Source organism: Gossypium raimondii, chromosome 7 (genome assembly GCF_025698545.1).
Source record: "Gossypium raimondii isolate GPD5lz chromosome 7, ASM2569854v1, whole genome shotgun sequence".
NCBI classification, from domain to species: domain Eukaryota; kingdom Viridiplantae; phylum Streptophyta; class Magnoliopsida; order Malvales; family Malvaceae; genus Gossypium; species Gossypium raimondii.
This window is the reverse complement of record NC_068571.1, coordinates 24338072-24482250: the sequence shown is the minus strand read 5'-3', so window position 1 is coordinate 24482250 and position 144179 is coordinate 24338072. Positions and strand designations below refer to the sequence as shown.

Genomic DNA, 144179 nt, shown 5'->3' with positions numbered 1-144179 from the left:
TAAATCTCCACTTTTCTCCATCTCCTTCTTTCTCAATGATCACATCAATATGTCTACTTGAAAAACTCTGTAGTGCAATACTAGCATTTCCTCTCCATGCTAAACAAAGTCCTCCTCTAGATCCAATCGAATCCATATCAATTCCAAAGTGAAATCCACAACTTCTTCGAATTTTTTCCATCCTTTTTTTGTTTATTTTTGTCTCCATTAAGAAGATCATTTGGGGATAGTGTTTCTTCAGCGAATGCCGAAGTCAATGAACTGTCCGAGGATTCCCCAAACCTCGGACATTCCAACTTAATATTTTCATTGCGATCGGTCGGCTTGCCTTTTGTCATCCGCCGATAATAAATGATTGAATCCCTGTACTTTCCTATCTCTCCCTTCCATCTCCCTACTATCCTCAATATCCTTTCTCCCTCTCTTTTTTCCTTCTTCTCCTATAATCATCTCCCTACTATCCTCAATATCCTTTCTCCCTCTCTTTTTTCCTTCTTCTCCTATAATCATCTCATTCTCCAACTCCTGTTCTATAGCCATTTGACTATAATCATTTAAAGGTCTAACCCTTTCTATTTGTGAGGAGAACCCATTACCTTCCAGATTAAATCCTAAAATAGGATCAAAACTTCCCCTAAAATTTCCTACTCTTCCTCTTTCATTATTTCCTCCGCTCATTCCTCCACCAGAACCTCCTTCTTCCCTTAACCATACACTCCTCATTACTTGGGCTCTCCTCGATTGTGCACGCAAAGATAAATCCCATCCCATCATATCAACTTCAACCCCTGCCTCTATTTTTGCTTCATAAAAGGAGTCATTATGTCCAAGACGGCCACAGTAGAAGCAAAAAAGAGTCAATTTTTCGTACTTAAATCTAACATAAGAGCACTTGTTATTAAACATAACTTGCTTTTTCCTTTTAAGAGGGCGCCGTATGTCAACTTGAACTCTTATCCTCATGAAATTCATATTTTCTTTCCCCAAACTAGATCCATCGTATTCTTGAAAAATTCCAATAAAATTCCCTAACTGCATCGCTAATTTATCAGAGTAAAACCCAATGGGCACATCATGTATTTGAACCCAAAACGGTGATGAGATTAAAGGAACTTTTATTGGATCTTCCCCCCTTGCAACTTGTGTAAAATTAGTAGATGATTATTGAATGTCCAAGGAGCCCTTTTAATAACTCTTTCCATATCAATAACATGGAAAAACCTAAACAAGTACCTTTTTTCCCCCAAATCCCTAATTTGAACACCCTTGACCAGATGCCATAGATTAGCTATGGTACTTTTCATTGCTGGATAATGGATGATACTGGCTGGTCCATTCGGTCTTGATCAGTTCTTGACAGAGGTCAAGAAGGGCAAGAAAGCCATGGACAAAGTGGGATGGCTATGAAGGAGGATCTAATAGATCTCGCATTAATTTTGAAAGAGGACATTAATATACATGGTTCTGTACCTTGTTTATTTTCCCTTATAGACTTTTAAATAATCACATTTCTCTGTTATTTTATGTTTGGTCGATTTCTTGTCCCATGATCATCTGTTTGCATTTCATGAAATAGTATAATCTACAGAGGATAGTTGCTTCTTCTCATTTCCCTTTATGTTCGTTGATAGTTACTTAAAAAAGGTACGGAGATTTATTGTGGCGTTTATGAACTTCTCTAGAACTTCATCTTGCTTCTTTGAGTTGCTTAGAGCTAGAGCAATGTGTGATATTGATTATATCTCCTGGTATTACTGACAATGTCTAGGCCAGTAATTTAAGATGCAATATAACCATGAACCCATTTACGAGCATCATGAATTGTTGGAATTTCAAGTAATTTTAGTGCATTGTTACAGTGCCTTAAATGGAAGCCATTACTGAAATGATGAGTAAAATGTGGTTAGTACAACAATTATAAATGAAAATTTGGATTTGAATTTCTTCTTTAACAAATGACCATGCATCTTATGTGAATTTCTGGACTGACCCACAACCTACAAAGCCATATATTATTGTTTACAAGAGAGCTTGAAATATTATTAAAAAGTTGGAAAGAGGTCAACAATTCAAGAGATTAAGAATGTTCAAAACAATGATTAACGACACTGCATTTAATAAATAAACATATCATGGTTAATCCCCTTTAAAGAATTAGGGATCACTTCTAGAACCCTGTTTTCCCCTAGCAACATATGCAAACTTACAAGCTCCAGACAACAAGGTACTGAAGATGTTACCGTTAGCATGCTACACGCGTGATTGCAAATTTATGAACATTCAACTACAACAGTCCAGATCCTACCAAAATTTCTAAGCAAATACAGTACAGTTGATCATATATGAGAAAGGTTAGGAGAGAAGAATGACTACTAGGCCAGTATAGAAGATTGAGAAATGTCAAACGATAATCACCAATTGTGCAAATAACTCTATAGCTAAAATGAATGCAATATGCCAATGGGAGGATGATGATATAGACTTAACTGAACTCAGCCTAGGAAGGTAGAAAACTACTGTAGATGGATGCCACAAAATAGCATGCACCAAAGACATACTCTATCAATAATTAGAGCCTTCATTCAAATATTAAATTGGAAACATAATTGAGAAAAGATTACATATATGAAATCAGGAAAACACAACAAGAAAACGGAGCTCCGTAGCATACAGAGTAAGAATTAATCATGTTCCAACTACGAATTTGAACCAGATAGAGAACCAAAAATATCAATATAATCAACCAATTAGCCATAAAAAAACATTTGGGATCGTAAGGATGCTGCAATCGTAAAAAACCAACAAAAACTATAGTCTCTAAATACTACAAGTTGCAAACCGTACACATGGATTATTTTCAAGGTAGATAGTAGTGAGCTTTTCTCTTGAACCAGAAACACCCTCAGCTATGTCCTCAAGTGATTCTAGTCGGTTGTCATTGAGCCACAAGTCTTCCAACATGCATATAACATTATTCAACAACTTATGATAGGATAAGATCCCTACACGTAGAGAGAAATGAAAATTACCTTGTTAAGTATTGAATATCATCGAATGATGTTAGCTTATTTGATGAAACATCTAATACTTGGAGGTTGACCAATTTTGATAGGTCTTCCATTTTTGCAATACCATTGTGGCTCAAGTATATTTCTTCTAGAGCATTGCATTCCTTGAAAACAAAAAATCTAAAAAAAAACCTCATCCAAATATTATGACATAAAATTTTTTACGAGAACCAACATTTTTTTAAGGTGTCAACCTCCAACCCTATCATAGATGTTAACTGGTTACTTTGCAAGCTAATCTTCTTGATGCAGCTAAGCCCACAAAGGTTAATCACTTTAATTTGGTTTCTTCCTAGCCACAGTTCTTGTAACTTTGTAAAATTTTGCAAATTTTCTATCACCTAAGATACCAAGATCAGTGAAAGCAATTCACAAATTAGACCATGCTCAAGAAATTACTAATAACTGACCAATCTTACCCCCTACTTCAATACTGAAACAAAAATTGACAAAAAGCTTATGCCATGAAATAGAAAATTTCCACCTACCTACTACATACAATAGATGCTTATAACGTTATTAATACAAAGATTATGCAAGCATTTTAATAACTAACCCGTAGTTTGTGAGAACCAAGTTCAAGGATTTGCAACTCATGCAAGTGGTCAATCTCCTCCATCTTAGTAACTTCATTTTTGGAGACATAGAGTTCCTTGATTGTGCTGGAGGCCTTCGACAATCCTTGTAATGAAGTGATTTCATTGAAAGAAACATCAAAAACTAAGAGCTTCTTGAATATAACCACATCTGGTATTTTCGTCAGTTTATTATCCCTAAGTATTAACTCCTGTACAAAAAGAAATAACCCCAAGCTTCTTCGTTAGGCTCTTATTCATTTTTCCCTTTACTTTCTTATTTACTTCTCACAAACATCTAAAAGCTAAAGAAAATGGCAAATCTTTGATTAATAATAAACAAATAATTAAAATATAGCAGAAAGAAAAACGAAATCGATTTTACAGAAAAGAAAAGAAAAGAAAAACAGGGAAAGAGTGCGAGCATTTTTCGTTCTTGATAAAATGGAGAAAAGAAAAGAAACGTAAAGAAAAGAAAAGAAACGTACGAGAAGAAGAAGAAAAAATTGATAGAAACGAAAAAAATTACCTTGCAATATGGAAGGGAAACGTCTAAGAGGATGAAGTTGACGAGGGCAGAAAATGGAATAGAAAATAAGAAACGAGAATGGAATCCCTAATCGGCGCTGGATAGGGGGAATGACTATTACAGCCAATGGGGGTAATAGTGGCGGAACTAAATCGGGCTGTAATGTTATTACAGTCAACCAAATACCCGTTTGGTGGTGGGCCCGCAGAATTGGGGGGAATGCATACCTATTCCCCCAACCAAACATGTAGTAAATGTGTGCATGCCTGTTTCTGTCTAACTGTCTATCGATGTGTTTATTATTTTTGTGAGGTTGTAAACATACATGCACTTGCATAAAGTAATTTTTGAGTTGGTTGTGAAGAGAAGGAAGATTGATTCTGATCTGATCTGGCAGTTTGACTGCAACTTATTGGTACAGCGATTTACCGCACTGTACCGTATGTACGTCAGCTTTTCTGTGTACTATTATCTGATCTGGCAGTTTAAATTGCAACATGTTTGCACAGCGGTTTACCACAATGCATTGTACTGCATATACGCCAGCCTTGTTGCGTATTATTATCTGAGTGGCTTAGTCCACATACATGGTGTGTAGGGTTGGATTGGCCTTTCGAGGTCTTATGTGGTGTGTTTGGTTGGATAAGCTTAAACAGCTCTTTTGGGATGTGAGTTACTTGTTTATAATCTTTCAGTTTGTCATCACATTTACGACTTATTCTATGTGAACTGAGGTGTTAGCATAGTGATATATTGGATTGTGATGATAAGTATTATTGTATCGACCCGTTGACGGGTTTATCTAATGAGTATTCAGTGTGTGATTTGGTGTGCTATGACTGTTACATTTGTTTGGGACGTTGGTTCCGAGGTTTGCTTTCTATTTCTATGTATCTCTGTAAGTACTTTTCGTTATCGAACTACTGTTTGGTTTTTGATCTGTAATTCCGTTGTTAGATACGTTTTGAACTCACACCGAGCTTGTGTAGCTCACCCCTTAGTTTTCCCCTTACAGGTACATTTTCGAATTCTAATGCTGGACTTGGTATGCGGAGGTCTCGGATAGCCACGTTTTAGAATCGACTTTAAAACTATTTTCATAAATTTCGCAGTTATAAATAAACGATTTGAATTGTAAGTTTTATTTTGAATATTGTGGTACGAAATGTTGTGTTATACGCACGTAAGCATCTTTTGGACTAAATTTTTTGTAACATTGGGATTTTACAATGGAGAGTTTTATGTAACTTAAATACTGTTTGTTTTCTAGCTGGTAAAACTAAAATTTTTCCTACGATCATTTTAGTGATTAATGTAACCTCTGAGATTCAGTCTAAACTTCTAGGTCGAGTTTTGGGGCTACAAGCCGTGTGATTCAACATCGAATGCACACACGGTCTGGCACACCGCCCATGACACGGCCATGTGACCCTATTTTGAATAACCACATGGGAAGAAACACGGGCTAGGACATGGTCGTGTGTCCAAACTTTGAATGTCCACACAACTTGGGCTATGTCACATAGCGTGGCCACACGGTCGTGTGACTTTTGTCTATCAAATTTTGATGTTTATCCAAATTTTTCTGTTTTGTTTCAAATTGATCCCTGATTTTTCCCAAGTTGTTTTATGGGCCCCAAAGGCTCGGTTTAAGGCCATGAGTGTGTTTTTACTATAATTAGATTGAGTTATTAAATATTAACATTAATTTTGTATAATGGTTTCTATTTTGAAGTTAAATATTTTGAATTGTACAGTAATACTTTGTAACCCTAATTCAGCGACGAAAACGAGTTAGGGGGTGTTACAAACTCCATTTTTTTGAGGGGTTCTAGATGCTGAAAAGTTATGGCTGATTCCATTTGAATTTCAAAAATTTTTAAAACCAAGATTTTAAAATTTGATCCCATGGTAACTTCTAACACTAGTAATAGAGTAACCTTTTTCATTTTGATTAATTTTTTAAAATGTAGTGAATTTTTCTAAAGCTTCATCTTTAGTGTTTAAGAAAAGAACCCAAGTAAATCTAGAATAATCATCTACAAGCACAAAAGCATATTGGTTTCCACCCAAGCTAGTAGTCCTAATTGGTCCAACAAGATCAATGTGAATTAATTGAAGAGCTCTACTAGTAGATACATCATTGATAAGTTTAAAAGAAACTCTCTAATGTTTGCCTTTAACAAACACATCACAAAATTTATCTAAATCAAAATCAATTTTTGGCAAACCTCTTACTAAGTCATTTTTGGATAGCTTATGCAATATGTTCATGCTAGCATGTCCTAGTTTTTTATGCCACAATGAAGAAATATTTTCATTTTTAGCTACAAGGTAAATGAATGAATCCTGCAAGTCATCTAAATGCATCAGATAAGTATTTCCTATCCTATGTCCTACAAGCATAATCTTATTAGACACAATGTCAATTACTTTAAATCTATTAGACTCAAAAATGACATTGAGACCTTTATCACACAATTGACAAATAATACTTAATAGATTATGTTTAAGACCATTGACATACAAAACATTTTCAATAAGAATTGAAGATTTTTTACCAATAAAGTCAATTCCTTCTATTTTCCATTTGGAGTTGTCACTAAATGTAACTTCTCTCCATTTTTTGGCTTCAATTTGATAAAGTGACTCTTGCCATCGATCATGTTCCTTGAGCATCCACTATCAAGGTACCATGAGTTTTTTCTTGAGTTGTTCACCTTGAAGCAATGCTCCTCTTCCTACAAACATAGAATTAATTTTTTTTTTGGCACCCAAATTCTTTTTGGTCCATAAGTATTAGTTCCTAAAATTTTTGTCCCTTTGGCAATCCATTTTGAAAGAATCTCTTTGTTTTGAGTAACATTAAGTCCTTTAGGTACCCATATACTCTTAACAATTTTTCCTTTATAAAAACTTGAGGGGTCTCTATGTTTATAGTGATTAAAGCTATTTTTAACAAATTTTTGTTTGGAATTTTCTCCTTTTTCAAACATTTTTGGCAAAACTTTGTTAGAGTGAGCCTTTTCACTCTTAAGCAACTCAAGTTGCTTTTGATAATCATCATGAAATTTTGAAAGCAAATAATGCAAGTCTTGGTTCTTTTTCTCAAACTCATTTATAATAACTTGTATATCATGAATTTTATTTTCAAGTTCATGATCAATTTTGGAGAGTAAACTATTTTCATCTTTTAATTTTGAAATGTTTTTCTTATATTTTGAAATCATAGTTTCAAACTCCAAACCCAATTCATCATAAGCATCTTGTAACTCATCAAATGAATAAGAAATTCAATTAGATGAGTTAGAAATTACCTTAGGATCATTAATGGTTATAAGGCAAAGGTTGCATACTTCTTGATCTTCATCTTCAGATGAATCCTCATCACTCCAAATAGCAACATGAGCATTAAGCTTTTGTTTGCTTGATCCATTTTTCTTTCATTGGGGATAATCGAACTTGATGTGTCCCAGCTTCTTGCATTCATAGCATATTATGATATCCTTCTCCTTGATAGATTCAAGCTTGAGTGCTTCTTTTTTTGGAATTTTCTCCCTCTATTGGACCTCATAAACTTCTTGAATCTTCTAACAAACATTGTCATTTCTTTATTCTCATCCACCTCTTCAATTGATTCATTGTCTTCATTAGTGGTGGGATTTAATAGCAACACCAAACTTTTTCTTCTTAATTTTGACTTCTTTAACCCCTTTATTGAGCCTCATATCATGTGAAAGCAAAGAATTGATGAGCTTATCCAAAGTCAATGTTTCTAAATTCTTTGCTTCTTCAATTGTAGTCACCTTGGCATTCCCATGATTTAAGCAAGCTTCGAAGCATCTTCATTACTACTTCTTCATTTAGATGCCTTCCCAAAGACTTCAATCCATTGATGATGAAAGTAAACCAATCAGACATCACCTTGATATCTTCCTTGGGCTTCATTTTGATGGTTTCATAATTTAGAGTAAAAATGCCAATCTTAGACTTTTTTACTTGGTTGGTATCTTCATGTGTAACTTCGAGCTTATACTATATCTCATTGGCATTGGAACAAGATGAAACTCTATTATATTCTTCTAGGTTAAGTATACAAAATAAGGTGTGCATAGCTTTGGCATTCAACTGAATACTTCTTATATCTTCCTCATTCCACTCTTTCTTGCTCTTTGAAATAATGAGCTCTCCTTCTTGCTTGAGAGGTATGGATGGACCGTCCATGATAATGTCCCATACAACAAGATCATTTTCTTGTATGAACAATATCATTCTTGTCTTCCAATATCAATAGTTGACACCATTGAAGTAAGAAGACTTGGAGATAGATTATGATTTTCTTAGAAAAATTAAACAGGGTGTAGACGTCATCTCTTATGGGTTGATTTGTAGATTGTTGAGCTTCCTCAGATCTCCTCTTTGTTTGTTAAACTGTCTAAAAGAGACTAGCTCCGATACCAATTATTAGCTCAAATAATCAAACCAAAATTGCCAAGAGGGGGTGAATTGACTTTTAAAAATTTTTTTAATGCTAGAGAACAAGGATAGAAAATTGAACACAAGAATTTAGAGTGGTTCGACCCTAATTGCCTACTCAACTACCTTAGCTTTCCACAACTAAAGATTTTTTTTCCAAATTCACTAATTTGATAACCTTTAAGGACAAGGTTTAACCTTACAAACTCCCTTAAGGTTTCTACCAAAACCTTAGGACACAAACCCTCTTAAAGAAAAACAAAGAAGCAAACAAAGAAATAATTTTTACAATATCAAAGTGTAACACCCCCAACCCGTATCCCTCGTCGGAACCAGGTTACGGAGCATTACCGGAGTCTACAGATCAAACAGACAAAAATTTCAAACATTTCATATAATCAAAACAGGTCATCAAAGTATCATTTTAATCCAAATAATAAATATACCAAATCCAAATAAATTTTGCCTAGTTCATGAGTACTTAAACATAGAATTAAATTCACATGCACCTATCTAGATTTAGTTCAATTTACCATGCCATAATATAACTTTGAAAAAAAACACATATTTATACGTATAAAACAAACCAAAATTAAACTGATAACCTAATTTACAATCAAACAACAAAATAACTATTATTTAGACACCTTAGGTACATGCCGACACAAAGGATAAATATCACCACATTTGAGTTCGGGATCGTTGTTGGATGCTGAATCGGCGATCAAAAGTTAAGTACCTAACCTACGCATGGGAAACAAAACCGTATGCTAAGTAAAACTCAGTGGTATTTCTATAATCTGAATTTTTAAAGATAAAAAATTACAAAGATAAAATTGAAATATAAACACATATTAATATTTAAATATTGCAACAACCATATCATTTTTCATTTCCATTTCCATTTCTCATACCATACCATTTCATTATCAATTATAGAACTTATTTATTCATTTACCCCTATTAACACGACTCGGACTCAGACGGATACACGGATCCAACCAACACACTAGTTTGGCACCTAGTGCCTTATCGAATAATTCGAAGTAATAATTTGACACCCAGTGTCTCATCGGCTAAACTGAAGTAAATTGGCACCCAGTGCCTCATCCAATTAATCCGAAGTAGTAAATTGACACACAATGTCTCATCGACTCAAAGTTGAAGAAATCCCTAAACTCTTCCAATCCTATGGCATGCCATCTATATCCGACTCAGCCCGATACAGTTAATAGGGTTTAATTTCACTTTCCAAATACAACCAATATTCAATTATCATATTTGCACATTTATATTCATTTCAATTCAAATAATCAATTCAATCCATTCAATCAACTTTTAATTCAATTCAATGTCAAAGTGCCAAATACTCACCTCAACCACTTACCATAGGCATTAAATCAAAATACAATAGTTAATAATTAGATTCGGATTATAGAAATACAAACCAAGAATACCAAGCTAGGGGTGAGCGTTCGATCTTATCGAATAAAAAAATTTCGAGTTAATCGAGTTGACAAATCATATTTTATCATCCTAATTTGATTTGAAATTTTCTCGAATCGAGTCGAGTGAGATGGAATTCGAATCGAATCGAATCGAATCGAATATATTTGTTCGAGTTAAATTTTAAAAAATAATTTTGGGTCCTTGTAACCACTGTCACCCATCGTAATAAAATTTGTCCACCTTAATCAAATTTTTTATTAACTTTCATCACCTCATAAATTATTTATTAATTTTTATATAATGGTTAGCTTATTTGCTTGCTTAGTTGTTTCAATTATCTTCAGATTCTTGTCACTATGTATTTTGAAATTAAAAATATATTAAATGTAAAAATATAATTTTTCAATAAAAGTTATTTTAAAAATAAAATGTGGAATTGATATCAATATAAAATTTTAACACTAATATTTTTATGGCATAATTAATAATTCAATTTTAATATAAATATTCAATATGACTTAACAATTCAATAATATAAATAATATAAAATGTGAAATTTAATTTAATTTAATAATATAAATAGTAGATATAAATAAAATTATTACTATTTATGTTTAGTGGTTTTTTTGGATAATTTTGATTTTTTTATTTGAGAGTAAATGGTGAGAAGTAAAAGTTTAGGGGAAAAATAAAAAGTTTTGGGGAATAAAAGTTTGAAGGAAAGTAAATAGGGGGAGTAAAATTTTGGAGGGAAAATATTAAAAAAAAAATTGGAGGGGGGAGGGTTTGGGGTAGATGAGAGGTGGGATGGGAAGGGAATAAAAGTTTTAGGGGAAAAGTGGGAGGGAGTAAAAATTTTGGGGGAAAATAAAAGGTTTTGAGGGTTTTTGGGAGTAAAATTTTGAGAAAAAGTAAATGGGAAAGTAAAATTTTGGTGGGAAGTGGATTTTGGGTAGATTGGGGGTTGGGAGGGGAGTAAAAGTTTTGGGGGTAAGTGGGAAGGAGTAAAAGTTTTGAGGGAAAAGTAAAAAGGTTTGGGAGTTTGGGGTCAAAATGTAAAATATTATAGTTTGATATTCGAATTATTCGAGTTATTCGAATTCTAAAACTCAACTCGATTCGTTTAACTCGAAATTCAAATATTTTTTTCGATTTTTTCGAATTGAATCGGGTTTTGCTCACCCCTATACAGGGCTATTCGACGTCGACTTTATCTTCCCCCTTTTTAGTCGAGGATTCCAGTACGATGTTAGCTACGAAATTAAAACAATTAAAATTCATCAATACAGCACAATTTAATCTCGTATTTAATATTTCAATTTTTACTCAATATTTGCCTAAATTCTAATTTCGTCCCTAAACCGAGATTATTTTTATTTCTTTACATTTAATTCTTTATTTTCATACAAATTCCACTTTAGACTAAATTTAACTCCCTATTTTCACTTAAATCCCCAAATTTTGAATTGTTCATAATTTAGTCTATATTACTCAAAATTTACAATTTATTCTATAATTCAATCTTTTTTTCATTTCTAGCTTAAAATCTATCAATTTAATCCCTACTACTAAAGTTATTCAACATTAACAACATCTAAAAACTCAATAATTTTCTAAAATTTTGACATGGGTCAGGTAGTATTTAATATCGGGATTCCAAAAACATAAAAATTACAAGAAAAAAGAACTAAATTGACTAACCAATTGAACTTTGAGCCTAAGAAGTCCCTAGTCTTGCGTCTTTCTTTCTCCTTTTCCTTTTTCTTTCTTTCTTTTCTTTTTTCGTTTGGCTTTGGCTTTCTTTTCTTTCTTTCTTTATTTATTTATTTTATTTTATTATTGTAATATAATATATATACTTATTAATTAAGTAAACATATTTTATTATAATATATATTAAATATATAAATATCTTACCTTATGCCGCCTCATTAAAGAACAATGGCATAATTGCTTCTTTAGTCCCTTTAATTTTTCTTTAATCTATAATTCAACTTTCACCCCTATATGCAATTTAGTCCTTATACCTAATTACTTTTAATTCAAGCAAATTCACTTAACCGAAACTTAATTAACTACACAACTAGCTTCATAAATATTTATTAAAAATATTTATAAGCCCGATTAATGGGAACAGAGTCCCAGGAATGCACTTTTTTTAATTTGGTCCTTTTTAATTAATTAGCTATCGAAACGTTAAAATTTCATAACGAAACTTTAATACCACCTTAATAACACTCCGTAAATATTTATAAAAATATTTACGGCTCAATTTATAAAAATAAGGTCCCGATACCTCATCTTCTAAAACCACTTGAACTTAATAAATCACTTATATAACATAAACTATCAAATCAAAAAAAATTTAAATATCACATTTGACTCGTAAATATTAAATAATAATATTTACAAACTTACTCATCAGATTTGGTGTCCCTGAAATCACTGTTTTCGACACCACTAAAAAACGAGATGTTACAACTCTTTCCCCTTACAAAAATTTCGTCCTCGAAATTTCTTACATGAACTTAACTGAGTAGCTCTGATGTTTTCCTGTCATCACTTTATCATTAGTAGTATAACTACCGAGAAATTTCCAATAATTGTCTGTCAGAACATAACCAAGAAACCCAGATTATCAAACTCTGACTGATGTTTCTGACGTGGTTGCATCTGTAACTTTCAACTAATATTTGTTCCCCTTTTTCCAAGAAAGCGTCAAGAAATATCATTTTACACAAGTGCGATAACTTTAACAATCGAGACGACTTTAATCTATAATTACATTTCCTTATTAGAACTGACCTGATAGATATACTTCTGTATCAAGTATTCTAGAATCTGAATTTCTCATTCTGACTATTCGTCTATTTACCCATGAATGCACAAAATTTATTCTCAGACCTGAGGATAGACTCAGATGCGTATAACTCAATTAAATTTTCAATGAATAACCCTTTTTGATTAAAACAACTGAGTCGATTTTATCTATCAGATAATAACATTTCAAGTTAATCCATTCTTCTTGTTGTCAAGACAACCCAGACATACAATCTATCACAATTCCTTCAGAATACTAATCAATGATCCTGAAAAACTGCATTAACTTAAACGAAAATTAACATCTCGTTTTAACTTGTTGACACTAATCAAGATTACCTAAGGAATGAAAACCAATATACAAGTTTGAGCTCAATCTTCCACCGTATACTCTTTTGCCAATGTCAACCCTTCAACGAAAGCTAGAAAAGGATTATATATAATAATGTTATTTCAATTATTAACATCGAAGCTTTGAACTATACCGAAGCCTCATCCATCGTATAGATTAAAAACGATAGTGCTATAATAGGACCGACGTTTCAACCATATAGATAGAACAATACCTCAACATCAATAGTGCACTCCAAAATAAAAGAGGAAAAATTGAAAGTAGTCACAATAACAACCAGTGCAGTAATACAACTTCTATAATCTGAGATTTATATCACCGAGCTCCCATGATCGAACCAGGATTTATAACAGTTATAAATATAATTACCTCCGGCCAATGAATATCTTTTACAGATGAACCATGTTTGATAAATTAAACAATAAGAATGATAAGAAAACCGAGATAATGAAATCCAAGATGTGAAGCTATACTGAATTTTCAAGAATAAAAACCACATTGAATGATAAAGAGATCGATGATATCCTAGAGAAAGTCCAGAAGAAGAATATCACTCATACGCACTAGAAACAGTTGTGATAGAGATAATGTAAATTGCATATATGTAATTCAGAACATCAACCAATAGAAGTAGAAAATAACTTCATATGAGTCTTATCATCAAGTCTTCTATCTAACGTAATGGATTAGAAAACCAATGAAAGATAGAGCAATGCCGGTCATAAATCAACCAGACTAATAATAATTTCTTCTAACATTATGATTAGCTAACATTTCTATATGATAAGAATCACATCTGAAAATGAACAGTTACATATATCTCTGAGAATAAAAGAACATATAGAATACCCAGAAGAGATCAATATAAGATACTTATCATATAAAAATGTTCATTTCAATTCAAATAATCAATTCAATCCATTCAATCAACTTTTAATTCAATTCAATGCCAAAGTGTCAAATACTCACTTCAACCACTTACCATAAGCATTAAATAAAAATGCAACAATTAATAACTAGATTCGGATTATAGAAATACAAACCAGGAATTTCGAGCAATTCGGCGTCGACTTTATCTTTCCCCTTCTTAGTCGAGGACTCCAGTATGATGTTAGCTACGGAATTAAAACAATTAAAATTCATCAATACAACACAATTTAATCTCATATTTAATATTTCAATTTTTACTCAATATTTTCTTAAATTCCAATTTAGTCCCTAAATCGAGACTATCTTTATTTCTTTACATTTAATTCTTTATTTTCATACCAATTCCACTTTAGACTAAATTTAACTCCATATTTTCACTTAAATCCATAAATTTTGAATTTTTCACAATTTAGTCCCTATTACTCAAAATTTACAATTTATTCTAAAATTCAATCTTTTTTATTTTTATCTTAAAATCTATCAATTTAATCCCTAATAATAAAATTATTCAACATTAACAATATCTAAAAACTCACTAATTTCTAAAATTTTGACATGGGTCAGGTAGCATTTATTACTGGGATTCCAAAAACATAAAAGTTATAAGAAAAGGAACTAGCCTTACGTCTTTCTTTCTCTTTTTCTTTTTTCTTTCTTTCCTTTTTGTTTCCGTTTGGCTTTGGCTTTGGCTTTGGCTTTCTTTTCTTTCTTTCTTTTTATTTGTTTTATTATTATAATATAATATATATACTTATTATAATATATATATTAAATTTATAAATATCTTACCTTATGCTGCCTCATTAAAGAACAATGTCATAATTACTTCTTTAGTCCTTTTAATTTTTCTTTAATCTATAATTCAATTTTCACCGTATATGCAATTTAGTCCTTATACCTAATTACTTTTAATTCAAGCAAATTCACTTAACTGAAACCTAATTAACTACACAACTAGCTTCGTAAATATTTTTAATAAATATTACTAGTCCGATTAATGGGAACGGAGTCCCGGGAATGCACTTTTTTTAATTTGGTCCTTTTTAATTAATTAACTATCGAAACGTTAAAATTTCTTAACGAAACTTTAATACCACCTTAATAACACTCTGTAAATATTTCTAAAAATGTTTACGGCTCAGTTTATAAAAATAAGGTACCGATACCTCATCTTCTAAAATCACTTGAACTTAATAAATCACTTATATAACTTAAATTATCTAATCAAAAACCTTTTTTAGAAAATCACATTTGACTCGTAAATATTAAATAATAATATTTACGAACTTACTCGTCAGATTTGGTGGCCTCGAAACCACTATTTTCTACACCACTGAAAAATGAGCTGTTACACAAAGTGTTTTCAAATTAAACTCAATTACAAAGAAAAAAAAAACACTTGAGCTAAAAGAACAGCAATGAAGCTCACAAGTGTATGAAAGAAAATTGTGGTATTTATACCCTTTAATTCATTTCCAACTGTTATGGGTGTTAAGAAAATAAATAGAGCAGTTGGGGATGAAAATATCAGATCATTAAATTCACCTGCAACAAAAAAGTATTGATACTTTTTCTACGAGTATCCATACTAGTAGCATTTAATGTCTAATTCAGTGGTTGTTAAAGTTAGTTTACAATGATACCGAAGATGATTTATCGATACCTGGTAAAAGGTATCGACATATTTTTAATAGGTATTAATACTTTTTGTCATTGTTTGAAAAAAATCATAAAAACAAAATGCAAAAGTGGTATCGATAAAATTCAAGAGGTATCGATATATTTTTAAAAATATCAATACTTATTGCTTTTGTTAATTTTTTATTCAAGACAGTAAGTAACATTGGTATAAATAAAAATATGGTATCAATAAAAATCATATGGGCATTGACACTTTTTGAAAATATCGATACTTTTTGTGAGGAACAAGTTTTCAATTAAATTAAAATTGTTTCAATCGAGTTCAAGAGTTTAAAACTGTTTTGAACTTTCTCCAAAATTTTCTAATTATTCAAAACATTTTCTAAAATGTTTGGAAGTCTTGAAATGATTTTTATGCTTTGAACTTTTTATTTCGTGTTTAAAAAACAAATTTTATTCAAAAATATTTTTATTTGTTATATCAATACAATTTATTAAATAAAGCTAGTTTAATAGTCTATTTTAATTTTAGTTCCTTAAAATAATGTAAATCAAATGTAAAAATAATATTTAACTAAAAACACCTATTAAAATAAGGAAAATATCTCGTACATTGCCATGGAGTTTTAAATTCCACAAGTAAAGTTAGAGGGTTGACAATTGTCTCATAAGGGTATAGTAAAATTTTAAAAGATAAATATCTTTTAAAAAAAAGAGACACGTAACAATTTTTAAGATTACTTGTGAAATAAAAAATATATACTCTCTTAATAGGAAATAGTAACCCTTAAAATAATGCAAGTGAAATGTAAAAGCAATATCTAAAAAATTATTATACTATTAAAAATACATGATTTAATGCAAATCATCTTATATTTTACCAATAATTTTTAAAGATAAAATTCAAAACTACTAAATGGTATTTATAGACTTAATTTTAAATTTTAATGGGTATAAAACTAATCTCTATTTATAGTGGTTTGGCCCCAATTGCCTACTACACTACCTTAGCTTTTCACAACTAAGTATTTTCCCAAATTCACTAATTTGACAACCTTTGAGGACAATGTTTAACCTTACAATCTCCCTCAAGATTTCCACCCAAAATCTTAAGATTGCAACTCCCATAAGGTTTCTACCCAAATCTTAAGATTTAACCCTCTCAAAGAGAATAACAAATAGCAAACTAAGAAGTAATCCTTACAAGATCAAAATGTTTTCCAATTAAGTATATGTCGAAACTATTTTTTTGAAAAAAACAAAATTTTAGGTTGTCGATTTTAAAAAAATGAAAATTCGGGAGTCGCCACCAATATTTTATTGGGGTGTGATTGGATCACCTAAAAAATGGCTTTGGTCTACGAATTTTAGAAAATCGGGTCTGTGAGTCAGTTACGTATGAGGAAGGATTAGCACCCTCATTACGCCCAAAAAATTGGTACCTAGTTAATTAATTAGTGTCTTAAGGTCGAGAATTTGGAAAAACGTAATCCTTAGCAAAACTTAAAAGGCTACGTATTAAGACCCTTATTATTTCAGAGAAAGAAGATACCACACCCAATGCGTTAGGGCGCAGCATTCTAATTTCCCCCCAAAAATGAATTGGGCCAAAATACGAGTGCAATAAAACTTTAAAAGATCATTCACTTATCCAAGATTTAAGAAATCACACCCAATACGTTAGGGCACGATTCCTCTAAAATCCCAAACTCGGAATATTTCCTTTACTTTAAAAGAACATCCATTATCCAAGATTTAAGAAATCACACCCAATACGTTAGGGCACAATTCCTCCAAAATCCCAAACTCGGAATACTTCCTTTATTATTTTTAGAAAAAATCTTCATTTCGAGAAATTAATGCGTCACATCCAATACGTTAGGACACAACGTGTTGAGTTCCCAATAATGAGTTCTTATTTTTTGTTGGTTTAAAGAGCAATCCTCGATTGTTAGATTTTCAAAAAAATCAGAACCCAATACGTTAGGGCTTAATTTCCTTGAGAAATCCTAAATACGAGTATTATCCTTATTTTGAAAATTTTGATTTTTAAAAAATTGAGTAAAAAATGTAATGTTATGCTACTTTAAATATGTAATGCAATAATAAATATTACGATGGCATAGAAATAATACAAATATATATAAACAAATAAATACAATAATGGCATGCAAAATATCAAATAAATGGGCAAGATAATAAAAATATGTAAACCTAAATCAATAGACAAATAAAAAAATGTATACATGTACACGTAGAAGTATATAGGTTTAAAATAATTAAATAATATCTACATTATCGAAGTTAATTAATGAAATAAATATGTATACACATGAGAAAATATTAGTTGCAAAAAAAAAAGAAATAAGTATATTCATAAAAAATATACACATATATATAGTTTTTTTTTCAAAATGTAATATAAAGAAAAAAATATTATTAATTGATAATAAAGAATAATGATAAAAAAAACTAAATTGAATTGCAGTTTTAAAAAAATGGGTAAAATCCGCAAATAGTAAAAATCAAAGGGCTAAATTGAACGCGCGAATTACATAGAGGGGCTGGAAGGGAAATTTTCCCTTCTCCTCTAAAACGGTGCCGTTCCAGTAGGATTAAATTGAAATGGAAAATAAATTAAAAAACCAATTTAAAAACACAAAAAAACCTAATTGAAAATTCATTAAAAGGCGGAGGGGTCTAAAATGCAATTTGCCCCTCCGTATGAAAACATGCGGATCCCTGGATCCGGGTCAGGTCGACGCATGGATCCTCCCTCCAAAACGACGCCGTTTTCAATTGGCTATTTAAGCCAAAATTTTAAAGAAAAATTACATTTCTCCAATCCCTAAAAAAACAAAAACTCCATCAAAAAAAGCTCTCAACCTCCGGCACCGACCTCCGGTTGGTCAGTCTTCGGCCCTTTGTCGGCCACCGCGCCGGCCGCTGATATCCGGCGCTGGCACCACCGTCTGCAGTGGCCGAAAAAGGGAAAAATTCCCCTTTTAGCCTTCTCGACCCCCTTTGCCCAAATCTGGACTTAAAACCTTCAAAATAAAAGCAGAGACGCCTCAAAAACCCGAGAAACCTTTCGGTTTCCGATCGTTTTTCCTCGGAGACGGCTACCTCGGAGGCACACGACGATTTGGGCTCCAAACGCAGTTTGTTTCTTTTCTTCTCTTCTCTATTTTATTCGTATGTAAATAAAAAATATATGTAACAATAGAAAATAAATAAAAATTGCAAGTATCAACCTTTGCTTCGATTTTTGCTCTTGATATTGCGAAAGTTGTAGTTTGTATTTTTGATTTCGAAATCGGGATCCTCGTTACAGTGTGTTTATGGCTTTTTTATAGCCGAAATAGTAAATCAAAGAAAGAAAAAAATCTGGTCATATCTTTGATTCGCAAATACATGATTTTTCTTTCCATATGTTGTTGGTTTCCTTGCAGGTGAAGATCACGAAGATTCGGGAACGAGGCTTGGCTTGCGGCGCTGCCCTAGGGTTCCATCTGCTCCCCAAGCTTTGGGCTAGGGTCCGATTTGGGCCGCTGTTTTGTTTGGATTTGGGCCATATAGGGCAATCTTTGTTTTTATTAGTTGGGTCATGCGGGCCTGTCTGTAATGCAGGTCTTTTAGACCCGGGCCAAAATAGGGTGTTACAGTATAAATAAACAAGAATACACTTGAGCTAAAGAATAATAATGAAAGCTCACAACTGTGTATAAGAAAAGTATGAAAGAATTAAGCACTAAGGTTGTTTTTTATTGATCTTTAAGCTTGATGATTTTTCTTTTTGTTGTAAGATCTTTGGAAGTAGGTATTTATACCCTTAATTGATTTCCAACTATTGTGATTGTTGGAGATATGAATAGAGCTGTTGGGGATGTGAAAACTGGTGCATTTAATTCCGCTGCAATAGCAAGTATCGATACCAACTAAAATGGTATCGATAATTTTTGTATTTAATGCAAAATTTAGTGACCGTTGGAGTTAAATATATCGATACCAATGGGATTTTATCGATACCATACGAAAAGCATCAATATTGGATCGATAATATTGATACTTAGCTAAATTGGTTGAAAACATAATGTCAATTTGGTATCAATTTTAGAAGGGGTATTGGTATTTTGAAAACTATTGATACTTGGCCTGAAGCAATACTAACTTGTTTTAAAATAGTTTTAACTTGATTGAAAATATTTAACTCAATTGAAACCATTTTAACTTGATTTTATCATTTTGCCAATTTTGTTCAACTTTAACTTTTATTTAAAATATTTTAATTTGTTATATCAAAACATATTATCAAATAAAGCTAGTTTAACAATCTCCCCTTTTAATATAACAAAACATTTTGTAAATTTATTTTTGAATAAATTGCTCCCCTATATAAAAGTCATTTTCAATTTAATGCTTAAAAAATTGACATTATAAGATCAAATTTTACATTCATTTTACTTTGAAAACATGGTAACTAAATTTGACATAAAATCAATTAATCATAATCAATCAACTATTAAATTTACCTTTCTCTTCTCCCCTTTTTTGTTATATAAAAAATAATCAAATAAAGCTTAAGAGGAAAAGAAACTGGTTAGTCCAAAGATAGATGTTAAAAATAAGGAGCAAGTGAACTAACATACCAGGTAAACATTAAGGTGCAATCACATAGAATTTGCATTAGTGATGTTCTCCTTCAAGCAATACACATTTTCCTACAAACATAGAATTAAATTTTTGTTTTTGGTACCCAATTTCTTTTGGGTCCATGAGCATTAGTTTCCAAGATTCTAGTTCCTTTAGTTATCCATTTAGAAATGGTATCCTTATCTTTAGTAGTTATGAGTCCTTTAGGGACCTATACATTTTTAACAATTTTTCTTTTGTAAAAACTTGGATGACCTCCACGTTTATACAAAATTTAAGCTAGTTTTAACAAAGTTTTATTTTAAACTTTCTCATTTTTTTTAAAACTTTGTTAGAGTGAGATTTTTCACTCTTAAGCAACTCAAGTTGCTTTTGATGATCATCATGAACTTTAGAACGCAAATTATGCAATTCACAATTCTTTTTCTCAAAATCATTTATAATAGCTTGCATATCATTTATTTTACTTTCAAGTTCATGATTGACTTTGGAGAGTGAATTTTTTTAATTTTTTAGTTTTGAAATAGTTTTCCTATATTTTACAACCATTAATTCAAACTCCAAGCCTAATTCATCATAGACATCTTGCAACATATACAAAGAATAAGAATTTGAAGTAGATGAGTTAGAAGTTACCTTAGAATCATTGATGGTCATAAGGTATAGGTTGGCCACTTCTTGATTTTCATCATCACTTCAAGTAGCCACATTAGCTTTAAGTTTTTGTTTGCTTGATCCCTTATTCTTCTATTGAGGAAAATCAAACTTGGTGTATCCCAATTTCTTGCACTTATAGAAAATAATGAGATATTTCTCCTTGGTAGATTCAAGCTTCAATTACTCCATCTTTTGGAATCTTCTTCCTTTATTGGGCTTCATGAACCTCTTGAATCTTTTAGAAAACATCTCACTCTTTTTATCTTCATCCACCTTTTCACTTTATTCACTATCTTTATTTATGGTGGATTTTAGAGCAATAGCAACCTTCTTCTTCACAACGTTTTCTTCTTTATCCCCTTCGTTGAGTCTCATTTCATGTGTAAGCAAAGAACCGATGAGTTCATCTAAAGTTAACGTTTCTAAATTCTTTGCCTCTTCAATTGTAATCACTTTGGTTTCCCAAGACTTAGGTAAGCTTTGAAGCATCTTCCTTACTACCTTTTCATTTGGATAAATCTTTCCATAAGACTTCAAAACATTTATGATAATTGTAAACTGATCGACATTGCCTTAATATCCTCTTCGGGCTTCATCTTGAAAGTTTCGTAGTTGAGCGTAAAGATTCCAACTTTAGACTTCTTCACTTGGCCCATATCTCCTTGGCATTTGAATAAGACGTAACTCTACTATACTCATCCAGGCCAAGTGCACAAAATAGAATGTGCATTGTCTTGGCATTGAGTAAAATGCTTCTCATATCTTCCTCATTCCATTACTTTTTTTTTTGGAACTAAAAGCTCTCCTTCTTGTTTGAATGGAATTAAATGACCATTCATAATAATGTCTCATAAGGAAAGACTATTTGCTTGGATAAACAACATCATCCTTGTTTTCCAGTAAGAATACTTAGCACCAGTGAAATAAGGAGGTTTAGAGATAGGTTGAGACTCACCAAAGAAAATTAACCCAGAAGTAGTTGTCATTGTTGTAGAATGAGTTGTTGATTGTTTAAACTTCTCCGAAGATCTTCTCTTGGTTGTTAAACCATTTTCAGAGACTAGCTCAAATGACCAACTCGAAATCGCCAAAGGAAGGTGAGTTGACCTTTAAGAAAATTGTGGAAGCAAAACATATTCAATAAAGAACACAACAATTTATAGTGGTTTGGCCCCAATTGCCTACTCTACTACCTTAGCTTTCCACAATTAAGTATTTCTCCAAATTCACTAATTTGATAACCTTTAAGGATAATGTTTAACCTTATAATCTCCCTTAAGATTTCTACCCAAAATCTTAAGATTGCAACTCAATAACAATGAAAGCTCACAAGTGTGTACAAGAAAAGCATGAAAGAATTAAGCACTAAGGTTGTTTTTTTTATTAATATTTAAGCTTGATGATCTCTCTTTTTGTTGTAGGGTCTTTGGAAGCTGATATTTATATCCCTTAATTGATTTACAACTATTGTTGTTGTTGGAGATATGAATAGAGCCATTGGGGATGTGAAACTAGTACATTTAATTCACTTGCAACAACGAGTATCGATACTAGCTAAAAAGGTATCAATAATTTTTACATTTAATGCAAAGTTTAGTGACAGTTGGAGCTAAAGGTATTGATACCAATGAGCTTTTATCAATACCATATGAAAATTATCAATACTGGATCGGTACTTAGTTGAATTGGTTGAAAATAGAATGTCAATTTGGTACCGATTTTAGAATGAGTATCAATATTTTGAAAACTATCGATACTTTTTGGCCTGGAGCAATACTGACTTGTTTTTAAACAGTTTTAACTTGATTGAAAATGTTTAGCTCAATTGAAGCCATTTTAATTTGATTTTATCATTTTGTCAATTTTGTTCAACTTTAAATTTTATTCAAAAGCATTTTAATTTGTTATATCAAAACATATTATCAGATAAAGCTAGTTTAACAAAATTATTGGGTAAACTACACCCATAGTTAATCTAAAATAATGTTTGTCCTATTTCAATCGCTCTAAATTTTTTTCTCAATTTAATCACTCAAAAAAAAAAAACTCGTTAGAATTATCTGCTATTTATTAACAATCACACATTAACCCAATGAGTGTCAATGGCATGACTTTTCCAAACTCCAACAGTCATTTCCTCTTCTCTTCTTCCATCTTTTATGTTTCTGTTTTTTGTTCTTTTTTGTTATTGTTCAATGAAGAACATTAATAAACCATCACCACCTTCTTTGAGTTTGAAATGACCTTCGTACTCCTCTCCTTCACTATTTCCTTCTTGTTCCTCACCGCCACTACAATGGATGTAAAAAGTCTGTTTGTGATGTCTTTTTACGTAATTTTAGATAACCACTTGGAGCCAGATGAGCCTACAAAACGGTAGTCAAAATTAAGTAAACGTAACGATGTATATGGAAACTGTTGAAAGTTGCATCGTTCCTCAAAACCGTGAAGAAAGATGAGTGTATGAGTTAACAAGCCTCGGGGAGAAGATATACACTAGGATGTAGTCGTTGTATATCTTCGACTTGATTAGCTTGTTCGCAATCAGGCACAGAAAACCAGACTGCAATACCAAAATAATCCACATCAGCAACAAACAAAACTCTTCGAACACCAATGGACCAAGCTTGGGTTAGGTCGTCAAAAGCTCCCCAAATCTCTGCTTCTTTCACAATTCAACTTGCAAATCCTAGCATCCATTGACCATTTTGATGCCTAATAAATTCCCTGAAGTCATAAGAGCTTTATTTGTATTGACCTTAAACTATCCCATAGTCGGTGGAGGCTAGCTGACGATGCTTCAAACTCTATCATCTTTACCTCAAAGAGCCTTGCAAACCTAGAATGAAAAAAGTTACGCTACAGCAAATTAAGCGCGTTTTTAGTGGCGTTTAGAGCGAAAACACTGCAAAAGTTAAACTTTTAATGGTGTTTGTATTAAAAAACGCCACAAATATATATATCATTAGTGGGGCTAAAAGAAACATGCCGTAATAAGTCGTTCTATAATGGCGTTTTTAGAAATAGTGCCGCAAAAGGTAAAGAAGTAGCTGCGTTTTTCTCTAAATACCTCTAAAAGTATAACAACAATACAAAATTCCATCCGACTCGACATCTGATCCGACCGAACTAAACGCAAAATAAAGAAAGGAAAATGGGAAAGAAAACGGCAATTGACGACACAGAACAAAGCAGGAGCAACTTAGCTGATCTCCGTCTCCCTGCCTCAAGAGAAAAAGGAAGTATCTGAGAGAGGGAGATACATCGCCATGATTCTCGCGGTGTTATTCGCCAACTCTGAAGGCAACATCTTAGTTGAACAGTACGTCTGCCCCTCCATTTTCTCCCATCCTATGCTTTGATTTCTTTTGCTGATTTTTCTAACTATGCTCTTTATCGCTTCTAGTTTGTTGAATTAGTTGAATCTTTTTTGTATAGACGTAGATCGTTAATGGGTCCTTTTTTTTATGGAAATCGAATAATTTTATTCTACTTTCTAGATAGGATTTGATTTGGTAGAAATTGGAGATGGATGATGGTTGGGAAACACATGATATGTTTCTTCAAAAGTGTGTTTTGCTATAAAATTTAAAATTCAAAATTCAAAATTCAAAATTCAATTTTTTATTTAATGCCATGGAAAATTAGATTTTGTTTTTGAAATATTGAACAACCATTTCATTTCACGAACACAATTTGCTCTACATTTTCTTTCAAAATATCTCTCAAATCTTTCAATAATTTTTAAGCTTTTAAATCTTATCAATCAATTTTGAAAATTTTATTTTTAGCAAAATTTTCTATGTTTTTAAGATCAAAACATGATTTTCCATTTTTTTCTATTTTTGTAAGAATATGGAAAAGAAGGGAGACCGTTTTCTTGATTGTTCTTGACTTTGATTTCTGGAAAATCCAACTAGGCAGTGGTGATGTAACTTAATTTAATGATTTTCTATAACTTAATTTAATGATTTTCTATCCATGAAACTTAATTTCTAATGATTTCCTCATTTTTAAAACTATGCTCATGTTCGTTGGGTTAGAGAGAGTCGAGATTTTTAAGATTTCTTGTTGTTTTTCAGGTTAGATTTACCGTGCTAATGAGATTTCTTATTGTCTATGTGAAGAGTTGAGATTTCAACAGAGAATTCAATGTTTTTAGGTTAGTTTTAAGTTCTTAAGTATAAATGTAAGGTTAGATTTGAGTTATGGTAGGTTTCGGTTTGATTTCTTGAATGTTTTTAGGCTAAATCGCATTGCATGATTTTGTTGAATTTTAAAGGTTTTGATGGTTGTGATTTTGTTGATCTGTTCTAACATGATTGAACTATGTGAAACGCTTGCATCTGCCATTAGCACAGAATTGATAGTTAATTGCACAAGTCTAGCATGGACCGCAATGAACACATCATTCATTTTTAGTTATTATGTAAATGTTTTAAACATGTAGCTAAAGTTTGTTAAGTTGCAGAGAGTCTAAAGTATAAACAATGGTTCAACAGGCCTGATTCACTGGATTTCTTTACCAAACTTCCATCTTTGTTCGGGTGGCCTGGTAGCTTTCACAAGTGGAAAAGCCATTTTGAGAGTAAAAAGAAACATAGTCTGTACTTACGGATACGTTTTAAACTGGGCAGTTGGTTCTTCTAATTCAAAATACAGCAGTAGCATAACCTTTTTGCTTCTGTCATGTTTTATTTTTTTCTACCCTGAAATTAAGTTAATTCCATGAGTTAATTCATCAAGGCCACAAGTTTCCTGTCTTTGTTGATTATGGATGGATCTGTTTCCTAAACCTTAATTAAAGCCATCCTGAGATATCAGTTTAAATAAATGAACAAAAATGTTCTTTTATCAGGTCTGTTTACATTGTTTACACGGTGCTTGGAGATGTCAACGTCTACGTTGTTGGCAAAGATGGGTATGATGAACTTGCATGTAAGTATATCTTGCCCTCTTTACATGTACAATCCTAGTTTGTGAGATTTAGTAAAGCGGCAAAACTTGAAACTTGACTAAGGTATGCAGTTTTCATGCTGTTTGAGGTGAGAGAGCTTGAATGGTTCATAGGTTCTTTGAAAGAACTGTTCTGAATGATTTGATATTAAAACACTGGGTTTTCTGTATCGTGACTTGCACATATCTCTGTGTTCTTAGTTACATAAGCTTCTCTATGATGTTTAACATTGCTTGCTCATAGTGCGACCCATTCTTATGGTCTGTAAATTAAAATAAATATTGCTTTTTTTTTTTCTTTTTCTTTTTTTATCTTTTGAAATGTAATTTAGCACTCCACAGAATTAAAAAGACAAGAAAGTTAACACCAATAATTGTAGTGCATTTGAAAGGGAATCAAATATATCATCTAACATGGTTCTTTAGGTTACATACTTGAACTTTATTACTGATTTACTTCCTGAATAGTTTTGCTCTAGTGGCAGAGGTGATCTTTGTTATAACCTCAGCTGTAAAGGATGTATGTGGAAAGCTACCAACAGAGCGCCTTTTTCTGGATAAATACAGAAGGATATGCTTGACTTTGGATGAAATTATTTGGAAGGTGAGGTCACAAATTGGTATTCTAACTATAGTTTTGGCTTTCTTCCTTTTGATTAGAAGCTGTTGGTACTATTTGTTTTATTTGACTTGCACCACTTCAGTGAGGCTTAAGAAAACTAATTATGATCTTTCATCTGGCCATGATTTTCAAAACGCTAGAATTAATGTAGCATGTGGCAACTCACTTTCTCGTGCTGCTTAAGCACATCTAATATCTCTGTGCCAGGAAACTGTGACTTTTTGTCTGATTGTCAATTAGCATCCTTTTGCATTTTCTTCGATGGATACTGCTGCTAACGTTTTGCCCCACCCCTTTTCTTAAATATTCTCAAGGGATATCTAGAGAACACGGATAAAGACAGGATCAGGAGATTAGTACGTTTAAAACCTCCAACCGAGTTTTAGGCTGAGAACACCCTACTGTCACAGCCCATTTGGAGGCAGTAGATTCAGGGTCCTGTACTCCTGAAAGGCATGGTATATCCTCTGCTGTAGTATGTATTTACTATGTGAGTATTGTGTAATATCATGCTTCCTATTCTGCATTACAGATATTTTTCAATTCTGGGTTGGAGCTTATGGAACTGTTAGATAGACATTGTGATATCCTCGCATTGATAGGATACCAGTGAAATGTTTTTTTTAATTGAAGTTGTGACTTAAGATCAGTTTAAAGACATAAATGTTCTTTATTGTTATTTTCATGACCTTACTAACTTGAAATTATATATAACCAAATAATTTGGTATTGTGCTTTCCCTGTAACACGTATGTACATAACTTGTTACGTTGTCTCAACTTGAATTATTGGCATCATGCAACCTTTGCATTTTCATGAACTGGTTATAAAATAATACCAATTGGGATTTTGAACTTCTCTCTATCTATAGGTTTTTAATTTTTAGTATTTATGATATTTAATTTGAAATTAGAATTATCGAAAATCGCTCCTTCATTTTATTACTAATTTGGTAATTTGGTAGAGTTGAAAATAAAATTTGATTGTTTAGTAAAATGGTGGGTGGCTAAAATCTAAAAAGGTAGCTAAAATATTACTCGCCTGTAATTGGAAGCCCTGATTTAGATATAAAAAGGTAGCGAAAATATTAAACAACTGTCATTTGTTATACTTCTGTTATACTTTTGTCCTTGATCCCTTATGTGTCCAATGTAAGAATTTATGGTTAAATTTCCTTTGGATTTGTTTTGTTCTTTCTTTCGGGGGTAAGGAACTTAAATCAAGGAATCATTAAATGGGTGTGTTTCTTTTTTTTTAATAATTATATGGATTTTTTAATATATTTTGTTATTTCAGTTATTGATTTAGATCATATACATATTTCTTTCGTGATAGTATCATTTAGATTTGAAGTTTGTTGTTGGATTTGAAGTTACAGGAAAATATGTTAAATTCGGGTTCTATATGAAATAAAATGGGTTGGTAAAATCTGTTAATGTTAGTGGCATTTTCCCACAAACGTCACTATAGAACATGATCTTTTGCAACCCTTCTAGCTACAAACGCCACAACATGCTCGACTCTCTTGTGGCGTTTGTAAAAAAAAAAGCGTCGCTAAAAATCATGTTCTATAGCAGCGTTTTTCCACATAAACGCCGCAAATTTTAGCGGGGCTATCTCAAGCGGCGTTTTTCGTCAAAAAAAGCCGCTAAAAACTTATTTTGCTATAGTGTATCACACCGAAGTTCTTAATTGATCTCGAAGTACTTTCTAATATAGAAAAGCTATCACACTTATTAACAAAACAGTGCTTCCATAGCTAATATCAGGGAAACTAGGCATCATAAAAGGAAAAAGCACATTGAACACAAATATCATATCATAAGAGAGGAAAAATATGACTCATTCACTTCACTGATGTAAGTGGAAGATTGTTAGTATTTGTGCCCTAGTGTAGTGATTTCATTAGTGCTTATTTGTAATTTTTCAAAGTAACTGAATAAATAGATACTTTTGTAGGAGTATTTAATGTTTTTTTTATGAATGCACTCAATGATTTTTACATGTAAAGTAAAATGTGTAAGCAAATATTGGCTCACTAATTACTTAAGGTTTAACTAATATTAAGTTGCATTACATGGATGGTTTGTATGTTGAAAAATTTGTTTATGAAAATAGTATTATAGCATAGTGAAATTTTAAAATGTTTTTACAAAACTCGAACCTTTGTTGTGTTATGTATGGCAATAAAATTTACCAAATTTAGTACTTGTGTTTTTGGACTAACAAGACTCATTGAATCTTGGCTTTTTACCAAACAATCTTCTTTGTGATCCTCAAACCTTCGGTTGCTAAGAGAGTTAGCTCTTATCATGAACCTAGCACGAAATCAAGGCTGCAACTTTCTAGTAGGGAAAGTTCACTTTCTCTCTAGGAAACCAAAACCGAAATTTTCTTTCACGAGTACTCATGAAAAATTGAATTTACTTTGTATCTAAAGAAATTTCCTTAAATTTTGCCAAAGTATCCAAATATCAATTGTGCTTATTTACCCCATAGCCCCTATATATTAGGAAAAACAATAAGAGTTCTACTAGAAGATAGTGAAAAATAATTTTTTAATAGAAAATCCAAAGTCCCTTGAGGACTCAATGTGGTGGGCAACACACCTCCTATATCAAATTGGCTTGTTGGGCCTTTTCATGCATTAGGTACAAGTATATGTGCAATCCAGTTTTAAATTAAATTAAAATAAATTCATAATTATTCAACTCAATAACTAATCTTGACGATTTTATCGTATTAGAATTTGTGAGTAATTAAATTTATTTGTCATGTTCAATAAAATTGCGATGACTAATTAATTTAATTTTTCACTTTGAACTCAATTATATAATTATTATCAATAAAATAATAATCCAAATAAATTAAATTAGTTTTAATTCATCTATTGTTCCTTTCAAGAAAATGCATTTAATGTGGATAATAATTTATGCAATATATTTCTCTTTCATCGTTTTATTCATTTATCATATTGATTTTAATTTGCAATCCATACAAGGTCGTGTTGAGTTAGCGAATAGACCTCATATATATATATAATTAGGGATTAAAATAATTTTCAAATAAATTCCAATTCTTCGCCTAATAAACAACATTATTTACTCATGGAGTCAATCCACTAAAAGTACCATGATTGATCTCCCCAATATATACCGTTATGAAAAAAATCTTAGGGTCTGTTTGTTTGCCAGTAAAATGTTTTCCGGAAAATGATTTCTGGAAAATGATTTACTTTTCTGGAAAATGATTTACTGAAAATATTTTTCTGGTGTTTGGATGAATCTGTGTAAAATATTTTATGTTGTTTGGTAGATTTCTTGAAAATATTTTCCGGAAAAGTTGTTTTTACATATATTAATAAATTTATAGACATATTAATAAATTTTTATATTTTAAATTGTTTTTACCAATGGTTTATTTATAAATAAATAAATCAAATTAAATATATAATAATACTCAATTATTAAAATATAAAAGCATTGCAAACTACTTCCGAAATTTACTAATTAGTAGTGAATCAATTGTAGTGATCTCCTGATGAAGTTACGCTCAGCATAAAAGTAATTTTTTTGTTGTCTTACAAACAACACAAATAGCATCATTATCAAATTTCAGCCACTCTCAAGTATAACCAATTCCTTAGCCAACCAATCTACATTGTAACATAAAGCTAACTCCTATAAAATTTATTCCAATGCACACATTTACAGACATAAATATGTATATATGTATGCATTCAACAAATACATAACCATATGCATTCATTCAGCTATGTTCTTTGAAAGCTACTACTAGATCAAGCATTGCCCCAATACTATAGGCTGCCATCCAATAGAGAGGAAAAAATACAAGCGAAGAATCCAGCTTTTTACTTAGACATATGGCGAAACGTGCTCACACAACTGATAAGAAAAAATCACTCATGGCCCAAAAAAGAATTTCATAGAACTGATAGTAAAATCAAAATGAATGATACATACAATCAAAATTTTCAACTCACACCTATTGATTTAATTCAACCAGGTAAAGAGGCAGACAACCATCTGATATCTATGAAGCAAATGAACTAGCAATATACTAGAAATATCAGCAATTGCAATCAACAAAGGCAACAGGCCCCATTGAAGTCCCCAATTTAAATCTATTGATTTAATACGTGCTCTCATTGAAGTCTCCAACTCTAGGAATATGGTTCTGCCAGAAGCCAGTCAATTAAGCAAAATCAATAAAAATTCAAGAAACATAAACCCAAACCCAGGTAAACTACTACATTTACCTTACGGTGCTTGCCTATTATGTTGCCATGATTTCCAATTATAACAAAAATAGAGTTTTGAAGAAGACCGACCCTTACCCGGGGTTCTCTTAACAACTCTTTGTCAGCAGAAAATTTGAAAGCCTGGAATGATTTGAAATGGAAAAGTACATATAACTGCCTTCTACAATATACTTGTATTGAAATGACAAAAATTGAGGCACAAGGTGGTAAGAGTTAGAAAGGGGTGCAAGTGATAATAGGCATTAACATGTCCTTACCTTCCAATAAATTTAAAATGGCATATCCAACTCAAGATTTTTTATGATTTGTACCCTCGACAACATTGGTAAAGAACAACACAACCTATAAAATTGTTATGAGTATCCTAAATTGAGATCTATCTTGATCATTAGAGACAAGATTAGTGCTTTGTTGTAGCACAATTTAAAACAACTGTTTATGAAAGCAAGACAATGTACAAGTACATAAGCATGAGAGCAACGGGGCTTTTAATTTTATCTATTAATGGTTTTCACTTGTCTTGGGAGAGAATATGATTGTTGGATATTACAAAGGTTAAACAAAAAGGTAGATCAGATTCAGTACTAGCTCTAGAAGTTCGAGTACAAAACCACAAGCACTTCTAATAAATCAAATTCTACAGTCCCTAATGGTCGAACCATTACTCATTTATCTTCGAAAAACAGGAGTAGCGAGTTGCAAAATCTATACCTCATCAACTTCCATTGAGATATCATTCACACTTTGCCTAAGTAATCCTTTCAATCTTCCTTTCTTGAAATCAAAGCTTATCACCAATGTTGTTTTCAAAAGTGAATCAACATCTTTAGGATCGCAATCCATAGACTCTTTATCATTGACCACTACATACTTCCCTTGAGACAACTCGGATGCATTGGAATTGGACAGAGTATTTTATCTTCCGACAACAAAGTCATTTATCCGACAAGCATAGAAGTCAAGAAATCAGTCCACTTTACATTGCTCACTCGAACCATCTGAATTTCTCGGCATCTATGACATGATAGAAGTACTACAACTCTTCATATGACAACTACATAGATATGAATCAGTCCAGACAGATAAATAACTGAAGCAAAAGAGGAAGAAGCACCATTATATATACTATACAAATTTCTCTCTAAAGCTATATTTAGAAACATGAATTTGAACATTTTGATTTAATTTCATTTGTTATAAAAATCTACGGATAAATAAATATTGATTACCTAAGATGATGGATCTCTATATCAGTGAATCGTTATAATGCAGTAATGTTGGATAAATAAATAGGCACTTGAAGATCAAACTCATGTTTTGAAGAGAGGGCTTTAGCTGATTCAGGTGGAACAATAGTTTCAAGTGTTGTTCCACAATTCAACCCTGTATAAACCGGTGACTTTACGTCAATAAACCATAACAAAATTCCAAAAGATTGTTACTTTCACCAAGAATAAGATCAGAGATTTTGAATTTTAATAGGCAAAACATGTTACTTGTTAATGAGATAAACATTTACAAATTCTAGGATCGTCTGTAATGATCATTTCAAAGGGCAAAAATCCACCAAAATGACAATAACCAATCGATTCATAATAGACAATATGAAATGGGTTTCCTCTTTCATGATCAAATTTGCTTTTACAATATATATATATATATATATATATATATATATATATATAAGCAAGAAAAATAACAGAAAGATTGGAATTTTTGCCCAAAGCATGGCCGATTAAGAAAAACAAAATACCCAATTAAATCAACAAAGTGAAGACAGATAAATTACAACCCGAAAGCGGAAAAAAAAAAAAAAGACTGGTAGAGTTGAGGCTTGAGATTTGCGCTCAAGAGGTGGTGAAGCGAACTATACCCACAAATTGATCCATCTTTGAAACTTTGCTTTTCTTCTATGCTTCCATTTTCTTTCCCAATTCCATCAGTTTTCTCCATTTTCTGATTCCCTCAATTATTGTTCCGAAATCAAAACATAGAAAAAAGGTTGATGAACGCCGGTGTCTGGTGTTAAGAATCGGTGTTGGCTGATGGGCAAGCAGAAGATCAGGTGTCAAGGATAGGGGAAGGGGAAGGGGAAGGGAAAGGGAAAGGGAAGATCGGTGTCTAAAATTTTCCTGAAAATGTCTTACCGAATTAGAAACGGTAAGACATTTTCCAAAATTAAAGGCTTCTTTTTCCTTTGTTTGTAATTGATTTTACGTGAGGAAAATATTTTCAGCCAAACAAACACTGGAAAAGGCTAAAAACCTTTTCCGGAAAATGTTTTACTACAATCAAACGGACCCTTAGATTTATGCTTTGTCGAATGACCTTGTCATTAGTGTACCACCCTCATAAGATATTCTTAATCTTCTTGGGTTAAATCTATTTTCCTAATATGATCCTATTTTATCTCATGACCACCATATTTTTTTCTCATAATTTATGCAATTCTAGTGAAAGAATACCGTTTACTCTTTAATCGAGCTAGGAATTTCACTATTGTAGGTGAAGCCATGTCATACATAAATCATATTCCCAACATATCAACTTTCAACCCTAATACCAATTGAGCACATCTTTCAACATATCAAATTATATGAGTTATATACACATATTCAGTCCCTTATTCAAGATTGAGGTAAGTGACACTATGAATGTTACAAGTGAATAATTTTATAAACGAATCTAGAATAAATTCAAATTGAGTCCTATTTGATGTATTGTCAATCCAAATAATCACATCTATGTCTCTATCTTTCTAGAAGTCATCCACTCCAATACCCAAGATAAGGTATCTCCCCAATAAGACTTGATAGGCAACATAATAGTCCATTGAATCAATTGCTCATTTTGATTCCTCAAACTATGAAAAATTTAAACTACATACTAATATAAGTTGTATTTTCGTATTATAATCCATACTTATGATGTAATTTAGTATTAGTTAAACCATAGGTAACAGATGAGACAATATTTACTTATTCATTTTGTTTTTCATGTGAAAACCATCGATGACAAATATACAAAGTATAATAATTTTAATTGTGAAATTTTATTTAACAAATCTATTCAAAAAATTACAAGCATGATGGTGAAAGCACTACGTTAAGGACACAATCCCAAAATTGTAATGTGACGAGGAAACTTATATTAGTAAGTAATCCAAATGTTCCATAATCTATGGGATCAAATTGGGGAAATGAATTAAGTTAGTATTATTATGTCATTTATAAGTCTAATTGGGGAGATAGATTGTCTTGAAAATTAGAGTTGGATTAAATCCAGAAATAGAGACATATATGTGATTGTATGGATTGACATTACATCGAACAAAATCCGAGTTGAGTTAGACCTAGATCCATTTATGGATTAATTCATTTTTGTCATTCATAGTGTGACATGCCTTAATCCTAAGTAAAAGAATGATCATATGTGCATGTTGGATCTGGTGCCCTAAGTGTAGTATTTTCGTCTAAGGACACTTGTGGTTTTTCGAATAGATCGGTTAATAAAATTATTCATTAATTACATTAATACTTTGTATATTGTCCTTACATGGTTTTTGCATGCAAAGCAAAATGGAAGCAAATGTTGCTCATTATTTGTCTAATGTTTAACTAATATTAAGCGGTATTACGTGGTTGGATTGTAATACGAAAAGATAACTTATACTACTAGACGAACCTAAACATATTCTTAGTCTAATTAGAAATGAGAAAACCGATTGAAAGACTAATATGTTGTCTATCAAGTCCAATTTGGGAGATGCCTTGTTTTAGGCATTGGAGCAGATGACTCTCAAAAGATAAAGACATAGATGTGACTAACTGAACTGACAAGTACATCGGACTGGACCCAAGTAGAATGGATCTCGAATCTGTTTATGGATTTATTCGCTTGTGATGTTCATAGTTTGGCATACCTAAATCCTGAGTGGATGGCGAACTATGTATGCGTGACTCGTACACTTTGATATAAGTAAAAGTTCGAGTTCAAATAGATAAGGAACCGAAAGTTGGCGCATTGGGTGTACGACTTCTGCAATACGTAGCATCATTCACAATAGTGGAATTCATGACCCGAGATATGAGTAATTGATATCCTCTCATTGGCATTACATGGTTGATGAAAAGGAAACATGGCCATGGTCTTTCGTCTTTGTGATGAATGACTTAATTACTATTTGATAGTAATTGACTTTTCATGAAGGAAAATATAATGGTTACCATGAAATAAAATAGGATCATATTGGGAGAACATATATTATCCCAAAGAGATTAATGATATCCTATGAGGGTAACACACTTATGACAATGTCATTGGACAAGCACTAAGTAGTTGTTTTCGTAATGGTATGTCGTTAAGGGGGGGCTCAGTCATGATACTATAGTGGAATGAGTTTGTGACTTTGTAATACCCCGAAAATTACTACAGTAAGAAAGTAAGATAATATCCTTGGTATAGTAAAATAAGGAAATAAAGTGATAAAAAGGATAATATTGAGTTATGTCAACATTGAGAAGTATATTATGACATATTAATTTAAGAAAGGATTAAATTGCAAAAGTGAGAAAAGTTTTGTTACCCAAGAGTAAATACTCAAAATTTAAGGGGTTAAAGTGTAAATACAAAAAAGTTGAAGGACCAATAGTGTAAATATTTTAAGATTGGAATAATCTAGAAACTAAATAAAATGGATGAATTAGGACCAAATTGAAAAGGCGAAGAATTTTGAGGGACTAAATTGCAATTTTACCAAATTAAGTGATGACTCAAGGATGGAATTTCAAAAGATTATAGAGGGCAAAATGGTCAAATAGAGAGAGAGAGAATTCTAAAAGGTAATGATGATGTTTGTGATATTTTTAATTAATTAAATAGATAAATGTTATTTAATTAATATTTTATTAAGATTTTTAGTATTATTTTATTATGAAATGATTAATATAAAAGGGAGGAAAGATGATGAAAAAATTATCATCTTTTCGATGCAACCAACGTGAGAAGAGAGGAAAAGAAAGAAGTTTTCCTCTCTTTACAATTTGGTCCTCCCACCAAAAATTCACCATTTTCACTTAGAAATCAAAGAAATTTCCATAGCCACCAAGAAAGAAAATTGATAAGGAGACAATGGGGAGCTAGAATATCAAGTTAGATTCAAGAAATAGAAGCTGGAGGAGAGAGAAAATCAAGCTAAAGATTGAAATCAATAGCACAATGTAAGAACATCAAGATTTCAATATATTTTAAATTTGATATTATTGAAAAGCATGGAAATAATGTTATAGTAGAGTTTTCTTATATAAGGTCTTAAGTTCTTGATATATTAGTGAAGAGAAATAAGTGAAAGTGATGGGAAATATTATAGAGAAGGGAATAAGGAGTTATACACCTAGTAATCAACATTTTGCACTAAAATAGTTTTGGACAGCAGTAGTAGGTTAAATTTGAAAAATCACCATAAATAGTGAAAATAGAATTAAAGTATGAATAAAGTATGGAATTAAAGCTTATTAAGTCTAGTTTCTCATAGAAGAAACGGTGTAAGTAATGGAATTGTAAATCATGAGATATAATAATTTTTGTGATACAAGGTCAGAATGAATTCGGGTTCCCTGTTCTAACTTTGGAAAATCATAAAAATTGAATACAAATAATTAGAGACTTAAATTTATATTTTAAAATACTGAATTAGTCTATTTTCAATAGAAACAAACGTAAACATCATCCAAAATTTTCACAAATAGATAATTAATTTTTAGTGAAGAGGGTCGAACTATCAAACAGTGAAACAGGGAATCTTTAAAGAATAAACTGTACTTATTTGCTAAACCAAAAATTCTTAAAATATTATCGTAAGAAGATATGTGAGTATAGTTTCATAGGAATTTAGCGGATCTTAATTTGGAGTTTCGTAGCTTAGGATATAAATAATTTACTGACTATGACTCAAGTGGATAACTTTGAATTAATATATAAATAAATGGTGAAATTATAGATAATGTTACATATAAGCATATTATACATTAAGGATGTGGAATGGAGAGGAGGAGGAGGAAAATAAATGATTTCAACTAGCATGAGTTCTCATTAAAAATGACCAATTTGCATGTTTTAGGTTCAAGGACTAAATTGAATAAAAGTAATATTTTAAGGGTAAATTGGTAAAGATGTCAAAAAGTGACCAAATTGCATGCAATGAATTGTTTTATTATTTAAATTAATAAATTGAATGAAATATTAATTTATATCAAGATTGGGTGAAAATTCGAGGAAAATAGAAAATTACCAAAATGTCCCTGAATTTTGGTATTTCTGCAATTTAGCCTGGTAAGTTCGTGTAACTTGAATTATATTCTTAGATGATTGAAATATATATATTGGATTGAGAAATTGATTTGAATTGTGAACATGAGAAATTGTGAATTGAATGAAATGGAAATGAAGCTTTGAATTACATGAGTAAATATCGGATCTCGTAGGCCCTATTTGTTATGAATATAATATTTCCAGGATATGTTGTAAAAAATTATAAAATCACGTTAATAATTTAAAAGTTTTAATTCGGATGAAATTTTGTAACTCGGTTTAATACATATGCAAATGTATGTCTTCTAGTAATGCCCCGTACCCTATTCCGGCATCGAATATTGGAAAGGGGTGTTACAATGTGACATCGCCAGATTCGGTCATAACATTTAGACCGGGTTTGGGGTGTCACAGACTTAATAAGTTTATAATTAATAGGTGAAAAGCCAGTACTTAATTATAAATAATTTGAGCCCTAATTACATATGTCGAACTAGTCCCTCCGCTAGCTCGTTGAAATCATAAATGAATTGCATGTTTGAATAGAAATGAACTAAATGAATAGGAAAAGTGAAATGAGAAACATTCAGGAATCATTATGGTTTTTTCTGAAATGGAAAAATGGAATCATTTGGAAACAAATGTAGGTTTCCAAAAATAGAATTGGGAATGGAAATGATTCATTTACAATTCTATATGGATTACTTAAAAATGATCGAAAGAATGAGTTTATGTTTTTGAGCTGTTTTGAAGCTTGAAAATGAAAATAAACCATTCGATCACAATGAACATGTTGAGTTATGAAATATTAAACATATCTTCTCCGAATTTTACCAAGGGTAAAATTGTCAAAATTTTACCAGGGATAAAATCATCAAAACTTTATTAAGGGTAAAATAGGGATGAGAAAATTATTTAATATAGAATGGAAAGTTTATTTTGGGAAATAGAAAGGTCGAACCGGGTTGGATCACATTATAGAGTATTAGGTCAAAAGACCCAAGAAGTACTCGTAATTGGACTCGATATGAAAGACGCCCAAAACTACTCATAACACGAAAGGGCTAGTAGCCCCAGTAGGAATACTAGGGTGTGTCATCCACTCCACTCCTACTCTAAGTAGAAAGATGTTTTTCTATTTGAAATAAACCACTACAACTCAACAAGGGCTCTACCTTCTCTTCTTATAAATAGATGACACCAGTAAGGCATAATACAGAGCTTTGAGAGATTGTTACTCTGCTAAAAAATAGAGAGAATTTATTCACAACTATTAAATATATTTTTCCAGAATAACAATTATATCAGTGTCCATTAAAGAAGAGAGAATTTTCGTTTTCACCCCAAATAAAAGAGAAACCTTTTCTAGTTTTGTGTTTCGATTCAATTGATTCGAGCCCATACTTGAAGCAGTATGTGGTACTAGAATAGAGGAGAAAATCATTTGGTTGAAAGCCAGGAACGACGAATGTTCGCTAAGTCGAAAGCATGAGTATGAATTTATTTAGGGTTTATTGCTATAAATATCACAAACCAGGTCGGTTCTCAAAATTTTAATTTTTCGCTGTGCAAGAAAACTATTTTCAAACTGGATTTCTTCCAACAGTGCACATCTCATGTACTTTGATATGTTGAAAAACTATGCTCTCTAAGTAGTGGGTTGAAAGTTGGTGTGTTAGGTACATATGCATGATATGACTTCACTCACAATAACGAAGTTGTAACTTAATAAAAATAGTAAATGTTTTCCTCACAATTTCATTGTTTGAAGTTGAACCAATGTTATTTAAATACCAAACAACTCTAAACAAGTTTCAATAATAAGAATATTAATTAATTGTTAATAATAACCAAAATCATAACATCGAATGTAATAAATATAAAAAATATTTATAATAAATTTTTTATTCATTTGAACTATACGAGATAAACATATTAAGAATAAGTAATATTAATTAAATATTAATAATAGATAATATCATATCAATAATATTTTTTATATACCATTTTTTGATACAATGCTTACAACTACCTATAACCCCTCCCTAACCCTTTAAATTGGAGGATAAACATGCTTCAGCGCGCTAGAACCCACGTCATCCTATAGTGGAAAAATGTTAATGCCAACCGAGCTAAGACTTAATCAGCTTATATACTAAAACTTTTATTCATTCAAAGTTTCGAATTATACAAATTAGTTAAAAAAGACTCAACATATTGATTAATTATAAATAACAAATAAATAATATCAATACTAAATTAATTTTTTATATTCATTGGTGTTATAAATATTTTATTATTAAGTGGATGTCCATCAATATCAATACATTAGGACTTTAATGCTTATTAGAATTAGAGTTTTATACCATGTATACTTCTTATGTCTATAAATGTAGACTTTGAGAAGCAGTGTAAATATCTCTATTAATCAATAAAATACGTTTTCTTTTGCTCCCCATATTTTTCTTTGTTTTTTTTATTCTTTACTCTATTTATTTCTCTTTATTCCATAACATGTTATCAGTACAATACTTGATTTTCTGGATTTTTTCTTTCATGACTTCCTTTCAGATATTCTTTTGAAGGGTTTGGATTTTGAGAAAAAAATCCCCAAAACCACACCAAATTTTGAACCCAAGCCTTAATACCAAAACTCTTCTTCCTTAACCAATCAACCACCCAACTATCAATATTATTTTGCATCAAGTATTTTATAAAATCAATTGTCGCGGGAGAGAAAATAATAAAAGAATGCACCACTAAAAGGAATAAAAACCATGTCTCCTGGTTTCTAGTATTCCTTAACCACTAAACTAATCAAATATTATAGCTATTTAATGTTAATAAACTTATAAAACCGATCCTACGGAGAGAAGATAACAAAGCCAATAATCACAATAAGAGAAATCTAATCTGTCATAATTTGGTATGTCAAATTAGGCTCTCCAAAACACTTGAAAAGTTTATTCTCAAGCAATTTAAGTATCTTTTATATGTTTTTGTTAATTTTTAGATTTAATCATTAATAAACATTTTTGCTTATTTTTTCCCCATTTGAGACCCAAATTGGTCAAACAGTGTCATGGGGAACCTAACGATGTATTAAGTTGGTGTAGGGAGACGATAGTGGTCCCACCTCAAGGAAAACATCATTCAGAGTGGGTCTCGCGACACTAATGCCATGGAAATCATTGTTGGGAAATGTGTCCATATTGTAGTAAACATGTAACTATATTCTATGTATTTCAACAACGAATAAATAACTTTGACATTTCACTGTTATATCTTTTCTGTTGTTGTCTTTCATGTCTTGCATACATAGAAAAATTGTGACAAGCAAATATTAGCTCATTGATTATCTAAATTCAAACTGATGATAAGTGGCATTGTAAGAACATTTACATTTTGAGAAAAACAACTTACTTCAGTAGATAATCTAAACGAGTCCGCAATCCTGTAAAAGAATCAAAGTGAGTGTTTGATTCAATTACTTGAAAGATTATTATGTCGTCTACAATTCCAATTGGGAAGATGACTAGTCTTGGCTATCAGAGTAGTTGACTGCACAAGTAGAGACATAGACGTACTCATTGGAAGAATGATACAATGCACTAGACCTAAGTTGAATTAATTCTGAATCCGTTTTTGGATTAATTCACTTCTGACATTCATGATGTGATTTACCTAAATCCTGAGTTAGCCACTGACCATGCGTATGTAACTTATGTGCTTTGATATAAGTTGAGGCTTATGCTCTAAAGATGATCGAGCCTATAGCCGGTATGTTCGGTACATGACTTTACTAGCAACTATGGAATTCGTAGCTCGATTAAAGTGTTAACGATATTCTCTTATTAGCATTGTGTGCATTGATAAATATGGAATGTGGTCATGGGTTGCTATCTAACACCCCAAACCTAGCCTAGACGTTATGGTTAGATCAGGAAGTATTACGTAATTTTCTTGGAATATTCCAGTTTTCGTAAATTTGAACAATTAAAATAGTCCCTTAAAATTCCAAATTATTCGAAATTGTATCATGTCTGATTTTATTACTGAAAACGTTTTGGTTTATTCTTTTTCTAAAAACTTATTATATTGCAGTGGGGACTCCTTAAAAGGGTGGTGTTTTGGAAAAAACACAGTTTATTGTTGGAAAACCATTAATTTTGTAGAAAAACGAATTTCGTCGACTAAACGTTTAAGCAGTATTAACTAAAATACAACATTAAAGTTCTAAAATCCAAAACAGTCCCAAAGAGTCCAAAATTTACAAAACTCTCAAACAAAAATTTTAAGTCAAATTTAAGAAAAGACAAATTTTAACCGAGCTCCCGATTACACTGATCCACCTAAGTCTAAGGGTTACCTTAAAATATCAGTCAAACCGAAAGTGAGTTTTTGATACCCAGTTTATAACGAATAACTTAAAAAAATTGACGCATATCAGACAGATTAACAGAATCAGATTCATATTAGAGTAATTCAGGTACAGACATGAAATCCTACCCCCATCCGCTACACACCAGCTCCGACCATCCCAATACACAATGTGGGGTATGAAACATCCACCCAGCCCTACACACCGCTTAGTGTCGATAAGACACTTTACATAATATTTGCAGCTATGCTGCCAGATAAATAGGCAAATTATCGTCTTTTACAGAAACACTTCCTCTACATAATATATAACCCAACTCAGATGCAAATATAGAATGTAACAGATATCAGACATATTTTCAGTATATACACATATCATAGCAGATATAGAACATACATAGCATTTTCTAAATTTTTTTAATATATTACGTAGTTTACTTATCATATGACATTTTAGTTTTACAAGCAATTATCGAGATTCATGCAAACAGATGACCGGATTCCATATTATACAGTTTATTTGAACACATACCGACCCCACGAAAGTTCCATGGTTGATCAAAACGACGTGTACGACGCTAGGGAAATTTTTAGAATTTAGGCTCACATGCCCATGTGACCCACACGACCCAATTAGTCCAGATCGTGTGTCACACACGATCCAGTGCATGGTCTATCACAAAGCCGTGTGGCATCGACAATGAACTTTTTTGGCTTTCGTCAACTACTATTTTTTGGTACACACCTGGTTCGATTTTGACGTGAATGCAAACACGAGACTCCTAGAACCTAAATACGATATTTTCGCGATGAATTTTAGTAATGAGACAGGAAATTAATAAAAACTCAAATACAACACCTCATCCAATCACTCAAGAAAATGCATTCATGCTTACCGCTAAAACGAACAGTAGCAATACGATACTTAAGTTGTTGGAGAAACTCCAATCGTCTCACGATTCTCCCCTAATCGAGCATCAAAATGGTCAAACAAAATCAATACTCATACCATTACAATAAATAATGAAAAAACCCAACTTACTCATCGATCTATAAAAATAAAATAAATAAGTAAAAACAACTCCACCTGCCCTGGGAACGTACCGAATCAACACAGCAAGAATGAATTTAAAAGACAACAGAGTTATGAACATGGTATAATTGATAAGTCGAATAATAAAAATTGAAATGTAACTTGAATCTGTTTGGGGAAAGAAAGAAAGAAAAACAAGAAAAAGAACAATAGCAAACTGAACCGTAAGAAGCAAAACCAAAAAAGGAATAAAGAAAGTGGGAAACAACACCCAAAAAAATGTGAATAATGGGAACATATTTTTTGGGAATAAAATGAAATGAAATGAAATGAAATAAAATAATAATAACAAACAAAAGAAACCCAAACATGACAACACGACGAGAAAAGAAAGAAAAAATTAAAAAAATCATGAATACGGTTTGACTGATACCGCCTCAAATAGAGACGTAAAACACATCATGAATACGGTTTAAACGTGAAAACATCATGAATACGATCTAACTCTAGAGGTAGTTCTAACTGATAAGCAACCGATCTCACACGTCTTAGAATCTAGTACGACCCAATGAACCTAGGGCTTAACTTGCCCTTACATCCAAAAGGAATGACCTTCTTCCATGGAAACACCTTAAGGAAGACATAATCACCCACAGAAAACTCGATATCCCTCATTTTCAGATCTACATATGACTTATGTTTGTCAGAAGCCACCTTAAGATGATCCCGAATCAATTTAACTTTATCCTCAGTCTCGAAAACCACCTCCGGACCTAAAAGTCGCCGCTCACCCAACTCAGTCCAACCCAATGGAGTACGACACTTACGACTATACAAAGCCTCGTAAGGTGCTATCTGATCTAGACTGAAAACTATTATTATAGTCAAACTCGACCAATGGCAGAAACTCCTCCCAACTACTTTAGAAATAAATCATACAACTGTAAAGCATATCCTTCAATATCTGAATCACCCTATCAGATTGACAATCGATCTGAGGATGGAATGCAATACTAAAGTCTACTCTCGAACCCAGAGTCTCATAAAGTTTCCTCTAAAACTAAGAAGTGAAGCGAGGATATTTATCATAAATAATCGAAATCAGAACCCCATTAAGTCTCACGATCACCGAAACATATAACTTGGCCAGTTTTTGAAGAGAGTAGTCTATCCTAACAGGAATGAAATGGGCAAACTTAGTCAACCGATCCTTGATGACCCACACAGAATCCTTACTAGGTGTTAAGGGCAACCCACTAATAAAATTCATAGTCAATCATTTCCATTTCCACAATGGAATCTTAACGGGTTGAAGCAAACTCGAAGGTAATTAGTGCTCAGCCTTAACTTGCTGGTACGTCAGACAACGAGAGACGAAATCAGTCACCCTCCGTTTCAAACCAAACAACCAATACAATTTACGGAGATCCCGATACATTTTATTCCCGCCGAGATGCACAACATAAGGGTTACTATACGCTTTTCGCAAAATAGACTACTTCAAACAAGAATCGTTAGGCACACAGTCCTGTCCTTGAAAACACATAACCCCATCACTATTTAGCTCAAAATCAGACATACTACCATCCTCAACCTGATGGAATCAAAGGACTAAAGAATCATCCCCCAATTGTTTATCTCGAATCTGATCAAACTAAGTCAGCTTAACTTGCAACTTGGCTAACAGAATCCCATCATCAAACAAACTTAGGCGAGCAAACATCACCCTCAAATCAGAAATTGCTCTACAACTAAGAGCATCAGCCACTACATTGACCTTACCAGGATGGTACTCAATTTTGCAGTTGTAGTCCTTAAACAACTTTATCCATCTACATTGTCTAAGGTTTAACTCCTTCTGAGTTAGGAGATACTTAAAGCCCTTGTGATTAGTGTAAATGATACATCTCTCACTATACAAATAATGCCTTCAAATCTTTAAGGTGAAGACAATCGTAGCTAATTCAAGATCATGTGTAGGATAGTTCCTTTCGTGTCACTTAAGCTGTCGGGAAGCATAAGTCACTACATTACTATCTTGCATCAGAATACAACCCAAACCAACATGGGATACGTCCCTGTAAACCACGAATTCTTTACCAGATTCAGGCTGTCTCAGAATAAAGGCCTAAGTCAAAATAGATTTTAGCTTCTCAAATCTCAATTGTTGCTCATCAATCCAGATAAATGGGATGTTCTTACACAACAACTTAGTCAGAGGAGTTGCAATAAATGAGAAGCCCTTAACAAATCTTCGATAGTAACCCGCTAGCCCAAGAAAACTACAGATCTCAGAAACATTCCTAGGTTGTTTCCACTTAAGCACAACCTCGATTTTCTTAAGATCAACTCTAATCTCCTCAGTAGAAATCACATGACCCAGAAATGTGACTTCCTTAAGCCAAAACTCTTATTTTCTCAACTTAGTATAGAGTCGATTCTCACGGAGTATCTGAAGAACTACTCTAAGATACTCATCATGATCATCCTCAGTCTTAAAGTATACCAGAATGTCGTCCATGAATACCACAAGAAACTGATCCAAATACGGGTGAAAAACCCGGTTCATAAGATCCATGAATGTAATCGGAGCATTCGTCAAACCAAAGGGCATGACTAGGAACTCATAGTGCCCATAACAAGTCCTAAAAGTAGTCTTATGAACATAGACATCCTTAACCTTAAGTTGATGGCACCCAGAACGAAGATCTATCTTCGAAAACATAGATGCCCTACGACATTGGTCGAATAAGTCATCGATCCTTGGAAGTGGGCACTTATTCTTTACTGTCAATTTCTTCTATTGACGATAATCTATACACATCCTCATAGTATCATCCTTCTTATTTACAAACAGCACTGGTGCCCTCTACATACACACACTAGGACAGATGAACCTTCGATCGAGGAGTTCCTAAAGCTGAGCCTTTAGTTCCATAACCTTCTTCGGTGCCATGCGATAGAGAGCATTGGACACCGGAGTTGTACCCAGTAGAACCTCGATATTGAACTCCACCTCTCTATTCGGAGGCAAACCTGACAACTCCTCAATAAAGACATCTGGAAACTCCTTAACCGTTTGAATGTTCCTAACAGATAAATCCACAAAAGCCGATTTACATACATAGGCCAAAAATGCCTCACATCATTTACGAACCAACTTTTCAACCATAAGAGCGAAGATCACATTTGATAAGTAATCCTCACGTTCACCGATCATAATTACTTCCACATCATTCTCAAATCTCAAAACTACCCTTTTAGTAACATAGTCCAAACTGACCCGATGCTCCACGAGCCAGTCCATTCCCAAAATTGAATCAAATTTCTAAAATGGTAGCTCTATCATATTAGCCGAAAACACAACCCTTTTTATCTCCAACGGTACGTTCCTATAAAATCTATTAACCCGAACTGATTGACCCAATAGACTAAGTACAATGATCTCTCCAGAAGTGCTCTCAACAGAAATCCCCAAATTTACATAAACAGAACTAGCTATATAAGAGTGTGTTGATCCTATATCTATGAAAGTAATATAGCAAGTAGTATGCATAAAAAATGTACCGGTGATAACATCCGCGGCATCTCTGTCCTCACAGCATCTAGCCGCATAAGCCAATAAAGGCTATCTTGCCTTAGTCTAATTAGTACCTCTGCTCGATGCTCTCTAAACTCTACCCATACCATTACCACCCTTCATCAGACCACGACCCCTAGGCGACTGCTGAACTGTCCACTGAGGCTGAACAAATTTCAGAGTTGGAGCTTGCATCTAATTAGACCGCTGTAGGTAATCCCTAATATGGTACTCTATCGATCCACAACGCAAACAAGCTCCTAACCTCCTCCAACACTCACCCGGATGGTGTTAACACAATCCCTACACGACTGAACCACATTAGGAGCAACTTGGACCTCAACCCTCAGAGGCCCATCAGATTTGGCCTATTTTTTAGGCCTCAAAACGAAACTAGAGGGCTCCGAATCCCTCGTATTCTTACCTCTATCATGCTCCCTATTTTCACGCTCAACGTACTTAACCTCCTCAGTAGTTCTCGCATTGTCCACTAAGACGGTAAATACCCGCTCCCTCTATGGAGCTACCAAAATCATTAGATATATCTCAATCATTTCGCAAAGCGAATGCACTTATCATAATTGGTTGATACCATCCCACGAGCATCTCTGCTCAATCTCAGAAATTCGGCCTCATACTCGGCCATAGTCCTATCTCCCTAGTAAGGCTCATAAACTTACGTCTACGAGCATCCACATAACTTTCCTCCACATGCTTACTTTGGAAGGCATTCTTGAAACAATCCCATGTAATTTGATTTGGTTCAGTACCCTCCTCAACCGTCAACCACCACTAGTATGCCTCGTCGCGAAGTAGAGATACTACACCCTTCAATTTCTACTCAGGGGTGCAGTCGATGTCATTCATAATCCTCTCTGTGGCCTCCAACCAATATTCGACCATAGTCGGGGCGACTCTAATGACACCCCTAAACAATTAAGCACCGTTGAACTGAAGTCGTTCAGTTACCAACCCATGGCTCTCAGAACTAGAATAGGGCCTAGCGATCCTCTCCAAAACTCTCAGCAAGGCTTGGGATAATGCGTCGTCCCCATCCGAGTGACATTGAGGCCCGATCTCAGCAGTAGGTGTAGTCTGTGTCTCACTCATACCTAGATTGGACATACTGCCCATCGAGGATGACTTAGCTCAAGCCCCTCTTCGGCACCTATCGTACCCACGGGTACTGTGTCCATGTGATCCACGAGTGCTCATTGTATATAGTATCTACATTAAAAATTTTATGTATTAATTTCAGTATTTATTAACAGATATTTTATGCTCAAAAGTTATCAGAAGAAGTTTCAGAAATGTTTTAAGCTCTAACAATCACTGTACAATTCTAATCATTTCAGAGTTTTCTAAACTAAAATTTTTCCAAGTCTGAAATACTTATAGGATTGGCGCCGAAGACTTGGTATTTCACAAAATTATTTTTTAGATTCATGCATAAATAAACTTTACTCGGAAAAACAATTTTCACAAAAACAATTTTGAACCCAAAATTTCACAGCCTGAGTTTGGTAACCTGGCTTTGATACCACTAAATGTAACACTCCAAACCCGGCTTAGACATTATGGTCAGATCAAGAAAGTGTTACGTAATTTTCTTGGAATTTTCCAGTTTTCGTAAATTTGAACAATTGACATAATCCATTAAAATTCCAAATTTTCGAAAAAGTATCATGTCTGGTTTTATTATTAAAAACATTGTTAGTTTATTTTATTTTCTAAAAACATATTATTTTGCAGCGGCGACTCCTTAAAAGGGTGATCTTTTGGGAAAAAAAAACAATTTATTGTTGGAAAACCATTAATTTTGCAGAAAAAAGAATTTCATCACCTACACGTTTAAAAAATATTAATCAAAATACAAAAATAAAGTTCTAAAATCCAAAATAGTCCCAAAGAGTCCAAAATTTACAAAACTCTCAAACAAAAATTTTAAGTCAAATTTAAGAAAAACGATTTTTATCCAAGCTCCCGATTGTACCGATCCGCCTAAGTCTAAGGATTACCTGAAAATATCAGTCAAACAGAAAGTGAGTTTTTGAAACCCAATGTATAACGAATAACTTAAAACAGTTGACGCATATCAGGCAGATTAATAGAATTAGATTCATATTAGAGTAACTCAAGTACAGACATGAAATCCTACCCCCTATCCACTACACACCAACTCCGACCATCCCAACACACCATGTGGGTTATGAAACACCCACCCAGCCCTACACACCGCTTAGTGTTGATAAGACACTTTACATATATTTGCAGCTGAGCTGCCAGATAAATAGGCGAATTATCGCCTTTTACAAAAATACATCCTCCACATAATATATATAACCCAACCCAGATGTAAATACAAAATTTAATAGATATCAGACATATTTTCAATATATACACATAGCATAGCAAATACAAAACATACATAGCATTTTTCGATTTTCTTTTAATATATTACGCAATTTACTCATCATATGACATTTCAGTTTTACAAGCAGTTATTGAGATTCATACAAACAGATGATTGGATTCCATATTATATAGTTTATTGGAACACATACTGATCCCACAGAAGGTCCATGGTCGATCAAAACGATGTGTACGGCTTTAGGGAAAATTTTAAATTTTTGGCCCACATGCCTAGATGGCCTACACGACCCAATTAGCCCAGATCGTGTGCCACACATGGTCTAGTGCACGGTCTATCACACGGTCATGTGTCACACATGGCCTACCACATAGCTTGGCACACGGCCGTGTGACATCAACAGTGAACTTACACATGGCCTACCACATAGCTTGGCACACGGCCGCGTGACATCAACAGTGAACTTTTTGGATCTCGTCAATTACTATTTTTCGATACACACCTGATTCGATTTTGACGTTTTGACGTGAATACGAACACAAGACTTTCAGAACCTAACTAACATATTTTCGCAACCAATTTCAGTAAAAAGACACGAAATTAATAAAAAAATCGAATACAACAATTCTTTCAATCACTCAAGAAAATGCATTCATGCTTACCGCTAAAACGAACAGTAGCAACACTATACTTAAGTTGCTGGAGGAACGCCAATCGTCTCACTATTTTCCCCTAATCGAGCATCAAAACGATTAAACAAAATCAATACTCACTACCATTACAGTAAATAACAAAAAACCCCCAACTAACTCATCGATATAGAAAAACAAAATAAATAAATAAACTGCACCTACCCCGAGAATGTACCGAATCAACACAACAAGAATGGATTTAAAAGATAGCAGAGTTACAAACATGATAGAATTGATAAGTCAACTAAGAACAATCAAAATGTAACTTTAATTCGTTAGGGGAAAGAAAGAAAAAAACAAGAAAAAGAACAATAGAAAACTGAACCGCAAGAAGCAAAACCAAAACGGGAATAAAGAAAGTGGGAAACAACACCAAAAAAAAAAGGTGAATAATGGGAATAGATTTTTGGGGAATAAAAAAAATGAAATGAAATGATAATAACAAACAAAAGAAACCCAAACGTGGCAACAGGCTGGGAAAACAAAGAAAAAAATTATAATAAATAAGTTTAAATGTTAAAAGGAATTCAAACCTACTGCCACCCCCGACTAACCAAATTTTTAGGAGTTTAACTCCCACTCCAACACCACCAACCTGAACAGCTAACCAAGGACTAATTAAAATAATAATAATTGAACTCCCCAAATCGTGACTTGAATCCAAGACCTAAAAAAACCAATTAAAACACTTAACCACAAAAGCAAGCATTGTCTAATGATAAAGTTCAACAAATTAAAAGTTCAAGATTTGGGGGCATCACATGCTAGTTTTCGAACGAGTAATTTATCATAGTCACTTGTTGACAGTGGTCATATTAATCATTAAGAAGACATAAGGGTGACAATGAGATAAAATAGGATTGTATTGAGTGAGCGGGTTTAACTCAAAGGAATCAAGAATATCATATGAGAGTATCACACACATTACGAGGTCATTGGACAAAACAGTTGGATGAATTGTTTTCGTAAAGAATATATAATAAGGAGTTTCCAATCATGATGTTTCTTGTGATCTGACTCCATGATTAAGTAAATTGCGAACTATCGAAACGATATTTCTGGACGTAATTGCAATTACAAGAGTCTAATTTTATATGTCCGATTGATCCCTCCACTAACCCAACAAGAACTTGATCAAATTGTATTTGAATCAGAAGGAAATTCCACAACTTTAGAAATAATTTAATTGAGCCTTTATTTAATGTAAAATTAAATTAGATAGTCGTGAGAAACTTTCAATTAGAGAATTTGATTAAAGAATTTTTTGAAAAATTAATTTGAAAATTTTAAGTGATTTTGAGAAAAAATAATTTTGATTAAGTAAAATTAAATTAATCAAATTAATTAAAATTGGGGATGAATTCCAAAACTATATATGGACTATGGTTTAATGTGCAATTGTATACATGAAATTTTGATTTGATCCAATTCTTGTAAATTATTAACACAATTATTAATATAACATTATTTTATGTTTATATACTACATACATAAATAATTATATATATCCAATATAAAAATAAATTGATGTTTTATTTCTTTAAATGTGTATGATTAGATCAAAATTAAAGTTTCAAGTATACATTTGAACCACAATTAGAGTTTCATGTTTATAATTGCACCAAATTAAAGTTCATGTATACAATTGCACATTAAATCAAAGTTCATGTATACAATTGCACATTAAATCAAAGGTCATGTATAATTTTGAAATTTATCCCTTAAAATTAATATGATATTTTTTCAAATTAATTTTCAAGTCAGACAATTGACCCAATGGATAATTGAACTTGACAATTGGACCTAATATCGTAAATTGAGCCTGGGAGCCTAAAACTGAGACCAAGACTCAAAAACTAGTCGAACCAGGCCTGGTAAGTGAAACCGAGCCGACGATTCAACTGATGGCAGGATCAGACCGACCGGGTCATCACTGGCTTGGACCGAACCGACAACAACCAAACTGACTTGGAGTGCCATAAGGATGTTGCACCTACGATGGCACCACTGGACACAACGGTGTCGATGGCGGCGATGGCGACATTCTGGTGGCTGGCAGGTGGTCCTTCAGTGGTTGAGCAGTGGAGGAATTACACTCCTACTAGGACTTTACCAGATAATTTGATTTCAGATTAATTATTCCAAAAATAATTTTATTTTAATAGATTTAATATTTAGTTTAATTTAATACTTATCTTAATAATATTTTATTAATTTAATATTAAAGTGATGATCTTAATATTAAATTTAATTTCATATTTATCTTATAGATAAATATTCTATTAATTTAATAAATTTAATATTAAATTTAATCTAATATTTATCTTGATAACTATTATATTAATTTAATATTAAAGTGATTAGGTTTCATCATAGTTTACCTCTCTAAACTCTCCCTATATAAAGAGAGTCATGGGTCATTATTTTTCACACACTAGAATTCAAGATAAAGTTGTAATGAGAAAATTCTCTCAAGAAATTATTTCAGAACATTTCTACAGATATTTTTCTTATTTACAACTTGACCTAAAAGTTTAGAAAATTTGTAAAATTGCTCTACTGGTAAATTTGTGGAATTTTTTTATTCGGAGCGAGCTTACACTCAACAGACGTAAGCTTGAGGATAGCAGAGAAGACTACTAGATTAGAGAGTTCATCCTAGACAAATCGAAAAGGTATTCTAGCTTTGGAAAAAATTTTAAAACTCTAGTTTTTCACTTAAACTTATTTTTTGCTGCATTTTCCAAATCCAATTTTCCAACAATCGCGACACCAAGTCCTTTCATCTTAAGGATGTAAAATCAACATGGAGCTTACTGTTGTGGGAGTCGTGACACCGTGCCTCTAAGGTCGTGATACCTTTTAAAAGTGTTGAAGTAAAGAAATTAAGGACAACTCCAGTGGTGTCACGACACCAAGACCCCAAAATCCACAAGTTCGCTAATATTTAAGGTGTCACAACGTCGAAGCCTGACAGGGTGAAAATAGCCGCAGGGGTAGTTTTTGTCCAAGACTATCTCCAATCAAAATAAAAATTCAAGAGGCATTCTTGTCAACTTTTTGGGATTGTAATTAGATTTTAAAAGCAACTTTTAGTTGAAAACTAAAAGAGCCAACTTGTCTTTACTTTTCTATCATCTTTTTTAGCTAAGTAGTTAGCCTTCTTCACCATTATTAAGGTTTAGTTCTTAGCTTTTTCTAGTTTTAGTTATTAGTTAGTTAGTTTCTATTGTAACTTGATGTTATTTACATTTTGGTACTCAAACTTCATCTTGTATTTTCATTTTCACCCAAACCTTTTAATATAGTTCAACTCCATTTTCTTTTCAAAGTGTAAAAAATCTGAACTTTGTTGGTATTTCTTACTTCCATTGTTCTTGTCATCATCTTCTTCAAGAAATTACTAGGAAATCTCTAAGCTTTTTTTAACCCTATTCTTATGCCTATTTGAATGTATGATTTGAATATATGTTGGATTATTTGCTTGAAAATAGTGTTAGGTAACTAAATCTATTGTGGTTGGTTGATAGAAATGTTGCTTAGTTAGTTTTGGTACATGTATTAAATCGTAAAAATTGGACTAAATCAAATAAACTTTAAAACTTAGAATTGACGCCTCTATGTAACATCCCGATTTTGGACCTAGTCAGAACAGTGGTTTCGAGACCACAAATTCGATGAGGAAAATTTTATTTTTACTATATTTTTATGGCCTAAAATTTCATGGAATGATTTCGTGAAAATTTCGTCCAAAAATTTCGACGTCTGGGCACTCAATTTAGTTAAAAGGACTAAACTGTAAAAAGTTCAAAAGTTGATTTCTACATGTTAGAGGTGTCCAATTGTTATGAAATTTTAAATTGGAGGTATTTATATGGTAATTAGACCATTGGTTAAGTTATGGACAAAAATGGACATGAGATAAGTGAAATGAGAAAATTTTAAGTTAGGGGCATTTTGGTAATTTGGTAATTAAAATGAATTAAAAGGGGAAAAGATGGCAAATTGTGCTCATCTTCTTCATTTGGCTGAAATTAGAAAGGGGGAAGCCATAGTTAGGGTTTTCAAGCTTCCAAGCTCCATAGTAAGTGATTCCAAGCCCCGTTTTTAATGTTCTTTACGTTTTTGAAGCATCGGTGACTTGATTTAGCTTATTCTAGAGATAATTTAACCTAGGGTTCATATTTGGAAAAATACCAATAGGGGAAATGTGTTTATTTTGATGTTTTATGGTAGAATATAAAGCTTGGAATTATGTTAAACAACTTTTGCTAAGCGATTTTAAATGAAAACGAGTAAAACGACATAATCGGTAAAAATACCTAATGCTCATAAGTAAGTGTTAGAGTGGGAATTTGATGTTGCCATAGAAGGGAAAAATGTTCAGCATGTCATAAAAAATAAGAATAATGGATGAAATTTAATTTTCAAGCTTTGGGGCAAAAGTGTAATTATGCAAAAGTTTAGGGGCAAAATCGTTATTTTGTCAAAAGTTCAAGTCAAGGATTTTTTTGATGAATGTGAGTATTAAATAAGAGAAATTTTCTATTATAGATCAAGAAGAACGAAATCCGGAGTTAGACCGAGGAAAGAAAAAGGTTGAAGACTAAGTTGATAGATTTGGCCATATTTTGTACCGAGGTAAGTTTACGGTAAATAAATGCAATATTTCAATAATTATTATTAATTCTACTATTTTCCAGCAATTATGTATTTATTTCATGAAATTATTTAATGTTGACTAAAGTATGAGATGATAGAGAACCAATGTTAAAAAGTCCCGTTGAAACATAAGGAATGTATTGGATACAAATGTCATGACATTTGGGTAAAGAGATCCCATGTAAGACCATGTCTGGGGCATGGCATTGGCATCATTAAGGTTATGAGAGGTCCCATGTAAGACCATATCTGGGACATGGTGTTGGCACCGAGATGAGAGGTCCCCCGTAAGACCATGTTTGGGACATGGCATGGGCACCGATATGAGAACTCCCATGTAAGACCATATCTGGGATATGGCATTGGCAGTACAGAAAACATCCCATGTAAGACTATGTCTGGGACATATCTTTGGCATGTATTATTAGACAAGAGACCTGAGTATCCTTAGTATTCCAAGTGATTCAACGGGCTAGTAAATAGACCATGTTACATGAAAGTTCAGATAAAAGCATAATAATAAATTCAGGTGAGTTATAAGGATTGAGAATATCTCAGTTACCAGTTGAGAAAGAAATTTCAGCAAGGGAGGAGTAAGTTATAATCATGAGTTAGTTAAGTAAGCAAGTAAGTAAACAAGTAAGTGACTAAGTAAAGAAGCGAGTAAAGATTCTAATGTTTGATGAAATTTATGAGTATGATTATTTATGATAAATGTTGTTATTTATTTACTTGTAAACTTACTAAGCTTTATGCTTACTTTCTTTATTTTCCTTATTTTTATAGTATCACCAAGTCAGTTCGAGGATCACAAGGACGTCAGAGTTCGTCTCACACTATCTACAGACATCTCAGTATTATGTGATTTCGAAACGTGTAAAGCTATGGCATGTATAGATACTTAGTCATTTTGAGTGTGTTTATATGATATGGCTAATGGTTAGCTATTGAAATGACTAATTAAGAACATGTGTGGTGTTATGAATGCCTAGGTGATAGTTTATATCTAGAAAATATGAAAGAGTAAAAAATTTGCAATGAAACAGTTTTGGGACAGCAGCAGTGATGTGACTTTGAAAAATCACCAAGGATAGTATAAAATGAATTAGAGAGTGAATGATATATATAATTAAATCTTATCGAGTCTATTTTCATAGAAAAATAATGGTGTGGGTAAAGGAATTTTATATTCTGAGATATTTGAATTTTGGTTAGACAGGGTCAGAATGGTTTTTGGAGTCCCCTATTCTGACTTTAGAAAATCATTAAAAATTGTAAAAAAAAAATAATTATGAGTTATAATTTATATGTATAGATTTCTTAGTAAGTCTATTTTCTATAGAAACAAGTGAGAACACCATATGAAAATCATACAATGAGAAAATTGATTTTTAGTGAATAAAGGTCAAAACCGTCAGGCAGTGAAACAAGAGAGACTTTAATGAATAAACTGTACTAATTCGCTAAACCAAAAATTCTGAAAATTTTATGGTAAGATAATATATGAGTTCCATAACTCGAGTTATAGTTAAATTAGTGACTGCTGCACAGGTGCACAGCATTATGGTGAACAGTGAAATAAATTTTAAAAGCAAATTTTTATGCCCCGAACTAATAAGTTAAGTCAAGTAACGCCCCATGCTCAACTTCGGCAACGGTCTCAGGTAAGGGGTGTTACACTCTAGGTGAATATTTAGGTGGGTGAGATTGAGTATCAAGCACAATTTGGTTGTCCCCAGTTAGTTTGGTGAGGTGAAGAGATAAACCGGACTAAATCATCTAATTTGGTAAAATGGTGACCGAGAGGTAAATATGAACCAATTAGAAGTTTAAACCTTTAGATCCCTAATCCAAAGATTAATCAGAAACATGGAAGTCAACCAACCACTTTTGTGTATTGGATTGTTAATTGCTTAATTTTGATTATTTTACAATTTGGTCCTTCTTAGTGTTAGATAGCTGATTAGTGTAATTACCCTTAATTATGATCTTTTGTAATATAGTATTTAGCGAGTAGCTAGCTAGACTTCTTATTTGCATGCTTGTTGCACTTTGATCACTTTGTTCCCGAACTCCCTTGGGTTTGATCCTTAGAATACTCGAGTGTTCCATTGTAACACTATAAATATTAGAACTCGACCTGTTACACTTTTAGTAAAACCACTATAGTTACATTTGTATTTGTTTTGATTTAAAGCCCCAGTGCATGTACGTAGGGGCATGATCAAATTCGAACGAGGACTTACAAGAAGTTATCTTTTAAATATTTTATATCTAGATTTTTATTCTAACTTTAATTCATGATTAATTTGTTTTATTTTATCTTTTTGAGGATGGTGAAAGATTTTATCTCAACATTGGTTTTGATTCTTGATCTTGGATTTTATCTAGCAAATTTTAGATTGGCAAGGAGCTTCAATGTGTTTTTTCGTTGAGGTATGATTATTTTATTTTTATTTTAAATCTAATCAATTATTAAGTTATAATATTAAATATTGATGGGATAATAAGGTTTATTAATTAACTTATGTAGTATATTATTTTCAAATGGTTTTCTAATGTCTTATAATATTTGAAAACAATAATGTCGTATAATATTAATAATATTCTTTTAATATTTTAAAAAGAATGGGTTTTGGTAGAATATATTAATACCATGTTGCTTTATATTTGAGTATATATTCTTTTCTTATCAAAATTTTTTTTTGTTTATATATATATTGCTTGTCGACTCAAACATAAATTATTGTGGCATCGATTCTTTCTAAATAAAGAATCTATTAAGATGTTTAGAAGTTCGTCCTACTAGATCATTGCATTTCCCAAATTAAATTCAAGCATAAAAATTAAGGATATAATTATAGATGTGATAAGTGGCAAAATAATAACTCTCTAAAAATGAAAACATGGTAATAAATAAGAGAACAATGAAAGTTCTCAAGATCACCCTTTCAATGGTAGATATAACTTATCTTATCAATGTAATATGAAAGATCATTGGTCACATACATCAGATGCCCAAATATTTTTTTCAAAATCATTAATTTTCTTTAAGGAAGAAAATATGTCTCATTGACAATGTAACAATGAACATTATTCTTGTAGGTAAAAACCAATCCAATATGAATCCATTATTTGCTAGTACAAAATTAGTTAAAAGCTCTAGAAGAGCTAATATATCAATATCTAAAGGAACAAAATTAGTAGGTTAAATTATATTATATGGTAAACCATAAGTTAACATTAGTATCGTTGAATCATGTGCATAGTAAACCAAAAGTTTACTAGTTCAAATATACTAATAGTTGGCCTGATCAAGTAAACCATCCCAATCGATAATGATGGGAAAAGATAAGAATTTACATGGATATTTATTAAAGAACCTAAAGATTCTTTATTTATCAAGTGTTGCTTCTTCTCAAAGAAGGTTATTAAACCTCACTAGCAAAAGTTGATTGAATCTCTTGCATTTCTAAAAGAAACATGGGGCCATTTATCCAACAAGTGGATATTTTGATATAATTTTGGTAAATGCATCTACAAGTTAATCATATGCAAGTTGTCAACTCACAACTTGTAGTTTGCGAGATTACTTGTTTAATAATTTGTTTAAGAATAAAAGTTTTCAGATTATGCAATCGAGACAATTCTTATTAATGTCTGTGAGTTTATTTCTCAGGCTTTCAATTATTATTGAATGCTAGATTGTCAGTACGAGTAACTATCACAAAAGCCTGTTGTTTATACATATAAAATAATTTAGCAGAATTTATAAAGTACATGCCTCTAGTTAATAGCTAAACCATATCTTTTGAGAACAAAAGTTTTTGTATATGTACAAGGATATTATATTTTGCATGAATTGACACTTGCACACATCATGTCAATAAGTTGCAATAAATACTCCCCATTACAATTGACTTTTAGTCAGGAGCTAAATTCAACCCATTTTAAAACTTTTGAATGTGTTATATATGTTCAAGTTGCTCCACCACAATACACAAAATGAGTATTCAAATAAAGTTCAAAATATATATTAATTATGAGTCTCCTTGTATTATTAGATGTTTCAAATGAATTAGAGATTCAATTATGACATAATTTGTGATTACTATTTGATTTGATAGCCTTCCCAACATTAGGGGAGTGAAATAATAGTTGGATAAATAAATTACTTAGAATGAATTGTCATTATCTAGATCATCATAAAAAGTGATTTGAACTAGAAATTCAAAAGATAATTCACTTTTTACAAGTTAACTGTCAAATGCATTTACTAACTTGATGAGAATAACAAGTGTTATATACCAACTAATGTTTTGATTTGAATTGAAGTACCAATATGACAATTGTTAGAATAAAATGAAAGTAATGCATACCTGAAGCATGGTAGATTGATTGGTTCCAAAGATAAAAAATTATCATAAAAGAAAATGATAAATATAGATGGTCATATAGTGGAGGCAGGTGTTCCAAAAGAGACTCAAGATATAACTAATTATTAAAACTCCAGAAGAGATTCAGGCACTTCAAATTGAATACAAAAATCGTGAAAATAAACAGATCTCAATAAGTTATGTCAATATGAGAAAATATGGAACTATGAAAATAAAAGTTGTTGACAATAGTTTTGCATGCAATATTATTATTAAAATAATGAAAGAAAATAAAGATCTTAAATAAAATTTTCAAGAAATATAAAAGGCACAATTAAAGTAGAATTAAATTCGTGAAGTTTCTAAACTAGTAGTCCAAACATCTAAAGGTATAATGCCAATGAGGTATAAATGAGTAGTTTTGAAAGAAAAAATAAGAAAATGAAGTTTTCAACGAGTCGTGACATTGATTATGAGAAGGTATAATATTATTTTACGATGGATGCAATAACCTTTAAATATCTTCTTAGTCTATCGATAATGAAAGATTTGATGAAATGTCTTATGATTGTTGTTACAGTCTTTTTAAATCACAATATAGTGGAAGTTTATATTAAAATTATTGAAGGATTTACAATGTTGGAGGAATAGAAAGTTCCTAGAAAAGTGTTCAAAACAGTTGTGTAAATATTTATATGAACTGATTTTAACATATGTATTAGTATAGAACGATCATGACCAAAATTTTGTTATCATTATTGTTGAAAACTCCTGAAGATATCAAAATATATTTCCCCAAATGAATTGTGATATAAATGCTTAGCAAATATATTTAAGTGATCATTTGAAAAACTAGCATTCAATATTTGAATATGTAGAATATAAGATATTATGTGATATTGTCATAAGAGGGAGTAAATATGAGCTATACTCTTTTCCTTTAATCAAGTTTTGTTCCATAGGTTTCCTAGTAAGGTTTTTAATGAGGTATCATGTTATGTGTATTATAGATAAATGTATTATTTTTCCTTCATTAAGAATTTTTCCCCACGAGTTTTTATCTTAGTAAGGTTTTAACGAGGTACATTATCTACCAATGGACATCTAAGGAGGAGTGTTATAAACATTTTATTATTAAGTGAATGTCCATCAATATTAAGATAAGTTTGATATACAATAGGAATTTAATGTCTATTAGAAGTAGAGTTTTATATCATGCATACTTCTTATGTCTACAAATCTGCACTTTGGGCAAGCAATTGTAAATATCCCTATTAATCAATAAATTATGTTCTCTTTTGCTACCCATATTTTTCTTTATTCTTTACTCTCTTTATTTCTTAACAATTAGAATAATTGTCATTTAATTAGTAATCATATCAATATTAAATTAAAATTTTATTTATATTAAATTACACTTGTTATTTTTGTCACATCTCGAAAATCGAGTTAGGAGAATAGGGTAAATAAATCGAGGGTTAATGAATAGGAAACTATAATTAAATTATATATTTAAATAATTAGGAGTTAATTAAAGAAAATATTAGAATAATTAGATTTAATAATTTTAAGTTAGGAAATTAAAATTAGGTATTCGAGAATTAAGATGAAAAGGATTTATAAAGACGAGGTTTGATTTGAAAATAATTGTGAAAATGTGTTTTAATTAAATTAAGGACTGATTTGAAAAATAAGAAAAAAACTAGGAGTTTTTAAAAGACAATTTCCACTTAATTTAAAAAAAATATGCTCATCTTCTTCCTTTTTTAAAACTCCCACCTCCCTTCTCTCCCATTTAGCTTCTCATTTAAAAAAAAGTTTCAAATTCAAATCTGATATTTTTCTCTTAAAATTAGCTCATCCTTGGTGATTTTCTAGCTATCCAAACACCTCAACACCTTCCAATTTTAAAGAAAAATCATTGAATCCTTAACAAATTCGTCATTGTTCTTCTTACGTTCAACTTCGAATTAGATCAACAACATGTTGGTTTCTTCAAATTAAGGTAACGTCTTGGCTTATTATAATTAGATTAAGGTTGTTGTTTTTCTAATTCAGAATTTAATCAAGTGTGTTGAGAGTTTTTTAAGATTTAAAGTTTTTTAATCAAGTTTCGGTTCAACAATGGTGAAATTTGAAATAATGAGTAAATCTATTACTTTTTATTGATTTCTAATCTATTTTTAACTAAATATAAGGTATTTGAACTCATCTTGATATATCGATACCAATTTTAATGAATTGAATTTTCCCTTTTTGTGTTCATACAAGCTTGATTTTTCTAGAAAAATTAGATCGGTGAAATTGGATGAAATTGATGGTTTTTATATGTAATTAGATTATATTTAGGAATATTAGAATCAAAATTAAGGCTTAAAGATAAAGTTTGAGTGGTTAAACACCTATTTCGACAAAACTAGTTAAATTTTCGGTATGAAAAAAGTCAGCTTAGAGTGGTGATTTTTTTCTTTTTTTTATTTTTTTGAGTTTAAAGCTTTTAATAATGATTTTATATTGTATTTAATGTGTATGCAAAGTTTCAAATTCATCGGGAGGTTTCACGAGCAATGCAAAAAGGTAATAAAAGCTTGTTTGACATTGTTGTGCAAGAGGTATTGACTAAGGTGAGTGGTTTGATATACTACATTTAAACTCCAGTACATAGGCTAAGGTAACATATGCAAATCCTTTGCTTAATTAATATGTGAACCTTGACTTCTTCATTGTGCAAATCCTTGTAATTTTGGTTGAATCGTTGAGTATATACATTGTGCGGTTTTAATGGTGCAAAATGCATGAACTTATAATATATATACATGGGCTTTATTTTGTATACAATATATATATTAGGTGTTCTATATATAATATATAAATAAGGGAGTTGGTAATATATATGTGTGATATTAGAGTCATATATAATATATGTGAGTGGGGTTTGTTGGTATTAAACATATACATACATATGGGTGCTTTGGTGCTATATAAGTAATATATGTGTCTTACATATATTCTACATATGTGGGTTGTAATATATATACATGTGGGTGGTTATACATATATTATATATATGCATGACTTTATCTTATATAATATATATGCATGGTTGAGTATATATGTAATTATGGGAATGGTTTTATATAATATATAAATTCATGAGACTTTCAATGTATGCTTAAAATTTGAAGTGAAAATGGTCATTAAATAAATATGTATATATAATATATATTTGTATATGATTTTGTAATATTTATGAACAGATATATGAAAAAATAATATAATGTGGACTCTTATAACATGCAAATTTGATCTATAATGCATATCTATGCATGCACGAATCTGTAAGTGAATTATGAGATTTATGATATTGCAACCCAATTATATTTGTGTATTGTATTATATTGTGAACCATGTTAACTTGGCGAATTATATTATTATTGTGAATTGTGTTAATTTGGTACTCTATATTAATATGGTGAACTGCATTAATTTGTCAAACTGTGTATTGTGAGATTTTGAGCTGCATTGCATGTAAGCTAAGGTATTGCGTGTCCTATGCTAAATAAAATATGCGAACAATGATTTATGTGAGCTAAATCATGAGTGATACGTGAACTGTGTTATGTGTGCAATATATGTTGCATAAAAGTGATATTATTTGCAAACTATGCTCTATTGCGAATTGTAAATTGCAAACTATGTTATAATATGCGAGCTCTGCTTAATTGTGAGCCCTATTATACTAAATATTATGAATGTGTTAAAGAGATATTTTGGCATTGTGACCTTATGGAACCATTGGATATATTTGGCATGCCATAGGATTGTGAGTATTCACCCATTTTTTATTGCAATGGGCATTGTGGCCCGGAGATGCATTGGAGAGATAAGGGAATGTCAAGTATAACTCCATTCACCGTAGATAGCGTGGTGTGTTTGGAGAGTGCGAGCATTTGTGCTACACTTATATCAAAGACAGCGTAAGGTTCTTTGAGTCCAAAAGTGAGGTGTGTTTTGGAGATCCATTTATCCAATGTATGGTGATAGAATCCACTTATAGGTGGTGATTGAGTTCCCAATAAGTTTCATAATCACAAAAATCCAATTTATCTATGTTTAAGATATATGAGTTACAATATGGTATGAATGAATTATTATATTGTATGAACCGTTATTTCATATGAAGAGATATTTTATTCAATTGATAATTTATGTGATATGCTAATTACTTATTATATGTGCACTGCTAGTTTTTTGAGAACTATTGTGTCGTACGAGTTACTACTTTGTGTAGACTATAATAATATGTGAATCGTTATAGTATGTCACCCTATAACTTACTGATGTGTTTATTTGTAATATGTTTGAGCACTCACTGAGCTTTCATAAGCTCACCCTCTCTTTATAACATTGCAGTGATATAGCGTGCGATGAGGTGTGGAAGTGAGCTATCCAAGTGATCCAATTCTAGGCTATACCTGGGTATGTTGTTGTGTTCCCAAAACAAATGAGGAAGACAGTGTGGGACCAAATTAGGTGATTTAATATTGGACTTATAATTTTCGGGTTGCAATTGGTCACTATGGACTATTTAATTATTTGGTTTAAAATTTTTATCATTGTGTTAGATAGATTATTGAATGATGGATTATGATTGATTGATAATTGATTTGAATAACTATTTGACTAACTTGTAAGTGCATGTTGAAGAGTCGTTGGTCATTGAGGTAAGCCTTAGATGTTTTTTGTGTGATTTGGATACAAGCATGTGCTTGGTATGCATGATATGTAACACAGAATTTGGTCAAGTCATGGTAACTGTTAAATGTCTGCTAACAAATTAATTAGTAATCTTATGTGGGTTGTGAAAGATGCTTTAATAAAATTTTCAAAATAAGACTTATACGTTTAATCCTACAATACTATTGTTAAACTTTGTGAAAATGAGTTTTTCCCAACACGTTACTATATATTATGTTTTAAATCTAATTATACGTTTTTAAACTAAACAATTTTACAAGTCCCTACAAATATAACTCTTTTAAAAATACCCTATTGCATGCATGTATGTTTAACTAAAGTTTTCGAGATAATTTTCTGTTAAATATTAAATTGTGAATTAGTCCTTTTGTTGATTGTTGGTCAAGGTAGCGCAACGGAAGTTTGATATTAGGTTTTTATTAAATATTTCATGATTAATTGTATGGTGTGATTGGTCAGTTGGTGCGTTTTGTGGTGGTTTAAACAGAAAGTAACTTCGGTAGCTAATGTGACGTTTGAAATTTAAGTTAGACCATCCCGATCGAGTTTGGGGCGCCAAAGTTTTAAAATAATGAGATAAGATGATATTATAATACTCTTTTACCATATATTTATTCAGTTTATTTTTTATTTATTATGTCAAACTCGGCTAATTTACCAAAAAAAGCCCATTTTTTTAAAAAATTACGGAAATGGGCTGGTTTTTTAATTATTTACCGGAATGGACCATTTTTCGCGAAATCGTGTCCACGTCGGTAGCGATGTCGAGTGCGTGACGGGACGCCAGCGTCCGCGTCGGTAGCGACTGGCGGCGTGGAAGGAAATCGCATCCTTGAGGCGATTTCCTTCCACGTCGGCAGTCGCACCGACGTGAAACGCGATGATGAACGCAACGCGTGAACGGTGCCCAATGGTCAATTTTTTGACTGTTGCCCCCAACGGTCAATTTTTTTTTACTATATAAACCCCCACCCTTTTATTTTCACAAACAAATTCAATATCAATTTCCTTCAAAATTCTCTTAATTCCGTTAAAAATTCTCTCAAATTCCTTCCAAAATTCTCTCAAACTCTCAAATTCCTTCCAAAATCCTCTCAATTTTCTTCAAAAATCTCCAAATCCATATTAAATTTCTTTTTCCATTAAATTTCATTATTTTAAGCAAATTTTAAAATTTTTTATTTTTTTAAAAATAATTTTAAAATTTTTAATATTTTCAACAATGGCGGGATCATTGATTCGTCTTGATAAGAATCACATATCGGTGGACCAAATGAACATGGTAAGTATTAAATTTAAATTTTAAATTTTATTTAAGATATTTTTATTTATGTATTTTAGATATTTATTAAATTATTTTTTGTTATAAAAGGCTAAAGATCGGGTATTGGAATGCAATATTGAATATGCATGCTCCTCCATCACCGTTAGTAGAGAACTACTGCGGAAGGCGGGATTTTGGCACGTGGCGACAGTAGGTAGGGATGCAAGTTGGAGCCAAACCGATCGGTCGTTGATCGAGAGGTGGAGACCGAGAGGCACACATTTCATCTTCCATGTGGAGAGTGCACTATCACTCTAGAAGATGTCCATCTGCATTTGGGATTGCTTGGTGGGCGGGCACCCGATGGCAGATCGCCCAATCTAGCAATTGGGAGGCGGTGTGCTCTGAGCTTTTGGCGCCGTTAGGATAAAATGGATGGAGGTAAGGTGGAGATGGGCTGATTACGTGCCACCTTCCCGATCTGAATGAAAATTCAACCGAAATTGAAAGAATACGATATGCTCGATCATACATTCTTCAAACAATTGGAGGCTATCTCATGGCCGACACGTCACGAGCCGTGTACATCTAAGGTGGTGCTAAAACTCGTTGATTTTAGAGCGGCGGTGAATTTAGTTGAGGTCACCGTCTTGGCAACATTATATCGGAGATTGCAAGGCGACCAAACCGAGGAGAGCAAAAATCGGAGGATGCTGTCACTCTGCAATCATGGGCACGGTTTCGCTTTCCATTTCTACGTCCTCGAGTGAACCATCCATATACATTCCCACTGTAACGAGGTAAATTTTATATTACATTTTGAAATTGTTATGTAGATTTTGTAAGAATAAAAGTATGCTAAAATTTTATTTAATTAGGTGGAACCATCCGTGAGTTATCGTGGATTACCGTCGAACTTGAAGATATACGGCTTCTATTGGACCAACGATCGAAGCGAAGTAAGTATTATTGCAAATAGATATTTCCATACATTATTTGGTGGATTGATATTTAGTATTTACTATTTAGTATTATGTATATAAGTAATATTTCTATCATGTTCATGTAGTTTCAATGGACACCATACGAGGATCCGGCAATCAGGCGTAATCCGGAAGAGTTTTACAAAATCCGAGCGCTGGCACGTGAAAGTGGTGTTGATCAACTATGCAACCGTGGAGCCCCACCGACGGAATGAGTCCTCGACGGTTTGGATGTAGACAACCGATTCTGTGATTTGAGGTGTTTGACGAGCACCACAAAATCGACTTTCGGCTATTAGGTGCGGATTGGCCTGAATCTTGGTCGAGTACTACGAAATGTAGGAAAATCGGCATGAATATCTACCTACTCGGGAACAAATCATTGTTCCCGAGTTAGCATGCGTTCCAGAATACATGCCATGGTTTAGGATCTATGGGAAGCCGTATCTACTTACGCCAGAGGAGAGGCAACGGCAAATACATGTCGGAAGGGAAAGGCGCGGGCCTCTAAATCCAAGGGGACAAGAGTACCAGGGCAGCCCATCAACGAGGCCCAGACATTCACCCGGCTCATCATCAGTGGCCATGCAATCACCGTCCCCAACAAGAGCACCGACGCAGTCACCTGACGCAACAATTCAACAGATGATACCCACGCAATCGCCTTTCCCTATGATGCCAGGTATGTTTCCTAACCCTTATATGTACCCTAACCCATACATGTATCCTTTTAGAATCCTATGGCGAGTTGGAGCCAAATGCGGATCAGCTCCATTTCTGTACCTAGAAGCGGACCACCGATAACTAGGCCATCCGCGTAGGAGGGGTCGCAAGGGGGGCCGTCGGGGAGCTCTCCTTTTTACCAATCGCCAGCAACACATTGCTTTCAAACTCCGTCGCCGTTCATGATGCAAACACCTCCACATACACTATTCTTTGAAGGTGGATCATCGTCCCAAGTCCGACAAGCGGATGCTTAACCAGGAAGAACAACAATCACCACCGGAAGAACAACCGCCAGGAAGCTAGAGGAATGAGGAATCCAGCGCGTAACCGTCGACGGCCGCCATGTGGAACCGAATCCCCCGGTCATAGACATTGATTACCGTGTTAAAATTTATCATTTGATGTAATGAAATAGAAGTTTATGACGATGTAATACACATAGAAATTTTTCCTAGTTATTTTGACATTATTTGATTAAAACTCTAACCTAATTTAGTTAAAAACCCTAACCTAATTTAATTTAATTAAAAACTCTAACCCTAACCTAATTTAACTTAATTAAAAACCCTAACCTAATTTAATTAAAAACCCTAACCTAACCTATTTTAATTAAAAACCCTAACTTAACCTAATTAAAAACCCTAACCTAGTTTAATTTAATTAAAAACCCTACCCTAATTTAATTTAATTAAAAACCCTACCCTAATTTAATTTAATTAAAAACCCTAACCTAACTTAATTAAAAACCCTAACCTAATTTAATTTAATCCACGTAGCAATCGGCCGTTGTAGTACGCATGTTCCGTTTCAAGGTCTGTGATGGCACCTGGGACGTATCTCTCTAGCACCTGACACCATTGCCATATTTCATTATATGAGCCGTCCCACCCACTATGCATCTTCTCCAATGTCTTTTGCTTAGCTATCCAAGCCTTGCGGTAAGAGGGAGTGTACCCCATTTGGCTACGGATATTGGCAATTATCACCGGCACTGAAGTCCGAGTATCTGCTTTTATTGTGGGCAGTATCAAGCTAGCCAACATAGCTGAATCCATTTTCGAATGATCTTCTGAAACACCTACAGAGGGAGGGAGTACATTAAATAATGCAACATTGGAAAATAAAAATATTTTTCAGACACATTCAATCTCATACTGCAGCACATGTATGTGGACCTTTGTACTTTTTGATCTCCCACAACCCTGTCCTCTTCCTTAACGAGGCGACGATCTTCCATGAACATGTGTCGTCTTGCACCACACACTTCGCCTCAAACTTATTAGATTTTTATTTAACGACGTGGTAATTAACGCCGTTTTTGATGCTATGCTGTTTCAAAGCACCAATAAAACTATCCTTATTGGTAAACTGATTACCAACTTCAAGTTCACCGAGATCTACCCCCGAACTTGTACGATCGCGCACCCGGTGTGGTAGATCTGGAAACTCTAACGCATCATCATTTGACAGATCGACATTATGCATGTGGGCTGGAGGTGAGTATGCTCTGAATCGTGGATTTTCTTCATCATCTGCACTCCTATCACCATCTTCACCTTCATTGGAATAGGCTCGGTTGTAAAATAATCCCACCTCTGCACCATCCGGCCCGGGCTCTCGAGGTGGATCCACATCGGAGTCACCTTCTAACCCACAATCATCTGCAGCGTACGACGTCCCCTCACCGATTGATGTCGTAGGTAGTACGTCATCCCTTCTTCTGGGCATTTGATAACGTCCCCAATTGGATGTAGATTGCCATCCAGTAGAACTTGATGCAGTTCCCCAACTCGTATTTCGAGCGTCAAACATCGAGCCACCGACGTACATGTCCCATCCAATCGACAGAGTGTCTTGGGGATGTGCATTCGACACCGCTATCGAACATGGGCATTCCGTATTTTGTAACACGCTAATCGAGTGTCGGCCAGGTCGTGTATACATCTCGAACACCGGACGGAAGTACATTAGTTGGCGGCGTAAATTGTACATATAACTCAATATAAGTTGCTCCGCTAGCAAGATGAGTCGCACCATTGCCTCCAAGCTACGAACACCTTTTATGTCGAGCAGTCATATGTCACCGGATCAACGGAAGAACAAAATCGATCGTCATTGATGAACTTTCATTGGCGTCGTTCAAGATTTTACGCCTAATTCTTTTACGGAGTTCATCAAATCTATGTTTTGGCTAAATGACGATCGCACCGTATTTTCCGACAAAAAATAACACCATTCTCGGTGTGGCAAACCTCACCATCGTAGTAAATAACAAAGACTAATCGTTCACTCATTTTGAAACTCTAAGTTTCTTAGCCTCTCTAAAATGTTTACTGCGTGAGTTATGCATTCTAAGAACATTTTCGCCTAATTGATAGCCTCATTAAACTTGTTATCAGAGCAAAATCGCGTCCACGGTAGCGATTTGACACTATTTGCTCAGAAACGTAAAAAATTATTTCCTACATGACCAATTGTAGCGAAATCGCGTCCACGAGGGCGCGATTTCACAATTTCTTCTCATATAGCATCCTGGTATCAGCGATTTTATACTATTTGCTAAGAAAACGTCAAAAAAAATTATTTCTTACATGACCACTGTAGCGAAATCGCGTCCACGAGGCCACGATTTCACAATTTCTTCTCAAATAGCATCCTGGTAGAAGCGATTTCCCACTATTTGACCAGATACGTCAACTCGAAAAAAAAATTTCTGGGACCCCTAACCCCTAAAAAGCTCGCACCTAAACCCTAAAAGCGAAAAACCCAAGCGGAGTATCGGCGTCAAAATCGTGTCCCACGTCGGTAGCGATGTCGAGTGCGTGACGGGACGCCAGCGTCCACGTCGGCGACGACTGGCGGCGTGGAAGGAAATCGCTTCTCAAGGACGCAATTTCCTTCCACGTCGGCAGGTCGCTACGACGTGACGCGATGTCCCGTCACGCACTCGACATCGCTACGACGTGACGCGATTTCGCGAAAAATGGCCCATTCCGGTAAATAATTAAAAAATCGGCCCATTTCCGTAATTTTTTAAAAAAATAGGCTTTTTTTGGTAAATTAGCCGTCAAACTCACCCTTATTTATATATCTCTCCAAATCCTCCATTTTGATCATAATTGGCTCTTATTTGATCATAATTGGTAAAATACTTTAACTTATCAGCAGAGCTAAGTAGAGGCCTAGGGGGCATGACCCTTAAAGTTTAAGATTTTTGCAATTTCTCCCTTTGTATATATATTATAGCCCTCTTAAAAATATAAGTAGTCCCCTCAAATATTTTTATAATATTAAAAGTAATATTAAAAAAATATTCTTGATAAAAACAAAGAGAAAATCTTCTTGAAGAAGTTAAATTACTCATTATGACTTTTGACTGATATTTTTGTTAAATAATAATTTAATATTTTACTTAAATAATAATATTTTATAAATAATATAATAATATATATAAAAAGAAAAGAAAAGATGAAGAGACTTTTATCATCATTCTTCTTCATATTGGTGCCTAGCAAGAAAAGAAGAAAAAATTCATCATTTTCCCCAAATTTTAAGTATAAGATATGTTTTTCTTCAAATTTTTCATAAATTTTGAATCTTTGAAGTTTGTTTTACATATATGTACCAATAGTTTTTTATTTTATCAAGTGTTTTAAAAGTTTTCATTAAAAGATATTGATGGATGCTTATAAAATTAATTAAAATGTGTATTTTTATGGAAAATGATTAGGAGATGGTTTCTAACTTGTTAGAAGTGTAAAATGAAACAAAAATAGCTAGATAATGTTATAGTAAATTTTGGCCAAAGTGAAAGGGAGGAAGAAAACCTTAGTTACTTTGTTTAAAATTATGTTAAATGATAACTTGTGAAACAGTGAGTATTCTAATAAAAGCGGATTAACATACTAGCTCGCCACTACTTTAACTAATTATTACTAAATTTCTTGAATTTTCTAATCATAATTGGTAAAATATTTAAACTAATTACTACTAAATTTCTTGAATTTTCTGACTTGTATTTGATTAATTATTTAAAATAAATATTTTCTTTGTTTTCTTGTAGTATCTAGTGAATTTTGAGATAAGGTGAGATCAATTTTTAGATTTGAAAAAAAAATTGTATTTCTCTGAAATTTCACTACTAACTAAAAATCAGAAACTCAATCTAGATTTTATTTTCTCAAAAATACATGAAAACATGATGCTGACAGAGACAACTATGTGAACAGACGCGTACATGATTCCTACTTACCACAGCCACACATTTTCGTCGGCAATATCCGCCTCCATTAATTAAAGCCCTTTGATTTTCTAAAAAAATTTATTTTAATTTTTCATTTCATTTTAAATTTTTTAACTATTATTTATTAAATCACTCCAAATACATAAAATAAATAAATGAATAATTAATATTCGAGGGTTTAATAAATCATTATGTATTTAATTAAAGGATATCAATTCAATTGGAATATTATTAAAATATTATTTTATATGCAAATTAATTAATATTAATATGAAAGTATTTTTTTATTTTTCATATTTTTTAATAAAATAATACTATAATAAAATTTAAATTTGAACATATGCATATCCAACACTTTCAACTTTATCATTTTAACTATAATTTTTGTATCAATAACTTTGTCAATCACCTCTTGTTGGTGGTTGGTCATTTTTCATCCTCTTCCTTAGTTATTTTTTTGCCCTCCTCTCATTTTAGTAACTCCTTTTGGGGGCTCGTCTAAGCTTTAATGGCTCGTCTCTATTTCGGTGTGGGATTTCTCGATGCAGATGTCCTCCGCTTTAGGTGAGAGTTTCTGCTGCAGCTACGAATGATGGATGGGTGGTGGCACTAAAACCCCAGATGCTACTTTGTTGTTTTGTCTCCAGATTCAAGATGTTTGTTGCTTCAATCCTATTTGGTGGGTGATCCGAGTTGGGTGTTGCTAGTGGCTATTTTCGATCTTTTCGAGGTGGTTGTGTGGTGTCTCTCGACTGGCAATTGAGGATGTTTGGCTCAGTCTTGTGCTCCATTGTTTTCTCACTCTCTTGTGAGCAAGGTCTTTAGTGAAAATGGAGGCTCGATAATCGAGATTATACGCACTAATTTTTTCTTAGTGGCTGACACCAAAGTAACTAGTGATGATTCCTTTTTTTCTTTTTTCTTTTTTTGCTTTTATGGGGTTTGACCGTTTATGTTTGGGATCATGGTTATTGGTACAATTGGCTTTGGCTATATGCCATGGTTGCTCTGTCTGTGATGATTGTTGTTCTATGAAATGAAACTTCTTGTTGTATTCTAATTTTGATTTTAATTATAAATATTCAAAGAAATAAATATATTAATTTATTTTTATATTAAATAACAATAATAATATGTAAATATAAAACGATTATATTAATAGTTTATAACAATAATATCAAACTAAAATTTTATATATAAAATTTCACAAAATTAAAATTAATGTATAAAAGTACATATTATATTAAAATTTATATATAATTTAACAGCACGTTTGGTTCGTTGTAATGGAATAGAGGCGTAATAGGTAATTCTTTTGTTTGGTTGAATGTAATGGAATAGATGCGTAATGGTATTCTTGTGTTTGGTTGAATGGAATAGAGGTGTAATAGCATAAAGAAAAAAGTTAAAATGACTAGAATACCCTTAGCAGAATTTTTTAAGGTAGATAATTATTGTTATTGTTATTAAATTTTAATAAGATTATTAATATAAATAATAAATAATTTAATCATATTTTAACATAATTGTTATAGAATATAATTTAATAAAATATACAATTTAATAAAATTGTTAATAAATATTCTTATATGAATTTACTAATAAAATCATAATATATAATACTAAAATATAATTTAAAATAATTATTATTAAATATAATTTAATAATAATATATAATTTAATAAAATTCTTATTCTTATATGAATTTACTAAAATCATAATATATAATACTATCAAATATAATTTAAATAATTATTATTAAATATAATTTATAATCTACTTTATTATTATTAAACGCAATACATATTTAATGTGCTAAAATATCATTTGTGGAACAAATAATTTAATTACTCTACAATAAAAATATTAGCGTAATAAATAACTTTAGAATTGTATTTTGCATAAACATAATAACAATTGAATATTAACAAAAGGTTAAATGAGATTCATGAAATTCTATGTCACAATCCATATGTTATACGGTTTTGCCACATCAAAAGTTAGAACATTGTATATGACATACCATCCCAAATATTACAAATGAAAAAGTTACGAAAATGTCATCAACAAAACCATAAATTTTAATGGTCAAGAAGAAATCTTGACCCATTCCAACCGTACATCGGAAGGTAAACTAAAGAAAACTACCATTTAAGTTGGATGATCCGAATTTTACTCAATGCTTGAAACCGTTCATCCACGCTTAAACCTTCTATTTCACATAAGGTTGGATATAAATTTGCCGCTTTTCTTGGATGCCCCGGTGAACTACCACATCGGAGGCAATACTCCTCTTGATTTGTTCGCCAATTGCGCATGTTTTCAGCCAATAAAGTGGCAGCATCATTAACTGAAGAAGAAAAATGACCAGTTGCATCAGAATTCTTTTTTTTCCTCTTTGAAGATGAGGAACCCCCTTGGTTTTTGTCTGTTTGCGGCTCCGTGGTAGCAACATCCATGTCATCGAAAGAGACATTAGCATCACAATCATACTATTTGTTTCTGTCTTCATTAATATCTGCAGAAGGTACATCCTCAGCATTTATTTCTTCATGAACGTCAGCGGCTGTTTGAGCGTCTTTCTCAGTCGCTCGATCTTTTGCGTATATGGCAGTAAGTTGGTCGTAGTAAGGGAAACTACGATGTTTGAACTGACCGGCTTCTTTATGACTCTATAAAAACGAGGAAATCATATTAGTTATAAGTTTGGTAAGAATAGGATAATAAAGAGTTGAACTCATTCTTACCTTTAAATAAGAGTCCCAAACCGCATCTTCAGCAACAATGACCTGCCTATGGTCGTCCCAACCAAAATCGCTATTGTTTTGGCCATTAAGCATGTCATACACTATTGACCAATCTCTTTTCATAACCTAATCCTTGACTCGATATTAGGTCTTGCCTTCAACATCGCATTGGGTAAAGCCTTCTCTAACATTTTTTCTAACTCGTTTAAGTAACCGGCTTTGAACCCCGTATCAGCGTTAAATGTCCCAACATTGTGCAAGTCCACCATGCAGGAAACTAGTGCTGCATCTTCTTCTGGAACCCATTTCCTTTTGGTTCCTCGAGATGATTGCGAAGGAACAATTGATTCTGGAACACCTGACATAATTATCTTAAGAAAAAAACAAATTAAAATTAAGTTTAATATCATGAATCAAAAGGTGAACACTTTATAAAATTAAAATTGAGTTCAATATCATGAATAAAAAAACTCATAAAGAATAAAATTATAACACATGATGAATGAAAAGAAATCAAATTATAATTCAACAAGTTTAGTACAATACAATAAACACAAAAACACCACCAAAGTTTCACAAACTATATACATAAAATAACATAAACAAATGAACTCAAACTAAGTTTCTCCTTAAACCTAACTAATGTCTAGATGCTTGCCATTCATCGAACATTTGGTTGGCTAGTTCCATCCTCCAAGTAGCCCAAGCATCCGATGGATGAATATTGACGATATTCGGTTCATCGTCATCTAACACATTACTAGGTAATCCTTCTCCCACCTCCGCTTCAATAGGATCAATACTCATATGGGTTCAAATAAAATTATGGAGCAAACAACATGCAATAATGATCCTATTGTGCACCCTTACAGATAGAATGATGGACTCCTAAGTATTCCCCATCTCATTTTAATAACCCAAAGCATCTTTCAATAACATTACGTCTTTGAGGCATGTTTCATATTAAAAATTCTTGCGAGTACTTGGTCGATAACCCCGACGCCAATCATTCAAATGATATCGTTGTCCTCTAAAAGGTGCAAGAAATCCTCACAATTTGTGTATCCAACATCAACTAGATAATAACAACCTATAAAAAATTTCTTAATTATTAATTCCCCAAAAAGTTTGATCTTAATGAATAATTCAAAGTCCTCTAACTATCCACTTTACTGTGAGGAACTTTTAGTCCATGCCTCCTACTAATGGCATCTCGAAGAACTCATCCATCAGCAACAGAACCTTCCCAACCAGGAAGAACATAAACAAATTGCATTTCAGGTGTACAAACACCTAGCATATTTGTTGCTATGTCACCTTTTCGCGTTCGATATCTAAGTTTATCAACTGTTAGAACCCTAATCTTGATGTGGGTTCCATCAAGAGCACCTAAGCAATTCTATATCACATGTTATAAAACCTTAAGTTAGGATACTAAATTTAAATCTAAATCAACTAAATTATGTACAAGCTATATATAAAACTTATTCCAATACCTTAAACCATTTCCACCTTGTGTCTGAAGAATCTGCTGTAATTGGCTCTGACTTTTTAAATAACACATCTTGTAAGCGTATGACAGCATTTAAAACACTATGAAATGATCTGCTAACAGTTTCCTCAGACCTATTGAAGTGATGCTTGATAACTCGATTTTTAATGTGATGGGAAATGATATGTAAAAACATTGCAACTTGCTTATCAACAAGCATGTGCCTTGACGACTTCAATCCCCCTAACGTTTGTAACATCTCACATAGTTTGAAAAAGGCAAATCTATTCATCCTAACTTGTTCAATACAGGTCTCGTCACTAGCATGTACAAGCCTTTTCACATAATCCCGTTGTGCATAAAAATCTAAAATATAGGACCTAATCATTGGTCTATAAGTATGAAGGCTATCGATGGCACCCAATGTAAGTATAAACCAACAGGCAATGTTACAGATTTCGAACCATATTGTCAATGCAATTCCAATTCTTTTACGCCTCACAGTTTGTGCAATTAAAGGCAGACGAGCCATTACTGCAAGATATTAATGTGTTCCATATTGTCAAATTTATTTAAAAGGGTCACATTTCTCCAATCACAATTTCAATAACAGTAAACTACAATTAAATAATTTAATTGCCAAAGAGCTTACAGTGAATGCGTGAAAAGAATACGGTACACTGTAGGTGGAGGAAGCAATCAAACAAGCCGCTTTAGTAGGAAGCAATATCACACTATCAAAGAAAAATGAACAATACAAATTTAGAATCTTAACGAGTACATTGCAACAAACAGTAACTTCAACAACACAGATGTGTATAAAAATAAGGTTATTCAATAGAATAGGGTACCATAAAAGAGACCAACAGGCAATGATTAAATCAAAAACTTACACATACTTAAACAACTAATGATGACTAACTAATGAGTGTGATCAGTTAATTACTAGTTGTGGCTCTCCTTGAAATATACAAAGTGATTATATATATATATATATATGAAACTTATGACTTGTAAGAAACAAAAAGGCAGGAAATAGAAGAGGCATTATGGTCAAGTTGAATAAAGTTGGAATACTGCTTTATGACAAAGGTGACAAATAGGTAACTGTGGTATTAGAAAATGTAAACTAATAATATATTAATGGTATGGATGGACTTATATAAAAGTCTATCTAATTAGCAAAGGTAATCTACCGTCCTCATCAATGTACTTCACCATTAACACTTTCTAATCAGCCTAACATGGTGCACAGTCCACAATTATCGTCTGCTTCCAAATTAATTCACTGTAAATTCAGTGTCCATCTTTTTATTTATTTATTTAGTATTAATACTTATCTCTCAAAATAAATAAAGCAATTTAACATTTGTATTGTTTAAAGGTAAGAAACAAATACAATTAAAATAATGGTAACAATTAATATATAATACCCATTGGTCAATTTAAGAAAAAGGGAAAAATTATGTAATATTAAAAATTAAAATATTTCAACAATTTAGAATAAATTAAAAATAAATTACTAATAAAATAATAAAAGTTTCCTATGTTTAAAAAATACTATAAAAATTCCTATTTTTAAAATAAAAATAAACATGCTATAATAATAGAAAAACATTCCTAAAAATAAAAAAAGTAAACAAATATTAAAATGCTCAAAATTTACGCAAAATCAAAAATGAGATATAATTAGAAAAGAAACAGTGTGTATAACATTGGATTTAAGGAATCTAAACTCTATCTGCAGATACATTGCAACAAAGAGTAACTTCAACAACACATGTGTGTATAAAAACAAGGCTATTCAATAGAATAGGGTACCATAAAAGAGACTAACATGCATTGATTAAATAAAAAACTTACACATACTTGAACAACTAATGATGTAGTTTAACCAAAATAAATTGAGAGTAAAAAGTACATGGATACGACCATGGGTAATGTCAAAACTCAAAACAAGACACCATATTCCTTTCTTTCCTTCTTCCTTAACTAGCGCCCTTATCATCACTTTTCGGGTTTGGTCTTTCCGCCTACTTCTTTCTTTTTCGATCCCTTCTTTTCTTTTTCTTTTTTCTTTTTTGAGGTTTTTTATATGTTTTGGGTTCTTTTCTAGAAATAGGGTACCACAAAAGATACTAACAGCAAAAAAAGGTGCCAAATTATCTAGAAATAGTACAATCGCCATGTAAATATTCTCCAGAATGGTTCTTGCTTGCTTAAGACTAAATAAGGTTGATTCAATTTGGATAATAGATAGCTAATAACTAAATATGTAAAACAAAATTACATCTCTTCAAATCATTCCAATTAATAAACAACAATACAATTTCAATCATTGAATGAGGAACAAAATGAGCACCATCATTAAGCAACAAAATCCAGAAGGTAAACAAAATGAGGAGCAAAATGAGCACCATAATTTGCAGCGTACGGAACAAAATGAGGAGCAACAAAACAGAGAAACATTAGATTCCTAATATGCAAATCCAGAAGGTAAATAAAGAGCATCATCATTTAAGGATTTCCAATTTACCTTGATTGAATTGGAAAGCTTTTCTTGAGGGTTTATTGGGAGATACTTGGGATTGATATCTACTCACTGCATTTGAAGAACACAAGTCTATTATGGTCGACAAAACTGTACATATATAATATACCTAAATGAAATTGAAATAGGCTGAAAAAATGATACATTATTAAAACGGCAACATTGTTTAAGATACAGACCCAAATGCTCTTCAATCCTCCGTCAACATTAACAAGTTCAAAGAAGAAAGATGATTAAAGCCTAAACTAGCACAACTAGAACATACGATACATTAAGCAATTGGAAAACATCACAACTTCATACAAGCCTTGACAAATTTAAACCGATTTGATATTAACTTAAAAGTTCCTTGAAATCTTCAAGCTTCGTTTAACTTCCACTATCCTCATTTATAAAGGAGCTTTCCACTTGGTTGCTTAGAAATACAATAATAATTTAAATAATCTAATTTTTTTTAATAAGCAGTTCTAAAGAATTGCTAGAAAACAAGTATCAAGCCTAAGAACCACAAAATCTTGCAAATCTGAAACGATCCAAGCAAGAAAAAAATAGCAAACCGAAAGAGGAAAAAGAAAAAAGCGGATATACCAAAACTTTCTATACTTGCTGAATAAAATATTTTTTTAAAAAGGAACTACTTCAAAATCCAAGTGAGTAATTGAAAGCTTGATTGATCTCAAAACGTAAAAAAAATTTCGAGAGTCCAAATAATTAAGACTAGTGCGAAGCGTGAGATGAAAATCTTTGGAAAAAGCCAAATTTTCTCTTTTTAAGTTAAAACCTTCAAACAAGCCAAATGTGTATACTCATTCAAAAGAGTAAAATAATTGTGTAAGGATGTGTTTGGTTGCTGAGAAAGCGCAGAGAAAAAATAAATAAATAAAATACAAAATTCAGAGGCGTAAGGAGAAGGATGCAGCTTTTTTGCTTACCTCTACTTTTTTTTCCTGCTTAACACAAAAATGAAATTCCTTTTATTTGGGTTTCAAATAAAAGAAGAGGAGGATTATACAAAATTAGCTACCATTGTTCGCATGCAATGGCACCGATGATCCTTATGTAACAGCTTGTAATGAGCCTTTCTGATTTTTCAAGATTTGGAAATATTTGTCGACAGGATTTGGATTTCACATTCGAGCAAATATAATTAGCACAGAGAAACAGAGAAATACCATTCAATTTCCATGAAAATCAATCAAGAAACCAATGCAGTTGGTAATTTCCATGAAAAGCAAACATTGTTTTTACAAGTTTCAAACAAAAAGGAATTCAAAACATACCCGGAAAGGATGGAGATCAACGCAACTTTGTCGAATGTGGAGATCAATAACCTTGATGAGCCCTAGTTCTTGCTCGAAACGATGAGGCCTAAGAAATCGGGAGGGAGAGGTGGAGGTGGAGGTGGCTTTCGGGTTGGGAGGGTAAAACAGGAAGAAGGATTGGTACAACCTAAAACGCAACTAAACCGACCTTTCCATCCGAATGGAAACCATCAAATATGACGAATAAGGGCGTAATGTAATCAGCCCGTAATAGGGCATTACGTCCAACCAAACGTCGGAATAGGTAGGGCCCACCGAATCAGGCTGAAATGGTATTCCTATTACATCCAACCAAACGGGGCTGTAAGTTCCGTAAAATAATTTTGGATAAAAATTTTAAAATTGTATTGCCCAAAACTTTCAAATTCAAACAATTAAATTTAGTGGCAAATTGCCCCTCTTGTAACAATTTTCTTTTTAAATGAAAGAACTCTGAACTCCAAATAACAAAACTAAACGCAGGAAAATCGTTACAACTTAAAAACTGAAAATTAATAATTCATATTTGAATGAGGGTTGTCGATGGATGCTGCTTAATTCTCGGCAACGTCAGCTCTTGCATGCCCGAAATTGTAACTTGCTACAGCCGTAAGCCACGCTCCCTTCTCCACCATTTCCACTTTCCCTCTTTCTTTCTTCTTTTTTTTTTTTCTCATTTCGTTCTTTTCCCTCTCTATATCGTATCAAAAAAAAAAAATCTTAATCGTCAATAATTGTCAGCTCAGGAGCTCAAACCACTGATTTCACAAAGGAGGTTGATTACCAGGTATCATCATTTTCTTTTAAGTTTCGCTTATATTTTAAATTCTGTTATCGATAAGCCGTTGTTCGAAAACGTCGCTGGTTATTTATTTATTTTTTTATGTTTGATTTTTTTTAGGTTTGTCGTACAGCGACGGTCTTGAAATGTGATTTTGAGCTCTCTTTTTTTCTTTCCTTTTTTCTTTTTTCGAGTTAGAGATAGGTTTGCTTATATTCTTCCTTTGGATCAACGGTCTGGAGTTTGTAGAAGAGGAAGGTATTTGTTATGATTAGATTTCTAACTAAATTTTGGCATTGGATGGAAACTGATATTTTGTGAATAATTTGTACGTAATTTTTGTGAAAAGGATCTGCGAATTTGCGGTGTTCTTTTTGTCACGGGTACATATGTGTTGGATTTGGTTGAGAAATTGGGTTGCAAGTTGAAGATAGATGTTGGTGATTTGTGAAAGTATTACTGTCAAATTTGAAGTTTAGCGTTTGAGGTGTAGGGAATCCTAGATTTTAACCGTGAGGTTCTGAATGCTAGCTGATACGATGAATGACTTAATTATGCATTATTGATTGGTGGATTGAAGTGAAAAAGAGTGGTCCAAGGAGCTAACACATTGTTGTTATGTAAGTAAACAAACCTAGGAACTTGTTTGGAACATGATCAGGGAAACGTCTGGCCCATCTGATCAATTAGTACAACAAGAATATACATATGCTGTTCCTAATGTTGGAAAGAATGTAAATAATAATAAGACTATATCTGTACAGACAGGTGAGGAATTCTCCATGGAGTTTGTTCAGGAGTGTGTTGGCACAAGAGCCATTGCTAGACCAGATGCAGCACTGACACATGAGAAGAGAGTTTGGTTCAATCAGAACCGCGAGATGGGGTATCAGGATCTTGCCCGAATTCAGTTGAAAAGAATGGATTCGAAGTGTGCTTCTGACATTTCTGATTTTGCATCTCTGAATGGTTCTTCTAGAGGGAGTGAACATGGGTCTTGTGTTGAAAAGATAGGTAGATACCAGAAGAAAGATGGTGAAATTGGACAAGTGACAGGGAAGGCTTATGGTGAACTGAATTGTGATAGGAGCCATCCAAATGGTTTTGGACCACCTACTACAGCCATTTATGCATGTGACTCTTCTAGTTCCAACAACTTTAGTGGGCAGGGAGCTACTGATGGATCTCAATCTGGGAAAATGAAACTTCTGTGCAGCTTTGGTGGAAAAATATTGCCTAGGCCAAGTGATGGTAAACTCAGATATGTTGGGGGAGAGACGCACATTATTTCCATTCAGGATTGTCTTTCTTGGGAAGAGCTTCTGAGGAGAACTTCAAATTTTTGCAACCAACCTCATTCAATCAAGTACCAACTTCCAGGTGAGGATCTTGATGCCCTTATATCTGTTTCTTCTGATGAAGACCTTAAGAATATGATAGAGGAATACCATGGGCTTGAAAAGCTTAAAGGTTCTAAAAAGCTGAGGATATTTTTGATTCCCTATGATGAATCTGGAAATGCATCTTCCCTTGAGGCAATGACCATGCACCAGAGCTATCCTGATTACCAGTATGTGGCTGCTGTCAATGGGACAGTAGATCCTAGTCCTAGGAAAATCTCTGGTGAGCTCTGCTTACCTAATGAAGGATGTCAATTGGGACCCAATTTGAATCCTAACCCTAGTTTCCCCAAATGGTGTCCAACTTCAGTAATCTCTTTGGACACTATGGGTGGTTTTAATGCATTGCATCCATCTCAGGTTTTCCTTGATATCCAAAATACAACCAGATCCCCATCTACTCCTATTTCTCCACTACCTTTCCAGCATGAAGAATGCAATGTTTGTGCACAATCAATGTCTAATAACTCCAGCTCTGAATACAACTATTCCTTCAATACAGCACACTTGAATCCTGAGATCCGCAGCACTATTAATCCTAACTATAAAGATGCCCTACAGGTTCCACCTGCTTTGATGAATCAAAGTCACCCTTGCATAAGGGTTGCTGCCAACCACACATGCCAAGCTTATGGAGGGCAGCTACTAAGCCCTGATCCCAGCAAAGATTCCGTATTTTTTGTAGTTTTCAACAAAAGCAATGGTGATTACAATGGCATTTCACATGAAAGGTTTATGCACAAAGAAAGATCATTCCTTTCTGAAAAGCCCATCTCAAATGCTGGCAATCCATTAAGCCTGTTGTCAGGATCTGTTGATTCCCTGGATTCTCACCCAGGCATATCACATGCATTTTCAGATTCAAAGCTGCAGGACTGTGGAGGGAGGTCTGCTTACTGTTCACAAGAAGGAATGAGCCCATCTTCCCCTTTAAATTTTGCAAAGAGCCCATCACCTTCCCTTGTTTTTTCAAATTCCATGCAGGAAAGGTTGATGCAACAGCATGATAAAATTGATCTTATGACGTCCAGTGCAGATAATTACTTGTTGGACACTGAATCTACATCAAAATCAAAACTGGATATGCAGAACTGCTTTCCAAACCCTGAATCTTCTGGCGTGAATGAACCTATTCACAAGGGAACCAGTGACAGTAATGAAAAATGCCAAACAGCTAAAATTGATTTGAGTAAATCCAGTTTTGTGAGGCTTGACAATTATGAAGAATATACTGCAAGCTTGGATGCCAGGAACATGTCTTATATAAGTGATCCATTTTTGCATCAAGGTGGAAAACTTTATGAGGGGAAATCCCCTGATAGCAGTATGGGATATAACAACAAATTGTCTAATGCAGACTGCAACCAAACATCTGGTTTTGCTGTAGGTACTCAGGAAAAAGATTCGCAAGTCTCTCAGAAGATGGTTCCTTCATCCTTATCTATAAATAGTAACATCAAACATCTGCAAACCTTGGGAAAAACCACATCTGATATAGCTGAATCTTGTGGTTTCAATGGGAAAGTAATTGGACAGGGAGATATTACTTCATGTGCCAGGAACACTGAAGCCACATGCTTGTTTCCAAAGAGCATAAATGACACAAGACTTGATAGTAAATTGGGTGATCTTATCTCTGAGTCTTTGAATGGCCCTATGTTGCATGAACCACCACAATCTCAGTTTATTGCAAGTCAAAATGATATATCTAAAGAAGATATGCTTATGGGCTCAACCAAGTTGCACTCACCTACAATTCATGTTGACTCTGTTCTGTGCTCAAGCTTGCTCAATGAAGACCTTCATGCTATGTCACAAATTCCAGACAATAATGCAGCTAGGAAAGAGGTTCCCCTCATTGATGATGAACTTAATTATTCCAATCCAAATGCTGAGAAGGTGGTCCTCCTAGATCCCTTGCACAAGAATTCAATTGTAGAAGATATTACGTTTTCTCTAACTGAACCTTCAAGAAAGAATCAATATCAAATCCAACCGGAGCCCATAGTTATGTCAAAAGATGTTACCACTAGTGTTCCTTCTGGGATGCTAGTTTCATCTGCAGTTGTCCCACATGTGGATGTGATCAGCACTGATATCATATCTCCTACTGGAACAGAGTTGGAGGATGCCATTGCAGATTCTGAGTCTAAGGTAAGATTTGTTAAATTTATCATGTAAATCTAGTTTTTATAATGTGTACCACTGCTAGTAGACTCAGGTAGCTTCATGGCTTTGTTCATAGGATTCTTCAGCTGATGTTCAAGACAAGGATGAGTCCTTCAGTGATGCTGTCATAGCTGAAAAGGAAGCCAACATCTATGGCTTGCAGGTTCTGCATGAAACTTATTTATACCTGTTTTCAGTTTAAAAAGTTGATATTTGACCAGTTCATTCAGTGTTGTTTAGTGAGAAGTGTAATAAAATTTTGAAAAGCAAGTGTAATTCTCTAGTTGTTAGGCGGAAAAAACATTTTGTTTTTCTTAATAAGGTTCCATTTAGTTAATCTACATTGAAATCTTTACTAAAATTAATATCCTTTATTTGGTAGAACATTGAAACAAAATTGGGAATTGACAAAAGAACATTACACATGAAATGAAAATTAAAAAAAAATCAAGGGTATGCTAATGTTTTTCTTCTTGGAAATATGATTTAAAACCATTTCTTTTTCAAACTGGCTTTTGTGCCTATTTAGTTCTATTTTAAAAACTGCATGTTACTCTTTTTTACTATTCTCCTCTTTTAGATTCAGATATGTAGCAGTTTGACAACATTTATTCAAATAATAAAATTATTTGTTATCCACCCACATACTGTGTGGAGGATTAATTCTAATCATGTGTTGCTTATGGCATCTTCTTTACTGCACACATGAAAGAGATTCTACTTAATTTATGCATCCGTTTATAATTTGATCATGTTTGTGTAGTTTGCCCTCTTCCTTTTTATCTTTTCTCCATCTCCTTACCTTGCCATGACTTTTCAGTTCTTGTCTATTTTCTAACTGTCTTTGTAATTAGCCCTAACAACTGTCTTTTGTCCCTCTGAAAACCAAGAATATTGCTATTAATCTACTTTTAATATGGTTACCAGACTGATGGTTAATTGATAGAAAATTTGATTCTATGTCAACTTCTAGTCATATTTCCCTTGTAACCAGTAACTTTTTGGACTAAATTACCACACCTGTATCAGCCCCCTCCCCATTTTAGTTTCCTCCTTGAAAGATTAGCTTTTGAACGTTAATGAAGGTTTTCTAATTTTGATGTGCAGATTATTAAAAATGCCGATCTTGAAGAACTGAGGGAGCTAGGATCTGGTACATATGGATCTGTTTACCATGGAAAATGGCGGGGAACAGATGTTGCTATAAAGAGAATAAAAAAGAGTTGCTTTTCTGGGAAATCATCAGACCAGGACAAGCTGGTAGGTCTGCGGAGATTTTTCCCTCTTTTTCCGCCCCTTTCTTTCCAGTTTCTAATCCTAAATATAGTTGCTGGCTAGGTGGTGGTATGAATTGTACACTGCATTCCAGAAACAAGGAAAGAGTTTCAAAATACTATTATTGTTATGTCATGGAAGTAAATTCATGGGGGTACCCTTTCTCTTCTTCCTTTTCGGCCTTCTTCTTGACTCCTTTTAAAGGGAAATATATCCACTACTGTTATTCTGCCCTTCTCTGTGATTTGAGATTTGGTAATCTGTTTTTTCTGTTTATGGAGGGTTTTCAGCCCTCGAGTTAAAAGTAATTTGCAGCAGCTTTGACATGCATCAAAATCACATATGTTTATCAAGGAAGAGTGTTGATATTTATCACAAACGCATGTTTTTATAAAGAAAAATTAGTCTGTGGGTTGCCATAGTTGATTCAAAATTTGAGTAGAGGTCTTCAAAAGAAGAAAAGAAAAAGGGTTTTCCTTTTCTTTTTTCTTTTAATCCTTTAAGAGTGGGGTTTGGTACTTGAGTCAATTGAAGTAAATGTGAAAGAAATAGCTGAGAATTATCCAAGATGCTCCACTTCGGTGGTCATTTTGAACTGGGTCATTATTTCCCTGCTTTGCTTCTTTTTCTTTAATCTTGAAATAGCAAGCAAAAGGGGGGATTACCACTGTAGTACTATAGAGATCTTTAAACAGTTTTGCAGTCAAATTCTTCATAGCAATTTCAGTTATTTGCATGCCTGAAGCTAATATATATTTGGTTGTGCCAGACAAAAGACTTCTGGAGAGAAGCACAGATCCTCTCAAATCTGCTTCATCCAAATGTGGTAGCATTTTATGGAGTAGTACCAGATGGAACTGGAGGAACTTTGGCAACTGTAACTGAATTTATGGTCAACGGATCGCTTAGAAATGTCCTAATCAAGAAGGATGGGTAACCTAGGTTCATCCTCTCAAATTTTTAGTCCTTCCCTCATTAATGATGTGCTTACTGGTTGTTTGGAATTCTTATGCAGATCGCTTGATTGTTGCAAAAAGCTTATAATTGCCAGGGATGCAGCTTTTGGCATGGAATACTTGCACTCCAAAAACATTGTCCATTTTGATCTGAAATGTGATAATTTGCTTGTGAATCTAAGGGACCCACAACGACCCATATGCAAGGTAATATTTACAAACTCGTCTCTAGTAGATATTGAGTTCAAGGTGGCTAACGTTATTACTAAAGACCATAAATGGCTAGAGAGAAGAATAATTAATTCTGATTGAAGTGAAAGTGATTGTTTTTGGTCCAAGATGAATGCCGATATGCTTGGGGACAGTAGCATACCCTTATCTTGTCAAGTTAGGAAGCTTGGTGATGGGAGGTTTTCATTGGCTGTTCACTTGAAACATGGTTACTGTGTATTGTTTCTGTAGGTTGGAGATTTTGGATTATCAAGAATTAAGCACAGCACTCTTGTTTCTGGAGGTGTGCGAGGAACCCTTCCATGGATGGCACCAGAGTTATTAAATGGTAACAGCAATCGTGTTTCTGAGAAGGTCAGTGTGTGCTGCCACTGTGAAGGAAAGAACAAGCATGTTAAATGCCGAAATTTATGATATTTGATTTGGCAGGTTGATGTGTTCTCATTTGGAATTTCAATGTGGGAAATCTTGACTGAAGAGGAGCCTTATGCTGATATGCATTGTGGTGCCATTATTGGTAAGATTTCAGTTTATCTAATTTGCCATTAGCTACGATTTTAAGCAGAAATTTTACAGGCATGGAAAAAGTAATTGGGATGTTATGACATGGTATTAGATCCACTATGGAGTGCATATTTTAGCTAAAATGGTGTATTGAATTTTTGCCATATGTATCTGAAAACTAAAGAAAAAGCTTCCTTTTTTCACTTAAATTTGGCTTTACATTCCATTCGTAAAATGTGATTGCAGGGGGGATTGTGAAGAACACTCTTCGACCTCCAATTCCAGAACACTGTGACCCTGATTGGAGGGAGCTGATGGAACAATGCTGGTCAGCTGATCCTGAATCTAGACCATCATTCACGGAGATAACGAACAGGCTGCGATCAATGTCTAGGTTGCTTCAGCTCAAGGGACGTAATGATCAGGCAAGACACACAAAAGCCTAATGTTACAGCATGAACATGATTAAACACCAAGCACCGGCTTGGTTTGTATCATCATTAAATGCCAAGCACCGGTTTTGTTTGTATCTTCACCTGTAAACTTGGGTAACTCCGACCCCACCCTTCGAGGTAAGAGGATTAAATCATTGAGGATTAGGATGAGGATGAGGATGAGTAGAGTTTAATCAATGATGGGCAGAACTTCTTTCCCCTTCTCTCACTTTTGTAAATATATAGCTCCATTTGATTATTCGTTTTTTCTGACACAGTAATTCAGGTCATAGTGGTAAGGCAGAGAGATAGCATTTAAAATATTTTGATGATTGTTGAAAATAGAAAGATTATATGTATGTACAAACATTCAGAAAAGGGGAAATGGCATTTGATTAGAGTTCAATTTGATATATCTAGACCTCATAATTTTACATGGGAAATAATGACAAATATATATATTCTTTATATGTGTTAAATTTACATATATGATAATAATATGCAAAAGTAGTGAAATCTAGATCTGTCTTACAAAATTTACCATTTCTCCATTCATTATATTAATGATAATTCTATTTGAAAGAGCTAAATTAAAAGAGAAGGTAGTTTCCATTTGTTCCGACTATCAATTGAGGAAAAATGTCATTTTCATATTCTTTTTATGATTTAATTTTAAATTTCATTCGCATATAAATGTCATTATTTATATAAATGATTAAATCGTTGATAAATGATAAATTTTAATAATGTTAGTTGATCGGATTAATTTATCGGTTTAGTTAAAATATGAAAATTAAATTAAGAAATCTAACTTTTAAAAAAAATAGAGGAATTCATAATTAAAGCTTTATCTGCCTACGTCCTCGTAATGCTTATGGTGTCAAAAAAATCTTTGCCCTGTTGACGGTCAATTCAAAATTCAACGGGAAGACTTCTGGAGGCTTTTTGCTTTCTAGCTTTTTATTATTATAATAAAATCAAATAAAAGTAAAATCACTAAGTAAACAACACGAATTATGAAAATAAAAGTAAAGTCACTACCTAATAGTCATTGTAACAATTGTCATTCACCGTAATCAAATTTGTTATTAACTTTCATCTCTTCATAACTTATTTATTAATCTTTTATATACGGGTTAGCTTCTTTGCTTGCTTAATTGCTTCAATTATCTTCGATTCTTGTCACTATGTATTTTGAAATTAAAAAATATATTAGATGTAAAAAGTGATTTTAATAAAAATTATTTTAAAGATAAAATGTGAAATCGATACTAATATAAAATTTTAACACGAATATTTTATAGCATCATCAATAATTCAATTTTAACATAAATTTATAAATATTCAATTTGATTAAATAATTCAATAATATAAATAGTACAAAATGTGTAATTTAATTTAATAATATAAATGTAGATATAAATAAAATTATTACTATTTAGGTTTAGGGATTTTTTTTGGATGATTTTAATTTTTTATTTAGGGTTAAGGATGAGAAGTAAAAGTTTAGGGGAAAAAATAAAAAGTTTTGGAGAGTAAATTTTGGAGGGAAAGTAAATGGGAGAGTAAAATTTGGGGAGGGGGGATATTCAAAAAAAAAATCTAAAGAAAAAATGGGTTTGAGGTAGACGGGGATGGGATGGGATGGGATGGGAGGAGAGTAAAAGTATTGGGAGAAAGTACAAAAGTTTGGGAGTTTGGGGTAAACTTTAAAATATAATAGTTTGGTATTCGATTTATTTGAATTATTTAAATCCAAAAACTCAACTCGATTCGAATTCGAAATTCGAAAAAAAAATTGAATTAACTCGAATAACTCAATTCGTTTAATGCCTCATTAAAAATATTACCAAGAAAATTCAATGAGAAAAAACCTTAGTAAAGAAAAATATGATACAACGCATATTTACTTCCCTCATGACAACATTACATGATATCTCATATTTTACATATTCAATCTTAAATACTAGTTTTTCAAATGATAACTTGAAGAATTTGCTAAACATTTATATCATCATTCTTCTGAATGCCATTAGCGAGGAAGAATTTTGGAGAAATATTGTAACAACCCGGTTTTGACCCTAATCGGAATAGTAGTTTCGGGACCACAAATCCGAGTCCTAAAAATATTTTAATATTATTTTCTATAATTTTATGTGTGAATTTACTTGTGTGAAAATTTCATGATTTAATTTAAATCGTTTGAGTGTCCGATTAAAAAAAGATTAAATCGCGTAAAATAAAAATTTTGTGGTCATTTTAAAAGGGCTGAATAGTGGATGTTCTTTTAATATGGAGGTCTTATGTGGCAATTAATTCATTTAAATGCTAGTGGACGGCATTAAGTGATAGCATATAGTTTTTATATTATTAATATTAATTATAAAGGTTATAATTATGTATATTATATTAATATGTTATAATAAAAATATTATAAGCCATCATCATTTTATTTTATTTCTTCTTCATCTTCATGACCGAAACTAAACAAAAGAAAAAGAAAGAAGAACCTAGCTACATTCGGCCATTTTAAATTTTAATTAAGGTTAGTTCTTTGTTCGGTTTTTGATAATTTTTACGTTTTTGACATCGTTGTTTTGTGTTCTTCAAAACCCATGCTTAAATTTTGTGAATTGATGATGATTTTGAAATGTGCCATTGATGGATGTTTGAGTTTTATGATGTTAGTTGATGAAATATGAAATATATGAGTTAGATTAACATGTTTTGTCTTGGGATTTTTGATGAATTTGAGTATTTAGGGCTAAATTGTGAAAATAAATTTTTGAGGGACTAAAATACGAAATAAATGAAATGCATGGACTTGTATGAGTATAATGAAGTTTCGGCCTAACCATAGTATAGTCAAAATTTGAATGTTTTGTGTTTTGTGTAATTCGGACTAAATTGTGAAAAATGTAAAATGTTAGGGGCAAATTTGTAATTTTCCATTTATGTGTTTTTGGATTAAATTGAAGTTAATAATATTTAAACTAGCTCATTTTGAATATGTTTAGATCAAGAACCAAAGAAATCGGAGCTAGATCGGGGAAAAACCAAAATCGTCGACTAATTATCCGATTTCAATTTTTCACTGTCCGAGGTAAGTCTGTTAGAAAAAATTCATGTTATGAAATCAATATATATATATAAGTATATTTATTTTATAATTAATGAGTTATAATTACAAGTATAAAATTTATGTTAGTTGATGTGTGAATTTCATACATATACATGTGATGTTCGAATAGGTATGTATATAAAAGTATAAATTTTGGATTCAATTAAAAGTTCAAATGTTATGGTTGTGATTATATAATGTACGAATATATATATGTGTAATATATATATATGTGGATCGAACAAGCTTGCATATACATGTATGATACCTTATATGGATTTGGGAATGAAATTATGGATGTATATATATTAGATTCGAATATGTATGAGTATACAAATATAAATTCATGCTTTGATTATGAGTACGTAATTATATATGTATATGATAGACTCAAAAATATATATATAAATGTATTCGGTTGAATCATTGAATTTTCAAGTTTGGAATTGGTGAATATGAATCAGGTTATAAACCTAGCAGGCTAAGTGCCGGTGATCTGAATCGGGCTATAAGCCTAGCAGGCTAAGTGCCGGTGATATGAATCAGGTTATAAACCTAGCAGGCTAAGTGCCGGTGATCTGAATCAGGCTATAAGCCTAGCAGGCTAAGTGCCGGTGATCCGAATATGATGAATTAAGTGATTCTAAGCATTTGGTATAAATATAGATATGATTTTATATGAAATGGATGAATGTATGAACATTGTTTCAAGATGTTGATGAGTATATAATTGTTCGAATCTTTGTGATTAGTTAGTATGTATATATATATATATATATCTCGGATGTCATGAAAATTGTTGGATATTTATGTGTGCATATGTAGGCATTCGGCATAGGTGGATATATATTTGTATGCATTCGGCATAGGTAGATATAAGTGTATATATGTATGCATTCGGCATAGGTGGGTATAAGTGAATATGTGCATTCGGCCTTTATAGTTTATAAGTATAAAATTATGCTTTTGGTATATGTAATTGAACAATTATATATAAATGGATCCGATGAAGTACGAACAAGTACTCTAGAAATCAGATATGCAGATAATGATTATGTTAGTAATTTGATTTTATGCATATAATGTATATACCTTTGTCCGTTTATGTATATTAGTTAAATATACATTCTTTTAGATTTAAACGAAATGACTTAATATAGAAATGTTTGGTTAGTAATTATATTTGATATTTGTGATTTCGATAAATTTACTTAAATAATTATGTGATTCTTTTATATGTATTTTTAGATACGCTATAGACTTACTAAGCTATAAAAGCTTACTTTGGTTATCTTTGTCTATCTATTCTTATAGATTTTGGAGACGCATTACGAGCTCGGGGATCATCAGCATAATCTATCACACTATCGACCGTCTTTGGTATTTTATATATTTTGAACTCGAACCTATGACATGTATAGTCTAGTTAATATGTTTAAATTTTTGGGATATGTGAATATGAGCCATGCGAAAATGGCTTATCTCTTTTCGTTTTGAATTTGGTATTAACGAATATGTTTTAATGGTCTATTTCCTATGCTTAAATTCGGTTTAGTTAAAAATGGCTTGATCATTATGTTTAAACTTAGTTTTATATATTCTAGGTTGAATGTTCAATGTGATTGATTTAAATGATTCGACCATGGTATAAGTCTATTTGTATAAATGATAATTAGTATGATTGATAACTTGATTATATTTCTTGATTGGTTACATCATGAATAAATTATGAATTAGTTTGTATAAGTAAGTTTAAAACATAGTAAAAATGCTTGTAAGTTTTTATTAAACAATTCGGCTAAAGAGTATGAAAGAACATAATGTATATTGATCATGATCTAACCTTAATTTGAAGTGGTGTTTATGCTGTAAATTGGTTAAGGGATGAGTTTCGGTTGTGCTATGATATTGAATTGACGAATATGTATGTTTTGTATTAAGAATTGGTGTGGAAAAAAAATGGTTGTGTTTGTTTGGTAATGCCTCGTAACCCTAATACGGCGACGTATACGGGTTAGGGGTGTTACAAATATATTTTGATCTATTCAGGAGTTTGAATAATAATCATAACAAAGTTTGGTTATGATCTTTTTATTCATGTGCATGTTGGATCATCTTATAATATTTCTTTAACTATTATTCACCTAGTTGAATTTACCACATATGTTTAAGTTAATTTATTTCATATAAATATTTACTCAAATGTATCGAATAATATCTTGAGAATTTTTATACGCTTACAACATTCTAATCCTTCAAGGATTTTAATATAAATTTATACTAGATAGTGATTCATATAAAGATTGTAACAACAATCATTAGATACATATCAAATTTTCATAAGTCGTCAAACTAATGAGATATCTAAATGTTATTGCATCTACCACAAAAGAATATATTTTCATAATTATTGCTAAGGCTTTAGAGATAACTTCATTTTCTTATTTCATTTTCACAAAACAACTCATTTGTACTCCACTGACCTTAAACCTTTAGATGCTTGGACTACTGGTCCAGAAACTTCACAAATTTAATTCTACTTAAATTGTGTCTTTCTATTTTAGCCAATCTATTTCATGTCTATGTTTTTTGACAAATTTATTCAAGATCCTCTTTTTGCTTCATTATCTCAATAATACTAATGCATGCAAAAATATTGTCAACAACTTTCTATTTTCACGGTTCCATGTTTTCTCTTATTGACATAACTTATCGAGATTTCTTTATTTTAATTATTTCTATCGTCAATTTCAGGTATTTGACTCTCTTTTGGAGTTTTAATAATTAGTTATGTCTTAAGGCTCTTCTGGAACACCCACCTCCACCATCTGACATATATATTAATTATTTTCTTTTACGAGAATTTTCATCTTCGGTACCAATCGACTTGTCATGCTTCAGGCATGCATTACTTTAATTTATTCTAACAAGTTGTCCTACTAGGACTTCAATTCAAATCAAAACATTAACTGGTATATAACACTTGATTATTCTCATCGGGTTAGTAAATATATTTGGTAGTTAACTTGTAATAAAATGAATTATCTTTTTGAACTTTTGGTTCAAATAACTTTCTACGATGATCAAGATAATGCTAATTTATTTCAAGTAATTTATTTATCCAACTATTGTTTTTCTCTCCTAATGTTGGGAAAACTATCAAAGCAAATAGTAATCACAAATCATGTCAAAATTGAATCTCCAAATCATTTAAAACATCTTATAATACGAGACTTATAATTAGTATATATTATCAACTTTATTTGAATACTCATTTCGTGCTTTGTGGTGGAGCAACTTGAACATTTATTGCACATTCAAAACTTCTAAAATGGGTTGTATTTGACTCCTGACCAAAAGTCAATTGTAATAGGTAGTGTATATCATAACTTATTGGCATGATACGTACAAGTGTCTATTCATATAAAATATCATATCCTATACATATATACAAAAAATTTTCTTCAAAAGATATGGTTTAGCTACTAATTGGTAAGTGGTCATATTATAATTCCAACACTAAGTAAATATCCAATAGGTTAAATTTACTTAGTGAAATCGTTGTACCTTAATTTATAGAGTTATCATTGAAATAGATTTTTGAGAATTGTGAAGTCAATTAGTAAATATGTCATCAATAATATATTATTGACTTGAATTGTTTGAAAAGGCAAATTGTAATAAATGATGTGATAGTTAAATTTGATTATGGAGTGTAGCACCCTGTAACCCGGATCCGGCGATTGGGTTAGGTATGAGGTGTTACAAGAAACGTGGTGGAACCACATTTGGGACTTGAGAGGAGTTCCAAAAGGAATTCAGGGCACAATTTTACCCAGATTATACCGAGTATAAGGCTCGAGCAAAGTTACACCAGTTTACGCAACGAGGCACAGTTAGGGAGTATGTGCGGGAGTTAAGTGAAGCCATGCTCCAAATTTTTTATTTGAAAGAGAATGAGGTGTTTTTTTCCTTTTTGGATGGGTTGAAGCCATGGGTGAAGCAAAAGTTGCAACGCTGATAAGTCCAAGAACTTACCAAAGCCATGACGATAATAAAGTCCTTAATTGAACTTGTTCCAAGGAAAGATAAGTTTGAGTCTTCCAAGGCCAATGGGAAGGGTGATGGTGGGGAAGATGAAGAAGGACATGGCGAGTATGACAATGGTAATAGTAATGATGGCAATGGGAAACGACGAAACGAGAAGTGGAAAACCAACAACAACCTAAATGAGAAGGGTAGAGAGATAAAATGTTTCTTTTGTGACGGTCCATAAACAAGAAAGGACTGTCTGAAGAGGTATGTGCTTTTAGTCATCAAAGGGGATGATGAGCCATAAAAAGCGCCTATAAGTCTTGGTTCGGTCTTGCGTGGTGTCAAAGCCAAGAGGGGCAAAGAAAGCAAGACGAAGCCAGTTGAGTGCTTCTTTTGTAGTGGTCTGCATAAAATGCAAGACTGTCCAGAGCAATCTAAGTTGTCCATGATCAGTAAAAGAGAAAAAGCGGAGCCTAATGAGAGTAAGGCTTCAAATCTTGAGTCAATGATACTCACTCTTGCGAAAAGGAATAGTAGGCAGCTAGGGTTGATGTTTGTGGACATCAACATCGTAGGTCAAAGAAAAAGTGCTCTTGTTGATACAAGAGCATCAGATCTATTCATATTAGAGAAAGTCGTAGACAAACTTGGTTTCTTAGTTAGAAAATCGAATAAGAATATTAAGACGATGAATTTCAAAGATGTCTCAACTATAAGAGTAGCACGAGAAATAGAGCTTCAACTCTGCGAGTGGAAGGGTAGGGTATTGGGAAATGTGTCCATATTGTAGTAAACATGTAATTATTTTCTATTTATTTGAATGATGAATAAATAGATAAAGTTAATTTTGCATTTCACTATTATATTTTTTGTATTTTTGTTTTTCATATTTTGCATGCATAGCGAAATTGTGATAAGAAAATATTAGCTCATTAATTGTCTAAGTTCAAACTGATGATAAGTGGCATTATAAGAACGTTTACATCGCGAGAAAGACTACTTCAATAGATAATCTAAATGAGTCTGTAATCTCGTAAAAAAATAAAAGTGAGCATTTGATTCAAATACTTAGAAGAATTATCATGTTGTCTACAATTCCAATTGAGAAGATGATTAGTCTTGGCTATCGGAGTAGTTGATTCCACGAGTAAAGACATAGATGTATTCAATGGTAGAATGATACATTGGATTGGACCCAAGATTAATTAATTCTGAATCTGTTTGTGAATTTTCACTTGTGACATTCATGGTATGATTTACCTAAATCCCGGGTTAGTCACTGACTATGCGTATTTAACTCATGTGCTTTGATATAAGTGGAGGCTTATGTTCAAAAAATGGTCAAGCCAATAACCGGTATGTTGGGCACATGACTTGTGTATGACATTGCTTTACTAATAACAATGGAATTCATAGCTCAATAAAGAGTTAACGATATCTTCTCATTGGCATTGTGTGGATTGATAAATATGAAACGTGGCCACGGGTTGCTTATTCTCGAACGAGCAATTTATCACAGTCATTTGTTTACAGTGATCATATTAATCATTAAGAAGACACAGTGGTAATAATGAGATAAAATAGTATTGTATTGAGTGAATAGATTTAACTTAAAGGAATCAAGGATATCATATAAGGGTAACACACACATGATGTGGTCATTGGACAAGGTAGTTGGATGAATTGCTTTCGTAAAAAGTATGCAATAAGGAGTTTTCAATCATCGTACTTCTTGTGAACTGACTCCATGACTAAATAATTGCAAATTATCGGAACAATGCTTTTGGACATAATTGCAATTACTAGAGCCTAATTGTATATGTCTGATTGATCCATCCGCTAACTTAACAAAAGCTCGATCAGACTGCATTTGAATCAGAAGAAAATTCTACGACTTTGGAAATAACTTAATTGAGTCGATTTATTCGATGTGGAATTAAATTGGGCAACCGTAAAAATTGTTCAACTATAGAAATTGATTAAAGAATTTTCTTAAAAAATTAATTCAAAAAATCTAAGTGATTTTTGGAAAAATTAATTTTGATCAAGTAAAATTAAATTAATCAAATTAATTAAAATTAATATGATATTTTTAGAAATTAATTTTCAAGTCAGACAATTGGACCAATGGCTAATTGAACTTGAAAATTGGACCTGAGATAAAAAATTAAGCTTGGGAGCCCAAAACCGAGACCAATATCCAAAAACTGGTCGAACCGAGCCTGGTATATGAAACTAAGCCAACGGTCCAACTCAAGGCTGGATTGGACCGGTTGGGCCATCACTGGCCCAAATCGAACCGGCAATAACTGTACCAGCTCGGGGTGTCGACGGCTGCGATAGTGGTATTCTGGTGGTCAGTAAATGATTGGTGGTGGTGAGTCTTCGATGGTTGAGCATGGAGGAATCACACTCCTACTGGGACTCTACTGAATAATTTGATTTCAAATTAACTATTCCAAAAATAATATTATTTTAATAGATTTAACACTAAATTTAATTTAATACTTATCTTAATAGTTATCTTAATAATATTATATTAATTTAATATTAAAGTGATTATCTTAATATTAAATTTACTTTAATGTTTATCTTGTAGATAAATATTCTATTAATTTAATAAAATTTAATATTAATTTAATATAATACTTATCTTGATAAGTATTATATTAATTTAATATTAAAGTGGTTAAGTTTAATTATAATTTAACTCTCTAAACTCTCATTATATAAAGAGAGTCTTGGGTCATTATTTCACACACACTTGAATTCAAGAGAAAGTTGTAGAGATAAAATTCTCTAAAGAAATTATTTCAGAAAATTTCTAGAAATATTTTTTATTTACAACTTGGCCCAAAAGTTTAGAGAAATTGTGAAATTATCCCACCAGTATTTTTTTGTGAAAATTTTCTGATTTGAAGCGAACTCACACTCGACAAACGTGAGCTTGAGGATAACGGAGATGACTACTTAGTCGAAGCGTTCATCCTAGACGAATCGAAAATGTACAATTTTAATCAAGTGTTTATTATTTTAGATATCACAAGTTTTAGAAAAAAATTTAAAACTCTGATTTTTCCCCACATTTATTTTTCGCTGTATTTTTCAATCCCGATTTTTCAACACAAGGAAGATTTTGAGGTAATCTATTTAGATGACTATTATTTTGTTCTTGGGTTGAACTTCTTGATGGGATTAAGACAGGCCTTTTTCCTTTTCTGATTTTATTCATATCTTTGATGATCCACAATCACGATGTGTTGAGCCAGTAAATCAAGACATGAAAGTTGGAACCAAGGTATTGTCGACAATCCAACTAGCCGAGGATATTTTGTATGAAAGGAACATTGACTCGGTAGATCAAATTGCTAAGGAAGCCCTTTTGGAAATGCTAGTGGGGCATAAAACCGATATGAAGCCTATTGAGCTATCAGTGCAGCTACCACCTATGAGAGAGGTGGGTTATGCATCAGACTTTGGGGGTAAAATGGTGATGCAAATTGGGCAGTTGAGACGAGTAAATATTGCGAGTGAGGTACAACTCAAACACTTTGGTAATGTTTTTCATTCTGACTTATTTTTTGGTAAAGACACGGAGGCCATTTCAAAGTTTTGGCAGGAAAACTCAAGGTTAACTCAGTGTTCAATGTGAGCATGCCAAAGCTTAGTTGTGCGGATCAAGTGGATTCCGATCGAGGCAAGGCACAATACACAAAAGTAAGAGTGATGGGCTCTTACAAACGTGATGTACTAACAAGTGAAACGGTTTGAGTTAGGTAACAATGGAAGCTGATGCAATGGTTCCAAGGGGCGGGACTACCCGACAATGAGACTAGTCAAGAAAGGGCCAAGGTGTCGAGAAAGTTTCGAGGCAAATCAAACCAATTCCATTCCAAGGGTGCAATGAAGGCTTTGTGAGAGGGGAGAATGTCACAGGCCATGGCTCAAAGCCTGTGACCAAAGCACAAAGAGCATTCCATGAAGGTCGACATATTAAATGGGGCTTATTTGACCCACTTGAACTAGTTCGATTCGAAGAACAAGTTACGAAGCCCATCTACTTGAAGTCTTAGTGGCCCAGCGAAGTACTTAAGGAAAATTAGGGTTACCGTAGTAAATATGGAAAGTAATCTTAAAAGATTTGTAATATTATAAGATTTGATTTTGTAATCTTAGGGATTATGCCAATCCTTTAATTATAGATAAACTTCGATCTCGTTCGTCGATGTAACTCAATTTATACCGTCGATTTTGGGGGAGCTCAACTATATAGAGAGTCTACCCCTCATTTGTAATCCTCCATTGTATCTTATTCTTTGAGTTGAAGAATATATTGAGAGCATTTACTCAAACATCTGGTGTGTTTTGCTTTTCTGTGGCCATTTTGTTCTTTTAAGCTTTCTTTTGTCTTTGAATTGCTTCCATTTTATAATTCGGTGCCTTAGAGAATTTTTATGAGAATTCTCACTTTGTAAGAGTTAAGTTGACTTAAGTGTATTTGAAGTAAAAAAACTACTTAAGGTCGTACGGATTGCAAGACGAAAAGTTTAACCCCGTAACACTAGATTTTTATTGAAGGATAAAAAAATTATACATTATATTTTAGGATTTATTAATTATTATATAATATATATATATATAATATATGGGGAAGTGTGAGATGAAGTCACGCATAAAAAGAGAAAAAAAAACTTCTGTCTTGATTTTTGGTTTTGAGCCGCATAGGACAGACTTTGAATTTGGTTTTTGGCACCCCCACAAGGATTTGAGTTTTTGGGATAATTTTCTTAAATTTTTCGTCTTTGAGCAATTTTCTTCCAATTATTTCTTGTTTGTTCTTCAAATTATGAGTAGCTAAATATTTATTTTAGTTTTAGGTGGATAATTTATTCGGTATTAAAATCATAAGACTTCAAAATCATACATATATTTTCAACTTCAATATTCATTAATTTTCTATTAGTTGTCTCATAACATCGTTTTAATATCAAAATTGAGAAAAGTCCCTTGATTTGGTGTTGGATGGCATATGATTGGTGAACCAGTACAATCAATAATTGTCATGTTTAGTCCATTGAAAATTAAATTGACGCGACCAATTCAGTGATTGGTTGGATCCGTCTAGGGAGTTAACGCTCAAGTTTAAATAACTCATGAAGTTGAGACCATTGATTTGAGTTGGGTCCTTTTAGTTCACAAAATTGCATAGAAATTAAATTGTGGTAGTTAATTTCAAGGTTATTTACTTGGTAATGATTAGCTGTTGAGTTGTTCCTGTAATTAATTTACATACAGAACGGATCATGGTTTGAGGCTGTTTCTCGATCACTATAACCGACTTATCGGTTGGAGGAGAAAATCCATTGTCCGAAATTTGTTCGAAGTAAGAGTCAAAATCGTGCCTGAAGTTGGAGCTTTCATTATATCGATTTACACAACTTTAATTTTGTTTGTTTATTTTTATTGCGCTCAATTTATTTCTAGTATTTATTTTTATTTGAATTTTAGTTATTTATTTTATATTTAGATTTAATCTCCCCTTCTTTATTTTCATAGGTTCACATAAATTTTTGGTAGTAGGAAATAATAAAATTGATCAGTCTAGTCTTTGTGGTATCGACCCTACTTACTATACTACAAATTTAATTTAATTTCAGTTTAAGTGTAAGAATTTATTTTTGGTAGGTTTGACAACCATTAGAAAACATCTTATGTTAAAAGTTAATTTTTTATAAAATTTACTCAAGAATTATTATTGGTGTAGTGGTAAATAATTTGTTTAAAAATCCATCAAACATGAGTTTAATCTTTAGACATATTTGTAGAGGCCAAAATTTGCCTGGCCTAGACCCAACATAAACAAAACAACGAAAACAAAAGTAATAACACACAGTCCATTTACAGAAGCCCCAAAGCCCACAACCTAAATGTTTTTTTTTTCAAAAAACCCTAGTTTCCCCCTAAGCCTCAAGCCGCTGCTCCTTGCCACGTCAGCGGGCACTTCTCCTGAAGACATCAACGCCCTGAGGTCTGCCCCCTGCCATCATTTCACCGAAATGGCTAAGGAGCACACATTTCCTCGTCGTTGACCACCACCATGGCACCTGCAAAAGAAGAAACAGAGAGTAGAAACAAAGAAAAACAAAAAGAAAAGAAAAGAATATTGTATTTGGTTCGGCTATAAAGGCTAAATCTTCTGTAATTTTTAATAGGAAGAAATTGAATACAAAAAAAGCAACAAGTTTTAAAAGAAAAGGTAGTTTATTTTTTATATTTCACGAAAAATGTAAATAAAAGAAAAAGAAAGTTATTTCTTACCTGAGCGTCGGTTCGTCTCCCCATTGCAGACGGACGTGGCCCCTGTCTCCGATGATAGACAGGCCCTCTCTGATTTCATAGGAGAGGGTAGGGTTCGTCCTGCTTCTCAAAAACACACAAAGAAGCCGAAAAGTTTCATCTCGTATTTTCTAATTTTGGTTGGGTTTTGGGGTATTTTAACCCTGGATTTGATTCCAAGGCTTCGAGGGGATTCCAAAAAAAGTTTTTCTTTTGAATTTTTGGCCACTGGAGGCGATGGTCGCCATCGCCGATGACCGGTGGCCATGGCGAAGTTGTGACGGTACAAAGGTCGAAAGAAGAAGAGGATTTCAAAGAAAGAAATAGAGAAAGAATTTTTTTTAAATGAAACCAAGTGATTTTTTTTTAGGATTTTTTAATTTATATAGGCCCCTAAAACGATGTCATTTTGGGATTGGCTTCAGATGTCCAAAGCGACGTCGTTTTGGCACAAACCGAAGATCCGACCCAAATAGCCCCAAGATCCACGTGTTTTTTAAAGGGTTGGGAAAATTGCTTCCTAAATCTTTTCTTTTTTTCCCTTTTTTAATTTCATCCTATACTCCTTTTTATTTTATTTTTACCCTTTTATTTTATTTTCTTACGTTTTGGTCCCCTGACCTACTATTGACCTACCAAGGGAATGACACGTATGCTGGGTTGGGGAAAATAACACCTTGGGTCCCTTTACTTTTTATTTTATTTTGATTTAATTCTTTGTTTTTTTTTGTTCTTTTAGTTTATGCTTGGAATTTCGTTTAGCTTTCAATTTAGTCCTTTGCCTATTTTTTATTTTTTATTTTTTATTTTTTTTGTTATTTTATTATTTTATTTTATTATTTCCAACACTTTTATTTTATGATTATTTATATTTTACCCTCTCTAAATTATGTAATTTTATTTACATCGTTGAGTAGTTATTTTTGTTTTATTTTATTTTTGTCATTAGATATGATTATTACTATTATTATTATCAAGTTATAGTCATTTACTGTTTTACCTCATTACCTTTACTACAATTAATTTATTCTTTTATTATTATTTCATTATAGTGTTATTTCGTTTGTACCTATGTAGCTATTTTATTTTTTACCATTATTTTATTTTATATTTTGCTTACATACACTCGTTCATTTGGTACCAAACTCAAACAAATTAATTGCACATCACATTAAATGTTATATTCGCTTTTACCCGACGCATAGGAAATAATTAGAACCGAGACGATGTTCTTTAATTAGGGGATTCAAGAAATCGTGCCCTAACTTATGGGGTACGACTTTCTCCTTAAACCGAAATAATCGAACATCCTTTTAAAATTCAGTACACATAGGACTTAGGTAATAATTAAATGGCGATTATTCTTGTTTTTGAGGATTCGAGACCTCGTGCCCTAACTTACGGGGAATGATCTTTTCTTCTTGATTAACTCGAAATAAGAAGGCATTTTCCATAAAATTTAATTTAGTTAGCGATATTTTAACCAAATAACATCATTCAAAAAAATTGATCGTACTTTAAATTTTCTTTGAATTCTCAATTCTTGACACTAAGACATCAAGTAATCAACTAGAAACCAATTTTGGGCATTATGAGGGTACTAATCCTTCCTCATGCATAACCGACTCCCGAACCCATTTCCTGGATTTTGTAGACCAAAAATAATCGTTTTAGTAAATCTAACCTTTTATTAAAATGATCAAATTATAAGGTGATCCGATCACACCTAATAAAAAGGATTGGTGGCGACTCCATTTTCATTTTCTAAAATAAAAAGTCGATTTCCAAAAAGGTTTCGACAATGTTAATTTTAGTTCTTTTATTTAAAAACTATATAAAGGTATGAAAAGGCAAAAAGGTCATCAAAATAATATAGTAGTCATTTAATAAAATGATATATTAGTCATTTCCTGACCAAGTTAGTATCCGATTAACTTGTGACACCAACTCAGTCAAGTATTTTATTAATAGTATAGATAAATCAAACATGAAATATAATAAATAGATTGTAAAAACAAAATTATTAAAATACATAAAACCATTTTAATTTTACACTAATATAATTGAATATGTTTCCTTTATCTATACTAGTTATTGTTGGAAAATTACTACTGTAAAAAAAAACACATTAGCACTAATAAGTACAAATAATAAGGAAAATAAATAAATAAATATTGCGTCGTGGAGAACCACTGCCTTAGAAGCGGTTTCGTCTTGATCGATGTAATTGGAAATGGATGTTGCCCCTGCATGTTAACACAATGCTTCCAAAATTTGTACAGCCGAATGAGGAAGATGGAACTCAATTGGTATTACTCTTTTTAAGTTTACGGGAAATAAGATCAAAATAAGTTTAAAGACGGTCGAAAAATTTGACCGAAAAAATCACACTAGGATCAATTTCCAAGAAAATTTAGAGGGGTCACAAACGGTAATTTTTAGTAGAATAACAAAAGCTTTCAGAGAAAAAAAAATGAGGGAAATGAGAAGAATGATAGAAGCTAGCCTCCTATTTATACTATTAGGTGAAGGGCAAAATAGTAAAAACACAAGACAAAAGATAAAACTGGCAAATCTAATTTTAAAAAAATAGTTCAAAAGAGATATTTTTTGTTTACTAGATTTTCTTTATTTTTGAAAAATAATACAAATTTTATCCAAAAATAAATGTGTGGTACGTGTGCGGACACTGACACATGTGTTAGGCATTTAGTCAATTACTAAATGAAGGTAAGAAGTAAGGCTATATTTAAACCTTTCATTAGCTTATACACAGAATATGTTCTTCTTCTTCTTCTTTTAGAATTCCTATACCATCTTAAATCTTAGAGATTAAATAGATTATTTTAATTTTAAACATAATTTGATTTCTCTTCTTTTTTTTTTTTGAGTGGTTGGTTTCTTTATTTCTAAATAGTTAATAGTTAACAATTTCAATCAAAATGCTAATATCAACTTCCTTAAATAAAAGATAATTATTTTATCATGACAAATTTAAATGAGTGTTATTAAGAAGAAAAAATCTTAATTAATATTTTTATTATTAAATGATTATCAAGTGAATATTTTTGTCATTCACGCTAGAGAATTTAATAAAAGAAATTTAATGGTGGTAATAATTGTATAAAAATGAAAAAGTAAATGTCTAAAAGTAAAAATATGTTGAAAATTTTAATTTATAAATAATCAAAGAAATAGAAAGTGTGGGTGAAAATCATATATAAAATATAAATATTATACTACAACTGAAAAACGTTAAATTTGCGAAAAGAAAACCTGAAGAACGCTTAATAGTACAACTGAAAAACGCGGGAGTAATTTTCGTGGAAACCTACAAGTAATGAGAAAAACATGTCAAGAAAAAATTTTGCTTTTTAAATAAGATACAGTTCATTCCACTAAGGTTCTACTCATTGGTTGTTGGGGATGTATGTATCTTTTCCCACTATCAAATACTTGCCAAGCTCGAAAGCTGACCTCTAAAAAGCTTGACCAAACTTCCCCAAGTCCCTGAAAAAATTAACTATAAAACCCAGTTAGGGAAGAGAGGAAACAATTGGGAGATCATAAAGGACTGAGTGGGAGGTTAATAGATCAGTAGATATGGAGAAAGCACTCAACAGGCAGAGAGTTTTGCTTCATCATTTACGACCCTCTTCTTCTTCTTCTTCTTCTCATGAATCTGCTGCTACTCTCTTTGTAAGCTTAATCCTTTGCATTAGATTTTTTCTTCTTGTTTTTGTTTCTCCTTTCATTTTAGAGAATGGGTTTGATTTCATTTCATCAGCCTTCAAATTGTGCGGCTGGGGATAGCGCTGCTTATCACCGGACGGCTGCCTTCGGGGACGATGTTGTGATTGTGGCGTAAGTTGTTTTACAGTATCCTTTTCTTCCCTACTCTAAATCTTTATTTTATAAATATTTTTTACTTACACAGGGCGTGCCGCACTGCAATTTGTAAGGCCAAACGTGGAGGCTTCAAGGATACACTTGCAGATGATTTACTTGCCCCTGTTTTGAAGGTTAGATGTTGCTTTTGGTTTTTGCGTTGAGCTGTCGTTACCTTGTTCCCTCCTATCTTTAACTTAACTCTCCATGGCATGCAGGCTTTGATAGATAGAACAAAGTTGGACCCAAGTGAAGTTTCTGATATAGTTGTGGGTACGGTTTTGGCACCCGGCTCACAAAGAGGAATCGAGTGTAGGATGGCTGCATTCTATGCTGGTTTCCCTGGTATGCCTCTTCTTTGATTTCATTTGTTAATTGCTACTGGCATGCTAGATATGGAGTCACCAAGGTGGTTACTTTACTATGTTGATAATAGAGATGTCAAATGAAAGGCATGCATTGACTTCTAAATTGTTGGTTTAATTTACATTTTACAGTCCCTTTTCATATACATATTGCTAAAATAATAACACTTGTCAACCAGATACGGTGCCTATTAGAACTGTCAACAGGCAATGTTCATCTGGCCTACAAGCAGTCGCTGATGTTGCTGCTTCCATAAAAGCAGGATTTTATGATATTGGTAAAGATACTATGCCTTATCTATGTATATGAATGCTGAGACGGATTTATTTGAATATGAATGGCATTCACCTAGTTGGCTTTGAATGAAGGCATTGGTGCTGGATTGGAGAGCATGACAACTGACAAAGTTGTTCCTGGGGTTCCCAAAGTTAACCCAAAGGTATTATGAACAAATAGTTTGTACTCACTATCTAGGATATCTTTTACATGGTAACATGCAACTTGTTTTCACAGGTAGAGAGCTTTGCCCAAGCCCGGGATTGCCTTCTTCCTATGGGCATTACTTCTGAAAATGTTGCAGAACACTATGGTGTGACACGGCAAGAGCAAGACCAGGCTGCTGTGAGTTCTGTGCATTTACTTTTATATACTGATATAAGCTTAATTATTATCAGTCTGAAACGCCTGCAATTTGTTAACGTAGGTTGAATCTCATCGACGTGCTGCTGCTGCAACAGCCTCTGGTAAATTCAAAGATGAAATTGTCCCTGTACTTACCAAGGTAAGTTTTGTGTAGTAAATTATTCTGGTTTAGGATTGTTTTATGATGCTTGGTTAACTTGTTTTAATCTGTAAAGATTGTGGATCCCAAAACTGGGGAAGAGAAGGCAGCCACAATTATGGTAGATGATGGAATCCGCCCAAACACAAACATGGCAGATTTAGCAAAGTTGAAGCCTGCATTTAAAAAGGATGGAACCACCACTGCTGGTATATATAATCACAAAACTTGTGAAATTCTGAGAACAACAATATGCAGTTGTATGAAACTTGTGTTACAGCTTGCAACATTTTTTTTTCTTAGGAAATGCAAGCCAAGTAAGTGATGGTGCAGGTGCAGCCCTCCTTATGAAGAGAAGTTTGGCTATGCAAAAAGGATTTCCAATCCTCGGCGTTTTCAGGTAATGAGAATTTATGGACTGATTACCGTAGGAGAATTTTAGGTAGGAGTGGATATATAAATTCACATTTGTAAGCTGATCACACTGCTTGTTTTTGCTCCTTTTTTTATAGGAGTTTTGCTGCTGTTGGTGTGGATCCTGCTGTGATGGGCATTGGCCCTGCTGTTGCTATACCGGCTGCTATAAAGTCTGCTGGTCTTGAGCTTGATGATATAGACTTGTTTGAAATAAATGAGGTGATGGGTTTCTTTAGTTGATTTTTATTTTGAGGGTGAATCAAATTTAAGCCCTCCTTTCTTTTTCTAATTATGCAATATGTATTTTGCCTCAGGCATTTGCATCCCAGTTTGTATACTCTTGCAAGAAATTGGGGCTTGATCGTGAAAAGGTCAATGTTAATGGAGGTGCAATAGCCCTTGGGCATCCTTTGGGTGCTACAGGTACTTAAAAAAACAATTGCCCTGGTTATCCAACCTGGTTGCTGCATGGAAGTGCACACAAGCCAATACACAGATAAACAGTATTACTGTATAAACATGTATTAAGTTTTGCTATACACTATTCTATGTATCAGGAGCTCGATGTGTGGGAACTCTATTGAATGAGATGAAACGTCGTGGGAAGGACTGTCGCTTTGGAGTGATCTCAATGTGCATAGGTATCCTTATCCTTCTCTCCCCCTCTAACCGAGGATTGAACTGAAATGTTAAGCCTGGTTCATTTCCTTTCTTTATCCGAATCTCTTGTCATGCAGGCAGTGGAATGGGGGCCGCTGCTGTTTTCGAAAGGGGGGACTGCGTTGATGACTTCTGCAATGCTCGAGCTGTCCAAAAAAACGACCTTCTCTCCAAGGATGCTCGATAGAGATGTTTGTTGGTATCTTAAATGTTTGCTTTATGTATTCAATAAAACTTTGGCATATTCCCAAGCAAAAGTTAGATAATCATGTCGATTTCAAGATCCTTGGAATGGCTTTATTCTTCTATACTAAATGTTCATGTTTGCTTATTAGCCATAGATTATTCCTAAGAACGCAGAAGCTAGTGGATTACCAAAGCATTCAACTTGATCATATAGTTAAAATTGAATTAGAGATACAGACGTCGAATCACAGTTATGATTCGCCTAATCAAATCATTAACCATTACAGTAATTGTGTGACCAATTCTGTCCTATAATGAAACCTGGGGAATCTTACAGTGATTAAGGTCTAAATGATAAGAGGTTTCCTTCTATGCCAGAGTTCTCTCTGAAGCTGAGAATTTGATAACATTGAAAGGGAAGAACCTAAAAACCAAAAGAGCTGACAGCCTCATTGTGGATCAGGTGAGCCTCCTGGGACCAGCTGCAATGTACAAAAAAGAATTATTATGAGAAATTTAGATAGTGGAATTCATTGCAATTCTTCATGTTGGGCCGCATTTGGTTTCTATAGTTCAAACTGATACATTTGCCCCTAGTTGGCGATCTACAGTTCTACACTTCATGTGCTTAACCATATAATGCAATCCTCAATAAATATGCCAAACCTAAGTACAGTGTGATCTTAAGAAGTGTATTAACTAGGTCACAAATCATTTAAACTTACAATGGCAATGTTATTTCCATTAAGCAAAATTTGATCAAGCTTCGTGATCCGTCTTCCCTCAGTAGTGATCTCGCTGTGATGCAACAGAAACGAAAAAGCAATCAAGACCAACACCAGTGATAAACATTCTCCAATTACTTACGTATACAAGCATCGGGAAAATCTGTTGCCAGGCCAATACAAGTCAATCAAAAGAGCACATCTTCTCATTATTTTCAAGCACATGAGTAAGAAAATCAAACACCTTATCACTCTCGAATGAAAAAAGAAACATCACATAGTAAAATAAATGTGAAAAAAAAGTACAACCAAGCAATGAATATCAAATTGGAAGCAATGTAGTTAGCTAAGTGAGCAGACATCGAGCCCAAAAACATTGGCTACATAGATTGCTGGTTCTTGATATGTTCCGAGGATGCCAATGATACAAATTTATCAGAGATCAAAATGGTTTGCTGAAAAACCAAACTCTGACAGAAGGCACCAATGTTGTGAAGAAAACTACTTCTAAATCACACCCTATCAGAACAAACTTTTAAGCCATCTCACTTTCTCCGGTTACCACCTTGCTACTGAGAAAGAATTCAAACATTGAACCAAAAGATGAAAAGCAAATCTTAAATTCATCGGAATATTCAGGGCAAACAAAAGTCATGGGACAAAGAGGGATACCATAAATTTGAAATTTGTTTAAATACATGAAACAATGGCTAATACCCAGAAACCAAAACTCCAACTTGATCTCTTGCCCGTCACTTCCCTAACACGATTGTACATAAAACCCTAACACACACAAGGGAAATCAAAGCCTAGATATGATGTCTAATCTATATCTAAACATTCAAAGAGAGAAAGGGGAGAGATTTACTATTCGGTGACATCTTCAAGGACCATGTTAACGTAGACATCGAAGCCTCTGAGAGTACCCACGAGCTCTTTGTCACCTTTCATTATCACCCAAATTTTGGACCCTATGCACCTGTCTATCAACTCTGTAAACACAAAGCAAGCAAACCCAAATCAGAATTTAATCCAACTTTCTCGAGAAATTTAAGGGAAAGTGAAAGAAAAACTGTCACCTGAAGGAAGAAGCTGTGAGGGATTGTTTGCCATTGCTTTGAGAGAGTTGTTCACTCAAAAGTAAAGCTCCCAATTGTTTGATTCAAGTTTTCTGTAATCGTAATGAAACGAGTTACTAATACTATCCGTATGTCAAACAGGCCCTGTCGACCCAATGGACGTCAAATTTTGCCCGACCCAGCACCTCCGGGCCAGCCAAGCACGGCCCTTTATCAACCGCTAAGCACTGACGAAAAATATTTGTTACTTTTTATGTCTATTTTTACGAAAAATAGTTTGATGATCGGAATTTTTAAAATTGTCTCCGGAAAACATTCAATCAAAAGTCAACTCATCCTGTCAAAGCTTTATTCAACTCTTTTGAGACCTCCTAAATCGACAGCTCCTTGATTTTTGGCCAAGGTTGCTTTAACTAACTTAATTCTCTTGATAATATTATTATGAGATATTATCTTTTAGTAATTTGTTTCTTAATCAATATTATATAATATTATTATAGAATATTATTTTTTATTAATTTAATTTTTATGTAACTATTATTGTATAGATATATATATACTCTTGAGATCTATTAATAAAATTTAATAGATTACCCTATTTTTGTCATGGCATATGAGTAAGGTTTTTTACACAATTTTTTCTTTCATTATTCTAAATGGCTAGCGGCGAGTCTTCTCCTCCTCCACCACCACCAAGGGAGGCGACCCTCCCTGGTTTTACCATTGACCAATGGCAGTCTCTTCTAGCGGTGTTCGATAATAAACAATCAACCTCCACTCAGTTGAATGGTAAGTCCAAGAATAATTGGATTATTGATATGGAATGTTCAAATCACGTTGCGAGTGATCTTATGTGTTTGACGAATGTGAGAGATGTTGTAGCATGTTCCGTAGAACTCTCTGATTGCCAAATAGTGGTGGCTACCCAAAAAGGAATGGTTAAATTGACAGGCAAAATTTATTTAAAATAAGTTCTTTACGTTCCTAAACTAAACTACAATTTAAGTATTTTTGGGAACGATTCCGCTGCTTTGAAAACTTTTAAGGGGTATCTTAGTTCTTGCTTCCATATGAATGATCTTGGTGTTTTGAAATATTTTTTGGGATAGAGGTAGCTCGTAGCTTATAGCTCTTTGGGGTTGTTTCTTTATCAAATGAAATATGTACTTGATATTATTTCGGAGGTGGGTCTTTTAGGAGCAAAGCCCATATGATCGCCAATAGAGCAAAATCATAAATTAGAGCATGCTACAGGGACAATTTTGTCTGATCCTGAGTCGTACAGATGGTTAATGGGTCATTTGATTTATTTGGCAGTGACCAGACCTGATTTGACATACTCGATTCATGTCTTATCCCAGTTTATACATGAGCCGAGGCAGGAGCATTGGGATGCGACTCTACGTGTTGTCTGGTACTTGAAAGGCTCTATTGGCCAATGGATTCTTTTGAGATCTGATAGTGATTTATCCTTGAAAGGATGGTGTGATTTGAATTGGGCTACTTGTTTATTAACTCGACATTTGCTATTGGTTGGCTTGTCTTTCTAGGACAATCTCCTATTTCCTAGAAAACTAAGAAACAACATATTGTTTCTCGTTCTTCTGCTGAGGTTGAGTATAGGTCTATGGCTTCTGTCACTGGTAAGCTCAAGTGGCTGAAGGCCTTGCTATTGAGCTTAGGTGTTCATCATCTTAAAGCAATTCTTTTATTTTGTGATAGTCAATTTGTGCTACATATTGCACAGAATCTCATATTTCACGAGCGTACTAAACATATTGAAGTGGATTGTCACTTTGCTAGAGATGCAATATAGGATGGGTTGATTGCACCTTCTTATGTTTCAACCTCTGTTAAGTTAGCTAACATTTTGTAACAACACATTTTTAGTGGTGTCGGAAACAGTGGTTTCAGGACCACGATTCCAAAAAGCGAGTCGGTGTTTTATTATTTATTAGAGTCATACTAAAATTCAAATAAGAAATTTTAACGTTTAGATAGTTAATTAATTAAAAAGGACTAAATCGTAAAGGAAGTAAAAGTTGGTCTCCACTAACTAAATGTATTAAACAACTAGATAATGTAAATCAAATGGACTTAATGGGTAAATAAACCATGAAATTAGATAGTAGACAATTATGGACAAGGTTTGGTTGAAATTTAAAGTTAATGTTGTAAGGGTAAAATAGTAAAATGTGAAATTAAATAACATTAACAAAATTAAGTGATCATCTTCTCCATTTGTGCGTTCTTTGACCGAACACCATAGCCAAAAGGTTAGCAAACTTTCGGCCAAGCTAATTCCTTGCATGGTAAGTGATTTTTATTTTGTTTCTAATTATTTTTGTGTTTTTGTGATTGTATTAGCTTAAATTAGCTAACCCAGGGGTCAATTCATAAAATTGTTAAAATTATAGGGATCTACCATGAATGAATTGAATATGTTTTGAACTTAGTTGATAGATTACTAAGGTTAGTAGCTAAATATAAGTATTTTGTTAAGTGATTTTTGGTAATTTTAATGTTTAGGGACTTATTTGTGAAAATAGTAAAATTTCATGTAAACATTGTGAAATGGTGATAAATATGGGCTGTAATGGATCCCTATGAAAATCGACTAGCATGAATTTTAGTTAATTGTGGTTAAATTGCAAGTTTCGGGTTTATAGACTAAATTGCATAAAGATAAAATGTTGGGGTAATTTTGTAAAATGATGATGGATTGACTTAATTGTATAAAATGGCTTATTTGAGTGTTGGAATGGTATTAATTGAATGAAATTATTATTTAGATTAAGAAACAAACCAATCGGATTTAGATCAAAGAAAAACTAAAGTTTCGGACTAGTCGTCGAATCTGTTTTTGCAACCGTTTTGGTCTAGGTAAGTTCGTAAGTTAATTTAGTAGTTAATTAATTGATGTTTTGTAATTCAATGATTATCTATATATAATTGGTTCGTCAAATTCCTTGGATTGAGAAACGAGAAAGACCATAATTGAAAGGTATCACGATATTTAAACCGAAATAATAAGACCATAGTTGAAAGATATTATGGCACTAAACCAAAAATGCGTAAGACCATAGTTGAAAGATACTATGGCATTAAAGTCAATATGAATAAGACCATAGTTGAAAGATATTAGGGCATTACATCGGTAACGATCAAAACCATAGTTGAAAGATACTATGGCACTATTTCGGGAATGCATAAGACCATGGTTGGAAGATACCATGGCATCCTTTGGAATAATGAATTATTCGGCAAGGTACACCATTGGAGTGAATACTTCACTGAACTATCGAGGTTTGTTGTACGAAAATGAATCAAATGATCATATAGATGATTTATGACTTAATGCATAATTAAGTTAAATAATCTTGATTTAGCAATTTATGTTACATTCTATATGAGCTTCCTAAGCATAATTTGCTTACGTTGTCTGTATTTTTCTATTGTAGATCTTGAGAAGCTTTGATAGTTGGAAGATCGAGTCGGAGCACACACACTATCCGTTCATCATCTCGGTAGATGTTTTGATCTTTTGATGTAGGTTATAAATGGCATGTACTAGGAATTTTTAAGCTATTTTTGTCAATGTGATGATGTTTTAACCTTCTTTTAGCTACTTGTACATATATGGCTTAGTTTTGGTTCAAAGTTGTATAAAAGATGGTGTTTTGGCATCTTAATTTCATCTACTTATAAATGGTTATAATATGTTTGTGGTAGACATAAATGGTAAGAATGAATGATAAGTGTGGTATGTGTTTATGGTTGAATATTATAGTTTGAATGCAAAGTAGCTTGGTGTGATATATGAGTTTGATTTGGAAATTGAATTGTGGTGTCAATTAGGGCACATTGGTTAAGCACCTAGGTTGGATTTTTGGTATATTATAAGTTTGTTTGAATTAGTTTTGAAGGCATGAAAATGGTTGTTTTTTGTTGTGGCTTCGTATCTAAGAAATGGTATTGTTTTGGCTTATTTTGGAAGACATATTTGGTGCACACGGCCTGGGACATGGGTTGTCACACACCTGTGTGTCTTATTGATTTTCAAGTGCAGGTTGGTCCACACAGTCACAGAGAGTTATATGGCCTAGCGACACAGTCGCGTGACCTTATTTCGAATGCACACACGATCTGGCACATAGTCTACGACATGACTGCGTAAAGCTATTTTGAATACCCATACGGGCGGACACACGAGTTGGGACACGACCGTGTGTCCCATAGTTCAAATGTTATACGGCTGACCACACGACTATGTTTTGAATTCGTGGTTTTGTCACACAGTCGTGTGACCCTGTTTCTAATTTTTTCAAAATTTTCTATTTTATTTCAAATTAGTCCCTAATTGTTCCCAAACTATTTTTAAGGCCTTATAGGTGGAATGGAATGTTAATATTTTAAATTGGTAAATTGTTTCTATTTGATGTTAATTGTTTTGATTTGTACGGTAATACTCTATAACCCTAATCCGACGAAGAAAGCGGATTAGGGGTGTTACACATTTTTACAAAGTCGTTTGGTAAACTTCAATTTGAATATCTTCTCAGCAAGTTGGGCAATTATGATTTGCATGCTCTAACTTGAGGGGGTGTTAGGGTATTATTATGGGATACTATCTTTTAACAATTTGATTCCTAATAAGGTGTTATATAATATTATTATGTGATATTATCTCTTAGCAATTTGATTCGTAATGGGATATTATATGATATATTATCTTTTAGCAATTTGATTCCTACGTAACTACTACTGTATAGATATATATATATACCCTTGAGGTCTATCAATAAAATTCAAGAGATTACCCTATTCTTATCAAACTCCAATAAGAACATTATAAGAGAGAAGTCTTTTGCTTGTCAACTTGTTACCATGTTGGTTCTTTTTCATGGCTCTACTAGACCACTTCTTATTGGTGAAAGCTTGAACTCTGCACCTGCTACTAATAATGCAGCTACGGTTGTTACTCAGCCATTTCTTCTTTAATTGAGAGCAATAATGATCTGCGTTTTTTCTTTGCAAATATATCCCATAATCCAAATCATGCAGTGGTTGAAGTTGATGAACCAACTCAGAAAACTTTGGAACTTCCAAACAATCAGCCTTTTTGCCTATGCTATTAGAGAACACCAGTTTACCTGAAGATGCAGACAACAATATCCATTCATCCAATCATGATAGTGGTACAAAACATAAAAGAGATGTACACGAGAGTGATAAACATGCAAATTCTGAAGATTGAAGTCCAAATGTCTACAATGGCTATTAGAAGTGGATCAAGATGGACCTATAGTGACTCTATGATAAGGGCTTAAAAGGGTTGGTACGTTAGGATTTTGTGTCATTATTGCAATGATTTCGTCATTATACTTGTCAATTTTCAAATAGATTGATTAAATAAAATTTTATAATTAAATTATTATATTTATATTTTGTTCTTAATGAATTTTGCATAAAAAACAAAATGAATTAATAAATATCAATTTATTGATTACCTAAGTTTAAATTAATATTAGGTTGTATTATAGGGATAAATCATAATGCCAAAAATAAAACTTATATTTGTAGGTAATTTAAGTTGTTTGTAATTTAAGGAATCAAAACGAGTAATTGTGTAAAATCTTGAAATTTGGGGTTAGAAGTTTTGAGGTTTATGGTTAGGGTAAGTGATAGGTTGAGCAATTGTGTTTATTTTCGTGTTTTAACGTAAGAATGAGTCTATTGGTTTGGTGGTTGAGTGTGTTGCTAGTTTGCCTTGGTCCTGTGTTTAAATCCCGATGTGAGAAATCAGAGAATTTTATTTTTGGGGTTTTTTAGTATTAAATTAACTTTATTTATTCTCTTAATTAGATTTTTTTATTTTTACTTTCTTTCACATTATCCTATTTTTCCTCTCTTTCTTTCACACGTTGGTTTTCTTTTTGTTTCTCTTATGTCAGTATCATTTTTTTTTCTTTTTTCTTCTTTTGGCTATTATGCTTTCCTTTGTATCCTAGTGGTCGTGCATTAAAGTTTTGATTTTGGTCTTTCAATAGAGGAATTGCATAATTAGTTTGTTTAAATGCTGAATCATGTAAGTGTTTTCGAATTTTAATTTAGATTCTTGATTCTTTATTTGTTGATAAAGCTTTTAAAGTAGTTGTGTATTTCGAAATTGAGTTTCAAATTGGTTGAGTTCAGTCAAATCGACTGGTTTCCGATTTTAGAATTGTGTTCTAAAGTGTATTTCTGAACTATATTGTTTGTGGGTCAATTTATTGGTTGAAATTCTCTTTTTTAAATTGTTTCGGTATGGTTTGGTAACCACACGGGTGACCACAATGGCGTGTGCTACACACATGAGATTCACACGGTCGTGTGATTTTGGGAATTAGGGTTTTTAGATGATTTTTGGTGACACACGGTTGTGTAGTTGATATTTGGGGATTATTATCGATTTGCACACGGGCGTATAAAATTTCCACACAGCCGTGCCTGCCCTGCACCTTATTTTGCCAATTTTGGACAGTGAGTTACACGACCTGTTCACACGGCCATGTAACTCGGTCACACAGGCATGTGTCTCCTTCACACGAGCGTGTAGACCCCCGTACGACCTAGGCCATTCCACACGGCCGTGTGACCCTGTTTCGCAAATTTTTATCCTGTGTCGTATTTTGAACTGTTCTAGTTCTTATGTAGTCCAACGTTCATTGATGCCTCTATAAATGTGTTGGGATTCTATTTTCCGCTTAGATTCGAGTGTGTGTTTGCAAATATAGGATTTAAGTTAATTGTTTGTTCATGTGTTTAGATGATGTGATAAATGAATTAAGGTATTTTTTATATCGTAAAACTAGTAAAACCGATTCTGAAATTGACTGACTGAATATGAGCTTCTGTGTCTTTGAGTCTGTTAGTGTTTGGTGTGCATTCATACATTTGTATAAAATTGGGGGTTTTTGGTTGCGAAGAGAAGGAATATTGATTTGGGCAAATTTAACTGCAATATTTATGTGCAGCGATTTATTGCACTATACTATCCGTATACCAGCTCAGTTGTATACTTTTACTCGAGTGACTTAGTTCCACTATATGTGATGTGTAGGTTGGATGAATCTATTGTGGTTCTATGTGGTGTGTAGGGTGGACGGGCCTTTTGTATCCCTTATATGGTGTGCAAGGTAGACGAAGAGATTTTATCAAAAAAAAAAAGGTAGACGAAGAGATGTTTGGTTGGTTGGTTGGTTGTAAATTAATGTGAATAGTCTGGCGTGTAAAATATACCATTATGCTGTGTGTGTATGATTACTGGAAATTACTTGTAAGATGGAGTACTGATACTTGTTGTCCGTTCACTGTTTGTGTGCACATATTAAATATTCATTTTGATACTTTGCCTGTTGCTTTTGTTTATAATTTCAGACTCACACTGAGCTCATGTAGCTCATTCCTTAGTTTCCTCTCTTTCAAATAAATTTTGTGTTAGAAGATGGACTCGACAGCAGAAGGTTTCAAAAAGTTTGGTTTGATTCGGTTTAGTTAAAACTTTCATAAGTCTATACGATTGGTTTTAAGATTTTTTGTAAAGCGATTATATAAATTGTGGTATGGGTTAAGGTTTGAACTTTGCGTTAAGCTACGTGATTTCGATTTTGAACAACATATTTTTCGCACAATTTCTAATTTGAAATTTCGAGATACATTTGGCAACATTGATGCATTTTTGAGAGTACAACAAGAAATTCCTAAATGTTTTAACACCACTTAATTGTGGTTTTGAACCATAAATTGTTAAACAATTAGTACGATTTTAGCAAACTGTATTCGAAATGAGTTCTAAACATTTCTTTTTATAAATTGCTTTTGGATCACTTCGATGGTCAATGTAACCTCCGAGATTCGATCAAAACTTTTGAGCCGAGTTTTAGGGTGTTACAAATTGTTTCGTGAGACAATTATTTTGTCTATTAAGTCCAATTGGAGAGACACCTTATTTTAAGTATCAGAGCAAATGAGATATGATTATTCAAATTGAAAATATATTTAGACATGACTCAAGTTGAATTTATCCTAAATACGTTTATAAATTTATTCACTTATGATAATCATGGTGTGACTTACGTCATTTTTGAGTCAGTAAATAACAATATGTACCTAACTCATATACTTTGATATACTGAAAGCTTGCATTCCATTGGTCTTGGAGTCGAAAGTTGGTATGTTGAATATGTTATTTATGTATGACATGATTTCGCTCACAATAGTAAAATTCATAGCTCAAAGAAAGAGTAAATAGTATCATCTCACCAACATTACATAGATTATGAAAAAGGAACATGTCTGTGTATTGTTCATCAAGGATAAATTATTGTTATTACTTTTTGTTAGTAATAATATTTTCATTATGAAAATGCAATGGTAATCATATTGGGCAAACAAATTTAACCCAAAGATATTAAGTATATTACACTAATGACAAGGTCATTGGAGAAAACATAAATCTAAGTTGTTTTTGTAATGGTATATAATGAGAGATTAGTCAAGGTGCTTTTGGATTGGCTTCATGACTAAATAATGTTATAACTAATAAATGAAGAGTCGAAACTTGATTACTGATTATTTAAAATCTAATTATATATGTTTCATAGATCCTTTCGTTAGCTCAATACAACTCAGTATGGAATGCAATTTAAAAGCTGTTATGATAAATGAATGAAAACGATGAATGAGAAATAGATTTCATGAATTACAATTCACAAGATATTCATTTTCTCAATAGGAACAAAAGATGACTTAAAATCAATTAATATCTTTGGATTATTATTTACTTGAATGTAATTAAATAATTGAGTTCAAAGCAAGAATTAAATTATTTACTCATCATAGTTTTACTAAATAGGTCAATTAAATTTATTTGGCTAAAGGGGTATATAGGCCCTTAAACTTTCGCGAAAAAATCAATTAAGCTCTTCCACGAAAAATGCTCTCAATTAAGCCCTCAAGCTCTCAAATTGCATCAACTTTTTACCAATATTTTTCGCCTTTGATCATTATAGTGCTGACATGGTCATTAACGGTGTTGACATGGCACTTCATGTCAGCAATTGCTGATGTGGCAATACCACTTCAGCTGTCACATTAGCAAAACATAAAAAAAAATTCAAATTTTTTTTTAAAAACAAAAAACTTGAAAGAAAATTTTTTATTATTGGAATTGTCCAAATTCATTCATTTTAGAACTTAACTTTAAAATTTAAAAAAATATTTTTTAAATAATAAATTTGTAAAAACATTATTAAAATTTATAAAGAGTACTAAATAAAATTAAAAAAATTAAATATTAATAAAAGTCATTTAAAGATGAATATGAACCTATGGTTGTCCAAGTTCACATTGAACCTGAACAATATGTCCAGATTCAATGTTAACTCCATTTCCAATCTAATGCATAAGCAAAACGGTGGTATAAAATCAACATTACGCCTTGTCTAATGCATTGCCCTGATAATACATGCACTGTCACATGTCACATACAACTCTACCCTTAAATGAAGGTCCAATTTAGAGAAGTAACACCATATTGATCCAAGATGATGCTCGGGTGCTTAAAGCGAAGTATTATCCTCAATCAGATTTTATGCAAGCAAATTTAAAGCATGGTGCTTCGTACACTTGGACAAGCATCAGCTCAAAAAGTGTTAGAAGACGGGATGTGTTGGCGAGTTCGATGGGGTGATAAAGTTTCAATTTGTAATCATGCTTGGTTACCGAGTTTGATTAATTATAAATTAAGCAACGCAGTTCGAAACCTTGATGTTTCTATATTTTCCGATCTAATTAAGAGAACTTTTAGTGAGTGGAAGAGAGAGATTATTACCAATACCTTTGCAGATGTTGATGTGGCCAGGACACTTCTAATCCCGCTGGCAGCGAATCCTCAGCAGGACGTGATGGTGTAGGGAGGTGAGTCCTCAGGAGAGTTCTCCGTTAGGAGTGCTTACAAATTTTTACAGACAAGTATTCCTATTCCTATCCTAGATGAATTACAAAATGCAGCTAGAGAATTTTACAAGCAACTTTGGGGCTTAAACCTACCATCTAAAATCAAGATTACAATATGGCGTATTTCAAAAAATTCTTCCCTATGCTATCAAATATGCATTACAAAAGACTAGTTGCCGATATGATGTGTCCAAGATGTGGGGAGGGTGCTGAAACTATGAATCATGTTTTTAGGAGTTGTCCTGTTACAAAGGAGATATGGGTGTTAGTTGGTTTTCCTGGGATCTTATTAAATTCAATACAGGACATGTTCGAGTAGTTTACTTGGGTTTTCAACAACTGCTCAGTACTTCAACGCGTATCATTCTATTGTGGTCTGTGGGTCTTGTGGACTGCAAGAAACAAATTTATGCATGAACATTGTGCTAAATCGGCGGTTGACACATCAAGGTTCATTCAATGATACATTAAAGAAATAGAAGGCGTCAAGGAAAAGGAGGTTGCCCGGAAGGTGATCTATGCAAAATGGAAGCCCCCTTCAGGAATATGCATCAAACTTAATTTTGACGCAGCCTTTGATAAGGATTTTTTCAAATCTGGGACGGGGATTGTAGCCAAAAATGCGCAAGGGCAGGTGATTGCATCACGTTTAATACTCCACTCAAACGTGGGCTCAGCATTTGTAGCAGAAGCCCTCGCATGTTCATGGGCAGTTAAAACGGGGTTAGAGTTGGGGGTTACAGAAGCAATTATCGAAGGCGATTCTCTAACGATTATCAAGAAATGCAATAATATGTCCCAAGATAAGTCTGAAATACGAGCTCACATCCAGAATATACAGTATCACAGTAGCAGATTTCTCTCCATACAGTTTAAACATGCTAATCAACTCGCACAGAGATTAACAGTTGAAAGTTTGAGAAATGGAGAGGAGTTTTACCTGGAAGGAGCGGTCCCGGGCTTCGCAAGGAGAACGATGGAGGAAGAGTGGATTCGTGAACCAGATTGAAGGAATAATGGGGAAGTGTCTTGATCCCTAAGGAGCAGAAATGAGAAAAATCATTTCTGTGAAAATAGGATTCCCGAGGAATGGGCTGACTTTTGTTTATTTTTTAAAATTATTTTGCTCTGCGCCGGTGAGTGCTAAGGCTCCTAGTGGATTTCCTTTATTATCATAAAAAGGAGAAAGAAATACACCAAACAAAATTTATAATTTAAATTCAACGCTTAATTTTTTAATATAACATCTTATTGTTAATAAGATTTCATTTTAGTTTGCGGCAAAATCTCGATAATATTGAATACACAAAACTAATTGTACAAGGAAGTTGCAAGAAATTGTGTGCACCCATATATATATATATATATATATTACATTTGAAATAATATTAAAATATTAACATTTATAACATTGCTAAAATAAAATATATATATAATTTTTCAACCAAACAATAAAAGTCATTTATATTGAATTATCAAAACTTTTTGTTGAAGAATATTTCTATATTTAACTCTCTTTATAATAATCGTACTTGCTTACCAAAATTTTGTTAGAAAAAGATTCTATTTTACGCCTATAACAATATTTGGTGTTTTGATTATTGATTTTCTAATTTTCACATTAAAATTATAATATATTAATAATATTAAGCAATGAGATTTAGATGATATATTTAATAAAATTTAAAATGTAATTTCATTTATTAATATTATTTTAATTCTCAAAATATTTTTATTAATAAAATGTCATTAATATATATTTTTGTAAAAAAAACATTTTATTGAAATAACATTTTAATTAAATTTTATTATTTTTTAAATAAAATAAATTTTACTAAAATTTGAGAAAATAAACTATTATAGAAATATCATCCTCTAAGTAGCCTAGTGGAGGTATTGTACTCAGGGTGTCTATGCTCGATTTTAGCCCCGAGTTTTTGTCTTCCTACTACAGATAAAGGCTGAACAAGTTCATGGAGTTTCAACCGAAGCACCTAGGTTCATCAATGAAATGTTTTATCACTAGTGTTCTTACCTTCTAAAACCCTTTAAGGGCTTGGGTTCAAACCTTATCAAGGCCAAAATGATAAAATAGTTCTTTGGTAGACTCTAGGAGTTCTCCGTAAACTCCTTTAGGCTCTCCTCGAAGTTGGGCTAAAACTGAGTATATAGACACCTAGGGAACAATGCTAATTGTTCGAGGTTTAGATTGACTACTCAAAAGACTACACTTCAAAAACTTCTTCCAATAAGAGAGTCGAGTCCTCCAATAATAGCTAACTATATTTTTGAATAAGCAATTTTTTAAGCGAATCTATACTATTATGCTTTTTTTGTAATTTTTAACAATAATGACTAAATTATCAATAAATGCCATTTTTTTTAAAAAAAATTACTATATTAGGTCATTTTTTGGAAGAACTACAAGAATAGGTCGATTTACAGAAGGTGAAATTCAGAAAAACGTCTAAGTGGAAGCGTTTTCAAGTGATTTACAAAAAAACACTTTCAGCTGGAAGCACTTTCAGCCACATCAGCACTAAAAGTGGCAACACCAATGTTTTTTTTTTTTAAATTTTCTGGTGCCACCTAGTAATGTGGAAATGAAACTTACAAAATAGGTCTTTATATAGATCCCTAGTCTCATTTCCCTTGTTTTCTTAATGTGGGATGTGGGATATGGGTATATATAGACTCATAATCCATTTGCAGCTTGTTTGTAGACAATGTGAAATTGCTTACTCTTTCAACTAACAATATAATATTAAAGACTATACTTAATTTTTAATTTAGATTAAAGGCTATAATTAATTTTTAATTTAGATTAAAGACTATACTTAATTTTAAAAATTAAAGATAAAATTTTATATAACATTAAACTCTAACAAAATAAAAATTATAAACTCTTATACAAATATTATAGTTAAAAGACAGTCCAATAAAAAAAAAAATCTAGATGCGTTTTTTAATTTCACCTAAAACGCTTTAGTAAAATTGGCCTATTCTCATAATCCTTCCAAAAACAGTCTAATATGATAAAATTTAAAATATTTTGACATTTATTAGTAATTTAATCCAATAATAATTAATTTTAATTTTAATTTTAATTATATAAAATAGTTAAATTTCAATTGGGAGCGATATATACTACATATTTATGTGAGATTTAAAATTTATGGTGAAAAAAGGAAGTAAAGGTTATATATTTTAATAAAATAATTAATTAAATAAAAGAACACTTAAAGTAAATAGAGAATTTTTCGTCTCCTCTTTTCATTTATAAAAGAGCTATATATAAGCCATTGATATTCAATGCAACATAAACGAATGAAGCTTATTTGACAACTTCATTAAGTCGTACATTAAGCATCTTTAATAATGAATGGGGGGTTTTAACTCATTACTTTCATAAATGTTTAAAGGTTATAGACATCCATTTAATGTATTTACAACAATCCCTAGTCCTTTAAATAAAAATGTGTCTCATTAAAACCTTTATTAGGAAAAACCCTGTGGGATAAAAATCTAATGAAGGAAAAAGAGTACATAATCTCCTGTTACAAGTTGCCTTGTTAAAAACCTTTACGAGGAAAACCCAGTAGGACAAAACCTTGGTTAAAGGAAAAGAGTACAATGTGTTTTAGGCTCCCCATAATGGCAACATCACATTATGTCTTTGAGTCGACGCATTCCAATATTGTTTCGTAGTCTTTTAAATGTTGAAGTTGGCAATGCCTTGGTAAAAAGATCTGTTAAATTATCACTAGAACGAATTTGTTGAACTTCTATGTCACCTTTCTTCTTAAGATCATGAGTGAAGAATAATTTTGGTGAAATATATTTCATTCTTTCACATTTGATATAACCACCCTTTAATTGAGTTATACATGCTGCATTATCTTCATATAAGATAGTTGACATATTTTCCTGTAAAGGCAAATTGCATATCTTCTGGATATGTTGGGTTAATAACCTTAGCCAAACACATTCTAGACTTGCCTCATGCATTGAATTTTTTTTAGCATGATTTTAAGAGGTAGCATCTAATGTCTGCTTTGTCGAACGCCATGATATGGCAGTACCTCTACATGTAAATAAATATCTCGTTTGAGATCGACCTTTATGTGGATCTGATAAATATCCAACATCAGCATAACCAACTAATAGGGATTTTGAATCATTTGAATAAAATAACCCCATATTAATGGTCCCTCTGAGATATCTAAATACATGTTTAATTCTATTCTAATGTCTACATGTTGGAGAAGAACTAAATATTGCTAACAAGTTTACAACAAAAACTATATCAGGTCTTGTGTTGTTTACAAGGTACATCAATACTCTAATGACATTTAGATATGGTACTTCAGGACTAAGAAACTCTTCATCATTCTCACAATGACGAAATTGATCTTTATTCACATCTAACGATCATACAACCATTGGGGTACTTAATGGATGTGCTTTATCCATATAAAATTTCTTTAAGATTTTTTCGTATAAGTTGACTGATGGGCATGAATTCCATCTTTTAAATGCTCGATCTGCAGGCCAAGATAAAACTTTGTTTTTTCAAGATCTTTCATCTCAAATTCTTTCTTTAAATAATTTACTGCATTTTGAAACTCTTCAAGAGTTTCAATAATATTTAGATCATCAGCATAAATAGCAATTATCACAAAGTTTGATCCATACCTTTTTATAAAAACACATGGGCAGATTGGATCGTTTTTGTAATCTTCTTTTAACAAATATTCACTAAAACAATTATACCACATACATCCAAATTGTTTTAATCCATATAAACTTTTCCTTAATCTGTTTGAGCAATTTTCCCTGAAAACTCTATATCCTTCAGGGATTTTAAATCCTTCTGGGATTTTCATATAAATTTCACTATCAAGTGTACCATACAAATAAGCTGTAACAACATCCATTAGACGCATGTCAAGTTTTTCACTTACTGCCAGACTAATAAGGTATTTAAACGTGATTGCATCCACCACAATAGAATATGTCTCTTCATAATCAATACCAGGCCTTTGCGAAAATCCTTGTGCTACAAGTCGTACTTTATATGTTACAAATTCATTTTTCTAATTTCGTTTTCTCACAAATGTTCATTTATATCCTACCGGTTTTACATATTTAGGTGTTTGGACTATAGGTCCAAAAACCTCACGTTTAGAAAGTGAATTTAATTTTGCTTGAATTGCATCTTTCCATTTTGGCTAATCTTTTCTATTTCTACATTTCTCAATAGATTTAGGCTCAAGATCCTCATTTTCTTTTACTATTTCAATAGCAACATTATAAGCAAAATTATTGTCAACAATTATATTTTTCGGTTCTATTTTTTTCTTGAAGTAATATAACTTATTGAGATTTATTTGTTATCACCATTTTCAGGTACCTAAACCTCTTCTGGGTTTTTTTATTAGTTATATCATTGGCCTCTTCTTGGGCACTTGTCTCCACAATATTACCATCTTGAATAATTTCTCCTTTCCTTTTACGAGGATTTTTATCTTTGGAACTGATTGGCTTTCCAAGCTTCAGGCATGGATTACTTTCTTTTGCACTAATAATTTTTCTTATTGGGATATCAATTTGTATTGGAGCATTTTCAGCTGGTATGTGAGATTTTGTAATTCTCTTTAGGCCAGTAAATGAATCTGGCAGTTGATTGGCAATGTTTTGCAAATGTATGCTTCTTTGAACTTCTTGTTCATATTGACTTGTGCAAGGATCTAATTGAGATAATGATGATCCATTCCATATAATTTCTTTTACCAAATGCATTTTCTCTCCCCCTAATGTTGGGGATGTTGTTTCATCAAAATGACAATCAATAAATTGTGTAGTAAATAAATCTCCAGTTAATGGTTCAACATATTTAATTATAGAAGGAGATTCATAACCAACATATATTCCCAACCTTCTTTGAGAACCTATCTTTGTGCATTGTGGTAGAGCAATTGGAACATATACTGCACATCTAAAAATTCTAAGATGGGAAATATTTGGCTTCTGACCAAAAGCCAATTGTAATGGGGAGTACTCATTATAACTTGTTGGTCTTAAGCGTATAAGTGCTGCTGCATGCAAAATAGCATATCCCCAAGCTGTAACAGGGAATTTTGTTCTCATAAGCAATGGCCGAGCTATTAGTTGGAGGTGTTTGATAAACGATTCAGCTAAATCGTTTTGTGTGTGAACATAAGCTACAGGATGTTCAACTTTTATCCTAATTGACATACAATAGTCATTAAAAGCTTGGGGTATAAACTCACCAGCATTATCAAGACGAATAGTTTTGATTGCATAATTTGGAAATTGTGCTCTTAATCTAATTATTTAAGCAAGTAGTCTCGTAAACGCTAGGTTACGAGTCGATAATAAACACACATATGACCACCTACTAGATGCATCTATTAATACCATAAAATATCTGAATGGTCCATATGGTGGATGAATGGACCCTCATATATCACCTTGAATACGTTCTAGAAATGTGGGAGATTTAATCCCAACTTTAGCTGGTGATGGTCTAATAATCAATTTTTCTTAAGAACAAGCAACACAAGATAAATATTTGAATTCAAGAATCTTTTGGTTCTTTAATGGGTGTCCAACTGAATTCTCAATGATTCTTCGCATCATAATAGATCCGGGATGGCCTAATCGGTCATGCCAAATAGTTAAAATATGTGGTTCTACAAACTTCTGGTTTGTAGTAACATGTGACTCAATTGCACTAATATGTGTATAATATAAACCTGATGAAAAAATAGGTAGCCTTTCCAAAACACATTTCTTTCCACATTCAACATTTGTAATATATAGATATTCAATATTTTTATCTTTGAGTGTCGTATGTGTTGTAGCACTATCTGTAAGACACATGTCTCCATTGATTTTGGGTTCATCAAAATTTTGTTGAATATTCATATTCTTTATAAAACAAACAAAATATAATATGAGAAACATTACAAATATTTATTAAATATATAAATTATTCTTTATGCAAGAAAATAAAACATATTTAAAACAACATAAAAATGTCAAAATAACATCAATTTGTCTAATGATTCTCAAATAAATTTGCCACATCTAGGTGAGTTATATTGTTAAGGTCATTAAATTTATCACCCTTGTAGGCATGGTTAGTTTTAGTATTATAGTGAATATCTTCATATTTTGCCTCCATTTCATCATTTTGGGATATAAAATTTGTCTCTATATGCTTTCCCTTTTTTTTAATGGATGCTTGATAAAGTTTTACTAAATGTTCAGACATACAACAGGTACATGACCAATGCCCCTTCATACCACATAGGTAGCATTTATTCTCAACAATCTTTGAAGGATTATTTTGACCACTTCTTTCTTGCCTTTCATTGTTATTATTTTTCTGGTGGTTAAAAGTATCATTGTTATGACCACCATGATAACGATTACTAGTACGTCCTCAACCACGTCCCGTACTACGTCCACGACCACAGCCGCGACCTCTATATTTTCTGTTTTTATATTTTTTGTGTACTGCTACATTCACTTCAGGGAATGGTGTAGAACCAGTGGGATGAATTCCATGATTTTTCATCAACTCATTATTTTGTTCAACCACCAAAAGGCATGAAATCAATTCAGAATACCTTTTAAAACATTTTTCACGGTATTGCTGCTGCAGGAGCACATTAGTAGCATGAAAGGTTGAAAATGTTTTCTCTAACAAGTCCTCATCAGTTATGTTTTCTCTACATAATTTTAGTTGAGAACTAATTTTGAAAAGTTCTGAATTGTATTCACTTACAGTCTTAAAATATTGTAACCGTAAGTGCATCCAATCATAACGAGTTTTAGGGAGTATCACCGTTTTTTAATGGTTAAATCGTTCTTTCAAATTTTTCCACAACTCAAGAGGGTCTTTCACAGTGAGATATTCCACTTTTAATCCTTCATGTAGATGATGACGGATGAAAATCATTGCTTTTGCCTTATCTTGATTCGATGCTTCTTTATCGGTTAATATAGTATTTCCTAGGCCTTTAGCATCTAGGTGAATTTCGACATCTAATACCTATGACAAATAATTCTTGCCTGAGATGTTTAAGGCCGCAAATTCAAATTTGACAAGATTTAACATTATAATCACTTGAATCAAAAATAAAAAATATTAGTAAAATAATAAGCATTCTCAATCGTAAAATAATTCAATTATATATACCAAATTTGCTAAATAATAATATGTATGTCAAATATTGGCATAGAAAAGAATAGTCATGATAATAACTTAACACAAATTACATTAATTGAAATTTCTTTTAATAAAAAACATGTATATATAATTATCATTATTAGATTTGAGTTGTAAAAATAAATGTGCAAATGTTACCCAAAGAAAAATTTCATCTAGAAAATAAAATAAAAGAATTATGAAAATACGATACCGTATATAGTTTAACGAGAGTTATACAGATAAATTATATAAAGTGAAATGACGTGAACTTCACTATGAACTCGTAGAAGTTTGTGCTGATAATGTATTATAAAATAATTAATTAAATAAAAGAACATTTAAAGTAAATAAAAATTTTCTTGTCTCCTTTTTCATTTATAAAAGAGCTATATATAAATTATTGACATTCAATGCAACATAAATGAATGAAATTTATTTAACAGCTCCATTAACACATACATTAAACATATTTAATAATAAATGAGAAGTTTTAACTCATTACTTTTATAAATGTTTAAAAGTTATAGACATCCATTTAATCTATTTATAAGATTATAAGAATTTTCTCTCATATATTGGATTCCACTTGGAAATAATCAGCATCTAGCCGCCGAGCCGACAGAGGATGAGGAAGAAGGAGCTAGTCAGATGCCAGGTCATCTATGCGGGACCCGGAATGGTTGAGACATTACAGGGAGGGCACGTGTAGGAAACCCATCAACAACAATGGAGGTGGGTGTACCCGATGAATTCCTCTCTCTCACTTCTCATTTCTCAACTTCCATTATCATTTCTTCTTTATCTCTCTTTCCTTTCACCGCCTATATAAAATTAATAATTATGTTAACTTTTAAAAGGGAGTTTGCTGCTGTTAAGTCTGTTTTATTCAATTCAATTCTCATTAGACATTTAGTCAGATTTTTTTTTTCTCTCTTTTACGGTGCTTCTACCTTTCCACGCAATCTCAACTCCCCCCTTTTAGAGATCGGATAATTTTCAGTTCTCGAATTATTTCCCCTCTGTATTTGTAAATCCTCACCTTTTCCGCATGTTAATTTGTTAAATTATTTTTCATGTTTTTGCTTTTTTATTTTTGGATTGATGAACTGATTGATCTCTGTTATCTGACCAATAGGGTGCTTTGATTTTCTGCCTGTAATTCATAAACTGATGTTGTTTGGATCGTTTATCCTGATAAAGGAGGAATCTTTTTGGGTGGTTAGGGTTAGGGTTTGGGATGTTTTGGTAATTGCTGGGGAAGGATTGGTATTTTGATAACATGATATATGGTGGTTTTCGGATTTTGATTTTAAGATACTGAATCTTCCCGGGGAATTAAATCTGGAATTTTGGAATCTGGAAACACCTATTAAGACTCATTATGTTCCGGGGAACTTGTTTTTTCATTTTTAGAAAGCAACTTATATATATAAATGTATGTATATATATCTTTACCGTAAAATTGCCCTGAGGTGAGTTTTGTTTTTCAATACGAGGCTATAGGATTAAGGGTAGCTGAGCACAATTAAGAGCAAAATTGTGTTATTCAATTATTATTGGATGAGAATTGAAAATATGTTCTTTAGGTGCTCCTGAGCAACTCTATGATCATTTTATTCGAAATTTCACCTTTGAAGAAGTCTTACTCGTGGTGTTTGGGGAAGTAGTTATGAATGAATTAAAAAATTTTGATTGTTTGAGCTGATAACTGTTGTATGCAATTGTATTCTCATGTTTATCACCAAGTAATCTGGGAAATAAATCTCATTGAGCGTAAAAACTTTATGAAGAAAGTACTATTCAAATTCAATTGATTGTTCAAACTTCAAACAACTATTTTAACCTTTGCCTCTATGCTGCACTATCTGCATGGTTCCTATGCATTTTTCTTCTCTCTATTGATGATTGATAAAAATTTTAGATTGATATATATCAAAATTGACAATCTCTTCTGGTTTTTGTGGCCCGAGTGCAGGTATGATAGCTGTCTGGTTCAAGACTAACACTTAGTTACTTATTCAAGGGTTCTATTTGATCAAGTTTTCTAGGACTTTTTACATTGCATTATATTGTTCAGTGCTTTGGAGCTTTGCATCAGGATTTGTCATCTGATTTTCTTTGTACAAGTTAACAAGTGACGATTCTATAGTTTTCAGTTCGCGTCTCACAGAGATACAGATTACATAAGACTGCGGTAGGAAATATATTCAAAGTTCAGTGTCCTGGTAAGTTTATGTTAAGATAAAGACGAATTAATCTCTTTATGTTATGAAATTATTGACAGTGGGTGGCATGTCTCCCATTTGTAGATTGGCATATTTATCACTCTTCCACGTTGCTGTTGTTTATAATTCATATGGGCATCTAGGTTTACTTTATGTTTAGTGGCTCTAGGTAAAAATAAACTTTCAGTGGACTCTAAATGAGCTAAAGTAGTTCATAGGTGATGCTGTTTGTTCTGACTTATATGATGCACTTAATTTTATTTGCCTTGTGTGTGTGTGTGTGTGTGTGTTTTTTTTTTGGGGGGGGGGGGATCTTACTGGAGGACTTCATAATATCTAGCCGGTGCTGGTGGTTGATCCCTATAAGGTTTTTGAAATGAGCCGTATTTTGCACCTGAGATTGAGTTTGGTCACTATTTGTGTGGAAGTCAAGGAAACTAGAGGATTTTCATTCCTTTTCCCTTCTGCACCATGCCTTTCCAAGAAATAAAGATGTTGGGGTTTCTGGGAATGTTTTCGGGTTTCCTTTTTCTTTTTTTTCTTTCTATGGGACCTTGGGTGTATTTTATGGTCTGCTTCTTTTCTATTGTTTGACATGCTGCCATCTTTTATACCTTGGTATGGAGACTTCTGAAAATTCTCCATGCACGGTGCTAGTTTTGCGGTTTATAATGTTCGTTGTCTAGTTTATCCTTTGATTAATGGACTATTTTTCCCGTTACCTGATGAATTCAATATGCTGAGTAACTTTACACAGCATGTTCAAGATGGCTGGTGTTAAACGAAGAATAATTACTGATTTGGATGTCCGTGCTCTCCATAAAGAACTGGATGAAGTCTCATGTCCAATCTGCATGGACCATCCACATAATGCTGTTCTCCTGCTGTGCAGCTCGCACGACAAGGGTTGCAGATCTTACATTTGTGACACAAGTTACAGGCATTCAAATTGCCTAGACCGATTTAAAAAATTAAGGGCTAATTCTAGTAAGAGTCCAATATTACCTCATCCCTTCCCCCTAAACCCTCCGAATTCTAGTACTTTTGATTTGAACTTGGCATTAAGAACTGATTTTGTTGAAGGTAATGGAAGTCAAAATCTGAATGAAACCAATAGCATGGCAGGAGGATCAGACGATAATATCCGAGAGCCAACTAGGAATCTTGATTCACAAGGAGAAGGTATTATAGAAATAGCAGACTCTTACTCCTTCCGGGGAAGATCTGAATCCGAAGATGTAGATGCTGAGAATTTTAAATCTAGTTTGAAATGCCCTCTTTGCCGAGGGAACGTACTTCGCTGGGAGGTTGTGGAAGAGGCCAGAAAGTATCTAAATTCGAAGAAGAGAACTTGTTCTAGGGAATCTTGCTCCTACTCTGGAAGTTACCAGGAATTGCGTCGGCATGCCAGGAGAGTCCATCCGACAATACGACCTTCAGATATTGACCCATCCAGAGAACGAGCCTGGCGCCGCCTTGAGCACCAAAGAGAATACGGTGACATTGTAAGTGCTATTCGATCTGCCATGCCAGGTGCTCTTGTGGTTGGAGACTATGTTATTGAGAATGGAGATAGGTTGGCAGCTCGAAGGGAGAATAGCACTGGTGAAGCAAGTTCACCATGGTGGACTACTTTCTTTCTGTTTCAGATTGGTTCAGTCGACAATGTTGGTGAATCAAGAGCCAGGTCCAGGGTTTGGTCAAGGCATCGACACCCTGGAGGAGCTGTATCTGAGCGGAGGTTCCTTTGGGGCGAGAATCTCTTGGGTTTGCAAGATGATGATGATGAAGATGATGTGCGTGTAATAAGTGATGTAGGTGAAGATGCATCTCCAAGCCCAAGGAGACGCAGACGCCTGACGCGGTCAAGGTCAGATGAAGATCAGTCATGAAATATATCAGATAATTTTTGCAGGTAAGTCTCAGTTGCTTGACATTATTTCGAATGGGATTTATTTCGAACTGCTTTTCCCTGACCCGGTTGGTAGTATTCATCCCAAGTAGTGTGCATAAGCTTTTGCTGGTCTCAGAATCCACCATCTTGTGGGTTTCTAGTATGTGTCATCTGGAATTATGTATTCAGACTTTTATGTATTCTGGCTTTAGACAAATGTATTTAGATGTACTGAAGCTCAAACCAGTATTTCTCTTCACTGGTCCTGCATTCCTAAGGAGTCTTATACTGGCATTTACTCTTGTGCTTTATATTATGGAAAATTATTTGGTACAGGGTTAAATGAGTCGATTCCGATTCATTTTTATCCATGTCTATTACTGGGCTTTTAGAAGTTGCGGAACCGGTCCCATTAAATAAATCATTAGTAATTTTTAAAAATAATTATTAAAAAAATATCAGATCTGGTTCAATATGTTTAATAGTTGGTTCAATTCTCGATTCAATCAATGGTTGGTTTTCGTTTGGTTTAAACATGCATTAATTAAAGCAAAATTTGAGAAATCATTACATGTTTTCAGATTATGATTCACGAAAATGAATATCTAAGTTATTATTTGATTTGTTGAGATAAATGATAAGAGAATTTTATTCATAGTAAGAAATCGAATTTATTTTTATTTATAATATAAGAAGCTTAAAAAGAGTTGTTAATAGAAAAACCCAACAATTTATTACGTTGCACTTGTAATTGTCAAGTGTGAAGGTGACTAATTATGTAGCTCATCGATGCCCCTTGCCCATGGAAGGTGGTATAGAACCAACAAAAATACCTTTCTACATACATCAAGGGCACAGTTGCATTGTACGGGAACATGGTTAGAAGAGAAAACTAAAGAAGGTTTTGTGTTTTTGATATTTCTGATGAAAAATTGAATCTGCAATCCTTTTCCTTTGAAACACACCATCCAATGTAGTGAAGGCAATATACCTATTTCAAGTTTAAGGTGGCCTTCGAACCAATATATCAATATTGCTCCAATTTTTATATCACGTGATCTTTACAATTTTTAGCTTATTTTTAGTTTATCGGGTCACATACGAGTACCTATTTTCGTTAATAATTTTTAGTATATTTGTTTTGATAATTAATTTCTTATTAAGCTAAAAAAAAACCAACGTGTGTTCATTTGGAGCAAAAATTATTCCAAAAAATGTTTTTCATATTTTCCGGTGTTTGATAAAGCATGGGAAAGTGGGTGTTTTCCCGTAAAATGACTTATCCCCTATTGTCATTTTACGCTTCCTTTTCTTCCCCCCTTCACTCCTCTCTCCTTGGAGTCTTGTCCCTCACCGGTAATATCGACGGTGACCCACGATGCAATATCAGTGATACTGACGGACCCATCTCCAGATACTTCCTTTGAGATCGTCGTCCTGGTTTTAGACCTCAAGCTCATTGGCCATCGTTTCATATTCTTAATTCCCATGATCTTTTACAGTTTTACTTGCTTTTATGTTTTCCGTTTTTCTTAAACTACTTAATAGCTAAAAGTCATGGGTTTTGTTTGAAGGTTTAATGCTAGTGATGGAAAGATGAAAGTGAGAGCCATCTTTTCATCAAATATGTTATCTGCTATAAGTTCAGGTAGTACCCAAGGCACAGGATTCTTGACTATACCTTTTATGTCATTCTCATCAAATTTGTTCTATATGATATAGTTTCTAGAGCTGGATAATCAAAACTGTTATGGGTTTTCAGATGTTTGATTGTAACAAAATGTGCAATCGGTATGGAAATCAAAGTTGAAGTGAATACTTTGAAGAAGCAAAGCTTGAAATTGTGGTCAAAACAGAAGGGGCTGGTAATTTCAAGTCAAAGCAAGAAATGTGTTTAACGAGAATTCTGTGGTGGAAGGGGTTATTAATGAAGAAAAAATTATTCTTCAACTTTGTTCCCATTGATTAGTTGGGCCATTACGTTAATGGAAGAATTCTTCACCATAAGCTAATGGACATGTAATCACTTACTGTTTTACTTTGAATTCAGATAGTATTGGAGTTGTCCAAAGTGTTACTTCAACAAGGAATTAGTATCAGTCCTCAACTTGTCCAAGCATTCTACATCTCTTTTGTATTGATTGTAATCTTGTATCATTGCCCTTGTTTACGTAACCTATATTTGTTTATTGGAGATTTAGGTCTTGGATTTCATGTAAGCTTTTAGCATTTCTTCACTTAACAATTATTGCTCATTGCTCTTAAGAAATTATAAATTTATAAAAAGAGGAAACTAGAATGTCTTGCGCTTATAAAATTGCATTGTTAATGTTTTATGAAATTGCCAATAAATATTGCTAAAAATTACTATACAACTTGACATTTGAGTGATGGAACATTTATAGAAACATTTATATGAGCATGTTTACTTTGCTATGATGAAATTGTTTTCTAGCAATTATGAAAGAAATGATTAATAATATTTCAATGTTTTTATAATACTGCCAAATTGTTATGATATTGCTTTTTTATTATTATTATTAATGTTGTTTGTTGAATTATAATTAATATTCAAAATTTAGTTTTATAAATGAATAAACAAAATAATAATTGTCAAAATATTTATATTTTGTTTGTTTCAAAAAAAAAATTGGAAGATAAGTTCAGGAAACCCGTCAAATTTATTGACAAGTGCTGAAAGTAACACGTTTTAAACTCATTTTTAACATGTTTGTGTTATCCGATGTTTATTGCGAATTTTATACTCCTAATATTTTAAATTCATGTTTTTATGCTTAATAGAGCACTTGAGAGCAAAAGGAGTGAAAAATGAGTGAAAATCGGAGCATTGGAGCCACATGGGTTGAATCATTTTACACTGCCAGACCACACAGCTATGTGAACGATATGGGCATGTTGCAGGCTGTGGCGATTTCACGGGATTGCACACTAAACAACGGAAAATCACGATTTTTAAATTTTTCGAGCATTCTAAGACGTATATATGACAAAAATAAGAAGATAAGAGATGACCGTCAGAGAATACTCAAGAAAACTACTCAAAAAATGTCATTGAAGTTGATTTTGAAGCAGATTTCTGTCAAGATTTAAGATTCCTAGTTGATTTCTTAGGAAGTTATCATGAGTTTCTTTATTTCTTTCGGTTATACTATATCTTGAATTTTTTTATTTTCTAGCATTAACTAATTTTCTAAATACCTAGGGGAGATGAATCTTATGATCGATTCTGTCGTTTGATTTTTTTTATTTTACGCAATAAATTCTTAGTTTCTTATTCTCAATTATGTGTGCTTAATTCGTGGTTTAATATTTCTAGAGTTTTGATCCATGTTCGATGTGCTTAAATTGATAGTTGAATAAATCCTGTTTAAGATTAGAGCATGGGTAATTGAGTAGAGTTGTATGCAATATTAGAAATAGGACGACATAAAACTATCAGATTAGAGTTAAATCTAAAAGGAGAATCCATAGCATAAGCTAATGTGATAATAGGGGTTTTAATTAGAAATAAATTTCAATTAATTAACCTAGAGTCAGTTGTTCTTATGCTCGAAAGAGATATTAGCATAATTTAGGGATTTTTACGAATCAATGTGCAAAGTAAAGAAATTGTGTAATTTAGATTAATAGTGACAGATGAAGTCTAGGCGGATTCTTTCCTGGGTATTGTTTCGCTTCTTGATTGTTATTCGATTATTTTCATGTTTTGTTCTTTGTCATGTTTATTAGTTAATTAAATTAGTTAATTTTAGTTTTAACTAATCATTCGAATTAATTAGTTAAATAATAGAAAGACGATAATTACTAGTACTTGTAGTCCTCATGGGAACGATATATTTACTCACCGTAATTATACTATTAATTGATAGGTGCACTTGCCTTAGTCAAAATTTTAGTTAGTTTCGTGACCATCAAGTTTTTTGTGTCGTTGCCGGGGATTAGATCGAATATTAGAAAAATTTTATTTCTATTAATTAGTCATTTTTCATTTTCATTTTAACACTTTTATTTTTAATTTAATTTTTAAATTTTGATTTTTTTGTTTGATTCTTATAGGTTTTTTGGTTTATAACTAGAGGCAATCCGTTGGAACCATTCATTTTTTACAGTGAGATTTAAAAAATTGCTCACAAAAATCGAAAAGATGTTAGAAAAGCAAGGCAAGGTCAACAACATGTTTTCATAAACGATGAAGAGCAAAATGACATTACTATGGAGATGGATAATAATCTTGGTAGTCCGCAACTTCCTGCACGTCTTGCTCCTTGGACTATATATGACTATACTAAGCTTGCTCTGATTGAGGTTGAATTGAGTATTTTCAGACCTACTGTTGTTGCAAATAATTTTGAGATTAAGCCGAACACAATTCAGATAGTGTAACAATATGTTCAGTTTGATGGGTTGCAAGATGAAAATCCAAACGCTCATTTAGCCAACTTTTTAGAGATCTGCGACACATTTAAGATCAATGACGTGACTGATGATGCCATACGCTTGCGGTTGTTCTCATTCTCTTTGAGGAATAAGACAAAACAGTGGTTGAATTCACTTCTATGGGGTTCCATCACCACTTGGGCTCAGATGATTGAAAAGTTTTTGATGAAGTACTTTCTACCGACTAAAACAAACTAAGTTGAGGAATGACATCTATTCTTTTTCTCAATTTTATCTTGAGACGCTTTATGATATACAAGAGAGATTTAAGGATCTGTTGAGAATGTGACCTCATCATGGATTACCTTTGTGGATTCAAGTGCAAAGTTTTTTTACAATGGTTTGAACCCTTCGACCAGACAAATGATTGATGTAGTAGCTGACAGAACACTAAATAACAGAACACCTGAGGCTGCCATTCGATTTTGATTTTAGGCCAATTAATAGTTATATATATACATACATATATGTATTAATATCTTACAATATATCATTATATGATGTAATACTATATCACATTCTATAATAGTAGAACATAATATATTAATTATTATAATGCTTGTAAAGTCCTTATACTCTTTGTATATTTGAAAGTTAACTTTTCTACTATATTATATAATGTCATATCATATCCTATGTTTATTTATACGTGTTAAGGTCAAGTTAGGCAATCGATTGATTTAATGTTTTCTGTTCAATCTTGGTTTTGAAATTTAAAACTGTTTAAACCAAATTAATTAACTTTACACCTATTAAATATAATATATATTTAAATACAAATCTAAACCTAAACTCAATTTAAACTTTATTCAAAACCAAACATGAATAAAAATAAACTCATTCCAAATTTAAAATTATTATAAATATAATAATATTAATAAAAACATTAAACTAAAAGTAAAACCAGAATTCCCAAATCATAAAAAAAATTAAAATTAAACTTAAAATTTCAGATCGTTAAAATTAAATTTATTACTCATGTTATTTGTAATAACATAATAAATCATGTTTAATTATTTGTTATAAGTATAACACTAGTTGTTGTATTATTAAATTAATATATTATGTCATTATATATTTCATATTATCATTAAATTTAAATCTTCTAGATTATAATAATTATTAATTTTATATATTTATTATACATATATAATTATAGAATTAAAAATATTTTATATCCAATTAATGTTTTTAAAATTTATTTTATTTTATAATTTAACATAAAAATATTATAATTACTTTTTCTATTAATAAAATTTTAATTTTAATATGTAATGCTTATGAACATATTTCAAAAATAAATAATTATCATTTAATTTTATTTTAAGCAATATTATAAAATTACGTTAATTATATTTAGCTATAAATTCAAAAATTTCAAATCAGATCGATTTCAAACTTGAATTTTTATGAACTTGAGTTTATTTTTTTTTATCTTCAGTTTTTCCAAATTTAAAAATTTTGGATTCAAAGAGCACAAAGTTTTCCAAACTTAAATCATTAGACTAAAATTGACATGAATAAAGTTTGGAATTCAGACATATTTTCCTGGTTAGAATTTGGTCACAGGTATCTAGATTTGTGTGGCTCTTTTACTTTAGTAAGTAATGGTTATGAAAAAGGTAAAAGTGGAGGGGACAGAAGCTATAGCCTAGGCCGTGGAAGGGTGTGCAGTGATCGCTCAAGGAGTATTAAATAGGGGTGAGTAAAATTCGATTCGATTCAAAAAATTCGAAAAAGATTTCGAATTTCGAATTATTTGAATCGAGTTAATCGAATTAATCGAGTTAATCGAATCAATTTGAATTTTTTTTCGAATTTCGAGTTCGAATCGAATTAAATTTTTAAATTCGAATAATTCGAATAATTCGAATAAAAACTATATTTTTTATTTTTAAATTACAATACATATATTTTTTATTTTTAAAAGTTAAAAGTTACAGTGCATTAGTAAACCACTTCCAATTTCCAAAATCCCTAACTAAGCCCGTGCGTGCCCTCCCTCCCTCCCCCCTTTTTATCCCAATTCGAAGACCTCCACCGGACCACCACCACGAATCCACCTCCACCTCCAGTCCTCCACGGCTGAGCTCTGCGCATCTTCATTCTTTCTAAAGCAACTGATTTGAGCCGTACAGGTAAGGTAACATTCAAACTTCCCTCTTTCAAGTTTCAACAGTATTAATTCTTCAAAATCAAGTTTCAAGATCAGTTCAGACCTATATTTTTCAGCTCCATCAGTCTTTGTTACTGCAGCACCATTTGTAGCGTCTATATTTTTAGATGCATGTTCTGCATTCAGATCAGTATCAGGTACAAAACTAGATATTGCGATAAGTAACTCGCGAGCTAGCTCCTTGCTGCCAGTAGGTGTTTTACCCATATAATGTCAGTTTTTTCCTGCAATACAAAACCCAAAGTTAAATCTGGCTTTCTTTTCAAAGGATATAGAAACTCCACAAGTTTACAAACAGAATAGCATATAATAGAGATGAAGAATCATCCACCATTCAATTGGTTCCGTAATTTGAATTTTGAAGCATAATGCTGGCCATTTAGTTATATTTAGAAAAGATACATTTCATATTTTGACCCAATTTATATATAAACTAATACATGATTTTCTATTAAAAAATAAGTGATTTTTTTACAACTTTTTTTAATTTGTTGGCTGTTGCTGTACCTTAACTCCTTCAATGCGATAAAGTTGTTTTTTATGCTCATCTTATCCTACCATGCTTTTGTATTGTATTATTATTTATTATGCTCTTAAAAAAATTTAAGTTTGATTTATTAAGTTTGATTTTAAACCAATTTTTGGTCATGGTTACTGATTGCAACAAATGTTTACTTGTAGATGAGTGATCCAAAGCGAGATGGTTCAACTCAAAGTTCACAAAATTCTTCCCCAAGTAGAGATGATCAAACAACAACCAAGGAAAATGTTTGAAAAAAGATTATTCCAAGGGCAGCTTGTTGGAACCATTTCACCAAATTTGTGACTGAAGAGGGGGAGAAGAGAGCAAGGTGCAATGCATGTGATGTTACTTACACAATGGAATCAAGTTCGGGTTCTACAACGAATTTGAATAACCATTTGAAAGCATGCCTGAAAAGACCTCGAGGTAATACTTCTAATCCGAAGCAATCAGAATTAACATTTGTGAAGGTTAGCCAAGAAACAACAGATTTATCAACTTGGGTGTTTGATAAAGATGCTGTTAGAAAAGCATTGGTTCGTATGATAATTATGGATGAACTACCTTTTAAAATTGTAGAGGGAGAGGGTTTCAAATACTTTCTTTCTATAGCATGCCCACGGTTTAGTCTTCCATCTCGTTGGACAATTAGAAGGGATTGTCTTGATTTATTTAACTCCATGAAGACTGTGATGAAGAACTGTTTTGAAAAAGATATAAGTAGAGTTTGTTTGACGACAGACACTTGGACTTCATTGCAAAGGATATCTTATATGGTTTTAACAGCACATTGGGTGGATGATGAGTGGAGGTTGCAAAAAAGGATTATAAATTTTTGCCCAATATCCGCTCATAGAGGTGAAAGCATAGGTCAAGCCATTGAAAAATGTCTTCGAGATTGGGGGATTGAGAGGGTCTTCACTATTACAGTTAATAATGCATCCGCCAATAGTGTTGCCATAGAATATTTGAGAAAGAAATTGAATCATCGAAATGCTTCTGTTGCAAATGGAAAATTTATTCATATGAGATGTGTTGCACACATTCTTAATCTCATTGTGCAATACGGTATTAAGGATGCTTCTGTGTCTGTGGATCGAGTTAGAGGTGCTGTGAGGTATATAAGAGCATCACCATCGAGGTTGGCAAAATTCAACCAACGGGTAAAAGAAGAAATGATAGATAGTAAGGCTCTATTGTGTTTAGATGTGCCTACTAGATGGAACTCAACATATATGATGTTAAAGGTGGCTGAAAAATATGAGCGTGCATTTGAATCATATGTACGTGATGACCATCATTTTTTTCTTGACCTTACTGCTGGAGATGGAGTACCTACATTTGATGATTGGGAAATTGTTCGAAGAATTATAAAAGTATTAGAGCCTTTTTATCATCTTACATTGAAGGTGTCCGGATCTTTGCATGTTACCTCTCATTCACTTTTTGAAGTATTGACGGATGTGCATTGTCTTTTTGATGGGTGGTAAGAGTGTGGAGATCTAGACATAATTTCTATAACTTGCAAAATGAGAGAGAAATATAATAAGTATTGGGGTGAAGGAAACAAGATCAACATGCTAGTTTACTTAGCAGTCATCTTTGATCCGCGATGTAAAATGAGTTTTTTGGACTTTGGGGTCAACTTGCTTTTTCCTAATGTTGCTAATGACGTTATGAAAATGATTGATAAAGATTTGCGTTGCTTGTTCAATGAGTATTCTTCTAATGCCGGAAGAATTGAATTGTTTGAAGGTAGATCTAGTTTTTCGACAAATCATTGCAATTCAATGGAAATAGATCAGTCATAAATGAAAACGGGCTTGGCCAAACAAAAATACCTTAAGAAGAAGAAACAAGTTGGATTAGAAAGCAAATCTGAGTTGGATAGATATTTGGGTGAGGATGAAGAAGTAAATGATTCAAGTTCATTTGATTTACTATTGTGGTGGAAAATGAACACTCCTAGATTCCCTATTCTTGCACAAATGGCTCGAGATATTCTTGCTATTCCTATCTCAACAGTTGCCTCGAAAAGTGCATTTAGCACGGGTGGACGTGTTCTCGATAGTTTTAGAAGTTCTCTAACTCCTGTCATGGTCGAAGCTTTGGTTTGCACACAAGATTGGCTTCGGAAATCTAATGGTGTCATCAATCTTGAAGATTATTTTGATGAACTTCAAACAATGGAAGATGGTAATATATAAATTTTAATTTATAAAATAAGCTTTTGTATTCTTTATATTAGTAAGCATTCCCATAATTTAACTAACACTTTTGTTTTTAAATTTGCTAGACTTATCCAAAATACCAAGATCAAGAAGGTAACATACTTAGCATTAGTTTATAAAGTTAAATGTTTATTTAATTTATTTTTGCAAATTTTATTATTATTTAACTAACTCATTCAATACTTTTACTAGATGTTTCAAGATTATTAACGGTGTTTGAAGCACAAGAAAAAGCTTAAACGTTTATATAATAGTTCTTGAACTGATGTGTTATTGTTAGTAGTTTGGTTTGGTTTGGTTTGTTATTGGTTAATTGGACTTTTGTTGTGTTCTTTTGGTGTAGGTTTCTATTGTATTTTGGACTTTTGCTTATGTTTTTTTTATTATAATGTTGTTGTTTATTTCGACTCATGCTATTTACTTGGACTTTTACTTATGTTTATATTATAATCTTTTGTATTATTTTTGTTGTTTATTTGGAATCATATTGTTTATTTGGGTTGATGATGTTGTGTTGCTTTTATTTATTCACTTATTTACTTCAATTTTTTGTTGTATGATCATGTTTAAAACTTTAAATAAAATTATTTTTGGAAAATTACATAAAATAAACAACACTATTTTTTTTAACTTTAACTCGAACAAATATATTCGATTCGATTCGAATTCTATCTCACTCGATTCGATTCGATAAAACTTCAAATAAAGTTAGGATGATAAAATGAAATTCGAAAATTCGATTAATTCGAAAATTTTCGATTCGATTCGATCGAATGCTCACCCTTAGTACTAAAGCACAATCAAGGACTGAAGCTACTGTCTTTTTTCACTCTAGCTAGATGCTTGGTGGGAAAATGATTGCATTACTGTTTTTTTTAAAAATTACACGTGTTTTTTTTATCCATATTACAATTTGATTATAGTATTTAAGTAAATCCATTTTTAAAATATTTTAAAAAAAAATCCGATTGATGTTGCATTGCTGTTTTTAATACTGTGAGACGTGGCTTACAACCTAAAGCATTATTAAGCAATGCGTTGGCAAATGGAATATATTTGTCTTTTCCTTGGAGGTCTCTATGCTTTTTCTATTTGCCCATTCAAACAATTAAAGCCATGCCCCATATTAAAAAAAACCTCGCCAATATCCTTAAATACTGTTATAAAAAAACCAACTTAATTCCCGTATTATCTTTTAAAATTGACATTTTTGCCTAATTAACACTCCATGGAGTGGATTGAAAGGACAAGTTACGAGACACACTCGTTCCATGTAAACTCAAATGCCCGAAAGTTACAAGGCAAACATGAATTATCTTTATTCAATCGTAAATGTATGGAGTTGATGGAAACCGAGTGTTACCAAACATATGTTAGTGGCATTGCTACTTAAATTTAGGACCATCTTAGAATCTTTGCAGCTTGAACCTAGGCGGTAAGACGGCCGCATTCACGTGCTCAGCTTTCTTTGTTTTCATCATATTGCTACATGGGCCACATTAATCATCGCTGTATGTTATTATTATTATTATTATTTACGGCCAAACAATTTGTGTGCATACAAAAGACTCATTGAATGCTCCTATAAAATAGATTAAAGAAAAGGAAATCTTGTATGCTTTTAAATTTTTTAAGCAGCAGACTGCAGATATATATAAAAATTTAGGAATATGGGTGTTCAAACTGTTAATTGAATCAATTAATATTAATCGGATTAATTAATTTTTTTAATCTTTTAACCGTTAACTGAATCAGAGTTTTTTTAAAAAAATTAACCAAATCGAAATATTTCGGTTAATTTGGTCGGTTAATCGAATTAACCAAAATTTATATATTTTTATCTTTAGTTTGTTAAAACAAGTATAAAACATATATAATAAATAAATTAATAATGTTCATTTGACCAATTTAACCGAATTAAAACTACTATAATTTGTATTATTAATTAATAATTCAGTTAATTATCCGATTTCAAACCGAATTAACTAACAATCGAACTTCCAAAAAACAACCGAATTAAATCGAATCTGTTCAATCGATTAATTCAGTTTTAACTAAAATTTGAACACCCCTACCCGTGATGTCGGTTCTACCTCTTAATAATTTAAATTACAATATATCTAATTTAGTTTAAATTTTTTTATTAATGCATTTATTTAAAAAAAGTGTACCCATCCCCAAACATCCTGACAATGGATAGTTGCGGTTGAGGAATACAAAGGAAATAAACCAAAAATCAAGGAGTAATTATTGTATCTCTAAGTGTATATTTTTGTTTTGGTATTGGTATATATTAATATATTTGATATGTGGTTTTGGGTTTATCAACGTGGAACCAACTAGTTATTACAAAAATAAAAAATATTGATAAACTATAAACTTTAAACCCTAAATTCTAAAAAGAATTAAAAATTAATTAATTTTTTATTTAAATTTATTGCTTTTAATTTATACTAGTCACTATGCTTTCATTTTCAAAAATACTAGGCCTCGGCTCTTACTTGGACAAAAGCTTACGGATGTAGAGACAAGATGATTTCTTTGGACTATTTTTCTCAAACCAAAAAAGGGTGGCAGCGCCCAGATTTAGGCTGGGTACAGCTTAATGTTAATGGCTCCGTTGCAAATAGTAATACTAAAGCAGCGATCAGAGGAGTTATACGAGATAATAATGGGCAGCGGCTGTCGGGTTTGGCCGTGGTAACAGGAATGACTGAGATTTTACAGGTGGAAGCAAGAGCTATAGTGGAATGGATGAAACTAGTTTGAAATCTTTGAGGCATATTTTCAATTCGTAAATGAGGAGTTTTGAATAATAAAATTATAATTTTATCTTCTACCCCATAAGACCTTTACAATGAGATATCATATGCTTAAAATGGTTGAGTGATGAATGAGAAATTGATACTCAAAGTAAGCTACTTGTGAATTATGTTAAGGAAAATGAAAAGCATTAGTCCCACATTGATTGAGAATCAAGTGTGAAACTTGTATATATATGTGAACCAATTTAATAATTAGTTAATGACTAAACTAATGCTTTTTTTCATGCACAAGAGGTATGCAAATTCAAATTCATTGGGGTCAGGAGCGCACGACGTGGGTGACGCAAAATATTTGGACTGATTGGGCCTTTTTAAGCCTATGGATGTTTTAGCCCAATACGTGTTTATTTCTTTTCTCAATGTCAGACGTTAATTTGGATTGGATGACCTTAATTCAAGACGTTATAATTCCAAATTACTCAAAGTTTTCAATAATATCTTTTTATACTGGAAATAATCAGAATACAAAGAGACAAGAATTCTTATAATTTCCTTTGAAAATTTGATCACGCAACTGCGCTATTGTGGTGTTCATCTAGTTGTTGTATCCTGGGAGACAATCGTCCGATGTTTCTCCAGCGCGAAAGGAGCGGTCGAATCTGTCTTAAGGAGACTGTGTTCCACAGGCCTCAACTCTGAATCGATTTCGAACTTGTTTACAGTAAACATTTTTTTTTAAATAATATTTTACTTGTTATTCCTGTTCTGATCTTGTGATTTATTTGATTTAAATTAATATACTTAAATATTTTTTATTACTGTGTGTTTGCTAACGATTGTGCAACAACTGGTTTGGATAAAAAGGTATAAACATGTTGAGATTAATTGTGGTAATGTGTTGCTTGTTGATACTATTCGTAATGGTTTTGCACCACTTAGCAACATTCTTGAAGTTCGGTTGATACATGAATGGTGTAACAAGGATTGGAAGGTAAAATTTAGGCATATTTTGCGAGAAAGTAACAAAATAATGGATTTTTTGGCAAAGACGATAATGGAGAGCTAAACCAATTAATTCTCTTTGAAGATCCACCGCAATATATACTACGACTGCTTGAAGAGGATGCCCATAGTTCTTTGCATGAAGATGCCACTGTTTCTACTCATTTCTAGGCTCTAGGAGTGTTTTATCTTTTAATTACCAAAAAGAAAAAAAAAAGAAAAAACCTTAAAATTGTAATAATTATTTCTTTCCTTTTGCATGTAACGTCTTTTTCCTTACTTAATACTAGCTAAGGTGTATTGAAATTGAATAATTACTATTTGTTTAAAATGTAAAATATTAGTATTAAAATAATATAAAAATAAATAATTTAAATTAATATTTTTAAATAAACATAAGAATAATTTAACTTTGAAATGCCATTATTAGTATGATTCCCTCGCTTTGTATATTGAATTGATTATTTGGTTTGTGTCAAAATATAGAATATAAATTTAAAAGTTAAAATATATTTTAATCCCACTTAAAAATTTATATAGAATCACGTAATATTTTAATAAAAAATTTAATGATATTAACTATTTCAACTAATAATAATACTGTAAAAATACAAAGGCCAAATTACATTAGAAATTAAAGTGTAGTAGTTAAATTTCATATTTAGGCATAATATAGGGATCAAAATTGAAATTTAATCATTTTTCTAAATTTGTAAAAAAAGAAGGTATGATCAACACAAACTTAAAAGAAATAGGAAACCACGTGTTAGTGTCACAGGCCAAGGTGCAAAGCCCATGACCATCACACAAAACGCATCCCATGGAGGTCTATCGATTAGATG

The 144179-nt window shown here is 32.5% G+C and overlaps 7 protein-coding genes, 2 long non-coding RNA genes and 1 other non-coding gene across 19 annotated transcripts in view; 5 read left to right on the top strand and 5 right to left on the bottom strand.

Moving 5' to 3' along the window:
• Positions 1-8120, bottom strand: part of LOC105763106 (protein phosphatase 1 regulatory inhibitor subunit PPP1R7 homolog) — a 10250-nt gene extending 2130 nt beyond the window's left edge. Inside the window, exons 1-6 of the mRNA XM_012581198.2 lie at positions 7979-8120; positions 7490-7542; positions 3625-3855; positions 3263-3409; positions 3030-3172; positions 2840-2959 (exon numbers count right to left, since the gene is read on the bottom strand). Of these exons, the coding sequence (XP_012436652.2) occupies positions 2840-2959; positions 3030-3172; positions 3263-3409; positions 3625-3855; positions 7490-7542; positions 7979-8120 (836 nt within the window). The remainder of the gene's footprint in view (positions 1-2839; positions 2960-3029; positions 3173-3262; positions 3410-3624; positions 3856-7489; positions 7543-7978) is intronic.
• Positions 8121-24324: 16204 nt separating this feature from the next.
• Positions 24325-27407, top strand: LOC105798897 (uncharacterized). 2 transcript variants are annotated; one of them, XR_008197489.1, is made up of 5 exons: positions 24325-24472; positions 26009-26088; positions 26586-26710; positions 27043-27186; positions 27261-27407. XR_008197489.1 is itself a non-coding variant. In XM_012629140.2 (4 exons), the coding sequence occupies exons 1-4, from the start codon at positions 24420-24422 to the stop codon at positions 27112-27114; spliced, it is 330 nt and encodes a 109-aa protein (XP_012484594.1). In that variant the 5' UTR covers positions 24325-24419; the 3' UTR covers positions 27115-27407. The 2 variants fall into 2 exon arrangements, 1 of the variants encoding a protein (XP_012484594.1); XM_012629140.2 differs by having other exon boundaries at positions 27043-27407.
• Positions 27408-30669: 3262 nt separating this feature from the next.
• Positions 30670-31070, bottom strand: LOC105798909 (uncharacterized). Its single transcript, XR_008197640.1, has 2 exons — positions 31008-31070; positions 30670-30925 (listed from the first exon to the last, which is right to left on the bottom strand). It is a non-coding gene; the product is annotated as an uncharacterized LOC105798909 (transcript).
• A 41636-nt stretch (positions 31071-72706) lies between these two features.
• Positions 72707-77432, bottom strand: LOC105788968 (uncharacterized). Its single transcript, XM_012616120.2, has 3 exons — positions 77163-77432; positions 73135-73505; positions 72707-73059 (listed from the first exon to the last, which is right to left on the bottom strand). The coding sequence occupies exons 2-3, from the start codon at positions 73255-73257 to the stop codon at positions 72880-72882; spliced, it is 303 nt and encodes a 100-aa protein (XP_012471574.2). The 5' UTR covers positions 73258-73505; positions 77163-77432; the 3' UTR covers positions 72707-72879.
• Positions 77433-78941: 1509 nt separating this feature from the next.
• LOC105798916 (uncharacterized) lies at positions 78942-86641 on the top strand. Of its 7 annotated transcripts, none has more exons than XM_012629160.2 (10): positions 78947-79087; positions 79225-79265; positions 80024-82813; positions 82905-82991; positions 83936-84088; positions 84873-85036; positions 85119-85266; positions 85522-85644; positions 85720-85807; positions 86041-86641. In XM_012629160.2, the coding sequence occupies exons 1-10, from the start codon at positions 79009-79011 to the stop codon at positions 86238-86240; spliced, it is 3873 nt and encodes a 1290-aa protein (XP_012484614.1). In that variant the 5' UTR covers positions 78947-79008; the 3' UTR covers positions 86241-86641. The 7 variants fall into 7 exon arrangements, with proteins under 7 accessions (XP_012484659.1, XP_012484614.1, XP_012484647.1 ...); XM_012629193.2 differs by having other exon boundaries at positions 78949-79087; positions 79220-79265; XM_012629168.2 differs by adding an exon at positions 79380-79517 and having other exon boundaries at positions 78960-79265; positions 79609-82813.
• A 2039-nt stretch (positions 86642-88680) lies between these two features.
• On the top strand, positions 88681-90933 carry LOC128042355 (uncharacterized). Its single transcript, XR_008197632.1, has 3 exons — positions 88681-88773; positions 89246-89331; positions 90664-90933. It is a non-coding gene; the product is annotated as an uncharacterized LOC128042355 (long non-coding RNA).
• A 12196-nt stretch (positions 90934-103129) lies between these two features.
• On the top strand, positions 103130-106166 carry LOC105798950 (3-ketoacyl CoA thiolase 1, peroxisomal). The gene is made up of 14 exons (XM_012629221.2): positions 103130-103419; positions 103508-103584; positions 103658-103742; positions 103827-103953; positions 104153-104251; positions 104343-104413; positions 104488-104595; positions 104678-104755; positions 104832-104964; positions 105059-105155; positions 105268-105391; positions 105487-105595; positions 105730-105813; positions 105910-106166. Exons 1-14 carry the CDS (start codon positions 103324-103326, stop codon positions 106017-106019), a joined length of 1398 nt encoding a protein of 465 aa, XP_012484675.1. The 5' UTR covers positions 103130-103323; the 3' UTR covers positions 106020-106166.
• Positions 106167-106203: 37 nt separating this feature from the next.
• Positions 106204-107976, bottom strand: LOC105798958 (sm-like protein LSM5). Its single transcript, XM_012629232.2, has 4 exons — positions 107823-107976; positions 107612-107735; positions 106744-106816; positions 106204-106500 (listed from the first exon to the last, which is right to left on the bottom strand). Exons 1-4 carry the CDS (start codon positions 107854-107856, stop codon positions 106468-106470), a joined length of 264 nt encoding a protein of 87 aa, XP_012484686.1. The 5' UTR covers positions 107857-107976; the 3' UTR covers positions 106204-106467.
• Positions 107977-117566: 9590 nt separating this feature from the next.
• Positions 117567-118985, bottom strand: LOC105798963 (uncharacterized). The gene is made up of 3 exons (XR_008197681.1): positions 118762-118985; positions 118146-118213; positions 117567-118063 (listed from the first exon to the last, which is right to left on the bottom strand). It is a non-coding gene; the product is annotated as an uncharacterized LOC105798963 (long non-coding RNA).
• A 7878-nt stretch (positions 118986-126863) lies between these two features.
• Positions 126864-130441, top strand: LOC105798970 (uncharacterized). Of its 3 annotated transcripts, none has more exons than XM_012629253.2 (3): positions 126864-127090; positions 128039-128288; positions 129046-130441. In XM_012629253.2, exon 3 carries the CDS (start codon positions 129047-129049, stop codon positions 130178-130180), a length of 1134 nt encoding a protein of 377 aa, XP_012484707.1. In that variant the 5' UTR covers positions 126864-127090; positions 128039-128288; position 129046; the 3' UTR covers positions 130181-130441. The 3 variants fall into 3 exon arrangements, with proteins under 3 accessions (XP_012484707.1, XP_052489203.1, XP_012484732.1); XM_012629278.2 differs by having other exon boundaries at positions 126867-128288; positions 129046-129275; positions 129372-130441; XM_052633243.1 differs by having other exon boundaries at positions 126866-129275; positions 129372-130441.
• The last annotated feature ends 13738 nt before the right edge of the window (positions 130442-144179 follow it).

Excerpts from the sequence above, each read along its gene's own strand:
- LOC105798897 (XM_012629140.2), top strand. The coding sequence starts at position 24,420 with ATGATTCTCGCGGTGTTATTCGCCAACTCTGAAGGCAACATCTTAGTT. Across the intron at positions 24,473-26,008 it reads GGCAACATCTTAGTTGAACA|GTCTGTTTACATTGTTTACA; the intron begins GTACGTCTGCCC and ends TTCTTTTATCAG. Across the intron at positions 26,711-27,042 it reads TGGATGAAATTATTTGGAAG|GGATATCTAGAGAACACGGA; the intron begins GTGAGGTCACAA and ends AATATTCTCAAG.
- LOC105788968 (XM_012616120.2), bottom strand. The coding sequence starts at position 73,257 with ATGAAAAGAGATTGGTCAATAGTGTATGACATGCTTAATGGCCAAAAC. Across the intron at positions 73,060-73,134 it reads TTTGGGACTCTTATTTAAAG|AGTCATAAAGAAGCCGGTCA; the intron begins GTAAGAATGAGT and ends TCGTTTTTATAG.
- LOC105798916 (XM_012629160.2), top strand. The coding sequence starts at position 79,009 with ATGAGGGTTGTCGATGGATGCTGCTTAATTCTCGGCAACGTCAGCTCT. Across the intron at positions 85,037-85,118 it reads GTCCTAATCAAGAAGGATGG|ATCGCTTGATTGTTGCAAAA; the intron begins GTAACCTAGGTT and ends ATTCTTATGCAG. Across the intron at positions 85,808-86,040 it reads GCATTGTGGTGCCATTATTG|GGGGGATTGTGAAGAACACT; the intron begins GTAAGATTTCAG and ends ATGTGATTGCAG.
- LOC105798950 (XM_012629221.2), top strand. The coding sequence starts at position 103,324 with ATGGAGAAAGCACTCAACAGGCAGAGAGTTTTGCTTCATCATTTACGA. Across the intron at positions 103,420-103,507 it reads AATCTGCTGCTACTCTCTTT|CCTTCAAATTGTGCGGCTGG; the intron begins GTAAGCTTAATC and ends TCATTTCATCAG. Across the intron at positions 105,156-105,267 it reads CCAATCCTCGGCGTTTTCAG|GAGTTTTGCTGCTGTTGGTG; the intron begins GTAATGAGAATT and ends CTTTTTTTATAG.
- LOC105798958 (XM_012629232.2), bottom strand. The coding sequence starts at position 107,856 with ATGGCAAACAATCCCTCACAGCTTCTTCCTTCAG. Across the intron at positions 106,817-107,611 it reads CTTGAAGATGTCACCGAATA|CGAGATCACTACTGAGGGAA; the intron begins GTAAATCTCTCC and ends GTTGCATCACAG. Across the intron at positions 106,501-106,743 it reads ATGGAAATAACATTGCCATT|CTGGTCCCAGGAGGCTCACC; the intron begins GTAAGTTTAAAT and ends TGTACATTGCAG.
- LOC105798970 (XM_012629253.2), top strand. The coding sequence starts at position 129,047 with ATGTTCAAGATGGCTGGTGTTAAACGAAGAATAATTACTGATTTGGAT.